The 141,201-nt window shown below is 40.0% G+C and overlaps 1 protein-coding gene across 42 annotated transcripts; it reads right to left on the bottom strand.

The window, feature by feature from the left end:
* Nucleotides 1-39,402: 39,402 nt before the first annotated feature.
* On the bottom strand, nucleotides 39,403-113,046 carry LOC129526398 (histone-lysine N-methyltransferase 2C-like). 42 transcript variants are annotated; one of them, XR_010130453.1, is made up of 10 exons: nucleotides 112,743-113,023; nucleotides 111,022-111,211; nucleotides 96,956-97,030; nucleotides 70,998-71,160; nucleotides 62,313-62,484; nucleotides 60,345-60,459; nucleotides 51,589-52,307; nucleotides 41,683-41,791; nucleotides 40,618-40,936; nucleotides 39,403-40,119 (listed from the first exon to the last, which is right to left on the bottom strand). XR_010130453.1 is itself a non-coding variant. In XM_063697100.1 (9 exons), the coding sequence occupies exons 6-9, from the start codon at nucleotides 60,349-60,351 to the stop codon at nucleotides 40,875-40,877; spliced, it is 897 nt and encodes a 298-aa protein (XP_063553170.1). In that variant the 5' UTR covers nucleotides 60,352-60,459; nucleotides 62,313-62,484; nucleotides 70,998-71,160; nucleotides 74,875-74,971; nucleotides 111,022-111,211; nucleotides 112,743-113,023; the 3' UTR covers nucleotides 39,403-40,874. The 42 variants fall into 42 exon arrangements, 28 of the variants coding, with proteins under 28 accessions (XP_063553170.1, XP_063553165.1, XP_063553172.1 ...); XR_010130452.1 differs by lacking the exon at nucleotides 96,956-97,030 and adding an exon at nucleotides 74,875-74,971 and having other exon boundaries at nucleotides 111,050-111,211; nucleotides 112,743-112,999; XR_010130450.1 differs by lacking the exon at nucleotides 96,956-97,030.
* Between the last annotated feature and the right edge of the window lie 28,155 nt (nucleotides 113,047-141,201).

Raw genomic sequence — 141,201 nt, 5'->3', positions numbered from 1 at the left:
GAAACAAGCAGGAAATACCGTAAAATAGAATGAAGCACCATGTTGAGGGCCGCGGACGTCGTGAGTGCTGTGGGAATGTGGGCTGAGGTGGAGAGTTATGGTGGCGCGTGTTACAGGCTCAGGGGTCAGAAAGAAGGCTAATCGTGGAGGCGGCATCTGTGGAGGGTCTTGAACGCTGGGCAGGCTTTTGCCCGATAGAGATGGAGGAAGCTAGTCCTGTCTGATGGAGGAAACAGGGCGGAGGTGTGGAGGGAGCCGTGCAGCGCTGGTGTGAGGAGCCGTGAGCAGGCCAGGCCTGTAAAGCAGAGTGATGGGAACCAGGATAGAGAAGGCAAGTCGGGGTCCTGTTTTCGCTGGAGAATTTGAATGAAATCAGTAAACAGGTGAGAGGGATCCATCGCAAGAGCATGGGATGAAACGAGGAGTAGTCCACGGTGATTCCTCTGCAGCGGTGGGTATTATTCATCGCGTATGTGACACCAAAACGGTGGGTATTATTGATCGCGTATGTGACACCAACACCACCCCACTCCACTCAAGCTGTGACTCTTTCCCTAAAGTAGAAAACAGAGACCAGTTGAGTTCCAAGCATCCACGAAGATTTTATTAAATTCGTGATCCCTGGTGGTACCATGGAGTCAGGATTGGCTCATCTCAAACCTGACTCAGAAACAAAACCATCTCAATGTGCAGAGATGAGTGGCCTTACCCGCTATCATAACGTATTTTCTGGTGTTTTCACAGTGCTGCACTTCCTAATCCCCATTCCAGGGCAATCCACATGCCATGATGTCCAGAGGCATTAACAAAGGAGACACACAGGGGCTCCTCATGTTTGCTTTCCGCGGTTTTGATGAAAATCTGTTTCCTCATCTCATACAATGTGGTTAGTAATAGTATCATTTAGGGTTGAAGAATTAAATGGTACGAATTATATAGGGTGCTTATGATAACCTACATGGAAAATGCCTAGGATATGTTAGCTATGCTCATCACCAACATCGTTATATGATGGTAATAAGATAGTTAGGAAGGCCGACACCAAGAAAATGGATACATGCTCTGAGGGAATGAATATGGAGAGATCAGAAGGTCAAGAACAAAGCCGTACAACATGTCTGCAGTAAAGGGATAGAGAAAAGAAAGGCTATAAAAGAAGGTGTGAAACAGAGTTAGAGTAAAATTATAAAATCAAAGCTAAGGAGAATTTCTAGAAAGGGTAATATCATTTAATATCATAGAAGTTTAGGAGCACAAGATGGAAAAAAGGCCGGTGGGTAACTGACATTGAGGCAGTCTTTAGGGAAGCTCTATTTCCGATAGAGAAGTAGACAGAAAGTCAGCTTGAAGCAGGGACTAGGTGAAGAAGATGTTGGCTGGTCGCATGGGGAAATAAATAAGGGATGGCATATGCCATATTTCTGGATTTCTTTCTTTCTTGCCCAGCCTCTATATATGCATAGAGTTTGGCAAAAACTTACCAAAAATAAAAATGAAACCAATTTCATTTGTAGACTCAAATACAGTGCTTTGTGTTAGAATCAAGATAAATTCATGTCTCTCCCTTCTATTGTCACAGTCAGTTTTGAAATTAAACATCAGCTCTTCTTCTTCATTAAAATCATTTTCAACTCCTCCCAGGTGTTGATGGTTTGGGGGAGTTACATAAACAGTCAGGTCTTGATGAGTAGAGGAGGAGGGAACAAACACTTTCAGCAAAGGCAGAATTCTGAAATTCTGCTCGTATTTTTCTCCAGTAACTTTCCTATGTTTGTGAGGTTATTCAGTCATAAAGATCCTAGTGAAATTTTTTTCAAGCTTGACTAGTCGTAATCACTGTGGACGTTTGTTTAAAATGTGTATTCCCAGGCCTCTCACCTGCTGATTCTGATTCAGAAGATCACGGATGGGACTCAGAATACATGTGTTTGACAAGTACCACAAGTGGTTCTTATGGTCAGGCAAATTTTGGAATCTAACCAAGAATTTATGTTTTTATGACTGGCAGCTAGAAAAGATTCCTAGAGTCTTTGCTTTTTGAAAATAAAATATTCCTTCTTTAAAAGGAAAATTGTATGACTAGATACAACATTTATACGTGTGGCACGTGTACTATATGGTGTGCTTTTGTCGTATTTACAGTTAAAGATGTGTAAGAACACTCTGCAAAAAATTATATATTAAATGCAAAGAGGGGTAAGTCAGGGTTGGGGAGAAATGGGAAGGGTGTGCTTATTGTTGCTAAAAGGTAGAAAAGCCAGAATGATAGCCATCTAAGGTTGCAAATAGCACATTGTAAGTTGAGGGAGCTTCATAATCATGTCCGAAACCTTCTTTGATATACTGAGTTGTTAACAGTGGCTTTGGACAAGATTTGAGGGAGAAACCAACTATGCTTTAAAGTGTTCATTTAAAAGGCTTTAATTAAAGGAAAGTCTTTGTATTTACTTGAGCTAATTTAACTTCAGGACTTTAACAAATTACTAGCCCTTAACCTCTTAAAAATTGTCTTTCATTTCAAATGAAAGTTTAAGATGGCCTTTATGTTCGATTGGTATACTTGTGTGAAGACTTAACAGCAAGGTACTGTACATTTCTAAATGTTTACTTCTTAATTTTGCTGGAAGAAATATACTACTCAGTTGATTATTTTTAAAGCAAAGTAAAACAATTTATTTTGACAAGCAACACTGTATTTTCCCAGTTTTCTGGTGGCAAAGATTAGGCTTAACATCACTAATCATGAGGGAAATGCAAATCAAAACCAAAACGAGATACTATCCTACACTAGTCAGAATAGCTACTATTAAAAAATCAAAAAACAACAGATCTTGGGACGCTGTGGAGAAAAGGGAACATTAATACATAATTGGTGTGAATGTAAATTAGTTCAGCCACTGTTGAAAGCAGTTTGGAAATTTCTCAAAGAATTTAAAATAGAATTACCTTTCAAGCCAACAATTCCATTACTGGTATATGACCCAAAGAAAGTCAGTTATTCTACCAAAAAGACATATGCACTTGCACGTTCATCGCAGCACTATTCACAATAGCAAAGACATGGAGTCAGCCTAGGTGTCCATCAACAGTGGATTGGATCAATAAAATGTGGTACATCCACGCAATATTATTAGGCCATTCTTGCATTGCTATGAAGAAATACCTGAGACTGGGTAATTTATAAGGAAAAGAGATTTAATTGGCTCACAGCTCTGCAGGCTGTACAGGAAGCATGGTGACGGCATCTGCATGGCGCTTGTGGAGTCTCCAGGGAGCTTTTACTCATGATGGAAGGCAAAGAGGGAGTAGGCACATCACATGGCCAGAGCAGGAGCAAGAGAGAATGAGAGTGGGGTTAAGTACCACACACCCTTACACAACCAGATCTCGAAAGAATTCACTATCACAAGGACGTTATCAGGCCATGAGAGATCCACCCCCATGACGCAAACGCCTCCTACCAGGCCCCACCTCCAACACTGAGGATTACATTTCACCGTGAGATTTATAGGGGCCACCTTCCAAACCCATTTCACACACCATGGAATACTATGCAGCCATAAAAATAACAAAATCATGTCCTTTGAAGCAACATGGATGTAGCTGAAGGCCATTATCCTAAGTAAATTAATGCAGGAATACAAATCGAAATACCACATGATCTCACTTATAAGTGGGAGCTAAACATTCGGCACTTATGGACATAAAAATGGAAAGAATAAACATCGGGACTACTAGAGGGGAGAAGGAGGAAGGCATGGTTTGATGAACTAACTATTGGGTACTATGCTCATGTATTAATCTGTTCTCACACTGTTGTATAGAACTACCCGAGACTGGGTAATTTATAAAGAAAAGAGGTTTAACTGACTCACAGTTCCACACGCTGTACAGGAAGCATGGCTGGGAGGCTTCAGGAAACTTATAATCATGGCAGAAGGTGAAGGGGGAAGCAAGGCACGTTCTACCATGGCGGCAGGAGACCAAGTGAGCCAGGGGGGATGTGCCATATGTTTAAACCATCAGATCTCATGAGAACTCACTTACCATCTAAGAACAGCAAGGGGAAAATCTGCCCTCATGAGCTAATCACCTCCTACCAGGTCATTCCCCCTGCATTGGGAATTACAATTCAACATGAGATTTGGGTGGGGACACAGAGTCAAAACATACCAAATCAGCATCTGGATGATGGAATCATTCATACCCCAACACTCAGCCTTATGAGATATACCCATGTAACAAACTGGCACATGTACCCCTGAATGTAAAATACAAGTTAAAATTATCTTCAAAATAAATTAACTAATGACTAAATAAATATGATTAAATGAAATTAAAATTTTGAATTAAAAAAATTTGAGAGTGATTTCAGCTTGACAGTTATGTAAGTTATGTAAATGGGAACTGAGTTCTGTAGGGTTCAGATCAATTGCACTATCTGTACTAAGTTGATGTCCAGTTGTTTGGATGAAAAGAAAAGAGGAGGAACATATAGATCTAACAGGAAAAAGGTGGACAAGTTTTTATGATAGCAAAAAGAAGAATGGAGGAAATAGGACTGAGGTTATAGTGATTGATAGATATTAATAGACAACTAAGTCAAAAGCCACCGGTTGCAGAAAATATTGATTAATTTTGTTTTATTCCAGTCAGACAACAAAATCCTATAGCCTGCCTCTAGAGAAAACCCTTTTAGCCCTGTAATTATCTTTATTCCAAGCACCATTCCATTCATTAAGTAGTGTATAGGGTGATTAATAAGTGAATTATTCACAGAATTAGGACAGAATTTTTGAGTATTTCAGGATATTAATCTATAGTCAATGAACTAAAATAAAATTTGACTAGAGGTGTGATCACCATGAATGCCATGTTGGTATCTTGTTAGATTTGGCAACCCAAAGTTGCCAAATTTATTAATAAAATAAACGTTCCTTGATGATTAATTTACATTTAGTAAACATACTCTTTCTTCTTCCTTCCCTTTCTTATTCATTCATTCATTCATTCATTCATTCCTACAGAGCAGTGACTTTCATTCTAAGATTCCCAGAATCCTAAGGAATTCCTGAATGTCATCATAGGGTGCCAGGTGTGAGGATTCCCAAAAGTTGTACTTAATACTTGAAAAATCTCAAAAAGTTATATATTTACACCAGAAAAAGCTATACAGATTTTAAGTTATATATATATAGTCGAATACTTCTTATTTCCATCCAGAACTAAGTCATTAGAGTTAATAATGTTGATTATTTCATACTCACCTAGTGGGTATCCTTTATATATCATTGATTACTTATTAGTAAAATAAGAACCCCCCCAAAATTACAAAATACATATATTTTGTGGGTTTTTCTTAAGGCTTTTGAAACATAAAATCAGAGGAGAGGATTAAAAGTAATCCTTGATTGTTAAAAAGGCAGGGAACTACTAACTTAGAAAATTGTATGAAAACAGCAAGACATATACATTGCCCTCAGACCAGCTGCCTGTTTTAATAAAGTTTTGTTGGAGCACATCCATGGATCTATGGTGCTTTCCTGCTACAATGGTAGAGATGAATGGTTGCTATAGAGACTGTATGGTTTGCAAAGCCTAAAATATTTATCATCTGGTCCTTTATAGCAAAAGTGAACCCAGTTTTAGAACATTCACTTCACAAATTAAGATACAGTGGATGCTGCCTTAACTGACTTCCACTTAACTGATTTGCCATCAGCACTTTCTGGTACCCCTGTACAACTTATTGACTGGTGTCCACTGCAAACTGAAAGCCTTTGAGCTACTTTTAATGTCTGTACATTTCTCCTTCCATCACAGAAACTGTATAGTTTCTAAGGGGAAGCTGTGTTCATTCCTAAATATGTTTACACCATTTGTTCTTGTTCTTGTAGTTATGTGATTTAATTAGATATTATGTTGAGACGCAGAGACGGGTGGATCACTAGGTCAGGAGATCGAGACCATCCTGGCTAACTCGGTGAAACCCTGTCTCTACTGAAAATACAAAAAATTAGCTGTGTGTGGTGGCGGGTGCCTGTACTCCCAGCTACTGGGGAGGCTGAAGCGGGAGAATGGCATGAACCCGGGAGGTGGAGCTTGTAGTGAGCAGAGATCGCACCACTGCACTCCAGCCTGGGTGACAGAGCGAGACTCCGTCTCAAAATAAATAAATAAATAAATAAATAAATATTATGTAAACTGAGAAAATGAGTATAACAACAGTAGTATTGTTGTTTCTTTGAGAAATAAACTAAATGTGTTGGAAAAATGAGAAATTCAAACAGCTGCTCTCAGCTTAACTGTTGTTGGCAAGACAACTAGAAACAAATGGGAAAAATTGTGTAATCTAGGATTTCAGATTGCTTTACCCCAGTTGTCTTCACAGAAAGTGAACAAGAAATCAATGACAACGTATCATTGGCGTAGTTTCCACAAGAAACTCCACTCTGAATCCGTGCAAAGCTTTGACCTTGTCATCAAAATTCTGGCAAATTTATTTACACATGTCTTTTAAATTAAAGTTAAGTTTTAAGGACTTACATCTAATACTTCTTATGATTCCTCCATCTAACTTAAATTTGTGATTAATCTGTTTATTACTGTTCCCAGTCTGATTGAATAAGGGGGTTTCTACCCTTTTTGCTAACCAAAAGTTTACTTTGATGAAGATGGAATTATAAATACAATAATTCAAGTTTAAAGAATTAGAATGGTAATGGTTAATACAATTTAGTATGCCTAAAAATCATTTGTAAAGCCTACTAACAATGCAAATTGTTGTGCCTTAGGCCTGAGATTTTGATTCAATAGGTCTAGCATGGGGGATAGGAATCTGTATTTTTAGGAATGATAAAGGAAAATTGCTTAAAATAGGGTAAATTATAACTTACAAATATAAAATGAACACTTGTCTAAGATTTTTGTTTAACTCATTTATTTAATTAGGGAGCCAGTAAGATGTTACACTGAGCTTTATGGAAAATTAAAAGAGCCACACATATCTAGGCACTAAGGAACACTGAAATAAATCTGCTTGATAGGTTCAAAACTGACTTCTTGATGGAAGGTGGAAAAAGGAAAATTAATTATACTTCCACAAAAATCAATCATTTCCCTGTCTATAGTCAAGAATATTTGCATTACTATCAGTAATCTACAACTAACGGAATTGCAAATAGCAAGGAAAACAAAAGACACAGAGACCCTACAGAAACAGATAACCTAGGTTATTCTAGACAAGGCTGAGATTTCCATTAAAGACACTCAGTGGTAATTTCGTTGGTCCATCTTAAAATCTTTCCATTTTCTCCTGAAACAAATTGCTCAAGCAATTCAAATACAATGAATGTGGTCAGTGGGTCGCACCTGGAGAAATCATTTTCTAACCTATAATCAAGACTGTTGAATTACTCCCTTTACTGGAAAGAATAAAATATTACCTCATAGATTTGTATTATGATAATGGTCCACTATGAATGCTTTGGTGTTCTTAATTTTCTTAAGATTTATTAATATTTCTGAAGTAACTACTGAATGCCAAGCAATATATTTTCTAATTTAATCTTTCATTGACTTTTACTTTCACTTCAATTGAGCTACTCACTTTCATGGCTATCAACTTAACTTTTCAATAACTTAAAAATTGATTTCTAATGTTATAAACTTTAATGTTCCACTCTGTGACATGCTCTTTCAGACTCTCTCTTCCTTATTGCCAATTCACCTTCTCTTCTGTCTCTTCCAGTGCCCCAGTATCTTGACTCTTCCATTTTCTTTTTTCTTTTCTTTTATTAAGTGGATACATGATAATTTCACATGTTGATGGGGTACAATGTGCTATTTTGATACATAACACATTGTTAAAACCTCTCCTCCCTATCTTTCCCAGTCTGGTAACCACTCTTCTACTCTCTATTAGATCAGTGTTTTTAGATTTCACATATGAATGAGATCATGTGATATTTGTCTTACCGTGGTTAGCTTATTTCACTTACCACTATGTCCTCTATGATCATTCATGTTGTCACAAGTGACACGATTTTATCCTTTTTTATGGCCAAATGTGCATATGATATAGTTTGGATATTTGTCCTGACCCATATCTCATGTTATATTGTAATCCCGACTGTTAGAGATGGGGCCTGGTAGGGGGTGTTTAGGTCATGGAGGTGGATCCCTCATGACTTGGTGCTATCCTCATGATAGTGAATGAGTTCTCAAGCTTCCTGACTAGTCAAGCAGATGTTGGCACTATGCTCCCTGTACAGCCCATGGAACCAGGAGCCAATTATGTCTCTTTTCTTTTAAATTATCCAGTCTCAGGTATTTCTTTATAGCAATGCAAGAATGGCCAAATACAGCATATATGCCACATTTTCTTTATCCATTCATTCATTGTTGGACACTTAGTTGATTCTTGGCTATTGTGAATAGTGCTGTAATAAACATGAGAGTCCAGAAATCTCTTTGACATACTGATTTAATATTCTTTGAATATATACCCAGTAGTGGGATTGCTGGATTATGTGATAAGCCTATTTTTAATGTTTTTGGAAGTTATATTGTTTTCCATAGAAATTGTTCTAATTTACATTTCCACCAACAGTGTATGAACATTCTTCTTTCTTCACACCCTTGCCAGCATTTGTTATTTTTTGACTTTTTCATAAAAAGCATTCTAAGCAGGGTGAGATGATATCTCACTGTGGATTTGACTTGCGTTTCTCTGATTATTAGTGATGGTGAGTATTTTTTCATATACCTGTTGTTGATTTTTTTGTCTTATTTGGAGAAATGTCTATTCAACTCTCTTGACTATTTTCTAATCCAATTATTTGTGTTTTTGCTATTGAGTTGTTTGAGTTTTCTATAAATTTGGGATATCAACCCCTTATCAAGTGAATAGTTTGCAGATATTTTCTCCCATTTTGTAGGTTGTCTCTTCACTCTTGTGACTGTTTCCTATGCAGTGCAGAAGTTTTTATTTGGAGTAATCCCATTTGTTTATTTTTGCTTTTGTTGTGCATGTCTTTTGATGTGTTTCTAAAAAGTCCTTGCCCAGACCAATGACATATAACATTTCATTTATGTTTTCTTCTACTAGTTTCATAGTTTGGGGTCTTACATTTAAACATTTAATTTATTTTGAGTTGATTTTTGTATATTATGAGAGATAAGGGTCTACTTTCATTCTTTTGTATGTGGATATGAACTTTTCCCAGCATCATTTGTTGAAAAGACTGTCTTTTCCCCATTGAATGTTTGCACCTTTGTCAAAAATAAGTTGCATGTAAATGTGTGGATTTATGCCTGGGCTCTCTATTTTTGTTCCACTGGTCTACATGCCTGTTTTTATGCCAATACCATGCTGTTTTAGTTAGGATAGCTTTGTAATATATTTTGAAATTAGATAGTGTAATACCTCTAGCATTGCTCTTTTTGCTTAAGATTTATTTGGCTATTTGGGGTGTTTTGTAGTTTCACATGGATTTTAAGATTTTTTTTAATATCCGTGAAGAATGAAATTGGAAATTTGATAGAGATTATATTGGATTTATAGATTGATTCGAGTAGTATGGTCATTTCAACAATATTAATTCTTCTAGTCCATGAACATGGGATATCTTTATTTTAATTTTTTAAATTGCTTTTATCAATGTTTAATAATTTTCATCTTTCCATGGCTTAACTTACTTGTAGGTATTTTGTTTCTTTAATAGCTATTTTAAATGGGATTACTTTCTTGATCCCTTTTTCAGATAGTCTGCTATTGGTGTATAGAGATGTTACTGATTTTTTATGTTGCTTTTGTATCCTGAAACCTTATTGTATTCATTTATTATTTCTGATTCTCAGTGGTGTATTTAGGGTTTTTTACATATATGATCATGTCATCTGCAAAGAGGGACAATTTGACTTTTTTTTTCCAATTTGGATGCCTTTTATTTCTTTCTCTTACCTAATTGTTCTGACTAGGACTTCTAGTACTATGTTGAAAAAAGTGATTAAAGTGAACATCCTTGTCTTGTTCCAGATCCTAGAGACAAAACTTTCATGTTTCACCATTCAGTGTAATGTTGCCTGTGGGTTATCACATATGATCTTTATTTTATTATGTTCTTTTATAACTAATTTTTTAAAAGGTTTGATCATAAAATGATGTCTAATTTTGTCAAATGCTTTTTCTGCATCTATTGAAATGATTATATGTTTTTTTATCCTTCATTGTTTAATGTGATGTATCACATTTTATTGATTTACATGTATTAGACTATCCTTACCTCTCCAGGTAAATACCACTTGATTATGGTGAATAATCTTTTAAATGTGCTTTTGAATTATCATTGCTAGAACTGCTGGTTTTGAATGTTTGCATCTATGTTTATCAATGATATTGGCCTGGAGTTTTCTTTTATTTGCTGTTCTTGTCTCATTTTGGAAACAGGAAATGCTGCCTTCATAGAATGAGTTTGGAAGAGTTCCCTCCTTTTCATTTTTTTGAAATAGTTTGTAAAAAATTTGTATAAGTTTTTTAAATGTTTTGTAGAATTTGTCAGCGAAAACCACCAAGTCGTGAACTTTTCTTTCTTCCTCTATTTTTTTAGAGACAGGGTCTCACTCTATCACTGAGGCTGGCATACAGTCGTGCAGTCATAGCTGACTGCAGCCTCAAACTCCTGGTCTTAAGTGATCCTCCTGCCTCAGTCTCCTGAGTACAAGTACACACCACTAATACCTGGGGAATTTTTATTTTTATTTTTAGAGATGGAGTGTCATTGTGTTGCCCAGGCTAATCTTGAACTCCTGGCCTCTAGTGATTTTCCTGCCTTGGGCTCCTAAACTGTGAGATTACAGTTGTGAGCTACTGTGTGAAGTGGATTTTCCTTGACTGAGAGCCTAAATCTCTCCTTCAGTCTCATTATTTGTCATTGGTGTGTTCACATTTTCTATTTCTTCTTTCTTCGATTTTGATAGGTTATATGTGTCCAGAGCATACGTTTTTCTTCTAAGTTTTTCAATTTATTGGCATATAATTGTTTGTAGTACTTACTCATGATTCCTTATATTTCTCTAGAGTCTATCATAGTATATCCTTTTTCATCTCTGATTTTATGTGAATTTTCTCTTTTTTTCTTAGTCTGACAAAACATTTGTCAATTTTACCTTTTCAAAAAAGATTCCTTCATTTAATTAGTCGTTTGTATTTTTTGTCTTCATTTTGTATATTTGTGCTCTGATCTTTATATTCTTTTGCTAATTTGGGTCTTAGTTTGTTCTTGATTTTATAGTTCCTTGAAATACATTGTTAGATGGTTTATTCATTATCTTTCTTCTTTATTGATGTAGAAATGTATTGCTGTAAACTTCCCTCTAAGGACCGTTTTGCTGTATTTCATAAGTTTTCATATGTTCTGATTTCATTTTTATTCATCTTAAGACATTTTTAAAATTAATTTTTTTTCATTGACCCATTGGTTGTTTAAGGATATGTTGTTTTATTTGTATGTATTTGCACAATTTCTGAAGTTCCTCCTGTTGTTTATTTCTAGATTTATTCCATATGGTCAAAAAAACACGTGATATGATTTGATTTTTTGATTAGCTAAGACTTGTTTTGTGGTCTAACATATCTATCATGGACAATATTCCATATGCAGGTGAAAAGATAATGAATTATCCAATTGTTGGATGAAATGTTATGTAAATAACTGTTAAATTCTTTTGATCTAGAGTGCAATTTAAATGTTTCTTTGTTGAGATTCTCTCTCAATGATCTGTTCATTGCTGAAAATGGGATGTTGAGGTTTCATACTATTATTGTACAGTTTTTTGTCTCTCCTTTTAGATCTATTAATGTTTGCTTTACATATTTAGGTTCTCCAATGTTGAGTGCATTATATATTTACAATTATTGTATTCTCTTGTTGTACTGACCCCTTTATTATTATATAATGACCTTGTTTGTCTGTATTTACAGTTTTTCTACTTGAAGTCTATTTTATTTGATATAAATATAACTACTTCTGCATTCTTCTGATTTCCATTGTCATAAAATATATTTTTCCATCTGATCACTTTCGATATATGTGTGTATTTACAGGTGATGGGAGTCTCTTGTAGAAAGAATATAGTTAGGTCGTGTTTTTAATCCATTTACCCATTCTCTGTCTTCTTACTGGATAATTTAATCTATTTACATTCAAGGTAATTATTGATAGATAAGGACTTGTACTGCCATATACTGTTTTCTTGTTGTCTTTTAGAATTTTTGTACCTTTTTGTCCCTTTGTTGTCTTCCTTTGTAGTCAAGTGATTTTCTCTGTGTGTTTTTGTTTCTTGTTCTTTTATTTTTAGTGTATCTAATAAAAATGTTTGCCTTTTGGTTACTATGAAGCATGCAAAGAATATTTTATAGTTTCAATAGGTAATTGTGAATGGATAACAACTTAATTTTGATAATAAGAAATGGAGAAAAGCAATCACTCTGCTCTTTAACTCAATCACTCCCCCACATTTTGCATTTTTGATGTCTTAATTTACATCTTTTATATCACTTATCCCTTAACAAATTATTGTAGTTGTTATTATTTTTGTTTTGTATTTTAACCTTCTTACTAAAAACATGTAAGTAGTTTATATTCAATTATTACTATACTAGAGCATCCTGAATTTGTCTGAATATTTATTTTTACCTGTGGATTTATACCTTCCAATTTTTTGTATTACATATTAGTGCCCTTTTCCTTCAGTTTGAAGATTGTTCTTTAACATTTCTTTTAAGGCAGGTATGGTTACAATGAATTTCTTCATCTTTTGTTTGTCTTAGAATGTTTTAACCTCTCCTTCATTTCTAAATGAGAGCTGTGCTGGATACTGTATTCATTGTTGACAGTTTTTTTCTTCAGCACTTGATTCTATTATCCTACTCTCTCCTGGTCCATATTGTTTCTGCTGAGAAGTCTGCTGCCAGGCACATTGGAATTCTCTTATGTGTTATATGCTTCCTTTTTCTTAGTGCTTTCAGGACCTACTCTTTGTTTTTGACGTTTGAAAGTTTAATTATAATATGTCTTGTGGTTGTCTTATTCAGATTAAATCAAATTAGTGATCTTTGGCCATCCTAAACATCTTAATCCTTCTCCAAGTTTAAAAAGTTGTCTGTTATTTCTCTGAATAAGCTTCTAACTCTTTTTCATTCTTAGGTCCACTTTAACACTGTAGATTTTTTTTCTTGATGGTGTCCCATGGATCTCGTAAGTTCTCTTTGTTTCTTCTCATTTTTTTCTCTTTTCTACTCTGACAGTGTATTTTCAAAGAGCCTGTCTTTGAGCTCACTGCTTTTTTTCTTCTACTTGATCAGTTCTGCCCTTGATGCCCTCTAGTGCATTTTTCAGTTTGTTTACTGAACTTTCCACCTCCAGGATTTCCATTTGATTTTTTCCCATTATTTTAAATTCTTTGTTGAATTTCTCATAAATTTCCATATTGTTTCTCTGTGCTTTGTTGAAGTGCACAGATTTAAAAAAAAAACAGCTATTTGAATTTTTTTGTCTGCCACATCATTCATTTGCATGTCTTCAGGTTCAGTTGCTGACACCTTGTTTTCTCCATTTGATGAGGCAGTATTTCCTAGGCTATTCTTATTTTTTGTAGATGTACATCTCTGTCTACACATTAATGAGTTAAATATTTATTTCAATCTTCTCAGTCTGGGTTTGTTTTTGACTGTTTCTCAGTGGGCTTGTTTAGAAATTCTGTGTGGATTTCCATTATATTCCATTTTAGCATTAGGAGGTGCCCAAAGCAAAGGTTAGACATAAGTCTTGCAATGGGGCTTCACCATTGATGCAATGTAACTGGATGGGCCCATGGGTGATCCACAGAAAGACTGCTGTCTGTAGGGGGAGAACAAGTCAGGCCATCAAATCTGGACAGTCTGTGTATCATGTTTCCCACAGTGTGGTGCCCATAAACAACCTGCCTGGTATAATGTTTCCTCTGGTAGGAATGGCTAGCCACTGCTAAGTTTCATATAGTAAGTATTGCTAACCCAATCTCTTCTTTATGTCCCTAGCATGCTTCTGGTGGTTCAGCTCTGTTGACACTCATGGTGCTGCTTGTGGGCTGATGCAGGAGTGAGTCTACTGTGAAGGCACTCAGTATGGTGGAAAAAATATTCAACTTCTGCTCACTTTATTCAGTGTAAGAACTGTGAGTTCAGGAGGACTTTCTGCATATAATACCATTATGGCCTGGGGGAGGAGTATCACAGTCAAAGAGTACTGTTTCCCTTACTGTCCAAGCATGGTTTTACTCCTCTTTGCAGTCCAAAGGGGCTTCATAGACTCACTCACGTATTCAGGGTTCCTTAGCTCTTGTAAAGGTAATTTCATATGTGGATAGTTGTTCATATAGATGTGTCTGTAGTGGTATGATTACTGAAGAGATCTACTCCACTACCTTGCTCTGCCCAAATCCTTCCCCTTTCCAACAAGAGTTTGCCACCTCCTAGTTTTCTTTTTTCTTAACCAAACTAAGTTTAGCCTTTTAATCCTTCACCCTCTTCCACTTCTAATGCCATTGCTTCTTTGTATGCTTATTGTATTTTCCATGCTATATGACTTTCAGCTGGTTATTTACAGTATGTAAGTTTTAATATCTTGTAAAATGGGGATAATAATAGCATCCATTTGATAGGGATGTTAAAGATATTAAATGACACTGTCCATGTTAAATAACTTCTTGAGATATATTGAGATGTTTCTGTACTTCCTTGTTCTGGCCTTCTTGTTGAACCAGAGGAATCTATTGTCATGAAAAGCAATAAAACTGTGATAGTAGAAATTAAAAGTGAGTAGGAACTTATTTAAAAATCATCATTCTCCTTTTCAATGCAAAAATAAGAACTAGAAACTTTTAATAAGGCAATAGTCTGGAGAAATAATTTATGGAAGATAACATGGATTTTTTAATCTTAAAGGGTTCTTTTACATATTCAAGGGTCGAGATTGGCTGCCTTGAATCCTACTAAAATTTCAATGTAAGTTTTAGAGAGGGAGGAAAGAGTCAAAGAAAAAAATTGCACTGGAAAAAGTTAAATAAGTAAGGAAGATATTATTCAAGCTATTGCAATACGGGAGCGAGGCCAGACCTAGTCTGAACTCAGCTCCTCTGATACAAAGGGCCGTGGAGTTTTGGAAAGTGAGGGTAAGGGGGCGATCATAGGCTACCTGTCTTTGCTAACTGTCTTTTCTCAAAGGAAAATTAAACTTTCTTTTATCTTTATGATATAAGGTAATTTTTACAACTTGGAGCAAGATTAGGCTCTTACTCTCTCATGGAGACTGGGAAATAAGGTATTATCTTTCTGGAGGATTACATTTGAAAGGGATGGCTCCCAGATCCTTGAAAAAGGAAATTTTCTGCTTACAAGTTACACATGCCACTTCTACCTGCATTTCAGTGGCCAAACAGGTCACATATCTAAATCTGACCCTTTCTTCAATAGGACAGAAATGTATAATCTTCTAGGAGATAGGGTCACTGCAGTAGGAAGACCAGATAATGGGAGAATGATAATATAATCTACCACAATGACCACAGTGAAAACATTAGTAATCCTCAGGGTTAAACCAAGTCTTCTTGGACACTTAGGTTGATTCTAGGCTATTGTCAATAGTGGAATAGTAAAAAATAAAGAGAATAGCACATTTATTTTTTGCAGAGAAGCTAGACAATTCACAGTAACTTATGGCCTAGACAATTTTGTTTCTTGATCACCACAACTCTTTATAGATGCCTGTGGTCCAAAAATGCGGATTCCTTATCGTCCCCAAAATGAAGGGATCCTCTGCAAGGCAACCTGGGAGGGAGTTTAGGATTGTTCTGAGGCAGTGAAAGCCATTGAGATTCACATGTAAGAGGCTAGAGAAAGGGAATCCACATGTTTTGATCCCTCCATGTGCTGGATATAACTTGATCTTCATTATATTGCACCACCTTTGGTGTCAGAGAGAACTGGATTTGAATCCCAGTTCCATCACTCATTATGATTTGATGGTGAATGTGTTTTTAACTCGTCTGAGACTCAGTTTGCTCATCTATAAAAGATGGGATTGTTATGAGACTTGCATAAGGTAAGTGTTTAAAAATCTGGGAATAATCCCTGTAATTTAAAAGACGGGGTTGTGATAAGGCTTCAATAAGGTAAGTGTGTAAAATCTGGACACAATGTTACTAATTTTGTAGGTTTTCAATATATAGAGAAGGAGGATTATTTTTCTCTCATTTAATTTTTACAACAAGTTTATAAAATTGGTATTATTCATATTTTTGAGATAATCAAAGGATCAGTAGGTTTAAATAAATCACCATAGTCACAAAGCAGTTCACAATATATTGACTGGATAATTGCTAGTGAAAAGTAGCAATGATGTTCACATTGAAAATCTTTTTTTTTTTTTATTATACTTTAAGTTTTAGGGTACATGTGCACATTGTGCAGGTTAGTTACATATGTATACATGTGCCATTCTGGTGCGCTGCACCCACTAACTCGTCATCTAGCATTAGATATATCTCCCAATGCTATCCCTAGGTGGTGGTTTTCTCTTGCATAAGCCTCTTCGTTTGTTGAAACCATAGATTCTAAGTTTGCTCTATCAAAGTGATCATTAGAAAAATATAATGTACTTAGTGTATAAATTTTAGAAAATTTCCTTTTTAGTCCTGTTAATTTGATTGAATATGTGCATTTTGAATTATGAATATAAATATGAATATGTATGGCATATGAAATATGACTTGACATCACAGAGTAACCTTAGATCGTGGCAATGTTTTTTTCTGAAAGCACCTGCAGAAATGTATCTTCTTTCTAGTTTCCAAAAAACTCAGAGGCCATGGGGGAAGAGGGGACTTTGGCTGTCAGATAGTGCATGAGGTACATTAGGATATAGTAATTGCATCATAATTCATATTCATAATTCACAGTTAGGAAACCTGAAATTTGCTTCCAGCTACCAATAAATGAAAGGTGGGGCGGGGTCGCTGGGGGGCGCCGCTTTGTGAGCCAGTGCCTGGACTCACACGTCACAAATGGAAGGGCAGCGCGTGGAGGGAACTCAAGGCCTGATTGGTTCTTCCTAAACAGGACACGATCAGGTTGGCTGGGCAACCGGCCTTCAGTTGGTGGCCTTCAGTGGGTGCCTTAAGTTGGTGGCATTTGGTTGCCTTTCCTGGGGAGAGGCAGCAGGTGCTCAGCTCTGCAGACGTAGGGGCAAGCGAAGGCCCAAGCTGCCTCGAGAAGAGCAGAGGTGCCCCATGGGGACCACGATGACCGGTCGCATGTGCACCAAAGCCAGCCCCCGGCAGGGCCAGCGCAGTGATTCTGCGGGGCCGTCCTGTGGCTCTGATATCTATGAGTCGCTGGCCAGCAAAGGCACAGGCACCAGCAGAAAGGAGCAGAGACGCCCAGAACATCCTGTCCCCCAATGCCAGCCCCAAGCAGGGCCAGCTTAGGGTGCGGTGGGCAGAGCCATCCTGCAGCTCTGAGATCCATGAGGAGGAGGTGGGAGTAGCGCCAGGCTCCACTGCGTTGGATCTCGCACAATTTGAGCCCAATTTGATTCCAGAGCCATGACTTGCAGCACATTGGCGACCAGAAGACCCCCAAAGGTAGGGAGGCGACAGATACCGCTTGGCCTCAGGAGCTCCTCTGGCCGTTGCTGAACCAAGGTTCCCCCAGAGACATCCACAGCCTGGGGCTCCTCCCTTCTTCACCTAGTTCCTTTCCTAGGCTCAGGCCCCAAGCATGAGGACTGGCTCTGCCTGGCGTCTCCATCCCTTGGTCTTTCTCTGTTGCATCCAGGTGGTTTCTTTTCTCCTCCCTACCCATATGCCCAGTTATGGGCCCTCTTCTTCTTCCTAGAGGCTGGCCAAAAACTAAGTTTTCAAAGTACAAAATGGATGCTACAGATTTCGTTGCTTTAGAGGAAATGTCTGACAGCTCTTGTATTTAAACTTAAGTAGCTACACTGGGACTCAGTTTCATATCTTGAGTTCTAGACCAGAGCTATCTACCCTAAAGCAACGGCAAGGGGTTAGAGGTACTCTTCTTGATTCGAATAATAAAAAATGATTTTTTTTTTTAGGGACAAGGCTCACTGTGTTGCCCAAGCTGGTCTCAAACCCCGGGCCTCAAGTGATTCACCCACCTTAGCCTCCCACACTGCTGGGATGACAGGCAAGAGCCACCACACCTGGTCATTGGAGGTGCTCCTGCTTTGTGTGTTTCGGCTGGTCTTCAGGCGCAGCTGTCAGTAAGATGCTCCTGCAGTATAGTTCTAAGTCTTTCTGCACAGATTCAGTGGGTCCTGTGTTTTTTTACATGGAATAGCCCCTTTATTTTTTGCAGAGAAGCTAGATAATTCACAGTAACCTATGGCCTAGAAAATTTTATTTCTTGATCAACACAACTCTTTATAGATGCTTGTGGTCCAAAAATGCAGATTTCTAATCATCTCCACGAATAAGGGGGCCATTGCAAGGTAACCTGGGAGGGAGTTTAGGATTGCTCTGAGGCAGTGAAAGCTATTGAAATTCCCACATGAGGGGGCAGAAAAGGGAATCCACATATTTTAATCCCTCCATGTTCTGGGTGTAACTTGGTCCTCATTAAATTGCACCATTTTTGGCATCAGAGAGAACCGGATTTGAATCCCAGTTCCATCCCTCATTATGATTTGATGGTGAATGTGTTTTTAACTCGTCTGAGCCTCAGTTTGCTGATCTATAAAAGATGTGATTGTTACGAGGCTTCCATAACATACATGTGTAAAAACCATTGCAAAATGCTTGTAATTTAAAAGAGAGGGTTGTTAGGAGACTTCTATCAGGTAAGTATATAAAAATCTGGACACAATGCCTATAATTTTGTAAGTGTTCAATATATGGAGTAGGAGGATTATTTTTCTTTCATTTAATTTTTAGAGCAACTTTATAAAATTGGTGATACTCATATATTTGAGATAATCAAACCAAGGATCAGAAAGACTAAACAAATCACCATAGTCACAAAGCAGTTCACAATACATTTACTGGATAATTTCTAGTTAAAAGTAGCAATGATGATCACATTGAAAATTTTGTATTATCTGGTGGTTTTCTCTTACATAAGCTTCTTGGAATTTAGTAAGATAAGTTGCAGCTCAAAAAGCAGATCCATAGAATATTTTATTCCAGAGATTGTAGTGGGGGCCAAAGTATTGCATGAGTTTTGTTGGGAACAAGGTGTAGGCTGAGAATCTAACCAAACTTCAGTTGGTGGTTTTCAGTTGGTGGGCAGTGGCAGAAGGAGGAGGAGCTCCGTCTGTGATCTCTCTTCCCCCAGTCACAGCCCTCAGGCTTGTTGCATCCAGGCCCTTCTAAGTTAAACCAGACAGGTTGACAGGTTTATTTATCATTTAGTAGACAAGTCAGCTCAGGGTAGGCGGGTGAGGTGGGGTGTGGGCTGCTAGTACAGTGCTGCCCTTTGACCCAGGGCTGCCCGTGCCCATAGGGCTATTCCATATATTATATATATATATTATATAATATTTTATATATATGTATATAAGCCTGTTGGTTTGTTAAAACCATGGATTCTAAGTTGCTCTATCAACATGATCATTAGAAAAATGTGATGTACTTAGTGTGTAAATTTTAGAACATTTCTTCTGTTAGTCTTGTTAATACTCAATTCTTTTCTAAAACACCTAGCCCAAATCTCCATAGGTTTTAATCGAATTATATTATAATTTGGATTTCTGGTATACCTATCTTCCAAATAATAAAGTTCTTAATATTAATTTTGTATTGCTGCCATAACAAATTACCACAACTTTGTGGCTTAAATCAAAGACTTACGACCCTATAGTTCCGTAGGGCAAACCTCTGACTGTGGTCTTACTGGGCTTAAGTCAAGGTGTTGTCAGGGCTGTATTGCTTTCTGGAGGCTCTGGAGAGAATCCATTTCCTTTTCCAACTTTTAGATGCTGTCCCTATTCCTTGGATCATGGGACCATCCCTCCATCTTCAAAGCCAGTAATGTGGGATGTCTGTGGCCATTGTTCTGTAGCCATATCACCTTCTGACTGTAGCTAGGAAAGATTCTCTGATTTTATAGACACATGCAATTAGATTGGCCCCCAAGATAATCAAGGATAATCCCCTTAACTCAAGAGTTAATCACATCTCCAAAGTCCCTTTAGCCCCATGTAAAGTAATATGGTCACAGATTCCAGGGACTAGAACATCTTTATGGGGTCATTATTTTGACTGTCACAAAGGCAAAGTCTTGGACTTATGCATAGCTAGATTTTCTTTGCTTAATTTCTGAGCCTAGAACACATTAGACTCTAAATAAATGTGAATGAGTGATAAATATTATATTTACAGATTGCTGCCACATTGCAATTTTGTCCTCCCACTGGTGGTGGAATCCTATGTACTTTTTACCATCTCCATTTTGCATTCAGACTGAACATGGCTGTGTTACTCCTTTCACCTGGGTGATTTCAAACCATCTCTCTATTTCTATTTGTAGAGATCTTATCTATCAAGCCCTTCTCAAATGCCACTTCAAAAAACTTTTTCTAATCCCCAATTGTCTTAGTCAATTTATGCTGCTTTTACAACAAAATAACACAGACTAGGCAATTTATGAAAACCAGACGTTTATCTGTCACAGTTCTGGAGACTAGGAAGTCAAAGATCAAGGCATTGGCAGGTCTGATGTCTGGTAAGGGCTGTTCTCTCCGTTCAAGATGGTGTTTTGATGCTGCATCTTCCAGAGACAGGGAACACTGTGTCCTCACATGGTGGAAGGCGGGAGGGCAAGAGGGATGAACTCCCTCCATGGAGCCCTTTCAGGAGGGCTCCTAAACCCATTCCTGAGGTAGGAGTCCTGATGGCCTAATCACTTCCTGTAGGCTCCACCTCAACACTATCACATTGTCAACGCTGAATCTCGGAGGAGGCACAGTGAAACCACAGCACCAATCAAGTATGATCTTTCTCTCCTCAGAAACCCCCTCATATGTTTAGACCTCCCATGCACTTTTATACATTTTGTCTCATGGTTTCTTCCTGTACAAATAAGGTGCTATAAATGGATAGCTATAGTTTTGGGTTTCATTTCAACAAAACACCCTTCCTAGTTTTTTGAACCCCAAGCGAAATATGAGGACAGGCTCCACCTTCCATTACAAAAGCTGAAAGGAGTGCATGATCCTTTTTCCAGTTTCTTGGCCACTCACATGTGGGCACATATCTAGGCCCAGCCAACTGATGTCTCTTTATTAGAACTTGGAACCCAATGAAATGATGCAAAAGACCTGAAATAATCAGAGATGATTCTGAGAAACTGAGCAGAGATGAGATGCAGGTCCAGGAATGTGGTAGCAAGTGCCTAGGTTCAGCAGAGCCCAGCTACATGGTGACAAGTGTCAAATGGCAACATCCTAGTGGTGGCATCCCAAGATCTGCTTCCGTCGAATGAACTTGGCTGTGCTGAGTTTCCCTCAGTTCTTACCTTGCTTCTCCAGCATCTTCAATGATTTTGTGAACTATTCAATATCCTTTCATCGAATTCCTATTTTGCTTAAGTTGTCTAGAATTTGTTATTTTCAGTGAAAAATATAAACCAATTATCCCCTCACATTAAAACACACTCCACTTAGGCATCCCCTGTGATCTCACTGGAGAAAAGTGTGGACGTTATTTGTAATTTGACTCAGAATGATAGGATTAGTTTGGTACTGGTAACAATGGAGATAAGTAACTAACTTTTTGTGAAACTTCTTCCTGGGGTGAAACAAAATCTATTGTGGAAACTCTTTCCAATCATCTCTGGAAATTTATTAAGTGACCTAGTATGTAATGATAATTTACCATGATACTTGATAAAATAGTTTTGTGTGTTCAGAATAATTTCTTTTTTCTTTACCTTTGAAAATAATGCATTGATAGTTAATTTTCTCCTAAATTGTCTGTTTTTATTTCCATAAAAGGTATTTATTGAATGTCTCCTTACTTTTAATATAACTAGGCATTGTGTGATCAAAGCAAAATAAATATGTTCTTGTTTCTGGAATTACTAAAGCTTTGAAAATGGACTTAACGACCTCAAACCAATGGGACATATTCCCATGTGGCCTGCTCCCCTGTTAGGTTTCCCAGGGTAAGTGGTGATTCCTTTTCTGTCTTTTTAAAGATTTTAGAAAGGCAGCTTCTGCTGTGGGCCACTAGGTGGAGTACTTCAGAGCAGGGTTTGTGGGAGTACAAAGCTAACTTCTGCTGCTTTTGCTTGATGCTTCTGCAGCTTCCTTGACTACTGTGGATGATAAGTAACTATTTTCTTCCTCTTCTTTCTTTTTTCCCCACACTCTTTGGAGTGAACTTCAAACATTTAGGAAGTTTGTTGATCAACATATACCGTGTTTATGAAAATCCGGCTAAGATAATATGGTAGGACTCCTTTGGTTATAAATAATAGAATTCAAACTCAAACTGGTCTAAGCCAAAAAATATATATTAATTTGTGGACTCGTAAAATGGAAAAATCCAGGGTGTAGCTTCAGAATGTCTGAACGTAGGGACTCAGGACTTGGCTCCTCTCAGCTTCCTTGCTTTTTCTTCCCCATTGATTTTATTCTCAGACAAGTTTTCCCTTTGTGCTGCAATGTGGCCATCATCACTCCTCCAGTTTACATTTCCTTAGTTCCACAGCCCCAGAATAAAGCAAAAACAGAAACACTTCTAATAGTTTCAATAAGAGACTAGAGATTGACTTTGGGTGTGAGGCTTGGATTTCATGTCCATTTCTAGTTTCATCTGTGCCAGGATTAGAAGTATATTCATTGGCCAGGCCTGTGTCACGAGCACATACAGGGTTTCCACTGTCCACACAGTGCCTTTGCAAGTATTAGAAAATGGCTCCCCTGTCTCCAGTTAGATGCAGCCCTGTATCAGGGCATGTGGCTTGGAGAAGAGCATACAGGCTGGATTTCAACCCCCCTTTCTCCCTTAGCTGGGTTTCTTCCTTGAGAGAACAACATACTTGTTAGTAGCTGTCCTGTGCTTATTCCTGAAACTGGGGGTGAAATCAGCCACCACGCCAAAACTGAAGGATAGAAGGTGGCTTCATCTAGGGTATCAGATAATGGCTAATAACAAAGGGAGGGGACAGTGGGTGCTGTGTGGGCAAAAGGAGCAAAAAATAATCCTAACCTGTCTAGACTTCAACTCAGAAGCCATATACAACCTTCTTCAATGGAAATATTTAACACTTCAGGAGTGCCAAGAAGGCTATAAGGAGCATATCTCTTAAGGACTTAAGTTAGGGCATTCTAGAATGTATGCTTTACGGATTTACCTTATAAATATATAACTGACTAATACACACAGAAAATATATTGCAGAGTAACATAGATGACAGAACTTGAAATACATGACATTCTACCGCAGTCTATCATTATTTTCTAACTTATCAAAAGACTCAGAGGATCTTTTTTTCGTATTGATAAATTTCTAACCAGAGCCCTATTTACTTGTGTCTTGAAAAACAGAGTATTTGCAAATATGTCTGAAGAGGGAAGAGAAAGAAAATGATTCCAAAAAAGCTGATAACATTAAGACATCTGTTTATAGAAGATGTAACTTTGCAACCACAAATTAATAGCTTATAGGAGCTACACAGAATGTGAAGAAAAATAAATGAAACCAAACCACTACAAGAAATAACCAAACTAAGAAGACAGCAAGAGAGGAAAAAAAAAAGAACTGCAAAACATATGAAAAACAATTAACCAAACGCAAGTTACTCCTTACCCATCAACAATGACTTTAAATGTGAAAGGATTAAGCTATCTAATTAAAAGACATAGAGTGGCACAATGCATAAAAGATACTCATCAGTACCTATTTGTAAGGGAGTCACTTTAGATATAAAGATACATAGAGGCTCAAAGTGAAGGGATGGGAAAAGATACTCTACACAAATGGTAAACTAAAAAGAGCAAGGGTATCTATATTTAGATCAGAAAAAATAGACTTGAAATCAAAAACTGTCACTAGAGACTAGGAAGGTCATTATATAATGATAAAAGTTCACTTCAATGGGAAGATTGAAAATATATATCCACCCAACATTAGAACACCTATATATATAAAGTTAATATCAACAAAGCTAAGGGGAGAAATCAGTAACACTAAAACAATAGTAGCCAACTTCAGTACCCCAAATTCAATAATGGATAGAACATCTAGGCAGGAATAAAAAAAGAGGAAACAGCTGACTTGAACAACACAGTAGATTAAACACTGACAGATACACAACTTTCCATCCAACAGCAGCAGAATATACATTCTTCTCAAGTGCACACAGAATCTTCTCTGAGATAGATCAAATCTTAGGTCACAAGGCATACTACAAATTTAAGAAGTTTGATATAACACCAAGTATCTTCTCATTCCACAATGGAATAAAATTAGAAGTCAATAACAAAGAAAACAGAAACATTTACAAAAATGCAGAAACTAAACAACACATGCTTGAACAACCATTGGGTAAAAGAAGAAATCAAAAGGGAATTTTAAAAATATCTTGAGACAAATAAAAATGAACATACAACTCAACAAAACTTACAGGATGCAGCAAAAGAAGTGCTAAGAGGGAAATGTTACAGTGATAAATACCTACATTAAAAAATAAGAAAGATCTAACTCGAACAACTTAACTTTAAAAATAAACAATTAGAAAAAGAAAAACTAACTAAACCCAAAGTTAGCATAATGAAGTAAATAATAAAGATTGGAATATAAATAAAATAACTATAAAATAGAAAACAATAGAAAAATCAACAAAGCTAGAGTTGAATTTTTGGAAATAAAAACAAAAATAACAAACCCTTAGCTACACTAAGAAAAAAAGAGAAATTCAAGTAAATATAATCAGAAATGAAAATGGAGACATTATAGGAAATGTACAGGAATACAAATGATTATAAAGGACAATTAAGTGATTAGATGCCAATAAATTGGATAACCTAGAAGAAATGGATAAATTCTTAGAAAGATACAATCTACCAAAATGGAACAAAAAAGAAATAGAACAGACCAAAAGCAAGCAAAGAGATCTAATCAGTAATCAAAAATTTCCCAACAAAGAAAAGCCCAGGTGCAGATGTTTTCATGGGCAACTTCTACCAAACATTCAAAGAAGAACTAACACCAAAACTTCTTAAACTCTTCAGAAAAAATAGAAGAGAGAATACTCTCAAACTCATTTCATGAGGCCGATGTTACCATGACTTAAAAGCTAGACGAAGACAACACAAGAAAAAATAATTACAGACCAGTATCCTTAACGAATATAGATGCAAAAATTCTCAATAAAATACTAACTAGCAATCTGAATTCAAAAGCACATTGAAAAGGTCATACACCATGACCAATTGTAATTTATCTATGTGATGCAAGGATGTTTCAATGTGTAAAAATTAATAATGTGATATACCACATTAACAGAATGAAAGATAAAAATAACATTCCAATGGATGCAGAAAACACATTTGACAAAATTCAATATACTTTCATGATAAAACTCTCAACAAAATAAGTATACAAGAAACTTACCTCAACACTGTAAAGGCTGTATATGAAAAACCTATATCTAATATTATAATCACTGGGGAAAAACTGAAAGCTTTTTCTTAATATCTGGAACAAGACAAGGATGTCTACTCTCATCACTCCTATTCAACATAGTACTGGAAATCCTAGCCAGAGCAATCAGGCAAGAGAAATAAAAGGCATCAAAATTGAAAGGAAGTATATAGTTACCTCTGTTAACAGAAAACATGATTATTATACATTGAAAACTCTAAAGACTCCACAGAAAATGGTTACGAATAATACAGTCAGTCTTTCATATCTGCTGGGGATTTGTTTCAGGACCCCCTCAGATAACAAAATCTGTGATGATCAAGTCCCTCACATAAAATCGCGTACAGTTGGCCCTATGTATCCATGGGTTCACATCTGTGGATTCAAACCACCACAGACGGAAAATGTGTACAAGTTATGTTCATAGTTGATTGAGTTCATGGTTGCAGAACCCATGGATATGAAGGACTGACTATATAATAAATTTACTAAAGTTGTAGGATACACAATCGACATACAAAAATTATTGCTACTTCTAAACACTAACAATGAATTGTCTGAAAGGGAAATTAAAAAACAGTATCAAATAAACTGCTTAGGAACTAACTAACCAAAGAAGTGAAAGACTTAAACACTACAAATTATAAAAGATTGATGACAGAAATTTAAACCAAAGTAAATTGAAAGACAACCCATGGATTGAAAGAGTTAGTATTGTATTATTAAAGTGTCCATATTACTCAAAGCAGTCTACACATTTAATGTAATCCATATCAAAATTCCAATGGTATCTCTCACAGAGATAGAAAAAAAAATCCTAAAATTCATATAGAATCACAAAAATCCCTGGGTGGCAGAAGCAATTTTGAGCAAGAACAAAGCTACAGGTATCACACTTCCTGACTTCAAATTAAATTACAAAGCTGTAGAAAGAAAAAACACTGTGGTACTGGCATAAAAACAGACACATAAACCAGTGAAACAAAATAGAGAACCTAGGCATAACCCACACATTTGCAGTAATTGATCACCCTGGAAGGTGACAGAGAGACACTATAGGGAGAGGAAATGTTGTTGACCAAATGGTGTTAGGAAAGCTGGATGTCTACATGTAAAAGAATGAAATCGGATCCCTGGCTCACGCCTTATGTAAAAATTAACTCAAAATGGATTAAACGTTTAAATGTAATCACCGAAACCATAAAACTCCTAGAAGAAGACAAGAGAAAACATTCTTGACATTGGTCTTGGCAATAATTTGTTTAGATATGATGCCAAAGGCACAGGCAACAAAGGCAAAATAGATAAATGAATTACATCGAACTAAAAAGCTTCTGCACAGTAAAGAAAACAACTAATGAAATGATAACGCAACCTATGAAATGGGGAAAATGTTTTAAACCATATCTCTTATAAGGAGTTCAAAAAATAAGAAGGACACATACACATCAATTCCAAACTTACGAATAACCTAATTTTATTTTAAGACAAAGAACCTAAATAAATACATCTCAAAAGAAGAAACTCAAATGGCTAACAGGTATATGAAAATGTGCTCAACATCTCTAAACTTCAGAGTAATGCAAATCAAAACCACAATGAGATATCATGTCACACCTGTTAAAATGGCTATTATCAAAAGAGAAAAGATAAGTGTTGGTAAGAATGTGGAGAAAAGAAAACCATTATACAGTATTGACGGGAATGCAAATTAGTAAAACACAGAAAACAGTATTGAGGTTCCTCCAAAGAAAATTGAAAATAGCACTGGCCTGGTGTGGTGTCTCACACCTGCAATCCCAGGATTTGGGGAAGTCAAGGCAGGAGGCCAGGAGCTCCAGACCAGCCTGGGTAACATAGCAAGACCCCATCTCTGAAAAAAATTTAAAATTAACCAGACATGGTGTTGTACACCTGTAGTCCCAGCTACTCAGGAGGCTGAGGTAGGAGGATCGCTTGATCCCAGGAGTTCAAGGCTGCAGTGAGCTATGATCTTGCCACTGGACTTTACCTTGGATGACAGAGTGAGACCCGGTTTCAAAAATAAAAAAAAAGAACTACCACATAATCCAACAATTTCACTTCTGGATATATGTCCAGTGAAATTGATATAAGAGTCTTAGAGAGGTGTCTGTCATCCCTTGTCATTGCAGCATGACACACAATGACCAAAATACGAAAATAACCTAAGTGTCCTTTGGCAGAGGAACAGATGAATGGGTAAAGAAAATGTGACGGGTATACATAAAATGAAATATTATACAACCTTGAAAAAGAAGGAAATCCTTCTATTTGTGAAAACATGGATGGAGCTGGAAGATATTGCGCCAAGCAAAAATGCAAGACAGAGACAAATACTTCATGATCTCACTTACTTGAGGAATCTACAACAGTCAAATTCATAAAAACAGAGAATAGGACAGTGGTTGCCAGGGGCTCAGGGAGGGGAAATGGGGTGATGTTAATTAAACTGTGCAATGTTCAAGTTATAATAATTTCTGGAGATATAATGTACAACATGGAAGAACACTGTATCATATTCTTGTGTTCTGCTAAAGGACTATATCATAAATTAATTACTGTCAACACACACACAATGGTAAATATGTAGAGATAATATGCTAATTTGCTTGATTGTGGTGATCATTTCGAAAAGTATAGAAATATCAAAACATTAAGTTACCTTAAATTTATACAATTTGTATATGTCATGTTATCATCATAAAGCTGTTAAGAAAGATTTAGTGAATCATGTCAACCACCTGGGAACTTTCTCATGACAGGGAGGGCTGGAGTAGGAAAATGGAATTTTGCAACAAGGATAGGGTGAGGGACATGGGAAATGATTGATCAAGTATTTAAGAAATGACCTGGGTGGAAGCTACATCAAAGGGTATGAGATTTACCTCATCAGTCCTCAAACTTTTTGGTTTCAGGAACACTTTACATTTTTAAAAGTTATTGAGGACCCCAAAGAGCTTTTATTTATTTGGATTATATCTATCTATATTTATCATATTAAACATTAAAACTGAGAAATTAAAACAAAATAATATATGTTTACATAAATCACATTTTTATTTAAAATTATCATTTTTAAGCAGTAAAGTTGGTGAGAACAGTGACATTGTTGTATATTTTTAGGTATGTCTTTAAAGTCTGGTTTAATAGAAGAAAACTTGGTTCTCCTTTCTGCTTCTATGTTTAATTTCTTGTGACATCCCATGTCAGGTAGCCTCTGGGAAGGCAATCAAGTAACTTGTCCGAGGTCATGCATGCAAGGAACACGGAAGCCCCACTCTAATGGAGATTTAAATTCAGGTCTAATATGAGAGTCCAAGTGGCAATGTGTGATGTGTCTGGACCACGTGGTGTGAAATGGAGTTGGCCTCTCCTGGGAAGGTTACTCAGACAGAAGCTTTCTTCACAAGCATGCTCCCCACGGCCTCCTCCCTTTCACCTGCACCATGTCTGTCTCCCATTCAAGACTGGCAACCCCAGCCAGGCACAGTGTCTCATGCCTGTGATCCCATCATTTTGGGAGGCCAAGGCAGGAGGATCACTTGAGGCCAGGAGTTTGAGAACAGGAGACAACACAACGAGGCTCTATCTGTACAAAATATAACAAAACTTAGCCGGGCAAGGCCATGTGTACCTATAGTTCCAGCTATTCAGGAGGCTGAAGTGGGAGGATTGCTTGAGCCCAGGAGGAAGAGGCTGTAGTGAGCTGTGACTGTGCCACTGCACTCCAGCCTGGGAGATAGAGCAACATTTTCTCAAAAAAAAAAAAAAAAAAAAAAAAAAGATGTGGCAGCCCCTTGAGAAAGGAAGAGCTCCTATCTTGACAATTTCAGCCAATGCCCGTGAGTACCAGCAGGAACCTCTATCCCTCTCTGCCCCACCCTGCATCCACGCATTCATTACATCATTCATCCCCCCTCATTTTCTCAACACCCACTTCGTGCCAGGCCCTGAGGTGGCTCTAGGACCGAGAGACAGGGATCACAGAGCTCCCCAGTGGAGTGGAGGGTACAGACATGTCGACAAGAACACTGGAACCCAGTGCGGGCTGGGAGCGTGCGGTCAGACCTGCAAAGCAGGGAGGAGAAGGGGGTCGGAGAAGCTTTGCGGGGAGAATGGGGTGAGGCCTGAGGCCTGTCTCGGAAAGCAGAGGGGCAGGTGGGGGAGTGGAAAAGACATTCCTGGAGGAGGGAACCAAAGGTGCTGAATGTGCAGAGGCAGAGATCCTGCGACGGGAGAGAAAGTCCTCGAGAATGACCCCAGCACAGGATGAGAACAAAGGAGGGGATCAAACGAAACGGGCCCTCGGGGGCCGGGTGCTAGAAGGCTCTGAGTGTCAGGAGAGGGAGCGTGACCTCCATCATGGGGTCAGTAGGGCCACTGTATGGCTTTAAGCCAGGGAAGGACAGGAGAGGTTTCTGTAACTGTGGCTGTAATGATGGAAGCGTCTGGAGGCGGAGAGGAGGCTCCTGCGGCGACCGAGGCTTCAGAGAGAGAGAGGAAAGAAGGAAGGGCAGATAGGAAAGCTAGGAAAGATGCACAGAGAGACCAAGGCAGAAAAGGCTGAAGGGAAGACGGCAGCCGTAGGAAGGCGGCAGAGCCGTCTCAGGATGCAGCCAGCGGGCGAGGAGGCAGAGACCCGCTCGCCCGGTGCCTGGACTCACCAGCCGGTGCAGCCAGCGGGCGCCGGCGTGCGTGTCCTTGAGGCGGAAGAGGCGGCGGTGCGCGGAGCTGCGGCCCACGTACCACAGCATCCACAGCAGCTGCAGCAGCATGAGCGCCGTCAGGAAGCACAGCAGGTCGCTCTTGCTCACGCCCGCGGCGTGCACGGCCCAGGCCAGCAGCAGCAGCCCCGCCACGAACACGATCAGCCCATACTGGCTGCTCAGCATCTCGGCCAGCTTCTGTGGGACGCTGGCGCGCACACCGCCCCTCCGGGGGGCCGGGGACTCCGGAGACCTCGGGGCCGACGGCGAGGGAGGCGGGCAGGCCGCGGGCCCCGATGACCCCGCGACTGAGGCGCTCGCAGCCGCCCGGGGCGAGGCGGGCGACCCCAGGCCCTCGAGCATCTTCAAGACACCCGCGCCAAGTCTGGCCCCGGGGGTGGCTGCCGTCGGGCCCCGCCTGCGCTCCTGGCTCCTGTCCTTGCCCCGACGCCTCTGCCAACCAGCACCCCCCTTTTCAACTCCCCTCCGATGATTCCTACCCCACGCCCCTGACAACCTGCCCCCTCTCCTGTCACTTCCTGACGCCCGCCCTCCCCTCTTCTGCCCCTTAGTCCTCAGTCAAGGTACCACCCTGTCCACTTACCCAGCGCTCCACCCCGCTGACCCGGGATTCTACGAGCTCCCTTGTCCACTGCGCCTTACTGGGCAACGCCCGGGGCAGCCATCTGTCCCCTCCGGGACCCACGCGGACCGCTCCCCGCTCCTGATCCCTGGGACACTGGCCAGCCCTGCCGCGACACTAGCGCGTCCTCCCGCACCTCCGCCCGCGCGCCCGGCCCCCGCCCCCCCTCTGCAGCCCTCACCCCTGCGCCGACGCCCGCCCACCCAGCCCCTGTCCCGGCGCCCCAGAAACGCTGGGTGACGAGAGATGCCTCCCAGGGTCCCGGGGTTGCGGGGCTGGGGAGAGGGAGTCTCCCGGAGCCAGCCAGAGGTGGGGTGTGCGCGGGGGGGCGTGGCTGCTGCCAAGTGGGGCGCACGGGGCTCCACAGGGGCGTGCGATGCTCCGGGCCTTCCCCGAGGGTCTCCGTTGGGGAACCCAGAGGTCCAGGTGATCCTGCCTGGGTCCGCGTCCGAGCGTCCGACGGTCTGTCCTTGTCCCTGCGTATTTCTGTATTGTCTTCTCTGTGCCGGTCACTCTGTGTCTGGCCGTCTGTTTTCGGGTGTGTCTGGTTAGGGGTAGAGGAGCGCCCGTCACTGGCTCTCTGAATTGGGGGAGGGGCCGCCTTCTGTGGGTTTTTCTGTTTGTCAGTCTCGTGTGCCTGTGTGTCGGCTGCGAGATGCCCAGGCGCAGAATAAGACCTGGGCCACTTTCTAAGAAAAGAGATCATCCCGCACCCTCCCCCAAAGGAGCGGCAGCCGTTCTGGACGCAGAGGAGCTGGAATGAGGGAGACCCCAGGGTCTGCCCTGGGGCTACCGGCGCCCAAGCATCTCCACCAGCCACTTCCAAAGCCCCGGTGCCTGCCTTGCACCTGCCTGCTCCCGGAAGGAGACTGCATCTGCCAGGGCGCCCTGCTCGGGTGCCATTAAGTGGAGGTCTGGGAAGTTTCTGCAGAAGAGCGTTCTACCAGTCGGGCGTGGCTGACAGGAGGCGGTGGACCCCAGCCCCCCAGCCGCAGGTTGGAGAGGGGAGTTGGGAGCGAGCCTGGGGCGAGCCCCCATCCCACCATGCAGCAGCCCAGGGCTGGGCCCCGGAAGACACCCTCTCCCTCTTGGTTTAAGGCTCTTGCAGTCTTGAAATTCTTAATTTTTGAACAAGAGGGCCCAGGTTTTTGTTTTGCACTAAGCGCAGCAAATTGCAATAGCAGGTCCTGACTAGTAAAGGAGGGGTGGGGAGTCCTGGGCCGGCAAGAAGTCAACCTGGGGGACCTTGCTTTGCCGCCGTCATTCTTCCAATTCATGCATTCATTCATTTGATCAACACATATGTATGTGTTGACCTATGAATCATTTGCTGGTCTCTGTTGTAGGCGCTGGGGTTTCAGCTATGAAAGGCTCTGTTCAGGTGGAGCTGATGTTCAGGTAGAGAAACAGCAATAAACAAAAACAGCTAATGAACCTTGACTGGGAAGCTGGGGAGCGTGACCTGTGAGACTTAGCCCTCAACTTCTAAGAGCTTGGGGGTGGGGACAGAGTAAGCAGCACAGCACCCTTGAGCAGGGCTACCACCAGGGGCCTGGGAGGAGCCCAGGTCTGCAGGAAGGCTGCGAGGTTCAGGGAGGAAGCAAAACCTGCACAGTCTTCTTTCTTTCTTTATTTTATTTTTATCTTTTAATAAGGACAGGACCTCCCTATGTCTCCCAGGCTGGAATGAAGTGGTGTGATTATAGCTCACTACAGCCTCAAACTCTGGGGCTCAAGTGCTCCTCCCACCTCAGCCTCCCAAATAGCTGGGACTACAGGTGTGTGCTACCACGCTTGGCACATTTTTTTAAAATTGTTTTTTGTAGAGACAGGGGTCTCGCTGTGTTGCTCAGGTTGATCTCAAACTCCTGGGCTCAAGCCATCCTCCTACCTCAGCCTCCCAAAGCACTGGGATTACAGGCTCCAGCTACCACGTCCAGCCTCCTGCACATCCTTTAGGCTTAGGAGTGGCCAGGCGGAAGGGAGCAGGGGTCTGGAAAGGCAGTCCAGAGAGAGGATCCAGCAAACCTACTAGGAATCCTCCACCTTCTCCCCTCCTCTTCCTACCAACAGCCAGAGCAACCTGGGAGGCTGAGCTGAAGATGGAAGAGCCTGTCTGCATGTCTCCCCAGTGACTAGTGAGGCAGCTTTTCCTCCCGAAGCTGGACCTTACATCAGTGAGAAATAAACTTCCATTGTGCTAAGCCACCAAAGTCTGAAATGTTACAGCAGCTAGCAGTACCTTAACCAGTTGAGTACAAAGATAAATAACACTCAGTCACTATCTGAAATTCAAGTGGAATGCCTGTCTCTGGGCTACCTGCACTTTTTTGTTTGTTTGTTTGTTTGTTTTTGAGATGGAGTCTCACTCTGTTACCCAGGCTGGAGTGCAGTGGCACAATCATCTCAGCTCACTGTAACCTCTGCCTCCTGAGTTCAAGCGATTCTCCTGCCTCAGCCTCCCGAGTAGCTGGGATTACAGGCGCCTGCCACCATGCCCGGCTAATTTCTGTATTTTTAGTAGAGATGCAGTTTCACCATGCTGGTTAGGCTGCTCTCAACTCCTGACCTCGTGATCCACCCCTTGGCCTCCCAAAGTGCTGGGATTACAGGCACATCTGGCCTGCATTTTTTTTAAGAAGCAATGAAATGAAAGTTTCTGGAGGCTAAAGTCAGCCCCCTTTATTGTAATCTCAAGACAATGTTAAAACTCACTAAAAGCCTGTAATCCCAGCACTTTGGGAGGTCGAGGCAGATCACTTGAGGTCAGGAGTTCGAGACTAGCCTGGCCAACATGGTGAAACCCTGTCACTACTAAAAATACAAAAATTAGCTGGTGTGGTGGTGCACACCTGTAATCCCAGCTACTTGGGAGGCTGAGGCAGGAGAATCTCTTGAACCCAGGAGGCAGAGGTTGCAGTGAGCCAAGATTGTACCACCGGACTCCAACCTGGATGACAGAGTGAGACTCCATCTCAATAAATACATAAATAAAACAGAGATTTACCCACACTGTGTTCTGCCTTCCACCAGTGAGATTTTTTTCTAAAGTCTGAGCCACACGGGGCCCCCAATTTCTTACGACTGACCCCTGCTCCATGATGGGCAGATACAAGGGGTCAGAAATGATGCTCTGGTGGTGCCCGGGCCTGCTGTTTTCACCACATTTGGCGCATGTTACCTCTGCCCACACTGTGTCCTGAGAACTGTGTGGCATGGCTCAATCAGTGTAAAAGCTGGAAACGTCCTGACCAGGCAGCTGCTTCCCAGTGATGATTCAGTACCACACAGATGGACAGGGAGGCATGGTGCCCTCGGGCATGGGCTCCCTTCCTTTCTTCTTTTTTTGAATACTTTAAGTTCTAGGGTACATGTGCACAACATGTAGGTTTGTTACATATGTATATATGTGCCATGGTGGTGTGCTGCACCCATTAATTCATCATCTACATTAGGTATTTCTTTTAATGCTATCCCTCTCCCTTCCCCCCACCCCATGACAGGCCCCAGTGTGTGATGTTCCCCATCCTGTGTCCAAGTGTTCTCATTGTTCAATTCCCACCTATGAGTGAGAACATGCGGTGTTTGGTTTTCTGTCCTTGCGATAGTGTGCTCAGAATGATGGTTTCTAGTTTCATCCATGTCCCTACAAACGACATGAACTCATCCTTTTTATGGCTGCATAGTATTCCATGGTGTATATGTGCCATATTTTCTTAATCCAGTCTATCACTGATGGACATTTGGGTTGGTTCCAAGTCTTTGCTATTGTGAATAGTGCTGCCATAATCATACATGTGTATGTGTCTTTATAGTAGAATGATTTATAGTCCTTTGGGCATATACCCAGTAATGGGATCGCTGGGTCAAATGGTATTTCTAGTTCTAGATCCTTGAGGAATCACCACATGGTTTTCCACAATGGTTGAACTAGTTTACACTCCCACCAACAGTGTAAAAGCGTTCCTATTTCTGCACATCCTCTCCAGCACCTGTTGTTTCCTTTTTAATGATCACATGAGCTCTCTTCTTCCAGTGAAGTTGACAGGATTTCACAAGGCCAGAGGCCCACTGGCACTCTCAACTACCAGAGATAATAGAAGGTCCCAAGGAGCAATGATCACATTTTGCCCCCAGTCACCTTTGGTGGTAGCTATGTAATCCTAGTATTTTTAAGAACAAAAGAGTTAGACAGTGTATTCACTTATTTTCTTTTCTTTTTTTTTTTTTTTTGAGACAGAATCTTACTCTATCGCCCAGGCTGGAGTGCAGTGGTGTGATCTTGGCTTACTGCAACCTCTGCCTCCTGGGTTCCAGTGATTCTCCTGATTCAGTCTCCCGAGTAGCTGGGATTACAGGCACACACCACCATGCCTGGATAATTTTTTGTATTGTTAGTAGAGATGGGATTTCACCATGTTGGCCAGGTTGGTCTTGAACTCCTGACCTCATGATCCACCCACCTCGGCCTCCCAAAGTGCTGGAATTACAGACATGAGTCACTGTGCACAGCCAAGTGGGTGGGTCTAACAAAGTGCCACTCACTGGATGGCTTCAAAACAATGACAATTTATTCTCTCACAGTTTGGGAGGCCAGACGTCCAAAATCTAGATGTCAGAAGAGCCAAGTTCCCTCTGAAGGCTCCAACAGGGGGTCATCGCCAGCCTCTTCCAGTTTCTGCTGGTTGCTGGCAACCCCTAGCATTCCTTGGCTTGTGGCTGTATCACTCCAATCTTTGCCTCTGTTGTCACTTGACCATCTTTCCTTTGTATCTGTGTCTCTTTTCCTCTTCTTATAAAGACACCAGTCATAATGGGTTAAGGGCCCAACCTACTCCAGTATGACTTCATTGTAATTTACATCTTAATTAAATCTACAAAGACTCCATTTCCAAATAGGGCCACAATCAGAGGTACCAGGGGTTAAGATTTCAATAGATCTTCTGGTGAGCAATAATTAAATCTATAACACACAAATGATAGTCAAGATATGGAATTAACCTGTGCATCCATCAATGGATGAATGGACAAAGAAAATGTGTGTATGTATACACATTGTATACATACACAACAGAATATTATTCAACCTTAAAAAGAAGGAAATGGCCGGGCACAATGGCTCACGCTTGTAAACCCAACACTTTGGGAGGCCATGGTGGGTGGACTGCTTGTGCCCAGGAGTTCAAGACCAACTGGGCAACATGGCAAAACCTCAACTCTACAAAAAAAAAAAAAAAAAGGCTGAGTGTGGTGGCTTACGCCTGTAATCCCAGCACTTTGGGAGACTGAGGCAGGTGGATCACCTGAGGTCGGGAATTTGAGACCAGCCTGACCAACATGGAGAAACCCCATCTCTACTAAAAATGCCTGTAATCCCAACTACTCAGGAGGCTGAGGCAGGATAATCACTTGAACCCAGGAGGAAGAGGTTGTGGGTGAGACAAGATCACAAGATCACACCATTGCACTCCAGCCTGGGCAACAAGAGTGAAACTCTCTCTCAAAAAAAAAAAAAATTAGCCACACCCAGTGGTGTGCACCTGTAGTCCCAGCTACTTGAGAGGCTGAAGTAGGAGGATCATTTGAGCCTGGGAGGTCCAGGTTTCAGTGAGCTGAGATTGTGCCACTGCACTCCAGCCTTGGTGACAGAGCCAGACCCTGTCTCAAAAAAGAAAAAAGAAAGGAAATCCTGACATTTGTAACAGTATGGATATGAACCTGGAAGATACTATGTTAAGTGACATAAGCCAAGCACAGAAAGACAAATGTCACATGATCTCATTTATATGTAGATCTAAAAAAGCTGAGGTTATATAAGTAGAGAGTAGAATAGTGGCTACCAGGGGCTGGGCAGCAGGTGGAATTTGGGGGTTGGGAGATGTTGGTCAAAGGGTACAAAATTTCAATTAAGAAGAGTAAGTTCAAGAGATCTATTGTACAGCTTAGTAATTATAGTTAATAACAATTTATAGCATTTTAGAAATTGTGAAGAGTAGATTTTAAGAAATCTCACCACAAAAAATAAGTATGCCAAGTAATGCATATATTAATGAACTCCATCTAGCCATTCCACATGTACCCTTGGACTTCAAAACTTGGAAAAAATGAATTGAAAATATAAACTTTATGTGTCAACATAAGCTCCATCAAGTTCAAGACACTTCTATAAGTCATGCTACAGCCATTTAGCCCATCCCTAAGGAACTGAAGGTCCTGAGAATTTAACCATATCAATGCTGTCTTTTACACATTAACTGAAGAGAAAAGGGTACCCTTTACAGATTAAGATTACGAAACAAAAAGAAGTTAGGAGGAGCCAAATCAGGACTGTAATGATTTCCCATCAAAATTATCCCAAAATTGCCCTTGATGACAGGAATAACCAGAAGCATTGTCATGGTGGAGGAGGACTCTGCTGAAGTTTTCCCAAGAATTTTCTGCTAAAGCTTTGGCTAACTTTCTCAAAACCCTCTCATAATAAGCAGATGTTACCATTCTTTGGTCCTCCTGAAAGTCAACAAGGAAAGTGCCTTGAGCCCCAAAATACTGTTGCTGAGTTGTGCTCTTGACTGGTCTGCTTTTGCTTTGACTGACCCACTTTCACCTCTTGGTAACCATTGCTTTGATTGTGCTTTGTCTTCAGGATAGTACTACGAAATCCATGTTTCATAACTTGTTGCAACTTTTCGAACAAATGCTTCAGGATCTTGATCCCACTGTTTAAATTTCCATTGAAAGCTCTGCTGTTGTTTGCAACTGATCTGGGCACAACAGTTTTGGCACCCATCAAGTGCAAAGTTGGCTTTCAGTCAGAATTGTGTAACCTGAACCAATTTCATGTCTATGACACTGTCTATTGTTTCTGCTATTGTTAACTGCCATTAATCATCAGTCCTCTGATTAGGGCATAAACAAGATGAATTTTTCCCTCAAAGATTCGTGTGTAGGGTCTCTCACTGAGGGCTTCCTCTTCAACATCATCTCATACCTTCTTAAAACAAGTTATTCATTTGTAAGCTGTTGATTTCTTTGGGGCATTGTTCCCATAAACTTTTCATGAAGCATTAGTGATTTTACCATTTTTCACCCAAGCTTCATAATAAATTGATGTTTGTTCTTGCTTCGATTTTAGCAGAATTAATGTTGCACTGATGTGGTCTCTTTTCAAACTGATGTCTCATCCTTCTTAGTGTCTCAAACTAGATCCTGTTCAAACATGCTATGACAAGTTAAAGACTCTGTCTCAAAAAGTCTTTTTTTTAAGTAATAGGACAATCTTCATACCATCCTAATTGGCCAGTTATTAGCTCTTGGGAAACTGGGTTTTAACTAATTGTTTTAAACACATGCCAGCCTTAGACTTCTATCCATGTTGTAAACATACTCTTCAAGAAAAAAAAAAGATATAAAATGTGTGAAGGCTGACACTGGGGCACTCTCCGCCCAAGCTCCCTCCAGGGAGTGTGATCCAAATGCCCTCCCTTCCTGGGCTGCAGCCTCAGTTGTGCCGGACCCTCACATCACTGCCTAATTCATCACTGCCTGATTCGACTGCCTGATTGTGGCCTTTGCCTGGCCTTGCTCCCTATTTTAAATGACACTCTCGCCACACCTTCACATATCCATGACCACAAACTGGGTTTACTTCTGTCTACTCATCATGCCTGACTTTCCCCTTTGCAAACATCATGACGGGATGTGATATTCCTGATCCTAGATTCTGCTTTCCCTTTCTTTCCCTCTCCATTACCATTTATTGAGTCGACACCTACTGTGTCAGGCACTGTAATTGATGTTTTACAAACATTATTACTATTACCCACAACCCTACAAGACAGATATTGTTCCCACTTCACAGCTGAAAAAAGATTACAGGCTGACTACCCCTTCTCTGAAATGCTTGGGACCAGAAGTGTTTTGGATTTTGGAATATTTGCATTGTATTCCAAAACCCGAAATGCTCCAATGAGCATTTCCTTTGAGTGCCATATCAGCAATCAAAAAGTTTCAGATTTTGAAATTAGGGATACTAAACCTGTACTACTGAAGGACTTGCAGCTAGTAAATGGCAGGGTATGATCTGAACCAGACACAAGTGGTGATTAAGTCAAATCATTATTAGAAGTCACCTTACAGAGAAAACAATCAACATGAGGTACATTCTGTCACAATGCTTATGCTGTTTAGATTTAATGTAGACATATTTGCATTTAAAGTCTTTGAAGAACAGAGTTAGCCCTTGTTATTTCTATGGTTAATTCAAAGTGCTAATAGCTAAAAACCAGAAGTCATTCCAAAGTTTGCATGAACAAAACTCACAAGAAAGTTATAAAAATATTTTATTTAAATGGTACAGAAAAAAATATGTATACTTAAAAATGATTAAAACTTCACATTAGGAAATGCTAAAAACCCAGTAATTTACACAATGATAAAATCTAAAGTGATGGGAAAACATAAAATATTTTCATTTGGTCCTGTCACCTAACAAAACTATCATAAATATGAGATTATAGTAATTACTAAAGCTGGTTAAAGACACATGACAACATAATTCCTTTATACACATCCAGTCATTTTATACAAGGAACTGCTATCCCTTAAATGGAAGAGTGAACTATTTGTTTAAAATATTAAGAGTGCATCATGTACCTATAATGAAACCACTTTCTCCAAAGACTCAAACAGATTAACATTGCAAAATAGTATTTCTGTATCACTGACTTCTGAAAATTTTAATAATTTAAGAATATGCAAGTGAAATATAATTTATTCTGGTTTCAACAATAGTTATACAAAGTCACAATTTTCCCCAGGAAACCATTCACTTCATAGTTGCAAAAACACACTGTAGCTTTTCTGTTAGGGTCTGCCATGCTTTCAGCTAGCTGGATGTTTAACCATTCACTTGAAATTTACGTGTCCAGCCATGCACGGTGGCGTGGGCCTGTAGTCCCAACTACTTCGAAGGCTGAGGCAGGAGGATCACTTGATCCCAGGAGTTCAAAGCCAGCCTGGGCAACATAGAAGACCCTATCTCTTAAAAAAGAAAAAAAAGTATATGTCCTTAAATCTGAAGGAAAACCAGCATTTACGTAACAAGTAAAACATTCTATCTTAAGCTATTGCATTTAACACTAAAAAGCATAGTTCACTCTGTGATCTACAACGTTGTCTGAGCCTCCATTACAATTATAAATTCATGTCAGAGTAAGAGTTCCCAAACACCTGTAAAAACTCAAAATTCAAGAGTCAAAGAAGGGGCTGAGCACACGAGAAGGGGAGAGATGGGTGACAGGGTCAGGTGAGGAAGTGTTCTGAGATGTGTAGGATTCCTCCAGGCCCAAAGCAGCTTGTGGCACCACATGTGTACAGGAATGAAGGGCCTCCTGTGAGGGCTCCCAGTGGTTCCAAGACACAGCAAGGTGCCTGAAGGAGGCTGGAGACATTGGCATGGGCATGGAGGTGCTAGCAACTATTTTCAGACTGCTAACAATGAGACTATGTCCATTTCTTCTTTGTACAGTTACCACTGACCTTCCTTTAAAATCCCACAGGGAGAACGTGCTGTTTTTAGCAGAAATGTCAGTTTTCATTAACTCCTTGAAAATTTAGTGTATTAACTTTCATTTCCATGAGCTTCAATTTCCACACCTCTCAACTGCTGTATAAAGCAGGTTTCCTGCAAGTTCTGATGTAAGTGACCTGACAGGAGGCACTATCTTTGTCCTTCTCAACATGCCTCTAAGCATCTGGAGTGAGTATTCTCAATATGCACTTATTTAATAACAGAGTCATCCGACACTCAGAAAACAGCCTCCACTGTGTAAGGCAGCAGATCTCAGGATGGGGTGATCTGTAGGGAGGCAGAAATTCTATAAATAACACCAAACAAAAGCTGATTGTGTCATCCAACACATTTTTATGAGGAAGTCAGAATAATTAGAAGATGGTAGAATTTTTTTTCCCAGTTGGGTAAAATTGTCCATTCTTCCTGTATTCCCATTTCTTAAGAATGATCTAGCCAACAGTCATTGAATATAAGCTGACACAAATTAATATAATTTCAACATAAAATGGTCTAATGTGTGAATTTAACTATATTGGAAGGTACAAATCCTGTCTTTATGAGGTCTTTGAAAGGCAGGGTACCTTCTCTACAAAGTAGTCACTTATAACCAACTTTTACAAAAGAAAGAGTCTCAGCCCCCAACCCCTGCCAGCCTGGGCAACATAAGGAGACTCTGTTTCTACAAAAAAAAATTTAAAAATTAGCCAGCGTGGTAGCACATGTTTGTAATACCAGCTCCTTGGGAAGCTAAGGTGGGAGGATCACTTGAGCCCCCAGCTGGTCAAGGCTGCAGTGAGCTGTGATCATGCCACTGTACTCCAGCCTGGACAACAGAGTGAGACACTGTCTCAAAAAAAAGGAGCCTATCTCAGAGTTCAACGAATGGATAATTCTAGTGTGGGCAACTCTGGTGTAAACATGACTGAAAATAATTCACAAATAGTCTGTTACAGCTCCATCCACTGAAAATTGTCATAAAAGACATTTTTCAAATGAGTTCATTTTTAGAAAAACCATTCCAGATATCTTACCTTCGGAAATTATCCAAGGAGTGTGATAAACATTACAACCCCCATAAACTGGGTAAACAACAACAATGGAGTGAAAAACGACCACACATGCCACAAAGCAATGTTGAAGCTGAAAAGAACAAGACATAAACAGTTGACAACTCAAATATGCATCAATATATTTTATTCTAGGATCCAGATTTAAAGTATTCAATGTAGAAAAGTTCATCCAGTCAGCAACCTTCTCCATGTATCATATTTCTCAGCTATGTGACTTAGCCAATGCTGGAAAGAAAACTCTAGATATACTTACACAAGTATCACAATTTCTTCAAGAAGGCCCTGGAACTGGAACCACTAAAGGTCTCCTAATAGGAGTTGACAGGGCTTAATAGAAACTGAAGTCTCTTAGTTTCTGCACTTGAACAAGAATTTAAATGGCTACAGCCCATTTTTATGACATCACACACTAAACTATCATGGTAAAAAAGACCAAAATATTTTCTCTTAAAAACAGAATGAAAACAGTTATCACTTATAAGCTGCTATTATATAGTTCATTGAGAAAAACACTATTCCTGTCATCAAAGTAAAATTAAAACACTTTCTAAGTATAAAGATTGTTAATGACTGAAATTTCTAAGAACAGAATAGGAAAAACTATATTCAAATAAGTTCAGATGGTTATTGGTTTTAATATATAATATTTTGATAAGTATGAGTATTAAATAACTGTAATCACACTGTCTAAAAAATTAATACTTCTGGAGATGATCTTAGCCTTATGGGAAAAAGTAAAACAACATATCTGCATGCCCCCACATACAGGTTAACAATAACCACATCACACTGTCAAACACCCTTGAACTTCAACTACAGAAAATAAGTCATAGAAAGAATATGTATAAAGGTATACGGTTCTTCCAAAATAAAAATTCAATTAGGCCGGGGGTGGTGGTGCACGCCTGTAATACAGCACTTTGGGAGGCCAACACAAGCAGATGGCTTGAGGCCAGGAGTTTGAGACCTGCCTGAGCAGCATGGCGAAACCCCATCTCTACAAAAAATACTAAAAATAGCCAGATGCGGTGGCACATGCCTGTGGTCCCAACTACTCGGGAGGCTGAGTGAAGTAGGAGGATCACTTAAGCCTGGGAAGTCGAGGCTGCAGTGAGCTGTGATCATGCCACTGCACTCCGGCCTGGGTGACACAGTGAGACCCTGTCTCCAAAAAAAAAAAAAAAAAACAATTGATATAAAGAAAGAAAAAACTAGAGAGCTACGCACAACATAGGAAAAGTAGTTTTCTTTCTGGTTGGATCATAGGATATATTTCCTTTGTGTTTTTCTGTAATTTACAGATTTTTTTTCCTCAGTGAGCAAGTATTACTTTTATAAACCCAAAAAAACCCTGTATTTTTCATTGAATATTTAATTAACTTATGAAGAAGGTTATTCATTGTGGCACTGTTTGAGTATAAATATAACGAAGTCCAACAACAGAAGACAGGTTAAATAAATCATGTTATGTCCAGGCTGTGAAAACTATGCAATTGTTTAAAAAAATGAGACACATCTATATGTACCATTATGGAAGAATCCCAAACTATAAGGATCCACTGAAAAACAAAAGGAAAAAAAGATTAACAACCACTTTGGAAAGCAGTTTGGCATGATTTACTGAAGTCAAAGGTATGTACATCCAACAATTTTACCCCTTGGGGTTTTTATATATATATATATACACACACACACACATATATACATACATCTCTACACCCAACAGAAATGTGTTCACTGTGCTACAAGAGCCATGTACAAGAATGCTCTTTATAGCATCCTTCATAGTAACCCCAAAGTGAAAAAAATCTAAACACAATCAACAGTGGAAAAGAAAAATGGGATTCAATTAAACAATGGAATGCTAAAGAGCAATGAAGATGAGTCACTGTTCCCGGCTACAATATGAAAGAACTGCACACAATGCTGCACACAGCCAGCTCAATGTGAAGGAATACACCCTGTATGAATCCATTTCTATAAAGTTCAAAAGCACAGCTGAAACAAAAATAGAATATCTAATGGAAGCAAAGCAAGTAGTTACCATGAAGGTCAGGGCAGTATTTACCTGTGGCAGGAGGGATGGTGCAGTAACTGGGAGGGAGAATGAAGGGGGTTCCCAATGTACTGTATATAATGGATTATATATTATATAATGTATTATATGTTAGATGTTATGTATCATATAATGTATTAGATTTTAGAGATTATACATTATATAACATGTTATATATTTTATATTATACGTTATATATATTATATAATATATACTATGCATAATTATATAATTATGTAATTATATAAGTAATTATATATTACATAGTATATAATTGTATATTATTATGTGTATTATGGTATAGAGAATCATTATGTAATAATTATATATTATATTATTCATAATATATTATATGTAATATAAGTTTGCAGGATGTAAAGGGAAGTTATATATATTATACATATTATATATGTTATATATATTACGTGATATATAATTATATATATTTACACATACACACATATATATATTTATATATGTATATTTGGGGTTGCCCTATTTCCCATCTCATAACTTATTTCAAGAAGCACAGCATAGTAATATGTGGGCTTGGGATTCAGTTTTTGAAACAAAACACTGAGCCTTCCATGACCTTCCTGTACATGTAAAAGCCCTGCTGTCTGCCTGGCAGCAGTTGGACCTCACAATGTGGATTGTACCTTCACCCTGGAATGTTTATGCCCTATCGCCATGGTGATGGGGTTAGGGATCTCCTGCCCTTGGTCCTAAGTGCCACTGTCTGAGCTGAGTTTTTGGAAGGTCAGAGCAGATTGAACCTTTGTGGTTTCATTTTCCCTGATTTTGATTTTTCTGATGGGAAACCTGTGTTGCTGCATTCAAGGTATGTTCATACTGGCCTCTCAAATACAAACTCTTCAAATTACTAGTTAGTGCTTTCCAAATATGTTATTTAAAAATTATCCTCTGTATTTTCCATATGCAGTTATCAATATGTTTCATGGTTATGTTTTATTCCTCAATTTGTATATTTGATTATTGTACCCAGCAGAGTACCGTTGAAATTTTTCTTCATTTAAAAAATATGTATCTTGACTCAGGCCTCTAATCCCACCACTTTGGGAGGCCAAGGCAAGAGGATCACAAGGTGAGGAGATAAAGACTATACTGGCCAATACAATGAAACTCTGTCTCTAAGAAAAATAAAAAAAATTAGCCAGGAATGGCGGCAGCTGGTGTAGTCCCAGTGTGGTTTAGTCTCAGCTATCTGGGAGGCTGTGGCAGGAAAATCGCTTGAATCCGTCAGGCAGAGTTTGCAGTGAGCCAAGATGGCACCATTGCACCCCAGCCTGTGCAACAGAACAAGACTCTTTCTAAAAACAATTTTATATATATAATATATATTATATATGGATTATATATTATATGTGGATTATATATTATATATTATATATGTAATATATATGATATATAATGTCATAATATACAAAATATATATAATATACATTGCCATATATATTATATATTATATTATATATATTACATATGTAATATATAATATGACACGATGTATTTCATATATATTATTTATATATTATATATAATACATGTATTATATATAATATAATATATAATATGTATATTATATAATGAACTATAATACTTATATTTTATGACGTCTATATAATATGTATTATTATATATTATATATTATATATTAAATACATAATATATAAAACATATAATATTTAAATTATATATATGTTAAATAAAATATATATTATATAATATATAAATTATATATATGTAAATAACATGTTGTAGATAATATATATCATAAATATAATATATGACATATATAATATATGATATATATAATGTATGATGTATGTTATATGATATACGGTATGTAATGATATATGATATATATTATATAATATATGCTATATATTATATATGATATGTATTATATAATTTATGCTATTATATAATGTATATTATATATTACATATGCTATATATTGTTGATAATAGATGACACAGCAAATAATGTATGATACATAAAATATATGATATATATTATATATAATGTATGATATACATAATAAATGATGGATTATATATAATATATAATATATGATATATATTGTATATGATATGATATATATTATATACGTTATATATTATATAAAATTAAATAATCTATTATATATGATTATATTATATATTATAAATATCTTAATATATTATATATATTATGTCATATATTATATACAATATATCAGTATATTATTATATTACTATACGTAATGTGATATATTATATAATATTTAATGTAATATGACACATATATTTTAATATATATTATGATATAGTATATGTTATATAATATATAATATCTAAGATATAATATGTAATTTATAATATCCAATATATATTATGTATATTACATATTATGTTATATATAATACATTATATATTATATATTAAATATTTTATATTATATATGATATACATATATTTTATATTATATAGTATCTTAAATATTCGATATTATATATTATATATTGTTTTATATATATTATATATTCTTATAGTATATATAATTATATATATAATTACATATTGTTATATATAATTACATATTATATGTATATTTTATATAATAATATATCATGATATTTTATATTATACATATATATAAAATAAGGATGCAGGATGTAAAAGGAAATTATATATATTTTATACATATTATGTTATATATATTACATTATATATAATTATGTATATATATACAAACATATATATATATGTATATATTTCGGGTGACCTGTTTCCATCTCATAACTTATTTTAAGAAGTGCAGCATAGTAATGTGTGGGCTTGGGATTCAGTTTTTGAAACAAAACAGTGAGCCTTCAATGACCTTCCTGTACATGTAAAAGCACTCCTTTCTGCCTGGCAGTAGTTGGACCTCACAATGTGGATTGTGCCTTCACCCTGGAATGTTTATGCCCTCTCGCCATGATGATGGTATTAGGGATCTCCTGCCCTTTGTCCTAAGTGCCACTGTCTGTGCTGAGTTTTTCGAAGGTCAGAGCAGATTGAACCTTTGTGGTTTCATTTTCCCTGATTTTGATTTTTCTTCTGGGGAAACTGTGTTGCTGCATTCAAGGTATGTTCATACTGGCCTGTCAAATGCAAACTCTTCAAATTACTAGTTAGTGCTTTCCAAATATGTTATTTAAAACATTATCCTCTGTATTTTCCATATGCAGTTATCAATATGTTTCATGGTTATGTTTTATTCCTCAATTTATATATTTGATTACTGTACCAAGGTGAGTCCCTTTGAAATTTTTCATTTAAAAAATATGCATCTTGGCTCAGGCCTCTAATCCCAACACTTCGGAAGGCCAAGGCAAGAGGATCACAAGGTGAGGAGATCAAGACCATCTTGGCCAATACAGTGATATCCCGTCTCTACTAAAACTGAAAAAATTAGCCAGGCATGGTGGCAGCTGGTGTAGTCCCAGTTTGGTGTAGTCCCAGCTACCTGGGACGCTGAGGCAGGACAATCGCTTGAACCCGTGAAGCAGAGGGTGCAGTGAGCCTAGATGGAGCCATTGCACCCCAGCCTGTGCAACAGAACAAGACTCTGTCTAAAAACAATTATATATATATAATATATAATATATATGTGTAATATATAATGTATAATATATATTATATAATGTCATAATATATGTAATATATATTATATATTATGTTATATTATATATAATATATATTATATTTATTATTTATATTATGTTATATATAATATATATTATATTTATTATATATATTGTTATATTATATATAATATATATTTATTATATATATTACTCATAATATATAATATATATTATATTTATCATATATATTACATATAATATATAATATAAATATATGACATAATCTATATTACATATAATATATATTATTTATATTATATAATGAACTATAGTATATATTATATTTTATGGCATGTATATAATATATATATTATATATTATATATTAAATATATAATATATAATATATATAATATATATAATATATGTTAAATAAAATATATAATACATTATATAATATATAAATTATATATTATGATATGTAAATAATATATTACAGGTAATATATGCCATATATAATAAATATATGAAATATATTATATAATGTATATGTAATATAATGTATGATGTATATTATATGATATATGGTATATAATATGTCATGATATATATTATATAATATTCGCTATATATTATATAATATATGCTATATATTATACAATATATGATATATATTATATATAACATATGATATATATATTTTTAATATATGATATATCTCAGCACTCTGGGAGACCCGAGATGGGAGGATCGCTTGAGGCCAGGACTTTGTAACCAGCCTGGTCTACACAGCAAGACCCCCATCCCTATAAAAAAATAAAAAATATTTTTAAATGCTGAAAAATGAAATACTAAATTATTTATGAATATATAACTTCAATAAAATATGAGAAAATGGAACTAGGTCATTAGGACAATTTGTATGAAACAATATCCAATTTGCTGTCTGTTACTTCTCCTACCTTATCATGTCTAATTTTTTCTCATCTTTGTGAATTCCTGCATCTACAGTAGGCAAAAAAACAAAAATCAAAAGGAATCTTATTCTATTCACAGCCATCAGAAAAATGTGTTACTATTCCTGTAGTCAGTTAGGTTCTAAATCATACATTTGAGATATATTTGAAACACGTCATAAAGAAAATAAGCATCATTTTTCTCACTAAATAGCACCTGAAATATTCCATATGAAAGGAAAAATACAGAAAACTAAACTTTTAATTACTAACCTCCTTAAAGAAAAATAATTCTATGCGATTAGATATTTGATAATGGATGTCCAATACCTGAGATATAAATTCCATTTTCTGTGTCCTAACATCTCACCTTCAGAAAATCTCCAATATTGGGTTATTTGGATTATATATTTAAAACTGAATATACTTGAAGACGTGAATGATTTGTTGCTGCAACAAATGGTTTAGCAATTATCTGCATTAAAATGTGTTCCATGAACAACAGAAAAAGAATATTTCTACTTCAGTCCTTAAAAATTGTGAAAGCACAGCCACAGTCTTAGTTTGTCAATCTTGAATTCTTTTGGTATTTTAATTTCACCAATAATTCTGGAACTGCTCTTTTTGTATTTCTCAAAATGTTTTGTCTTGCATCGTGCAATAAGGCAGCCACCATCATATGTGACCACTGAGCACTTCTAATGCAGCTAGCCAGAACTGATGTTTTAAGTATAAAGCATCTTGTTCATTTTTATACTAAATCCTGAAATATTGTTTTGAATATACCAGGTTAAATAAAATAGATTAAAATTTATTTCACCTGTTTTTTTTTAAGTGTAACCACTGGAAAATTTAAAATTACACATATGGTCTTCATCACATTTCCATTAGACAGCACTGGCTCACCGTTCTACTGGTTGGCTAGCTTGTACCTCCAGATAACATCTGATAATCCAATCACTAACTATCACAAACTAGATCTTTCAGATGTTTCCTATTAAAATGTTCGTTTAATTTTGAAATGAATTCCTACAAAAGCTCATATAATACTATTATAGAAAATCATTAAAATCAACTTAATAATTTGCCCAAGATGAAACAGAACTTAAGGTAAATCTACATTTCTTTGGTTAGTATTTATTGTACTGGTAAAGACCAAAGAATTGGTAATGTTCAACAAAATATGAAAATGCCAGTGACGTTAACAAAAAATAGCTGGAAACCAAAGAATCTTGCTTACATCACAATCACAGCCAGGAAAATGCAGCTTATTTTACAGCCAGTCCCCAATGTGAAGAATATGTAGAAGCAACAGTAAATAAAAAAAGAAGTATAATACAGAAATGCCTAATATCAAAGAAATTCATGTAACAGAATACTGAACTTCAGTATTTCTAATACATGTATGTACACATTCCTGCTAACTGTAGAATATTTCCTGCAAGTTATGGTCCCAGTGCCTCACCAATGGAAGATCTATCTTGTACTATTCAATTCATACTCTCCCTAATAACAGCACTATACTAGCAGGTTCATCATCAAGTGAAGGCTGTTTGCTAGATAACCAAAACCAAGATTGGAAAACTAAAAAGCTGGAGGGAGGGAAAACACAGCCTACAAAATGCTTACAAGATTAGCAGCAAATGATGAAGTAGTAACAAGAGGGGAAGAAAAATAGAAAGATTATCATCGGATTTGGGAATTCAAAGACAGCTCAGCAAAATACTAGGACATGGCTCATATAAGATGGAATAAGCCTGGAAATACACCCCGCTCCCCAATATTTCAGAATATAAAATCTACAGAAACAGAGTCCTAATGTAATGAACCTGGTTTCTCAATTGAAACAAAAGTCTTCAAGGAAGGAGAGATACATAAAATTTAACAGGAATACATATGAAGCAGTATCTTTAAAGAATGTAAATATATCAACCAAAAGTAAATTTGAGATTCAAATTTCCATTGCTAAAGTCTTTTCAGAGTCAGAACGACATAATTATTATATAACTGTTCAAAACAAAACAAAAACTTACTGGAAAGGAGAACAACTGGTTTGAGAAGAAAAACTTTTCATGGTAGAGCAGAAATAACTGTCAAGGAAAATACTTAGAAAAAGGCATATATAAAGAGTGGCCTAGTTTTACTGCACACGTCTTTGCCATGCAGAAACAGCTAAATCCCATCTGACAACTACTTTCCCTTTCGTGTACCTTGTCTTTAGAGAATAAAATATATCTGGGTTTGATATAGAGGAGACTAATTTTCACATTAAAAAATGATTTTCTTAAAAGCCTGGCCTTACAGTTTAAAAATTATACGATTAAAATCAAGATATTATTCCTATAAAAAGCCAAACTTTAATCCATTTAAATCATGAAACTTAAAACTTAACTTGAAGCAATTTCAATCATGAAACTTAAAACTCCAAATTACTATTGTGAATTAACACTTCTCCACTATTTATCTTGCAATTTTAAAAAACACTTCAGAAAGTAGCAAATTTGTAAAACAATAAATAATTCATACCTATAGTATCCTCATTTTGCCATGCAGTTTTATTTAAATCTCACTTAAAAAGAAATGGAACTCATTCTTAAAGGGTAGAATGTACATGATGTAAAGCACACACAGGAAGATTTATCTTTACTTACTGAAAATCAATAGTACAATTCTAAGATTTTTTCCATGAAACTATTGAAATAAGTCCTACTTGAAAAAAGAAATCCCACAAGAGTTAGCAATTAATAAAAACACCAAAATGAGAAATTCCCCAGCATGGAAAATTCCTGTCATAAATGTTGATGTTTATCCAGTTAAAAATATATACAATGAATAATATCAATAAATAAATGTATTAGAAGGAAATAATAGATGTTAGTTATGTATACCCAAAACTATATGTATTTTAGGCTCTATATTTACTGCGGCACAGAACTAAAAGAATTTTTAAAGTTCCTTCTATTAGAAACTATTATCAATAGGTTGAATCTTTATGGCCCAACTGAGTTGAAATTCCAAATAAGATCCCTTCAAATTTAATAAATGGCATTCTTCATTAACAGCTTTTAAAAAATAATGGCTGAAACACATAATCAACATTACACTGAAGTTCTATCTGAAGACAGAAAAAGTTGCCATCCACACCAAAACTACACATATACCTTCTGATTTTATAGAATTGTTCCAATGTCTTTTCTGTCAACATCATTAAAATCACCCTACCTGTTTGGACCGAGGTCTACCAGGAGAAAATTTTCTCTTAGTAATAGCTGGTTTACCCATGCCAATTTTTGGAGTGACTGAGATGTAAGTTGTTGGCATGATGTTTCCAGCAGAGGAACTAAGAGCTGAAGTGTAATTATGCAGCATGTCATGTGAAGGCAAGTCTGAAGAAGGTGTTGGGGAGGAAGACACATCTGCCTTGCTTATGTCTGCTGATGATGAAAATGATGACTCTGTCTCAGATGATAACTTTATAGATTTGCCTCCTTGGTATGAAACATCTTTCAAACAACCCTCAATTTTAGGAGTCATTTCAGAGTCCATCAATCCAGTAGAAAGTTCAGAATTTTCTTTCTGTTCCTTTTCTCCTTGTAGCCTTTCTATAACCAACTGTTCCTCAGGACATAATGAAGTGCTTTCCTCATGTGGGGACACTAAGGTTTCTAGTGGAAGAGTGACAGATTCAATGACTAATTTTGGAGGCCTTGATTCTTCTTTGGATACCACTGTTTTAGGTTCCTCTAACAACTGCAGTTGCTCTTGCTTCACAGTGATCTGGTGTGTAACGACTTCAATGTTTTCTGTCACTTCCATTTTATCTTCAATTTGATCTTCACCACAAATATGCTTCACTTCAGAAGACATTTTCATTTCTTCACTATCAACCTCATTAGAAATCTGTTTTTCCAATTCGGTATTCACTGTATGTTGGGATGATACTACAAAATTCAGAACATTTGTTATGGTAATGTACAAACAAATTTTAAATTTTCTAACTATAGATATATAAACCATTTGGCTACACTAGAACTTAAATCAGAAGGTATTCATCAAAGCAGACAATTATTAAGTGAACGAAAGCCAAAGTATACAAGGATTTATGGATTAGAATTAGCCACACACCAGAAAACCTAATGAAAACATGTTTTACAACTTAAGTACTTCCAAATGGATTGAAAATTACACAGGAAAAGTTCTCATACTCATTTTTTAGTTAAGAAAATGAGGATCAATCATGTTATGTGAGGTACCTAAGTTAAAAAGTAAAGACTGATCTAGAATGTGTAGGCATTTTCTAATAGTAGATACCCAGATGTAACAAAGTTACTATAGACTCAAAAGCACAGACAGAAAAGATTTGCTAACCACCAATATTTATTTTGCTTAACCATACCTGCCAACCTAGCCAAAATATTCTTTGGATATAATCCTTGCTCCTCATCATTGTCTATAAATTAAAAGACTAATCTCAGGAAATCTATAAACTTAGATATCAGAAACATAGTCACTGGTAAATTTTAAATCAGGATACCAGTATGTTAAACCTTTAACTCAATCTCATCAAGGTAATTTTTAAGTTATAGTAAAAAGACACTGCTAGCCTCATTTACCAATCAGTGACTAAAATTTATCTATTTATCTATGTTCTTTTTTTTTTTGAAACAGGATCTCAATCTCACTCTGTGACCCAAGCTGGAGTGCAGTAGCACAAACATGGCTCACTGCAGCCTCAACCTCCTGGGCTCAAGTGGTCCTCCCACCTCAGCCTCCCAAACTGCTGGGACTGCAGGCATGTGTCACCATGCCCAGATTTTTTTTTATTTTTGTAGAGACAGGGTCTCACTATATTGCCCAGGCCTATACATGTTCTGATACCAAACTGAAATCTCATCTTCTTTCCCACTTTATTGAAAGACTACAGGTAAGGATAAAAGAAAACTACCAAATAACAGATCTGATGGTACAAAATATTTTTAATCATGACCTCCCCCTTCCAAAAAAAAAAAAAACTTTCAAGAGAAACTAACCTACTTTAGATCCATTGTCAATTCTTTTCCAGAATCTCTTAACTAAAAGATTTAGTTACTGTAATGTATATACATACAGCAATTGCAAAAATGTCTTTGGGATAAAGACATTATCTTATAACTCAAACAAATCAGACAATATGAACATACTGCTTACCAGCAATGAGAAGACTATCTGTGTCCTCTATACCCTCAGTGTAGGGAAAGGCTTTCTGAATATGACTCAAAAATCCAGAAGCAAAAGAAGATTAATAAATCTAACTCCATAAAAAAGAAACTTTTTCATGGCAAAAAAAATAATAAAAACAAAGTCAAAAGACACATAATACAGCCTGGATAACATGGTGAGACCCTGTCTCTACAAAAGTAAAAAATTAGCTGGGCTTCATGGTACACATAACTCCTAGCTAACTCAGGAGGCTGAGGCAGGAAGATTGCTTGAGCCCAGGTCAAGGCTACAGTGAACTATGACCATACCACTGTACTATGGCCGGGGTGACAGGGTGAGACACTGTCTCACACAAATAAGCAAAAAAAAAAAAAAAAAAAAAAACAAGAACAAATAAGCTAGCAGAAAGTATCTGCATCATGTAACACATATAAAGGCTTACATCCCTCACTTATAAAGAACTCTTAAATTTAGGGAAAAATGCCAAAATCTTCAATAACAGGCAAAACACATGAATAGACAATTCATGAGAAGAAATAAAAACTGACCCTTAAACACATGAAAAAACGATCAACTTCACTCTTAGGATAAACAAAAATTAGAACTACATTGATACACTACTTTTCATCCAGAAGACAGACAAACATTCAAAAGCTGAACAAGTCATCCTGTTAGCAAAGACGTAGGAAAAGTTCTCTCACACATCTCTGGTGGCAATGCAAAGTACCATAAGCCCCAAAAAAGGGAATTTGACAGTATCTCACAAACCTACATATGTGTACACTCCTGAGGCAATAATCCTAGGAATTTACCCTACAGATTTGTCCCTGAGAATTCAAAAACACACATGCACAAAGCCAGGGAGTGTAAAATCATTTATAATGCAAAATATCATAAACTACTGAAATACCAAAGCACAGGCCACTGGTTGAGTAACCCATAGCACAGATACACAATGGAGTGCTATGCAGCTGTTTAAAAGGAGAATGAGATCTCTTGAACTTGCCTAACTTGCCTGGAAGTGATTTCCAGATTTTATTACACGAAAAAAGCAACATGCAAAAGAACATATACAACATGCTACCTTCACTGAAAGAGCAATATATCCTCTTATTCTTAGATGAAAAATAACAGGAGGTTTAAAACAGAAAACAATGAAGTTAGTTACTTCCAAGAGGCTGGGGAAAATGCGGTATAAGTAATAAACAAGAGACTGTGACAATTCTGAGTAAAACTTCATATAGTTTTGAGTTTTGAAAGTATACTCATACCTTCTATATTTAAAAAATTAAATCACTAAGAAAAGAAAGGGGAACAAAATCTATTACTGAGAGCAAACTGAAGCAGACTTGCTTTTTAGATTGAGCAACAGAATAAATGTGCTGTTCTACAACCTAGAATTTTTATTGTAGAAGAACAGACATGCAAGAATGAAAAGGCAAAGAACTCAATGGAGAAGGATAAGAACTGGAGGTGCTGGTATAAATTCATTATTTCTAAGTTATGTATATGTATATGAATATTTATGTGTATATACATAACATGTAGGGGTGTTCAATCTTTTGGCTTTCCTGGACCACATTGAAAGAAGAATCGTCTTGGGCCACACACAAGATACACTAATACTAATGATAGCTGATGAGCTACACACACACACACACCCACACCCACACCCACACCCCCCCAAAAAAGAAACACCTCATAATGTTTTAAGAAATGTTATGAATTTCTGTTGGGCCACATTCAAAGCCATCCTGGACCACATGTAGCCTGCCGGCCATGGGTTGGACAAACTTCTGTAAGTGTATACACATGCATGTATTTCCTGACACCACCTGCTGAAAGGGTGAAGAAGCAAACACCCTCCAGTAGCAATGAGCACACCCAGCACCCATTCCCCACTAAAGGAATCTGGGTTACTTATTTAACAATGGACTTATTCCAGGACTGGGGCACGGGAGGTATAAGATGAGCTTGTAACATCTTGTTACACCAAAAAGTATGAAGTGTTCAAATAAGCAGTCAGGGCAGAACACCAGTGCCAGCTTAAAGGAGCAACTGACAGCAAGTATGGGACTATTTGAGCCAAAAAATAATTAGGTAATGAGTTGTAAATGATTGAAGATAATAGGAGTTCATAAGCCAATATTAATAGTAAGCAAGTTTAACATGTGAAAGAAGTGTTCTTGCTTACAAAAGAAAGCAGAGGGCTAACTGGTAAATGTGGTGGGAGTGCTAGAGCTGGAAATGCATCATTTGCAACCAAAAGAAAGCATGTTAAAATGGCATCATCAGGCAGTAAGTTTGTTGTTGTTGTTGCTGTTGTTGTTGTTGCTGTTTTGTGAGACAGAGTCTATCTCTGTCACCCAGGCTGGAGTGTAGTAGCATGAGTTCGACTCACTGCAACCTCTGCCTCCCTGGTTCAAGCGATTCTCCTGTCTCAGCATCCTGAGTAGCTGGGATTACATGGCACCCACTACCATGCCTGGCTAATTTTTGTATTTTTAGTACAGACAGGGTTTCACCATGTTGGCCAAGCTGATCTTGAACTCCTGACCTCAACTGATCCACCAACTTCAGCCTCCCAAAGTGCTGGGATTACAGGTGTGAGCCACCACACCCGGGCTAGGGAGTAAGTTTTTCAAATCTAGAAGGAAATTCTGAGGAAAAGCAAGATATTTGCATGGTCTTAAAATATCCTCACATACTGCTTTATTAGATACAAAGGAGTGGGGAATAGAAATTGGGCAACAGCCTGACCACATGATTCTCATGAGGGAAAGTGGAATAATGTGTGCTTCCAGCTGTGATACCCTGAGGATGGATCAGCACTTTGCAGTATTCTGGCCAATAATGCATGCCTCTCATCTAATTATAAGGGGTTATCGAAAACAACATGGGGAAATTTCTGTTTGAAAAAAGAAAAAAAGAAGTATATCGAGAAGAACTCTATTCTTCAAAAATACCAATGACAAAAACTAAATCCTAGAATCTACTTGGAGGAAGGGGTAGGCTATGAAGGACATAAGATCAAATGACATAACTGGAATATGGCTAGTACATTAGATAAACATACGACATTGATGTAAGTTTAGGAAGTTGATAGGATTGTGATTTTTTTAAGAATATTCCTACTATTAAGAAATACATACTGAAATGGTGGTAAAAAGGCACAACGTATGTAATTAACCCTCAAATAGTAGGGGGTTGGGGGAATAAAGACACACACACAGACACACACAGATACACACACACACACACACACACACACAGAGAAAGCGAGAGAGGGCATGCCCAATGATAATGAAATGCTAACAACTGATAAATCTAAGTAAATGGGATATGCGTATTATTTTCATTTTTTCCAACTTTTAGAGTTTTAACTTATTTTCAAGTAAAAACTTTCTAAAAATGCATAACATACCAACGAACAGACATTCTTGAGATAAAAATAGGAAAAAGAAACCCATCTGACAATGACTGTTTTACAATAAAGATCCTGAAAAGGTCACCCCCACTCCAGCTCACCAGGGAGCAGCCCCAAACTAGACTGACAGCCCTGTGGGGGCACACTGATTTGCCCCAACATCTCCAGCCTTCACTACAGTGATGTTCGCACACAGTAAACACTCAAATGTTAAATGCAAACAAATGAGCAAATTATGACTCAAGACTACAGAGAGAACTACAGAAGAATTCAACAGCAGAGGAAGATGATCATTCTTCAAATGGTTCAAAGGACAAACCTTTCAATCCATGAAAAACTCTATGGTAACTGTTTCTGTACTTACTTTGTGTTAGGCATTGTGCTGTGCACTTTATAGATACCACTTCATTAAATCCAACATCCCTGTGAGGTAAGTACCGTTAACCTTCTATACACTGACTTAGGGAAGTTCAACAGGTAGCCAAAGATCATCAATTTAGTAACTGAAAAAACTGCAGTTTGACTCCACAGCATAAGCTTTGAACCACCACACTATAGTGCCTTCAAAGAGCAGAATAAAAAGATTAAGTATCCAATAGTATTCCCAGAAATTATGTAATTCTGTCACTCTCAAAAGAGAATAGCAGATTACAAAGAGCAAATCGAAAAGAAGCACACCAAAGGGGAGACAGAACAAGCTGAGAAAGACCCCCAGAATTCTCTACCAGTTCTCAAGACAATGAAAACTATAATAAAGAAGATTAAGAGCAAGAGACAAAAATTATCCAGTAGTTACTAGATATTATTAGAGAGTGTAAAGAAGGTAATTTTTAAGTAAACATATATTTTTAAAAAGGTGCTTGGGTGGGGGGTGGGGGCGGGGATGGGGATTCACACATCTCCCAAAGCTTTCAGGAAGAAAAAAAGGATTATGATTAAATTTTTTCAAGTTAAGATTTTTCTCGTGACAGCATAAACTGAAAAAACTGAAGAAAATGTTTTCAGAGTATAAAAAAGAAAAATTTGTAATATGAAACATTATACTGTGCCAAGTTCTTATAGCCTAAAAGGAACAGTCTCTTTCCGACATGTAGGGTTTCAAAAAATTTATAATTATTTTTAAAGGATCACAACCAAGACTCCGAAAGATTGAGGGTAAAGTTGGAATTAACAGAGGCAATATATTTTTGCAAGAAAATTGTGACAAGGTTTACAATCTAGGTTAATCGAATCAGAGAAAAGGGGAATAAAAACTTCATTTTCAGTGGGGAATGGGAGAAAATTTATATCTTTAATATTTATAATCATTTACATTCACAAAATGAGATTCTGAATTATAAATCATTGCAGGAAGTAAAAGAAGAGAAAAATAGAAAGAAATTATAAGAAAAATTTTGCCTCAAAACAGCCAAGCATTTCAATTGCAACCATCAATCCAAACAGTTACCTCTATTAAGCTTTCAAAAGATACATTTTTATAACACAAAAGAATCCAAAATAAGATGGGAAAAGATAACCATTCAACTGTTAAACTAACACCCTACGTGGCCATAGTGTCAGGCAATGCAAAATACCTGCCCTTCCTGATCCCTCAACAAAAAACACATTACATAGAATAAAGAACAATTTTATACTGGTAAAAAGCACAATATATTAACACTGTTGCTAAATAACAGCCACAAGTTATATGTTTAAAAATATGATAAATTGATAGGAACAATTAATAGTGGTCAGTTGTAACTTGTTGAATCAACAAGTCAAAAAATAAGGTAAAAGGACTTCATCTAACTAAATGAAATTAATAAACACAAATGCTACACCTTTAAAAAGTCAATACTTCAAGTATCAAAACATTTATTTTAAAAAACCTACCTTAATTAAATTCTCTGATTAAATGAAATGAAAGCATAAATTAACATACTTCAGCACAACTTAAAAAAACATAAAGTTATTAGCTAAGGTATATACATACATAAAGTTACAAATACAATAAACTTGGCTTCAGCCAAAGCTATAGCCTAAGGTAAACTTATAGTCTTAAATGTCCTTTTTCCTTAGGAAAGAAAATGAATTACAGATTCAAATTCATATTAAAAGTAAAAAGACAAGTAGAGGAACTGAGTGAAGATAAGAGTGTAAATATACAAATCAGTCAAACAGCAGAGTTTTTTCTTTCCAATGATAAGTCATTCAGCAAGAGAAGGAACCTGAACTACCTGAGGAAGCAGGCCAGAGTTCATCACAATCCTTCAGCCCTCAGGCCCCACTTCCCAGGTAGCCACAGCTGAGCACAGTTACCCAGCAGCTCTTTTTCCCCCCAGGAGAGAAAGCCCCTCCCCTCAACCCCCACCACTCAGGCAGATGCCTAGTAGAACTTGCTGAAGACCACAGCAGAACCTGGTAATACTGCTTGCAGTTCTAGGTGCCAAACCTCACTGGCGAGGACAGGGTGCAGGTACAGAATCTCTCTGCGTCTGCTCCCACCTCCTCCCCACGCCAGGGACCTGGGGTTCTGGCCACATCACCCTCCTTTCCCAGGCCCTCCACCTCCTCCCTAGAAAAAGCAGTTCCGAGAAGGGCAATGACAATGCTGTGCCTTCCACTCCCGCACACGGGCCATCACGCCCTCTCCAGCTCCAGGGAAAACCCGCTCCAGGCCCATGCAGCACCTGAGGGTCATCTCCATCCCTCAACCTCGTGACACCAGCAGCCCAGGAAGACTAAGCTTAAAAGCTAAACCGCACCTTGGATTCCAAGGGCTATCTCCACTACCCCACTGCCCCCAACCCGGCTCTGAACACCTCACCCTGAAGGGGCAGAAGCCAAGTGAGGTAGGAAGTTAGTTAATGAGTTCATCGGCATTTTTTATAATAGCTCAAAATTTTAAAGGAACCAAATGTTCACCAACAGGTGATTCAATACACAAATTGTGGTATCTCCAGCACTCAGTAATACAAAAGAATCACTACTGATCTGTGCAGCAATAGGGATGAATTTCAAAATCATTACACCGAGTTAAAGAAGCCAGACCAAAAACGAGTATATACTATATGAAGCTTTTATTAAAAATTCTAGGAAGTGAATACTAATCTATAGTGAAAAAGCAGACTAGGAAGACAGAGGGTTTGGGTTTGAACAGCCACAAAGCAAGCCAAGAGGCACCAGGAAACTTTGACGGTGATGACTATGTTCATTATCTTGAAGAGTGTACAGTTTACTGTATGTCAGTTATATGTCAATAAAGCTGCTTTCAAAAAGGTGATGGTAATGTATAGATTTGAATAGATATCCGATTTTTCTGTTCTCCATATAAAACATACAGAGGATTTAAAAAAGTAAATAAACAACTTACTTTGCATTTCCAGCCATTGGTTGGTACAGATTTCATAATTCGTTGAAGACAAAAAGTATGATACCCTTTGTCACACGTGTCACACACTAGCATCTTGCTATCTTCTCCCGATTGTCTAAAAAGTAAGATAGCATTAATGATGGCTTATCTTTAAACTTATGTTTTGCAACATAAGTAATCATGAAAATCATCAGTCCTGGGAACTGCACAGTTCATAAATACCTCAGTATCTGTTTTGTCTCTGCAGATAGTAACAGAGGTAACCCTGCTATAAGGACTGTCTCCTAAATGGTGATCTTTACTCAATGCTCACCTGTGGTTAACTTACTCTAGCCATTTTAGGATTCCTGCAAAGGAGGAAGGGTTGAGGCAAGATGAATAGCCTCTGATCTTTACTTTTAAAATATAATTTTTGAGAGGAAGGCGGTATAACTGCTAGGTGCTACTGTGTGGAAAGAACAAATCTTGGCACAGCAAATTGAAAAGACTGTCATATAACGTAAAGAGGATCAAATTTGGCATCAGATCTCTATTTGTATTCAGGCTGCTGTTTTCTAGCTGTGTCACTAAACAACTTAGACTAAAGCTCTCTGAGTTTCAGGTATAAAACGGGAATAATAAACTTTACTGTGATAATTAAATGTAATGCAGTTTCAAGTGCTTAGAATGTCTATTAAGCAATTAAACGCTGAATAATTATTTCAAAAGATGAACCTTGTCATAATTATTAAGAATTATAATTGAAAACCTAGAACCTTTCTTTAAACACTCTTCTGCCCCCAAAGATTGGGCCCCTGTCCTACAGCGTTATCTCTGTTGAGACTTTTGACTATAATCACTTTCAGATACTATGATTTTAAATTCAAGAGGAGGGGAAGAGAAAAAACGGGGAAAGCAAGAAGACCTGAGAGACGAATCTCTGAATGAAATCTGGGGGATAAACAGAAGTCAACAGGAAGATGGGTCAGTTGGCCTCCAATTATTATTCAGTTCAACCTCTCCATAAACAGTCACATGTTTTATCTCTTCAGCTACATGGAAAGATCTTGGAGGACAAGTACTCTTCCTTCAAGTTCTTTTAATCCTTCCCAAGAAACTGAGTGCAGATACAAGGTATCGAATAAATGTTTACTGAATATTTTATCTAATTTTTACCAAAATACGAAGGTACATATTCCTATTTATGTCACGTAACTCTAAGATATTGACGCTTATTTCTTATAAAACTAAATAATAAAAACAGACTGATCATGGCAGTTGGGCATAATTCTTGCTGGTTACAACAAAAATTCTCAGCCTGTAAATGAAGATGCTGGTAACATCCCCAAATTATCATGCTCATTAGAATCATGGGGGTGCAAGCGGAAATCACAGAAAAGACTGGAGAAATGACCAAGAGATGAAATACAATAGGAAAAGATAACCCCCTTACAAATTTTTAAATGCCACATATTTCATTTTCGAATTATGCTGACCAGGATCTACTCAAGGTGGCTTTTAGAGAGATGCAGATGTACATTAAAATAATAGTAGAAATTGTCCTTCCTGGAATGGAAATTCAAACACATGACTGACGTTTTGGCTCAACTCTAATTCTTCTACGTCTGTAGTAACAGGTTTAAATCCTATCACATCCCCTCCCCGGTGCCCCTGAAGACAAGCTACTTTATTCTTCTCATGCTTGTTTTAAATTGTTAATATCGCTTATTTTTTAAACTGTTAGTAAATTTAAATTAGCTCTTTAGACGACCAGAGCAATTTAAATGATTAAAATCAGTTTTGTTTAGACTTCTTTCAAAATAATATAAACGTTAATATCCAGTAATTTTTTTAAGTATGATGAAGTCACTCTGAATGAATACAGCCAAAATATGAACAACCTCTATTATATTACACAAACCTTTAGCGCCTAGTAATAGGGTCCCTCTTAAACCCAATACACAGCTTTGAATTGAAATGAAAACTTACTTGCAGTTATGGCACACTTTGCACTCAGGACATTGCCAACCTGCACGTTTTAATGGAGTAACCACTATATCCAGGCACATTCCATGATAGTGCTGACCACAAGTAATACAAAAGAACTGATCTGAGAGGTCTCCCGGGCTGTCGCACACTGCACAGTTTGCATCTTCCTTCGCTATAATTAACAGTAAAACAATGAAATTGTTGTATAAGAATTTAAATTTTTTCTGACTATACGGTAAAATCATTTGAAAGGATTTGCATCATGAACCTTTCAGACATTTGAAGTTATTCACCTTGAATTGTCATCTAATCAGAAAGAGGTATCAATAAAAACACTGTAGAGTATTTAATCTAAATGTAACCACATTAAATTTAATCGTATAGTTTTGCAATTATTTGTGGCTATATCTACTTGAGACCATAAGCAGGTCTTCTTTAATTTTCTATTCCTAATGCCAATGATAATGCTGGACACCTAATTAATGCTCAATATATGCTCACTGGAAAGAACCAAACAAGGAAAATACCAACTAAGAAATGCTTTGCAGTGTAACATAAACATTTTCTTTGAATGTTAAATATATTTTGAAATTACAAAATCAGACAAGAGACAAAATTAAGAAACGTTAATATCAATTAGACTAAGATGCTTCTTAAGCATAAACAGACTATTCAAATCACATAAGGGCTTTTTTTTAATTACTGGAAAATGTCTTATGTGGAAGAACATTAAAGACAGAAGCTACATATTCATACACAAACACATTACTTAATATACTAATTATATATTCTTCTATATTAATTTCTAGTTATAAAAGCATTAAAATCCACATAATTATGGGCATCATCCATCCCTAAATGTGGATTAAAAGAAAATGTACTAACAGTTCTTTTACCATATAAAACAGAAAATATAAGGATAAACTGACCTACCAAATATACAGTTAAACTTATGCATATTGCAAAATAAGAAGGAATATAATGTATTCTAAAATCATACCAATCTTAGATAATGTATAAAAAATATGCCTGTATATAACAAGTATCACAAAGTATATGAATCTTTTCATTTTTTGAAGGTTTGATCATTCCTATCTACTATTCTGACTCATATGTTCTTTCTTTTCCAGTCAAGCTTATCATACCAACCTTTGATAATATATATAAATATGCCTGTATTTAACAAGTATCACAAAGTATATGAACCATTTTTTTTCCTTTTTTTTTGAGACAGTTTCACTCTGTCACCAAGGCTAGAGAGCAATGGCGCGATCTAGGCTTACTGTAACCTCCGCCTCCCGGGTTCAAGGGATTCTCACGCCTCAGCCTCCCCAGTAGCTGGGATTACAGGCGTGTGCCACCATGCCCACCTAATTTTTATATTTTTAGTAGAGACGGTGTTTTGCCTCATAGCCCAGGCTGGTCTCAAACTCCCGAGCTCAAGCAATCCTCCTGCCTCACCCTCCCAAAGTGCTGGGATTACAGGTGTGAGCTACCGCACTCAGACTTTTTTCCATTTTTTGAAAGTTTGGTCAATCCTATCAATTTCTCTCTGACTCATACATTCTTTCTTTTCCAGTCAAGCATCTTGAAACAGAGTAAAAATATATTTCTTTTATTTGTACTGGAGTCTGCAAACTTTTCCTGAAAAGGGCCAGGTAGTAAATATTTTAGGCTTTGTGAGCCATAGCAGTCTCTGACAAAAAGACCTTTTGTTTTTATTTACACTCTTTTAAAAATGTAAAAATAATTCCTCGCTTGAGGGCAGTACAAAAACAGGCTTCAAAATGTGGACGCTGGCTGGACCTCTGACATACTTCACGAAGGCTGGCTTAGCACCTAATACTCATCTGAAGCTACATTAGTGAGGCTGCCAATGCCCATAGGAAACCCGATTTAGTCTTTGGCTTTTTTGCACTTTGCAGCATTTGCATTGCTAGCCACTCCCACATTAAAACGCCCCTTTCCTTAGTTTCTATCATGGCAACTCTCTCCTAATTTCTCCTTAGTTTTCCCCCACTTTCATTTCATCCTCCTTTGTTGGCTTTTGTACCTATACAATCTTTCTAAATGCTGGAGTTTCTTAGGATTTCATCCTTTTCCTTCTTTCCTAATCCCCCGTAGTTTCCCTTTGTGATCACATCAACTCTCATGCCATAAAATGCCACCATGATTCCTAAATCTGTATTATTGGCCCTAGAATTCTTTCATAAACCCCAAACCTTTATTCTTCAAGTCTTACTGGATCTCAATAGCCAGGTGTTCTAAACACTCAATCTCAACTGCTCTAAAGTGAAACTTTTTTAAAAACCTGAAACATCATCCATTTTTCTCAAGAATAGATAAAGGCAGAAACCTTAGTATCACTGTTGACTCTGAACTCAGCCCTGACCCAACACATCCAGCCAGATCCCAATTCTTATGTATTAAACTTCCTACACATCATTCTTCCTTATATGTTTATAGTTTAGTCTATCATATTAGGTTGGTGAAAAAGTAACTGCAGTTTTTGACATTACTTTTAATGGCAAAGACTGCAATTACCTTTGCACCAACCTAATACTCTGTCTCGCTAACTGCAGTATCTTCTGCATCAAATCATCTCTACTTATGGTTCTGACATCCTCTCTAAATCATTTTCTACACATCCAGAACAATCTTTCAAAAATGTAAATCTAATTGTTAACCTCTGTATAAATTAAAACTCCACCAATACCTCATTTTTCACCTAAAACAAAATCAGAATTTTCAAGTATGAGGCAAAAAGGTCCTTATCTCCCTTTCCAACTGAATCTCAGAACCACTCACTATTTCGTGGTCATGGTGGGTTGTCTGCCATGCACCTCACATAACATGCTATTCATGTCTGTGTGCTTTTACACATTCTGTTCCCTCTGCTTGAAATTTTTTCTGCTGTGCTCCCAGCCTTCAAAACTCTGCTCATGGCTGGGCACAGAGGCTCACGCCTGTAATCCCAGCACTCTGGGAGGCCAAAGCAGATGGATAACTTGAGGTCAGGAGTTCGAGACCAGCCGGGCCAACATGGTGAAACCCCATCTCTACTAAAAATACAAAATTAGCAGGGTGTGGTGGCACATGCCTGTCCCAGCTACTCAGGAGGCTGAGGCAGGAGAACCACTTGAACCCAGGAGATGGAGGCTGCAGTGACTAGAGTTTGTGCCATGGCACTACAGCCTGGGGGACAGAGTGAGACCCTGTCTCAAAAAAAATCTCTGCACATTATTTCCTGAATACCTATTACCACACCCAAATACCCATTTAGTTGTTGAATATTACTTTTACCCATATGCTTACAAGAAACTTCTGTTAAATAATCATTTATTTACAGCACAACTCTGTGAATCCTTGAAAGACAGGGGCCTTAAGTTTTTTAAATTTTTATCCCCAACTGCCTAACATGAATCAAGTCTTATTGAACATATTTTAAGTGAAGGACTTACTGCTAAAATAACTTTTAAATGGCTCTTTAAGTGATAGGGATTTAAAATAAATCATTAATCTAACAATGGAAGCATCATAAATTGGTTCATTTTTGATAGAAAAGACATAACTGGGATGTTATGTTTCTTAATATTAAGAGATTACTAGTATTTATCTTTCAAAATATGTACATTGAAAAATTGATCTCTTTTTGCTCACCGTAAAACTTTTAAAAATTGGGGGAATACTCAACTAATTATCAGAAACTAATTATCAGATAATCAATTCATTTTTCTATTATACTCTCCTAGGAACACTAAAATGCTTCTGTGAAACTTTCTAGAGTTTGCTCCCCTGACACTTCAAGTTGCCATGGTAGCTACTAGCGACATGTGGTTTCTGAACAAGTGAAATGTAATTAGTTCAAATCGAGGTATGCAGTAAGCATAAAATGCACACTAGATTCCAAAATCTTAATGGGGAAAAAGTATCTCAAAATTTGAAATATTACTATTTTGGATTACTGAATTAAATAAAATTTACTACAATTGTTCCCAAATGTTTCCTTTTCCTCAAATTTTTAACATACCCACTAGAAAAATTACTTATGTTGCTCACATTATATTTATACTGCACAGCACTGTTATATACAACAAAGTTCACTCTGCAACAAGACAACTGTCATTGTCACAAAAATCACTTTTTAGACTATGATGATCTCCACCAATTCCTTACTGACAACCTTGCTGTCTTATCTGATTACTATGGATCATTGGTAATAAATTAGTCAAAGAAAAACATCCATGTAATACATCTGGTGCAAAAGCACTTAATATGCCTTATGTGGAAAACAATATTATTTTTAAAAGCACTACACAAAGAAATGAGGTTGGTTCCAACCCTCCCAGTCAGGGAGAAGATGTGTGGGAATACTGAAACAACCTTATGGAGGTCATGTATAAGAAGATTATCGATACTACTGGATAGGTTTGGTGTCATCACAGAAATTAAATATGAATATTTAGACACACATGTCTGTAAGCCAGAGACATTAAGTTTAAAGCAATAATCAACTAAGAAATTTTTCTTTAAACAGTTGAAAAAGCAAAAAGACAGGCTATAACTAAAGATAATTTAAGAGGGGAGAGGAGTAAAATCCAGGTCTATTTGGCTTCTAAGATCAGGCTCTTGACTACTAATCAAATTGACTCCTCAGTAAACTTTACTAGTGATCAATGAAAGTGATGAGTATTTGAGTATACACAAAAGTAGACATGAAATGCCAACAGTGGCATACAATGAAGCTAAATGGAGTAAAGGGAGCAAGGTTCTTATGGCAGGAGAAAAGTGAGAGGAAACAAAATGATCATCTTTAGAGAAGGTCATTTCCTAAGAGACAGCTGTAAAAAGAGAAGAGATAAATAAAGAAGACAAAAACATTGAGCTTAAATTAGAACAGAGCTTATCACAGATCCTTAAACTTGATGAAACTATTGCTTAAGAAAGCCCAGACAACACATAAGAATAAAAGCATTGGTGAACAGCAAGAAAAGTCAAAATAGCTGTCATATAGTGTAAATTGAAGAAGGACCAAATCAGCATTGCTTTCTAATTTCCATCACACCACCCTACCATCTGCCAATTTTCATTACTGGCAGGACACTGGGCTGAGTGATTTGTCTATAAAAGAGAATCTCTGGAAAGAAAAAATAAATCATGGATGTCATCCAAAGAGGCTAGACCATATCATTGGCAGGTAGATAAGAAAGGTCAGAAGACTGACAGAATTTAGGGTAAAAGAAAAGCAGCAGGACTTAATGCCAAGAAATACAAAGATAACCAAAGAAAAGAGGCTGGAGTTAAAGCTTAAGTGAAGTAAAAGGAATTAAAGCTAAATGATGAGTAAATACATTGAGGAACAGGGGGTGAATTAAGATATGTAGCATTTCCATGTTTAAACCTTGCAAAAACTTCTCATTGCAGACTGAACAGAACCCAAACTCCTTCCCTTGCTTACAAGCCTACATGATCTAGCCTTTGTTCACCTTGATGATGTCTCTACTACCCCCACCTAGTAGGCTACTATGCTCCAAGTAAAATGACATGCTGTCTGTTCATGAATCATGCCAAGTCCACTCCTCAAGGTCTGTGTAGTGGTCTGTTCCCTCTCCCTGGAATGTTCTTTCCTCTTATCTTGCATGATTGGCTTCTTACCATTCACTTTTCCTATTCAGGAAGTATATCTGGTTGTATCTCCTAGATGGATTTTTAGTGTAAAATTTCCAGACAAGGTTAATGTATCCTTGTATCATCATGAAAATAATGTTGCAACAATGACCAGCCATTTACCTATGACAGAGCACCCTAAAAGTGTTTCCTGATGAAAATCTTGGCCTTCTTCACAGATGCTCTCTTTAGTGGATTTCTTTATAATGAGATGCATGATTTTGTTAAATTTCTCAACTTTTATAAAAAGATGTCAACCTTACTCCTAACTCAGTCAACTATCACAGCTACTGCTCTGCCCTTTAGGAAGCAAGAGAAAATACATATACTCAATATGTATTATCATTCTCATAACTTAAGCCTTAGATAGGAGGTAAAATAACTACCCTTTTTAAAGCAATTAATATATACAAGGCACAATGTTATGTGAATTCCATTCATTGTTTTCATTTAACCCTCATAATAACACTATGATTTCAGACAGTATCATTTTAAAAGCATAAAAAGTAACTTCTGCCATGACACACAATTAGGATAGGAAGAAATATTTATAAAAGATGTTAAAAAGGTGACAAAACATCCTATCTGCAATATTCTTTAAATTATATCCTTGGAACTTAATCCAAGATTATGATCATCTTAACAGATGGGTCAGAACGCTGTGTAGTTAGAATGCACTGTTTAAGATCCCCAAGGAGGCCAGGCACGATGGCTCACACCTCTGTATCCCAGCAGTTTGGGAGGCTGAGACGGGCAGATCATGAGGTCAGGAGTCCGAGACAAATCTAGCCAACATAGCGAAACCCCGTCTCTACTAAAAATACAAAAAATTAGCCGGGTGTTATGGTGTGCGCCTGTAATCCCACCTACTTGGGAGGCTGAGGCAGGAGAAATTGCCTGAACCCGGAAAATGGAGTTTGCAGTGAGCCAAGGCCATGCCACTGCATTCCAGCCAGGGTGACAGAGCGAGACTCCATCTCAAAAAAAAAAAAAAAATAGAAATCTAATTTAGTCATTTAGGCCTTGATTTTATACCACTGACTTAGTTTGAAGGCTGCTATAAGAAACAGCCCTATGAAACTGGTATTTTTCTACTGCAAGTTGGCTACTTTAAGACAATTTTTCATTGCATTCTATCAAGGGATGTCTTATTATTATACCATTATATCAAGTGATGTTATAAATACTAAGAATCAGATTAAGGGCTCATATGTCCTTCTTTGTATTGACTGTTGAAAAGGTATGGGGCCAAATTTGTGGTTTGTCTGGAATTACATATTTTTGGGGGGTCTCTCTATTGTCTTCATATTTATCCTATCTAAATTTTCCATTGCCAAATTTCCTTACTTATTTTTAGTTTTATCCTATTGCTCATGTATTTTTATGAGTCTCCATAAGTCTATTTTGGAAAAAGGCAGAGTACTCATAATTTTAGTATATCTTTTAGCTTTATGTTGCCATAAACCTTTCATTATATACATGATCAACAACAGCAAATTATCTCACCTCAGTATTTAGTTTATTATTTTACAAACTGATTTATGATTGCTAACATGTAACTGAAGGTATACACTATTAGAACACAGTTTTCAGTAGAAAGTAGCACTGCCATTGAGTAAAAAAATGTTCTAACATTAGAGCAACATTCTTATACAAGTTTGCATGTTGTTTACTGAGGTCTAAAGCATGACTACACAAAAGGCTGAATAAAATTCAGATTCTTACATACACATAAAATTGTTTTATTGAGATGACAAAGTATATTTATTATGCCACCCAGAATATAATCCACTCTGATAACTGCCAGTTTATGCACTTGATGAAGTAACTCAGTACATAAATAGTAGCCACAACAGTTGCTGTGCATGAAAGTTCTTCTCTTCCAGATTGAAGAGTGTACAATCTAAAGCATTTTAAAACTTTAAATCCCTTATTAGCTTAAATATAATTTAAAATTTTAGTTTGCCTTACCTATAATTTGTCTGTACACTAGGTTACTAAGGGTGATATGATTACATATGTGGACACAAAATAATTTTAATGGAAAATGAAATTAGGGTACTCAACAAAGATAAAGGGTAATGATCATGTACACTAACCGTATTTGAGATTAGTTTAAGCCTGGGGTAGCTATACTTATGTTTCACAGACCTGGAGAAGATAGTAAAAAAAGCTTTTATCAACATTGCTAAGGAACAGGTAAAAGCTAACATTAGGTAACTAAGAGGTGACATAAAAAAGACTGAATAAAATATCATGGAGGTTTCATAATAAGATTGGAAATTCAATAGACTAGGAGAAAAAAGATCCCAAAATATACATGCTCATTGGGAAAACGCATAGTAAGAAAAAGGAGAGATCTCTATTTAATGATACAATAGTAGAGTTATAATTTCCTGTATAATGTAAATTTCAAGCATTTAAACATTTTCATTGAATTATAAAATACTATTTGGAAAAGAAAGAAAAACAGCACAACTGCAGATTACAGATGACTAAGATAGATGAATCATGAAAATGTGCCAGCAGAGATTTCTATCACACCTATCAGGGATACACAATTTCCAAGAATTTCAGAAGTATTTGGTGTTCCTATTAATGTAAATCCTGAAATAACACCTGAGTGAACTGTCTTCTAATTCTTCAACTGGATGGCTTTTTAGTGTAAAAGATGTTGAATACTGATTGGCTTTTTAATAATTTTATAGTATATGTCACAAATACTGCACAGTCCCTATTTACATCTTTCTACAGTGGTTTTTAAAATGTTTTAAGAATAAAAAACTTGCAAACTTTATTTGATTTTTCTGAGGAAATAACTTTTTGGATTTAATTTCAATGAAACCGTTGATAACATTTCCCTCCCCAGCAATCTCTGGCAACGATCCCTCAGATTCTAAAGATTATGTATTATTACCTTTTAATACAAGTAGAATAACACTCAGGGAATTTACAACATTTGTTATTTTCAGTAAATACATTGGTTGAAGTTTGAAAGTCTATCCGTAGTAAACTTACATCTTTCAGGAGCTTGGTCAATGTGTTCTGGACAAAGCAGGAAGATGTGACTGAAATCCTGAAAGGAGCCGGCTCCTGCAGCACAAGAATAATGATACATCTGGGTACATTTCTCTTCACAGCATTTGATAGTGGCCCCAAAGTGCTTACAAAATGCACATCGCTGAAAGGGGTAAAGGAGAGAAATCTCTTTATAAAACCTTGAAAAGGAATATTCAAATATAAGCTGGGAAGGTATAAAAAACTCTCTGTACATCACAAGTAAACAAATTGAACCTGCAAAATATTAAACAAAAGATTCGTTAAAAATAATAAAATCTACATTACTCAATTTAGTGCCTCGTGTGCTACGAACTCATCCTTCCATTCAAATTAGAAAGTTAGAATTTCGTTCCTTATATTTTCAAAAATAAATTGTGAAGCATTTTTGAAACAAAACCTAAAGATTTTTTTTTTAAAGCAAATAGTAATATGGTTAAAGGGGCAGGTTTCTATATTGAGGATTATTATAAAGTTTTTAAATCCCACCAAAACTAGTAATAGGAACATATATTATTTATGAGACATATTACTATTTTTTACCCTGCCTAAAAATAAATACAAAATAAACTCATCAATTATAAGTTAACAGGGACACAAATGGTTAAAGACTCACAAAAAAAAAACAAAAAAAAAACTACATACTTCAGTGTAGCAATCAACTTCAAATTTCTTAACAAAAGATGGAAATGTGGGGGAAAAAAATTAGTCATCTGGTATCTTTCCCATTTCAACCTGCCTCCATTATCTTGCAAGTGGTAAAACGCACAGAAATAAGCCCCAAAGAAGAGGGGCAGTCTAGGGCAAGTGAACACATAAGAAGTCAGAAGAAATTATGTAAAATGTTGCATTTACTTATTCAGTTTTCCCTTAGAATGATTCACAAACTCTTCCTCATTCTCCCAAGCCCATTTTGAGCAGCATTTTCTTTGAAGAGAGTCGGATGGGCCCTGTACTATACAGTATTAAATCTCTGTGGGAAATGACTATCTAACATAAATTTTTGTTTACACCGTTACATGGTACCTACTTGCTTATGCCATCACATGATCAGTTTACCTTTTTCTCATCCTAATCCAAGATCCTTCAATTGAGGCACCATACTATCTTTGTATCCAAAGCACCAAAAATGCTGCTTCAAACAGGCCCTAATAGATAGGTGTTCCTATACATATACCAAAAAGACTTAACTTTTGGTGATCTTGTTTGTGAGTGTGGCTCATAAACAGCTTAGCTGAGATAACTGGAGCCTCACGTAGCAGAGACAGTTGGACCCTGCTAACATTACTGTGGATATCTTCACATGTTACTACACTGACTTTATATTCTGCTAATTAACCAGGGACTACAGTAGTTAAAATTATAATTGTTTTCAATGTTTTATGTGTAAATCTGTATCTCACATACTATCAAACTCTTCATCACTGTCATCAGTCTACTGCATTGAATCAACATAACAAAGCTAAATGACTCCTGAGGGCTGAATCAGAAAGAAGAAAAGAAAGAGATACAAAACTTTGGCCGGCCTGGTGGCTCACACCTGTAATCCCGGCACTTTGGAAGGCCAAGGCGGGCGGATCACGAGGTCAGAAGATCGAGACCATCCTGGCTGACACAGTGAAACTCCATCTCTACTGAAAATACAAAAAATTAGCCGGACGTGGTGGCGGACACCTGTAGTCCCAGCTACTCAGGAGGCTGAAGCAGGAGAAGCTTCTAAATAACTCATAAACACTAATTACTGTTGTGACACTTTAATTTTATATAATATTTATAAGTATACAGAATAACATTTCAGTGCTATTTTGGCACTCAAGGGTATTAATGCATTAGAAACACAGAAAAAAATAAATATTTGTCTTCATTGATAAAGTGTAATAACCAGCTTTTACAAAACAGGTAATTTTTTATATTGTAACTCCCAAGGTATCTAAATATGTTTAGTGCATTAACAGAACCCAGAATTAACTGCAAATACAACACCTTGGTAGTCTAAATGTCCAAACAGAAAGGTCACATAAATGTCGAAAGAAAAAGTACAATCTGTTGAAAAATGTTTATAACAACTCATTAACATAACTAATTTCTGCTAAATTGTTAAAATCTAAAATCGCTTATTTTGATACCATATGGCAAGTTTTGCAGAAGCCTTTTTCACTAAAAATAATCTTGGCAGATAAAATATAATGAGAGGTAAGTATATAATAACAGAAAATAATTTAAATTGACCAGCTTCTCAATGTCTTTCTCATTTTAGAAACACCAATATGTTCTCTTAATCATATCTGCAATGAAAAATATTATATTAGCTAAACTATTATGAAAAGTACTGGAATATATCTAACATACTAATTTACAATATCATATAAAGATATCAGTGAATAAAAGAAGGAAAATAAAACACTACATTTAGGGGAACGCCTCAAACCCATATGTTACAATTAAATAGCTAATGAAGAGCACTCGGCATTAAAAGAAAATGTTTACTATATATACACAGTCTGGAATGTATCTACCTACACCAAATAAAAAGTACTTGTAAAATCATAGACAATATCAAAGAATAGATTTCTACAGGGAACTTCTCAAATGTCAACACTCTTATACACTACACATAAAAGAAATCAAGCAAGTTAAAATATTAATAATATAATAAGTAATATATAATACGTAAGTAACAATTACAAAGCAAATTAACATTTGGGGAGGAGGGATAAAGTAAACAGCTCTTGTCCGGGCATGGTGGCTCACACTTTTAACACCAGCACTTTCGGAGGCTGAGGCAGGTGGATCATTTGAGCTCAGGAGTTCGAAACCAGCTTGGGCAACATGGTGAAACTCCATCTCTACAAAAAATACAATAATTAGGTAGGCATGGTGGCATGCACCTATAGTCCCAGCTACTCATGAGCCTGGGGTGGGAAAATTGCTTGAGCCCAGGAGGTTGAGGCTGCAGTGAGCTGTGATCATGCTACTGCACTCTAGCCTGGGCAATAAAAGTGAGAACCTGTCTATAAAAATTTTAAAAAAAAGCCCTTAAATTGTTTATCAACTAAATGGTTTATTTGAATCAATAATGAAAATTCCTAGACAGCATTTTTTCTTTTTACTTCTATTCATCATTAAAAAGACAGGGGGTAAGAAAAGGAAAAAAAGTTAACATGTTATAATAATATTTTCCCATAGTAATCCAAGAACACAATAACAACAACAAAAATTCAGTGAGAACTCATATTACCAATTTTAAGAATGAGTCTGAGGAATTTTGAAAACTTTTATTTAATAGATTGAAATAATCTGTCAAAATGTATCTATAAAACACAACAGAATGAACAAAATTTCTGAGATTAAAGTTGTATCATAAAAAAATACCAAGAAGTTAAATATTCCACAGTTCATTTAATTAATTATCCAGTATTTATTCTGTACCAACTATAGCAATGGTTTTAAGCTACGTGCTCTAATAAATAAGTATTGTAAGGCTCCCCATGCTCCAAATTTGTTTTTAATCTTCACCAATCTGTTTCCAGTGTTAGGCAACTAGGATTCTCCCAGGATGCAGTAATAAAGAACAAAGATGGAAAGCAAGAGAAAGAGGTAGAATGACATGAAAATCTGATCCAGAAGGTGCAACGTCTGTTTTACATGAGTACCAGAAAGGGAGAAAATAGGAGGGATTATAATCACCAAAATTCTAAAGGAAAAGTTATGTATATATCTAATAATAAAAGCTAACATTTAATTAAGCATAATCCTCATTCAACAGATGAGGGACCTAAAACCCAAAGAGTCATTATCACTGTTCCACTTATCTCTATATCCCTACAAAAATACTCACTCTTGATCTGTAACAATGCCTCCTTAAACTCCCTGAATGGCAGCTTCAGGTAAAAACTTCCCAGAAAGTTTGAAATAACAAGGATAAAAGGAAAATTCTTGGAGCCACATAAAAAAGAAAACAGATCATTACAAAAAAAGAAGAATCGGGCATCAGTTCTCATTACCAATACTGAATTAAAAAGAAACCCCCAAAAAATCATTATTTTCCTAGGTCTATAAAAAATTATTTAAAACCAAAATTTTAATGTCTGTTAAACTAACATTCAAGTCCATGGATAACAAATGTAAATAGGTTAAATTCTCTAGTAAAAGGCAGCAATTTTAAAAATATGCAAAATATACTACTTAACACATACACATATTTTACATGTAACTATACTACAGACTTCATTTATGTATGTGTGTGTGTGTACACATATATAATATAAAATGAATGAAATACTTTGGATATTTGTCCCCACCAAAATTTCATGTTGAAATGTAATCCCCGATGTTGGAGGTGGGGCCTTATGGGAGGTGTTTGGGTCATGGGGGCAAATCCCTCATGGCTTGGTGCTGTCCTTGCGATAACGAGTGAGTTCTCACAAGATCTGGTTGTTCAAAAGTGTATGGCATCTCCACCCGTCTCCTTTGCTCCTGTTCTTGCTATGTGAGATGCCTGCTCCCCCTTCTCCTTCCACCATTATTTCAAACTTTTTTTAAAATTTATTATTTATTATTATTTTTTTTTTTGAGACAGAGTTTGACTCTGTTGCCCAGGCTGGAGTGCAATGGCCCGATCCCGGCTCACTGCAACCTCCGCCCCCCAGGTTCAAGCGATTCTCCTGCCTCAGTCTCCTGAGTAGCTGGGATTACAGGCACCTGCTACCGCACCTGGCTAAATGATTTCAAACTTCTTAAAGCCCTCACCAGAAGCAGATGCCAGCACCACACTTCCTGTACTGTCTGCAGAATCATGAGCCAATTAAACCTCTTTTTGTTATCAATTACCCAGCGACAGGTATTTCTTTACAGCAACACAGGAGCGGCTATATATATATATATACTCATACATATGCACAATGCACAGTGGCATACACAATTCAAAAACAGACTTGAGGGGAAAAAACACAAACGCTATCCAAAAAATGCAGGTACAGCAATAATTTCAAAGAAACAGAATTTAAACTAAAAAGCAGTGAACAAGTCAAAGATAATAATTCATAATAACATAAGTTTTATGTTACAGTGTAAATTCCAAAAGAAGCCATAGTCATTAAAGTTTATACACCTAATAAATATATGTCACATGTAGAAAGTAAAGCTGAGTAGAAATAACATGCACAGATTAGACTTTAACATAGCTCTCAAATCAGGATATTAAGTAGATATGAAATAAATAATAACAATGATCGGGTTTGATTCAAACAGACACATAAAATACACACAGATCTCTGAATTCCAAAAATAGAGAAAGCATTCTATTCAAATATACATAGAATTTTCAAAAAAAAATTCACATGTATGGTCATAAAGAAATGTCCACATATTTTAAAAAGCAGGTATTTCCTAGGTTATATCCAGTAAAAGCAGATGCGTCCCTAGACCTAATACAATAAAAATTAGAAATTCACAATATAAGGAAAAACTTCCAAATCTATCCACTGGCAAAATTTAAAAGTCCTTTCTATATAACGGCAGAGTTTCAATCAAGAAGAAAAATCATGTATTATTTTTAAATGATTAAGAAACATCAAAAAAATCTCTGAGACGTGGCAAATGTGGTATTCAGAGGAAAAAAATATAGCTTCAAACATGCAAAACTGTAAGACTAAAGAATTACAATAAATAATGCCCGATTCAAAAATTAAGCCAATAAGAATCAACATATAATCCATGAGATTCGCAATCTAGGGAAGTAAACCCACCCTAATACTGTGTTTATTAAAATGCTGTTAATGAGATCCGAGGTTTAAACAACTGCTCACTTTAGAAAGTGAAATAAAGCTGACTGAAATAAAACCTAATCTGTGAAATTATTCTGTATATGAATTGACCTGAAGTAATGAACAGTTCAATGACTGACTCATGACTCTTGTTCTGGTCCAGGCTAATCATTCTAGTTGGCATACTATTAAACACACATTTCTGATTGAAACATCTGCTAAAAAAATAACATCAAACGACATTACAAAATCAAAATGGAGACTGCTAAGAGTAGGATTTTTCTCCTGCCAGTATCCTTCCTTTCTGCCACATCCTCCTCCCTGCTGCCACAGCAATCTTTCTAAAGGAATACAAATATATTCTGAATCACACGCAAACCCCTCAATACAGAATGTGTGGTAGGCAGTATTCTAAAATGCCCGCATACCACCAACCCCACCAAATTTCCTACCCTAATACAGAGGCTGTAAATATGGTGAAATATCATGGCAAGGATAATGCCATTAATATATTATATGGCAAAGGAATTCTGCAGATGTGATTAAAGCCACCAATCAACTGCCCTTCAATTAATCAAAAGGGAGATTTGCCTAATCTAATCAAATAACCTCTTTGAAAGCGGAGTTTTCTCCAGCTAGTAGCAAAAGGGAAATTCATAGCAAGGGAACATTTCAATACACTGTTGCTATCTTTGAAGATAAAAAAGAGCCAGGAGCAAAAACCAAAGAGTGGCCTCTAGGAACTGAGAGTGACCCAAGCCAATAGGCAGTAAGAAAATGGTGAGCTCAGCAGGGTGCGGTGGCTCATGCCTGTAATCCCAGCACTTTGGGAGGCCAAGGCAGGCGGATCACAAGGTCATGAGATCGAGACCATCCTGGCTAACACGGTAAAACCCCGTTTCTACTAAAAATACAAAAAAAAAAGAAAAAAGTTAGCCGGCGTGGTGGTGCACGCCTGTAATCCCGGCCACTTAGGCAGCTGAGGCACGAGAATCACTTGAACCCAGGAGGCAGAGGTTGCAGTGAGCCGAGACTGCACCACTGCACTCCAGCCTGTGCGACAGAGCAAGACTCTGTCTCAAAAAAAATAAAAGAAAAAGAAAATGGCGAGCTCAGCCCTACTACTGCATAGAACTGAATTCCTCCCACACCTGAATGCACCAGAAGAGGATTCACCCCTGGAGCCTCCACCCAGGTAACACCTTGATTTGAATCTTGTGAGACCTTAAACAGAGAGCACAGTTGAGCCTGCCCTGAGTTCTGACCTAAGTAAATTGGTGCTGTTTTAAGATATTAAGTTTATGTTAATTGCTTTATAATAATAGATAACAAATAGAGCAGCATTTCAAGGCCCTCCATGCTTTGGTCTCTGCCAAATCACTATTAGATTTTTAAGATTTTTTTTACACATTATACTTACATTACACAATGTCTTAACACTATGAAGTAAAAATGTAAATATTTTAAACTCTGGCTTGGAAATGAGGAGGCAGAATCTCAGAAATTTTCCTAAAATAAAATAGGAGAGGCAAGCTTTCTGAGTCCACAAAAGTGCCCTCTACCTATTGGGTCAAAGAAAAGTAATTTCTCTATTTGTAACAACATACATAAATTATAAACCCTGAAGAAATAGGTCCCTAATAGCTATAATCTTTAACATAACCATAAATAAAAACATGAATAAATCTGACTACATAAAAATGTAAAAACTTCTATGTGGTGAGAACACACATTACAGAAAAAAAAATCAAATGACAAAAAATAACCTCCAATTTGAATTACAAATATCTGGTATCCTGGATATATACAAATAAAGCATGTAAGTTATAAAAATGAGTATAATTTTAAAATAGACAAGGATACTTTATAGAATTTCATAATTTAAAGAAGACATAAAGTTAGCCAATAAACTATGGGTAATATGCAAGAATCAGTAAGCATTATTATTTGCCAGCAGCTAAGCCAAGTACTTTATAAGAATTACTTTATTCCCATCTATGTCAGGCACAGTGGCTCACGCATGTAATCCCAACACTTTGGAAGGCAGAGGTGGGTGGATCACCTGAGGTCAGGAGTTTTAGACCACCCTGGCCAACATGGTGAGACCCCGTTTCTATTAAAAATAGAAAAATTAGCTGGGCCTGGTGGCAGGCGCCTGTAATCCCAGCTACTTGGAAGGCTGAGGCAGGAGAATCAGTTGAACCCAGGAGGTAGAGGTTGCAGTGAGCTGAGATCATGCCACTGCACTCCAGCCTGGGCAACAGAGTGAGACTCCATCTCAAAAACAAAAACAAAAACAAAAAAAAGAAATTACTTTATTCCCGTCTAACCACCACCACTTTAGGTAGATATCACTATTTTTCATTTTACAAACGAAGCAGAGAGGTTAAATTTCCTTGTTCAAGTCCATAGAGTCAGGAAATGAAAAAGGAACTGAACTCAAGCAGTTCATAATTATTTATATACAAGTAATAAAGACAAATTCATCGACTATGGAAATGTACTGAGTATTTTGTCTTGTTTACATAATGGTTTTTATTTAGGTTGTAAGAAAATAACATATAACCAGGCACGGTGGCTCGTGCATGTAATCCCAGCACTTTGGGAGGCCAAGGCAGGCGGATCACTTGAGACCAGGAGTTCAAGACCAACCTGGCCAACATGGCGAAACCCCATTTCTACCAAAAAAAAAAATACAAAAATTAGCCAGGCGTGGTGGTGCACACCTGTAATCCTAGCTACTCGAGAGGCTGAGGCAGGAGAATCGCTTGAACCCGGGAGGTGGAGGTTGCAGTGAGCCAAGATTGCGCCACTGCACTCCAGCCTGGGTGACAGAGCTGGGCTTTGTCTCAAAAAAATAAAAAATAAAAAAGAAAGTAAGAAAAGAAAGTAACCACTTTGGGGTTAGAATCCATAAAATACTCTCAGTGTCAACCAAAAGAAATGTACTGCAATGTTCACAGAACACAATTCATAATGACCTCAAATTGAAAGTCCTCAAAATGCCCAACGGTAAAATAAATAAATTATAGTACTCTTAACAGCAGAATACTATATATCAAGGAGAAAAATAAACGACTGGAAGGAACAATTGGGATTTATCTCACAAATATATACGTGAAAGATGACAGAAAACAGTACTTAGTAGCTCAATTATACGAAGTACAAAGCCAATTACGCAAAGTACAAACATAGGCAAGACTCACCTATGTTGTTACTAGATGATAGTGCATGTCTCTGGGGAGTTAGGACTAGTAACCAACAGGAGGCTTGAATGGAATGTCTGGGGCGCTATTATTTGTTTCCTGATGTGATTTTGGTATATAGGTTCTAATATTTTGTGTATTCCTAGAAATGTGTACCTATTATTCACTTGCTCTATATATAGCAAAGTGAATTTTATATATAATTCTTCAACATATTTTTAGAAAAATTAAGATTTTTTAGAAAATTAAGAGAATTTTAGATAAAAACTCACCTTTAATGGAAAATATTTTCCTTTATCTTTCTCACATGAAATCCTATATCAAGGTTAGTATCCTACCTGGCATCTCTCCAATACTGGGTTAAGAGTTTTTCTTCTCAAGTAACCTGTATTATATTAAGATGATATTAACTGAAATAATCAGATAGATGAATGCACCATAAAGCTAATTCTAAGATATCTGTCCTTAGCCAAAAGCAGAAAAGGGATACACATAACTTCCACATAAAACATCCACCCCCATTTTTTTGGTTATTCTTAAAAGCTCATAATGTATACAATGATAAAATTTATTGTTTCAAATTAGGGTTTTTGAAATTGAAATATTAATTTAAACATGTTTGCTTAACACAACTTTAAAGTTAATAAGAAAACACTGCATATTACAAAAGAGTTAAATACTTCAAAAAGTGGGAAAAAATTTAAAAGCTTTCATTTGAGTAGGAGTAAACACAGACACACTAAGAATCTAGTTGGATACACTTAAATCGTGTCTTTTAAGAACATAAGAACAGATTATTTGCTTCCTCTTTAGTCCAAAACCTTGGTGTAATTTTAGTCCAAATTTGAAACTAACAAGAATACTCAGCTTCTTAAAAGTTTTATTTCAAGAACAGTAAAAGAACTTCTGGTCTTACAAACATTACACAGATAAAACGAGTTTCTCCAAACAGATGTATGTAAAAATCTAGTACATATACCCCCAAGTTGAGTCAATAAGGTGAACCAGATTCTGGTTGAATGGAATCCTTGAAATATAACTTTGGTGAACAAACTGTTTGTGTTTTCCACTTTTCTTAAAAAAGAAGTGATAAAGCAGATTTCCAGTACCTACCAGCTGACAAAATGTTACTTACCAGGTAAAAACCACTACCAAAAATCAGAATCACGGAAGGGCTATCAGTAAAATTATTAATGCCACAAATTAACATGATGTTAACAGCTGAATTATGCATCAAAAGAGTATTTATATAATCACAGCAAATAACTCAAATCTTTTACATCACTAGTAAACTCAAAAAAGATAGCAAAAAGCAACAACATTAAATTTCATTATTGATCTATCTTTAACTATTTAATACTAGTACACTTAGTTTTGATTACTTTGAAATTGAAACAAAAACAATAATCTTTTCTTCTTTTAATGACTTTTTCAGTTATAGGAAAGATGATATTAAAAGAAAATATACAACTATAGCTTAGCTACAGGTATAAAATTGTTTTAAAGATATGTAATTGTGCTATTGAATTAAACTGAAAACATAAATATCAACTCATGATTTTGAAAAAAAAATCTTTTTTATGCTTGGTTTTGGTAAAAGGAGAGACAAGTCAGAAGAACAGAAAATAGAGAAATAGGCAAACTTTCCCATATTCAATTAGTTTTTGACCAACGGGCCAAGATAATTCAAGAGAGCAATAAATAATCTTTTAGAATGATGTTGGAACTGCCAAATAATTCATATGGAAAACAAAGAAACATGAATCTTATCTCGTATTCTCTTATCATGTGTAATTTAACCACAAATGGATTTTTTTTTCTGAGTTATCTTTTCATCTTTTTTTTTATTATACTTTAAGTTTTAGGGTACATGTGCACATTGTGCAGGTTAGTTACATATGTATACATGTGCCACAAATGGATTTTTTAAACCTATAAGTAACACTGCGGCAAGCAAAGATTTTTTAATAAAGCATAAAGAGCATAATTTTTTCAACTTCCAAAAAATTAACAAATAACAAATGTCATCAAAATGAAACCCTCTGCTGTTCAATAAACATTGTTAAATAAATGAAAACAAGTCACACATTAGGCAAAAATATTTATAAAATGCATCTCCAATAACTGACTTGTGTGAATAATATATAAAAAAAAATCTTACAACTCAAGAAGATGACAAGCAAATCAACTGGAAAAAAATGGTGGTAGAGACAAAATACTTTAACAGACATGTCACCAAAGATACACAAATGGCAAAAAAAACACATAAAAAGAGCCTCAATCTAATTAATCATCAGAGAATGCAAAATCAAACCCACAATAAATTGTCACTAAATGCCAACCAGATGGCTAAAATTTAGAAACAGTGGCAATATCCAGTGCTGGCAGCAATGTACATCAAATGGAACTCTCAGATCTCTAGAAATGGAAAAGTATACAGACGCTAGGACGGGAGCAGCAACTTTTCAACAGCAATCACTTTTTTAGATGGCCTCTTTTCTAGCCTTGCAAGTTGCCCAAATTCTGAAAAAAACAAGAACTAAGACTCTAGAAGGAGATCCGAGAGGCAGACGTGTGTCTCTGTGTGTGTTTGTGTGTGTGTGTAGGTGCGTGTGCATGTAGACGAAGGAGGAATCAGGAGTAATGCCAAGAATGAGAATCAAATCTGTATAAGCAGTTCAGAAAAGGGGCATCATGAGTCGCTCTTCTCAGTGCTGCCCCAAGGGTTCCACAGTTTGTTCCTTCCATCATTCACTTGGATAAAACCTTTCAATGTCTCTCCATGGCCTTCAGAGTTAAATCAAAACTATTCCTTCAATGACTTAAAACCCATACTACCTCTAAAGCCTCATTTCTTGACTCTCTCGCACCAAGCTCACTGAGCTTCCAGCCCTACCAAATTTCTTCAGTAACAAACTCTCACATCTCAGAGCCTTCGCACATGCTGCTCCCTCTGCCTGAAAAGTAACCTCTACCTCCTCCAATAGCAAACTGCTACTCAACCTCCTTCAAAACACAGCTCAAGGATAACTCCAGAGCTCTTTCCTGATTTCAAGCTAAATGCCTCTGCTATATTATCCCCCATGTGCATAACACCACCACCACCACCACCACCACCATTACCACTAAAACCACGACCACCACCACCACTACCACCACCACCACCACCATCACCACTACCACCACCACCACCACTACCACCAGCACCACCAGCACCACCACCATCACCACCACTACCACCACCACCACCACCACCACTACCACCAGCACCACCAGCACCACCACCATCACCACCACCACCACCACCACCATCACCACCACCACTAAAACCACGACCACCACCACCACTACCACCACCACCACCACCATCACCACTACCACCACCACCACCACCACCATCACCACTACCACCACCATCACCACTACCACCATCACCACCACCATCACCACCACCACTACCACCACCACCATCACCATCACCACCACCACCATCACCACTACCACCACCATCACCACCACCACCACCACCACTACCACCACCACCACTACCACTACCACCATCACCATCACCACTACCACCACCATCACCACCACCACCATCACCACTACCACCATCACCACCACCATCACCACCACCACTACCACCACCACCACTACCACCACCACCACTACCACCACCACCACTACCACTACCACCACCACCATCACCATCACCACCACCATCACTACTAAAACCACGACCACCACCATCACCACCACCACCACCACCATCACCACCACCACCACCACCACCATCACCACCACCATCACCACCACCACCACCACCACCATCACCACTACCACCATCACCACTACCACTACCACCACCATCACCACCATCACCACCACCATCACCACTACCACCACCATCACCACCACTACCACCACCACCACCACCACCACCACTACCACCACCACGACTACCACCACCACCATCACCACTACCACCATCACCACCACCACCACCACCACTACCACCACTACCACCACCACTACCACCACCACCACCACCACACTGCAATGATCCACCACTAGCCAATGACTTCTTTAGAGATCTTGTCTTTGGGTATTTCCAGATACTGTCCTATACAGTAACAGATACATTAAAAATAATAATTTAAAAAATTTATTAATCACAGCTGGAAAATACAGTGAACCTACTGACTACACTGGAAACTGGTAAAGAAAGGTAAACAAGCAAACATTTATTCTGCCTTTACCATATGAACGGTTACACTGGGCAACCAAGTAAGAGGCGATGGAAACTTTTCTTTTTATAAAACACTATTCCAGATAATAAAATGAAGGAGTAACACAACTAGAACATTATCATTTTACAACCCTTAATGAATCAACGGATCTAGGCATTAGTCACCAACAGTTGCTAGTGTCACAAAAAGAGAAAATCACATTTTGTGCCTCCTGATAAAAGAATGCACCACAACTACGAAGCAGTCTTGTAAAATAAGACTGAACCTGACTCTGACCAAGCCTCTGGTTCCAACTACTCATTTGGAAATGCAGAAAATAGAGAAACATCAGTGATAAACCTGGTATTGAATCTCAGGAATCAGCAAAATCCTGACTACGGGAACTCTACAGGGCAAATAACCCATTTCTTTAACAAATAAATTGCAAGAATAAAAAGGAAGGCGGTAACCTACAGATTAAGAGACTTAATCGCAATATGTAAGGCTTATTCAAATACTTTTAAAAACTGAGACATGTTTACCTGAACATAGAATATTTGATGATATTATGGATTTAACTGTCAATTTTTTTTTAAGTATGATGGTGGTATTAGGTTTTTCTTAAGCCTTCACTTTTTAGAACTACATTCTCTAATATTTATAAATGATATCACATTATGCCTGAGGCCAGGTGCAGCGGCTCATGCCTGTAATCCCAGCACTTTGGGAGGCTAAAGCAGGTGAACCACCTGAGGTCAGGAGTTCAAGACCAGCCTGGCCAACACAGTGAAACCCCGACTCTACTAAAAATACAAAAATTAGCCTGGCATGGTAGCACTCACCTATAATCCCAGCTACTTGGGAGGCTGAGAGAGGAGAAGTGCTTGAACCTGAGAGGTGAGGTTGCAGTGAGCTGAGATCACACCACTGCACTCCAGCCTGGGCGACAGAATGAGACTCCATCTCAAAAAACAATTAATAAAAATAAAAATAAATAAAAGCACAGACCCTACAGAAAAGACTGCCTGGGTTCAAATCCTGTGTCCATGACTCACTCTGAGCCTTAGCTTCCTCAGCTGTTAAAAAAGAAAAAAACAAAAAAAGGACAATAATAGTCTTTACTTCAGAGGACTTTTGTAAGAATTAAGTGAGTTAAGATGGTTATAACATATAGTTCTCCCAAAACAGTGCTTCATACAAGTTTTCATTATCATCCCCCTTCCCACTTTACAGAAAGAAACACGGACCTGGAGAGGTGAAAAGTGACCTGCTTAATGACTTGAAAACCATCTTCCAGGAACTGTGCTTAGCACTGGTGGCAAAAACTGGCTATTTACCAAAGCGTTCCCTTTTCCTCCTGGCATATGGCTAAACTACATTTCCCAGCTTCCCTTTCACATGACTGGTCTGGACAACGAAATGTTGGCAAAAGTGAAAGATGCCTCTTTACTACTCCCAGGCCTTGTCCCCAAACCTCCCACGCAGTCCCTCACCACTTCTCACCCTCATTTGCCAGGTGGACATCAATGCCTAGGGCAACGGAGAAAAGATTAGCCTGAGTCCCAGTATGACTTAACTGTTACTGTGTTACTCTTGAAATTTCGGCCACCATAAAGTCAGTAAGACTGTATTTTTTATGGACTCATCACAACAATCATTATTCCTATTCAACAGTTGGGGAAACTGAAGTATAAAGAAGTCATGGTCAATTATTCAATGGTAGATCCAGAACTTGAACCAGCACTGGCTTAATACAGAGCTCAGGATCTTAAGTGACTTCCAAGATCATAAGACCAGTAAGGGCACCAAGATTTCTAACTTAGAGTAGATACATTTTATATAGAATTTGGTTAAGTATTCCTTAAAATATCACTTTAATATGCCACAAGAATAACCACAGAATAGTGTTACTTTAAAATAAAAAGATATAAATAGAAGCCCAAAATGTTAAGTGGGGTTTTACAATCAAGAAGACACACAAGAATAAGATATTTTTAAAATACCATGTACGTTAAAGAGATCATACTTCCTTACCCTAATAGCCATGTAGTACCAGTTTTAACTTTTTAATTAAAAAATTATTAAAAATATTAAATATACAACTTCTATTTGGTTTTACCTGAGCCATTCCTTTATACTGACAGTTACATAATGTGATTTCAGTTATATATGTAGTTATTGGTAATTTTTCAAAAATAGAATATAATGAAAACTTCATTTCAATCATTACTGAACTGCACCTACGTTAATCATGATATACCTATGAAAAGATGTATAACATATACTAGTATGCCAAAAAAAATGTAAGTTACAAAACAGTATTTATAGTATAATTCCATTTGTGGTTCCTTTTTTTTTTTTTTTTTTTTGAGACGGAGTCTCGCTCTGTGGCCCAGGCTGGAGTGCAGTGGTGCCATCTCGGCTCGCTGCAAGCTCTGCCTCCCGGGTTCACACCATTCTCCTGCCTCAGCCTCCCAAGTAGCTGGGACTACAGGCGCCCACCACCATGCCCGGCTAATTTTTTGTATTTTTTAGTAGAGACGGGGTTTCACCGTGTTAGCCAGGATGGTCTCGATCTCCTGACCTCATGATCCGCCCACCTCGGCCTCCCAAAGCACTGGGATTACAGGTGTGAGCCACCGTGCCTGGACTAATTCCATTTGTTTTCAAAGAACATATATGCCTATGTCTGTACTTTTTTTCTAAATACATACATGTCTTATCTACAAACCAAAAACATCTGGAAAAATATACAAAAAAAGTTTCCAGTGATAACCTCTGGGGAGTAAAACTGAACTTGTGATGTATACCTTTTGTTAGAATTTGAATTTATGAAAAGCACATATACCTTTAGAATAAAAAGTACTTTAAAATAAAGCTCTATCATTTACAGTAATGCAAAGCGATCCAATTCTCAAATTCCCACATAATCATGTTATGTAGTGAAGCTTTCTAGGCTGGGGGAAAAAATGTAACCCCTTATAATGAATATATAAATATATATAATTTCATCAATTTCATTCATTATGGGTATACATTTATACATCTATTTACAAGTAAGTCTGTTTAAATACACATATCCACACCTGCTAAATAAGTATGGTCTGGCCAGGCACGGTGGATCACGCCTGTAATCCCAACACTTTGGAAGGCCAAGGTGGGTGGATCACCTGAGGTCAGGAGCTCAAGACCAGCCTGGTCGACATGGTGAAACCCTGTCTCTACTAAAAATACAAAAATTAGCCGGGCATGGTGGTGTGTGCCAGTAGTCCCAGCTACTCGGGAGGCTGAGGCAGGAGAATCGCTTGAACCCAGGAGGCCGAGGTTGCAGTAAGCCGAGATTGTGCCACCGCACTCCAGCCTGGGTGACAGAGCGAGACTCTGTCTCAAAAAAACAGAAACAAACGAAAAAAGTATCTAATCAGGAGATTTTGGTAAGTTTTTCAAGCACACCCTTTTTTATGAAACTGAGTTCTAACCTGAAGAATACCTGGGATTATATGGCGAAAAACCACAATATATTAAAATTTTAAAACAGTTCTTATTTGAGGCTCAAATTTTATGTTTTGGGGACTACTTAGACTTTTTTTTTTTCCTGGGATGGAGTTTTGCTCCTGTTGCTCAGGCTGGAGTGCAATGGCGTGATCTGGGTTAGTGCAATCTCTGCCTCCCGGGTTCAAGCGATTCTCCTGCCTCAGCCTCCCAAGTAGCTGGGATTGCAGGCATGCACCACCATGCACAGCTAATTTTGTATTTTTAGTAGAGACGGGGTTTCTCCGTGTTGGTCATACTGGTCTCAAACTCCCAACCTCAGGTGATCCGCCCACCTCGGACTCCCAAAGTGCTGGGATTACAGGCATGAGCCACCACGCCTGACCAACTTTTTGTATTTTTAGTAGAGACGGGGTTTCACCGTGTTAGCCAGGATAGTCTCGATCTCCTGGTCTCGTGATCTGCCCGCCTCAGCCTCCCAAAGTGCTGGGATTATAGGCATGAGCCACTGCACCCGGCCGAGTGTCACTCTTAATTTTTTAAAATTAAAAGAAATTAAATTTCTCAATTCTGGAGGCTGGAAGTCCCAGCTACTCGGGAGGCCGAGGTAGGAGAATCACTTGAACCTGGGAGGCCGAGGCTGCAGTGAGCCGAGATCGTGCAGCCTGGCGACAGAGTGAGACTGCGTCTCAAAAAAAAAAAAATAGTGTCACATATGTCACTCAGTTTGTGGTATTTTGTTATGGTAGCTCTAGCAAACTAATAGGAGAGGCCTCTAGTTTACACTATTTAAATTTTCTAATTATTTACTTTTTTTTTTTAAATGCCTGGTGGAGTGCAGTGGCACAATCACAGCTTACTGCAGCCTCAAACTCTTGGCCTCAAGCAATCCTCCCAAGTAGCTGGGACTACAGGCATGCACCACCATACCTGGCTAAGTTTTATTTTTTGTAGACGTGAGGTTTCACTATGTTACTCAGGCTGGTCTTAAACTCTTAAGCTCAAGTGATCCTCCAGCCTTGGACTCCCAAAGTGCTGGGATTACAGGTGTGAGCCACCATGCTCAGCCTACATGAACTTTTTTTAAACTAGCAGGGGTTATGTGAATAGTAGGATTACAGATATTTTCTTCATTATGCTGGTCCATATTTAAATCCTCTCCCCCTCGCAAAAAAGGTAAAAATATACAGCCATAAAAAAGAATGGAATCATGTCCTTCACAGCAACATGGATGGAGCTGGAGGCTACATTCTTTTTCATCCTTTATCCTAAAAGAAGTAACTCAGAACCAGAAAATCAAATACCACATGGTCTCATTTCTAAGTGGGAGCTAAACAATGAGTACATGTGAACATAAAGATGGAAGTAATAGACCAGAGATTCCAAAAGAGAAGGTAGAAGAGGAGGTACACAGGTTGAAAACTACCTATTGGGTACTAGGGTCACTTTGGATGATGGCTGCGCTAGCAGGCCAAACCTCGGCATTACATAATCTAGCCATGTAACGAACCTGCATGTGTACCCCCGAACCTAAAATAAAATATTTTTTTTAAAAACTGGTAAAGAAAAAAAGTATTAAATGACATAACTAAATATTCTAGACATCATTCTACCATATGTTGTCCAAGAAAAACCACATTTTACCTTACTGTTTATCATTTGAAATAAAATATTATGTTAAGATATTTTAAATTTTTACCAGTTCCACAAGGGAACTGGGAAGTAGAAACTGAAGAACACTTTTTTAAACAAGTCCTTGGGGATTAAAGAAGTAATAGCTACGAAGTATACAACAGTGTGATGAGTGAATCCTTCTCATATTGGGGTTAAAATGGTCATTATAGCTACTGCGTACCACAAATCCAATCAAGTTAGGTATTTTGTACACATTATCATTTAATTCTCATTACAACCCATCACAATAGATGTTAATTAGTATGTCCCCTATTTTTCGGATAAGGAAATTCAAGATCAAAGAGATTAAATGGCCAAGGTCATACAACTAAGAAGTGAAAGTGCTGAGACTCAAACCCAAGTTCATGTCTTAAATCCCATGCTGTTTGATATTAAGGACCACGTGTGTTTAACAAATATTAAACACCTGCTACACACACACACTGTGCCAGATGTATAAGATAGAGCCAAGACCCAAGAAACACAGTCACTATTCTCAAAAAACTTAGAATCTCTGCTAGGAGCAGTGGCTCATGCCTGTAATCCCAGCACTTTGGGAGGCCAAGGCAGATGGATCACGAGGTCAGGAGTTCAAGACCAGCCTGGCTAAGATGGTGAAACCCCATCTCTACTAAAACTACAAAAATTAGCCGGGCGTGGTGGCAGGCGCCTGTAATCCCAGCTACTTGGGAGGCTGAGGCAGAGAATTGCTTTAACCAGGGAGGCGGAGGCTGCAGTGAGCCAAGATTGCACCACTGCACTCCAGCCCGGGCGACAGAGTGAGATTGTCTCCAAAAAAAAAAAAAAAAAAAGCCTTAGAATCTCGTCTTTAACATTCTGTTGCATGTATGTTTTTCCTAGGTTTTTTGTTGTTGTTTGTTTTTTGTGTTTGAGACAGAGTCTTGCTCTGTCACCCAGGCTGAAGTGCGCTGACAGGTGCCATCTCAGCTCACTGCAACCTCCGCCTCCCGGGTGCTAGCCATTCTCCCTCCTCAGCCTCCCAAGTAGCTGAGATTATGGTGCCTGCCACCACGCCTAGCTAATTTTTGTATTTTCAGTAGAGACAGGGTTTTGCCATGTTGAACAGGCTGGTCTCGAACTCCTGACCTTAGGTAGTCTGCCTGCCTTGGCCTCCCAAAGCAATGAGATTACAGACATGAGCCGCCACGTGCCTGGCCTTTTTTTTTTTTGACACAGAGTCTCTGGCACACAGGCTGGAGTGCAGTGGCACAGCTCACTGTAACCTCTGCCTCCCAGGTTCAAGCAATTCTCCTACCTCAGCCTCCTGAGTAGCTGGGATTACAGGCACACACCACCACACTGGGCTAATTTTTGTATTTTTAGTAGATAACGGGGTTTCACTATATTCACCAGGCTGGTCTAGGCCTCAGCCTACCAAAGTGCTGGAATTACAGGCGTGAGCCACTATGTCCATTCTTGTTTTTCCTGTCTTTGTCAATAGACTTTAAAGCTCCTCAAAAGAGCTGGAGCATAAACGAAAATACAAAGAGCTTTGAGTCTCAGATATGGAAAAATTCTAGCTTTATCATATACATACATAAATTTAAATGCTGGATTCCTCACCAGTAAGAGGGTCTTGGATTAAGTGATATAAAGTAGTCCTGTGCTTATCCATAGGAAATACATTTCAACCCCATACCCCACCCCTGCCTGGCTCCCATAAATGCCTGAAACCACGGATGCTACAAAGCCCTATATACACTATGTTTTATATTTTTCTTTGCCTCCAATGAATTCCCTCTCTTGGCAATGCCTTATAAGTTACCATGCAAAAAAAATATAAATATATCTCATTTATCTGTTCTCCCCTACCCCCCACAACCCTATCTACCTCTCACAGGACTAAGAATTGGAAAGGCCTTAGTGCAGCCACCACCTAACCATAGAAATGATCCAAACTCACATACTACTACTTCTTTATTCTTCAGTAAAGTTCTCCAAACTAAAATGAAATATGTAGTTTGAAAATATGTAGTAAAAATACACCTTTTTAAATATATCCTCTATGCTATTTCATAGCCACTTCACAATGACCCTACTTCCCCATTTATAACTCACCCAGTTAGTTATTAGTAAACAACTCTTAATCAAAAGTAAAAATGAAGGGCTATGGAACTGTTCTCATATCCCGTTAAGTGTCTTAAAGGCACTGTGCTCAGCATCCCGCATGCATTATCTTATTGAAAGCGCAGTGTTAAATGAACTTGCCTTAAGCCACATCAGAACCACCAGGAAGCACAATTTCATTGTATTTTGTGTGAATGCCCTCCCCAGCACAAGAACGGAGCTGTACAATGAAGTGGTATGGGTCACACAGCTAATTAAGCAATGGAGTTAAGGCTCAAAAACTCTTCAGTGTCTGATGAGAAAGCTCACACCCAAAACCTCCAAAAAACACTGCTTTGCATCACTGAAATTAAAAATAATAATACAATATAAATAGAATAAAATGAGAATTCCTTGTTATATAATAAGCCAGTTTATCAGCTTTTTTTGGTGAAGGAAGAAAGGGCAACATAGTGATATCTTGTCTCTACTAAAAATTTAAACATTAGCCGGGTGTGGTGGTATGCACTTATAGTCCCAGCTACTGTGGAGGCTGAGTAGAGGGAGGATCACTTGAGCCAGGGAGGTTGAGGCTGCAAGGAGCCATGATTGCATCACTGCACTCCAGCCTGGGTGACAGAGTGAGATCCTACCTCAAAAAATAAATAAATAAATAAATAAATACATAAATATAAATAAAAATAAAAATTGCCTCTGGCAAAACTGCACATATAGAGGCACAGGGTGTTTTTTTTCCACCACCCCAATGCTACCTCTATAACTCACACATGATAGTTTTATAAAGATGACTACCTGGCATTCAGGTTAAAATCACAACAGCACTCAGAATAGGAAAAACTATAAATTATGCATTGGACTCTGCAATCACCAGCCCCTACTTGTAAATTTCAATGGAGATTCACTTTATTTCAAAATTAGAAAACTGATCTCAAAGTTTAAAACCTCATTTACAGCTTCAAAATATTTAGTATCTAGAATTATATAACAAATACTTATTTTCTTAGCATGCAAAAATTATTTACAAATCATTTAAAAAGGATGATCAACTTAACAGAAAAATGGGCAATGACAAATAGACTATTAGTTAACTAACCAGTAGCCACTCCCCACTCACAACCTGTTCCTTACAGAGTTCACCTCCCATTATCATGGCTGAAAGGAACATCCTTGCTCTCTCACCCTCACTTGTACCTAGGACATGGATGGATACCAGTCACGGTTGATGGGATTTAAGAAAAAAATCTGTTGGCCGAGCACAGTGGCTCATGCCTGTAATCCCAACACTTTGGGAGGCTGAAGCAGGCAGATCACCTGCCTGTTCCAATACGGAGAAACCCTGTCTCTACTAAAAACACAAAATTAGCCGGGCATGGTGGTGCACGCCTATAATCCCAGCTACTCGGGAGGTTGAGGCAGGAGAATCACTTGAACCCAGGAGGCAGAGGATGCGGTGCAGTGAGCCGAGATCGTGCCATTGCACTCCAGCCTGGGCAACAAGAAGCAAAACTCCGTCTCAAAAAAAGAAAAAAATAATCTGCTAAGGGCTTCCAGTAAAGGTTTTTAATTCCAAATAAAAAAGATGTGCATGAACAAATATACTTCATCTTTACTGGTCATTGAACCTGGTGTGAACTACGAATCCTCTTTTTCTCACATGCCACATCCCTCAACAAATCTTTTCGGCTCTGCCTCAACATATGCAGAATTACTTCAACATTTCTCTGATGCCTATCATGCTTCAAATCATCTGTCACCCTGCTAATATTATCTTAACTAACATGCCTGCTTCTTCCTTGATCTCCTTCATTCTAGTCTCAACACAGCAGCCAGCATGAGAGTTTGAGAGTCTTGGTCAGATAAAGCCAGTCCTCCAATCAAAAGCCCCCAAAGGACTCTCATCTAATCCAGAGTAAAAGTCAAAAGATCTCACAATGGTCTACAAGGCCCTGCACAATCTGACTCCCCACGCTACTTCTCTTATGATGTTTTCTCCATAACTCAGCTCCTGCCACACTGGCCCTTTCAGTTCTTTGAACATGCTAAGCACATTCCTGCCTCGGGGCTTTTGCACTCACTGTTCCCTGCATCAGCAGTACTCTTTCCCCAAACGTCTGCCTTTGCATTCTTATTTCCTTTAAGATTCTATTCAAACATCAGCTCACTGAGGCCTTCTCTGATGGCCCCACTTAAAATAATCCAACCCAGCCCTTCCCGTCCCTTCCATGGCTTTATTTTTTTCCATAAAACTTAACGTCTTCTGACAATCTATAAATTCTACCTATTTGTTTGACTGTCTTCTCCCTTATCCCCACTAAAATATAAGCTCCGTGAAGGAAGACAATGAACTTTGTTTTGCTCACTGCTGTATTTCCTGTGCTTATAGAATATTGCCTAATACATTTTAGGTGCTAAATGATTATTTAAGTGAATTAATTTAGCAACTATCAACAACAAGCTGAGTATAAAACAGCAGGAAAATGAAAACCATCTAGGTCTGTGACAATTTAATTGAGCCACTGAATTACACCTGGACTTCTAGTCATGTGAAGTAAATTTTATTTATAGTTTAAGCCATTTTTAATTAAAATTTTTGTTATTTGAAGCTGCAAAGTACCCAAAATAGGGTACTGGTAGGCAGTTTGCAAAAAAAATGTGACAAATATAATCAATTTAACTCAATCATAAGGCATGCAAATTAAAATAACCATGAAATAATGTCACTCAAGAAAAAATAAGTTTGGTACATGTATAATCCCACTTAATATGACTCACTACATTAGTAGCATTAAAAAAATTTTAAGGGTTTTTGTTTGTTGAGACAGGGTCTTGCTCTGTTGCACTGGCTGGAGTGCAGTGGCGCAACCACGGCTCACTGCAATCTCGACCTTTTGGGCTCGAGTAATCCTCCCATCTTGCCTCCCGAGTATCTGGGACTATAGGCACATGGCCGCACACCTGGCTTTTTTTTTCTCCCCCCAGTTAGAGACAGTGTCTCACTATGTTGCCCAGCAGACTGGTCTCGAACTCCTGTGCTCAAGTGATCCTCCTGTCTTGGCCTCCCAAAGTACTGGAATCATAGGCATGAGCCACAGTGCCTAACCATTTTTAAGTTTTGTTTTGTTTTGTTTTTGAGAGAGAGTCTGCCTCTGTCACCCAGGCTGGAGGGCAATGGCACCATCTCGGCTCACTGCAACCTCCACCTCCTGGGTTCAAGCAATTCTCCCTGCCTCAGCCTCCCAAGTAACTGGGATAACAGGCATACGCCACCACGAATTTTTGTATTTTTAGTACAGAAGGGGTTTCACCGTGTTGGCCAGACTGGTCTCGGCCTCCCGACCTCAGGTGATCAGCCCGCTTCAGCCTCCCAAAGTGCCGGGATTACAGGTGTGAGCCACCACGTCCAGCCCATTAACTTTCCAGTATTAAAATAAAGTCATACAGGCCAGGTGCAGTGGCTCATACCTGTAATCCCAGCACTTTGAGAGGCCAAGGCAAGTGGATCAGTTGAGGTCAGGAGTTAAAGACCAGCCTGGCCAACATGGAGAAGCCCCATCTCTACTAAAAATACAAAAATTTGCCAAGCATGGTGGTACGCACGTGTAGTCCCAGCTACTTGGAAGGCTGAGGTAGGAGAATAGCTTGAACCTAGGAAGCGGAGGTTGCAGTGAACCAAGATCGCACCACTGCACTCAAGCCTGGGCAACAGAGCAAGACTGTCTCAAAAAAATAAATAAATAAACAAACAAAGCAGTAAGGAGTACAATACAGTGCATAACTGTTCTCAACCTTGACAATGTCAATGTTAGAAATGACAGATGTAAGCACATAAAGGGAAAAGGAAAGGTAAAAAGAAGAGTTGCAGCCGGGCGTGGTGACTCACACCTATAATCCCAGCACTCCGGGAGGCTGAGGCAGGTGGATCGCCTGAGGTTGGGAGTTCAAGACCAGCCTGACCAACACGGTAAAACCTCATCTCTACTAAAAATACAAAATTAGCCGGGCATGGTGGCACCTGCCTGTAATCCTAGCTACTCGGGAGGCTGAGACAGAAGAATCACTTGAACCCAGGAGGCAGAGGTTGCAGAAAGCCGAGATCACGCCATTGCACTCCAGCCTGGGCAACAAAAGCGAAACTCCGTCTCAAAAAAAAAAAAAAGTTACTGATTGGTAAATCAAGATCGACAGTCTACATAACATGAAGGAAAGTTCTGATATAAACTGCAAAGATAACTAGCAAAGAAATTCAAAGTGATTTTTAAAAAATCTATTGGAGAAGTAGATGTAAAGAAGCCAAATCCTCCTTTATCAGAGCAGAAATCAATCATAAATCATAAATCATAACATACGTATACTATATAGTCACAACAATACCACAGGAAGAAATAATTGGAAGTTTCCTTTGGAAATTGGACCCCTATCTTTCACCATATACAAAAATCAACTCAAGAAGGATTAAAGACTTAATCCAAAGACCTGAAACTACAAAAACCATTAGAAGAAAACCTAGGAAAAATTCTTCTGGACACTGATCTATACAATTCATGACTAAGAATTCATGAATTGAAAGAATTCATGACTAAGACCTCAAAAGCACAAGCAAAAAAACAAAAACAAAAACAGACAAATGAGACTTAATTAAGCTAAAAAGCTTCTACGTAGCAAAAGAAAGAATCAGCAGACTGAACAAATGGCCTACAGAATAGGAGAAAATAGTTTCAAACTATGTATCTGACAGGGTACTAACATCCAGAATTTACAAGGAACTCAAATAATCCCAACAAAAAGCAAGCAAAGGGCTGTTCTGAATACCTCACTACTGATAACTGGTAGTGAGTTATCCCAATTGATGGTTCACAGTCAGTTACCAATCAAACTCCTTGTTCTATACTCTTTACTCCCCTTTCACTACTGCACTTAACTGGTCTTAAGAAAAAATTTAAATAAAAAAATTTTAAGAATTTTAAAGTTAGCAAAGGACATTAATAGACATTTCTCAAAAGAAGACATACAAACAGTCAACAGGTATGTGAAAAAATTGCTCATCACTAATCGTCGAGGAAATGCAAATAAAAACCACAATGACATATCATCTTACACCAATCAGAATGGCCACTATTAAAGAAACAATAATAATAACAGACGTTGGGGAAGATGCAGACAATAGGGAACACTTACACACTGTGGGCGGGAATGTAAATTAGTACCACCTGTATGGAAAACCATATAAAGAGTTCTCAAATGACTAAAAAATAAAACTACTGGCCGGGCACGGTGACTCACGCCTGTAAGCCCAGCACTTTGGGAGGCCAAGGCAGGTGGATCACCTGAGGTCAGGAGTTCAAGACCAGCCTGGCCAACATGGTAAAACCTTGTCTCTACTAAAAATACAAAAATTTGCTGGGCGTGGTGCCATGTGCCTGTAATCCCAGCTACTTGGGAGGCTGAGGTAGGAGAATCACTTGAACCTGGTGGGCAGAGGTTGCACTGAGCCGACATCATGTCATTGCACTCCAACCTGGGCAACAAGAGCGAAACTCCATCTGAAAAAAGTAAAAATGATAAAAAATAAAACTGCTATTCAATCCAGCAATCCCACTATTGGGTATCCACCCAAAGGAAAATAAATCATTATATCAAAAAGATAACTGCACTCGTACCTTTATCACAGCAACACTCACAATAGCAAAGATAGGGAGTCAATCTCCATACCCATCAACAGATGACTGGATAAAGAAAAATTGGGACACATACACACACACACACACACACACACACACACACACACACATGAATACTATTCAGCCATAAAGGAAGAATGAAATCATGTCTTTTGTAGCAACATGGACCTGGAGGCCATGTTCTCACTTATAAGTTGAAGCAAAATAATGTGTACATGTGGGCACAGTGTGGAATAACGACACTGGAGACTCAGAAGGTTGGGAGGCTGGGAGGAGGGTAACAAGAAATTACTGAATGGGTACACGTACATTATTTGGATGATGGATGCACTAAAAGCCCAAACTGCAGCTCTATGCAATGTATTCATGTAACAAAACTGCACCTGTAGCCCTTAAATTGATACAGAAAAGTTGTTTGGAGAGTGGCACTAAGGAGTGAAACAGAATTCTTGATCCTTATTATAAGCATTCTGGGCTATTAGACTTTTTTCAACCACGTACATATATTACTATTTGAAGTTTTTAAATGGACTTAAAATCTGAAAGAATACTGATCTTCTAATGAAAAACAAAACCGTAAGATACTCTGCCTAAACTTTCCCCCATAATGCAATGAATAAAACTTTAGTTTAACCTTCCTCTTCAGGATAAATAATTTCTGAGGCTTTAGAACCACCTTAAAAGGTATCTGTAGGCCAGGCGCGGTGGCTCACACCTGTAATCACAACACTTTGGGAGGCCGAGGTGGGCAGATCTTCTGAGGTCAGGAGTTCCAGACCAGCCTGGTCAACATGCTGAAACCCTGTCTCTACTAAAAATACAAAAATTAGCCAGGCGTGGTGGTGCACATCTCTAATCCAGCTACTCAGAAGGTGCAGGCAGGAAAATCTCCTGAACCCGGGAGGCAGAGGTTGCAGTGAGCCAGGATCGCAGCACTGTACTCCAGCCTGGGCAACAGAGCAAGACTCAGGTCTCAAAAAAAAAAAAAAAGATATTTGTAGACAACTAAATAAGTCAAGTTACATGATATATAGACTATCATCAAAATTACTGGACCGTCACTGCTTATCAAAGTAAAGTGTAACCAAAAATTTAATGCACAGTACTTCGACCAGACCAAAACATCCAATTCATCCGTAGTTTCCTAATTTTAATACTTACTTTACCAGAGTATGAAAATCTTTTTTGTTTTTTTTTTGTTTTGTTTTGTTTTGTTTTTTGAGATAGGGTCTCCCTCTGTTGCCCAGTTTGGAGTACAGTGGCACGATCTCAGCTCACTGCAACCTCTGCCTCCCGGGCTCAAGCAATCCTCCCACCTCAGCCTTCTGAGGAGTTGGGACCACAAGCATGTTGCACCGTGCCTGGCTAATTTTTGTATTTTCTGTAGAAACGGGGTTTCTTCATGTTGCCCAGCTGGTCTCAAACTCCTGAGCTCAAGCAAGCCACCCGCCTCGGCCTTCCAAAGTGCAGGGATTACAGGCATGAGGCACCATGACCCACCAAAAATGTATCTTTAACACCTGTTCTCTAGATTGATTTAGGTTTTGCTGATCTTAGAGGTATGTACAACCATCATTTCAAACTCACCAGACCTAATTTAGTTCAACTTCACTTTTTTTTTTTTAATTTCTGCCCAGGCTGGAGTAGTGGCTCAATCTCTGCTCACTGCAACCTCCACCTTCTAGGGTCAAGTGATTCTCATGCCTCAGCCTCCCAGGTAGCTGGGATTATAGACATGCACCACCACACCTGGCTAATTTTTGTACTGTTAGTAGAGATGGGGTTTCACCATGTTAGCCGGACTGGTCTCAAACTCCTGGTCCCATGTGATCTGCCCACCTTGGCCTCCCAAAGTGCTGGGATTACAGGCAGGAGCCATTACACTCTGCCTAGTTCACTTTTCATTCCATTTTTTCCTTTGTACCTTTTAGAAGAAGCTTTTAAGTAATATAAAGATTATTATTGTTTAATCTGTCAGAAATTGACAGGGAAAAGAACTTAAAAGTTTAAATACACGATACAAAAAGATTAAAAGGTTATCACAAATTGGCGGGGCGTGGTGGCTCATGCCTGTAATCCCAGCACTTTGGGAGGCCGAGGTGGGCAGATCACCCAAGGTTGGGAGTTTGAGACCAGCCTGAGCAACTTGGAGAAACCTTGTCTCTACTAAAAATAAAAAATTAGCTAGGCATGGTGGCACATGGCTGTAATTCTAGCTACTCAGGAGGCTGAAGGAGGAGAATCGCTTGAACCTGGGAGGCGGAAGTTGCAGTGAGCCAAGATCACATGCGCCATTGCACTCCAACCTGGGCAACAAAAGCAAAACTCTGTCTCAAAAAAAAAAAAAGTTATCACAAATTATTGCTCATAACAGTTTAGTTAAAATAAAGAATGTATGTAAAACTACAGAGTAATAGCTTGATAGCAAGACAAAATAGTTTTAAAAAAAAGTCTAGGAAAAATATGGCTGACTAAACTATGATGAAAGATTTGAGATATCAAAAATGGGCTGGGTGCAGCTGGCATATGCCTATAATCCCAGCACTCTGACAGGCCAAGGTGGGTGGATCACTTGAGCCCAGGAGTTCAAGACCATTCTGGGCAACATGGCAAAACCCAGTCTCTACAAAAAATACAAAAATTAGCTGGACATGGTGGTGTGTGCCTGCAGTCCCAGCTACTTGGGAGGCTGAGGCAGGAGAATCATCTGATTCTGGGAAGTCCAGGGTGCAATGAGCCATGATCACACCATTGCACTCCCGCCTGGGAGACAGAGTGAGAATCTGTCTCAAAAAAAAGGCATCAAAAATGGCCAAAAGAAAATCTTAAACAAACCGTGAGTTAACAGATTAAAAAGGTGTTCTTGTTTGTTTTTTGAGACAGAGTCTTCCTCTGCCGCCCAGGCTGGAGTGCAGTAGTACAATCATGGCTCACTGCAGCCTTGAACTCCTAGGCTCAAGTGATCCTTCTGCCTCAGCCTCCCAAATAACTGGGACTATAGGTGTATCACAACACACAGCCATTTTTTTCTTAGTAGAGATGAGGTCTCCTGATGTTGCCCAGGCTGGGCTCGAACTCCTGGTCTCAAGAGGATCCTGCCTTGGCCTTCCAAAGTGCTGGGATTACAGGTGTGAGCCACAGTGTGGGGTCAAAAAAGGTTTTTTTTATTTTTTGGCATTTTTTTTTTTCTGTTGTTAGAGGTGGAGGTGGTAATGGTTTCTGTTTTGGAGGGAGAAGAGGTAGTGGTGGTAATGGTTTCTTCTTGGGAAGGAGAAGACAGCTGAAGGGGACTGCTGTAGTATTATGGTTTACAGTGTTTACCATTTTGTTTAACAATATTCTACTCTAGAAACTGAAACATTTTAGATGTTAATAAAACATCTAAAATCATACTATGATTTACTTCTCCAAAATACAAATTACATCACAAGTAAGCCTCCATGCAATGACATTTTTATCTTTATGGAGCGTCATCAATATCAGTTAAATAAATCAGTGCAATTGTTTCTAAGGAGAAGTTTAGCTTCCACTTCACCATTAAAAGCCAAGTGCCTATGATGCAGATGAATGCATTGTACAATATATTTCAATCAAGTCACAGACTCACTTCCCCACTATCCATGAAATATAACAAAGGGCTAAGAAACATTAAAAAATGATGTATCAAACTTCCCACAAACCAAAAGACAGGAAGCTATTGAATAATCTGACACTTGGATTACATTTTCATTATCATTAAAATGTAGCAAAGGGGCCGGGTGTGGTGGCTCATGCCTGTAATCCTATCACTTTGGGAGGCCAAGACAGGCAGATCACTTGAGGTCAGGAGTTCGAAACCAGCCTGGCCAACATGATAAAACCCGTCTCTACTAAAAATACAAAAACTTAACCAGGCATGGTGACACATGCCTGTAATCCCAGCTACTTGGGAGGCTGAGGCCAGAGACTCACTTGAACCCGAGAGGCGAAGGCTGCAGTGAGCCAACATCGCACCACTGCACTCTAGCCTGGGCAACAGAGCGAGACTCTGTCTCAAAAAAGAAAGGTAGCAAAGGAAAAAAAAATAGGTCAGTGTTTAGAAAGGATACAACTATATCACGTCTTTTACTTATTTTACATTTTGTATTGGTCTAGAAGTTGAAAATATGTGCCCAAAACAACTATACAACTTGAGCAATGATTTTAAAACAAATATGACACTTTATATTAGAAGTAGCACCTATTTATTCAGAAACATATACTATTAGTTACATTTAAAATTTATCGTTAGAATACACTGTTTCCAAATCAACAGTCCTTACAAAACATGGAACATATACTTCACTATTATTTAGCTTTACTTTTGTAATAGTGGCCAAGGTGGCCGGGTGGGGTGGCTCACGCCTGTAATCCCAACACTCTGGGAGGCCGAGGCCGGCGGATCACAAGGTCAGGAGTTCGAGACCAGCCTGGCCAATATGGTGAAACCCCATTTCTACTAAAAATACAAAAATTAACTGGGTTTGGTGACATGTGCCTGTAATCCCAGCCACTTGGGAGGCTGAGGCATGAAAATCACTGAATCCAGGGAGGCAGAGGTTGCAGTGAGCCAAAATCGTGCCACTGCACTCCAGCCTGGGTGACAGAGTGAGACTCCATCTCAAAAAAAGAAAAAAAAAAATAGTGGCCATGGTGGATTTTGTACTCTGAATATAAACTATATAGTTTATACTATACATATGTCTACTTATAAACTAGGCACTATTGCTTCAATATATTTAAAAAAATTATTCTAGAAGATAGTTTACCATACTCAGGGTTCCCCCCACCTCTAGCTGCAGACCAATACCAGTTGGTAGCCTGTTGGGAACCAGGCCTCACAGCAGGTGAGCGGCAGGCAAGCCAGCATTAACCTGAGCTCGGCCTCCTCTAGATCAACAGCGGCATTAGATTCTCATAGAAGCACAAACCCTATTGCGAACTGCACAAGCAAGGGACCTAGGCTGCGTGCTTCTTATGAGAATCTAACTAGTCTAACTAATGCCTGATGATCTAAGGTAGAAGAGTTTCACCCCAAAACCATCCCCTCCCTGCTCCCCCTGGTGTCTGTGGAAAAAAACTGTCTTCCACAAAACTAGTCTCTGGTGCCAAAAAGTTTGGAGACCACTGACATAAACTACAAGGTTTTGTTAAAAAAAAAAAAAAATGTAGCCAGTGTCCCTTGAGGGTTAATATCAAATATCTTAGAATAGGTAACAGTCTAATATGAATTTAATTGTGAACATAATGAAGTTAATTCTACACTATCTGAAAAATAGTTTCACTTAATATGTATCTAATTCATCAAACTGGGTGGGTTTCTTTTTTTTTTTTGAGACAGAGTCTCTCTCTGTTACCCAGGCTTAAGTGCAGCGGCACCATCTCAACTCACTGCAGTCTTGACCTCCAGAGCTCAACCTGATCCTTCCACCTCAGCCTCCCAATTAGCTGGGATCACACAAGAATGTGCCATCACACCTGGCTAATTTTTGTATTTTTTGTAGGGACAGGGTCTATGTTGTCCAGGCTGGTCTTGAATTCCTTACCTTGAGTGATCCACCTGCCTCAGCCTCCCAAAGTGCTGGGATTAGAGGTGTGAGCCACCAAGACCCACCTTAAAACAAGTTCTTTGAAAACATACTTGCTACGTAATAGTTATGAGCTTTTTAAAAAATTTCTTCTAATGTCATTAAATTCTGGCAATCAGATTTTCAGAATATGTTAAAATGCTGGTTAAGTGGGCCAGGCGCAGTGGCTCACGCCTGTAATCCCAGCATTTTGGGAGGCCAAAGCAGGCGGATCAGGAGGTCATGAGATCGAGACCATCCTGGCTACCACACAGTGAAACGCCATCTCTACTAAAAATACAAAAAAAAAAAAAAATTAGCCAGGTGCGGTGGCAGGCACCTGTAGTCCCAGCTTCTTGGGAGGCTGAGGCAGGAGAATTGCTTGAACCCAGGAGGCAGAGCTTGCAATGAGCTGAAATCCCGCCACTGCACTCCAGCCTGGGTGACAGAGCAAGACTCCGTCTCAAAAAATAAAATAAAATAAAATAAAAATAAATAAAATAAAATGCTGGTTAAGTGACCAGAGGTTTTATTTCTTGGGGTTTTTTTTTAAGCCATCATGGAATTAAACACACATGAAGAAATCTGTTGAAACCCCTCAAACTTGCAATGCTATACCTGAATCAGTGTTCTTTCAGAGACTTTTCAAATTATACAAATATTTCAAAATGCTGAGTTACTCTATTATAGCTAATAAAACTACTTAAACTAAGTGGAAAACCTTGAGAACTAAAGGGGGAGGGGATATTATTTATTCTCATTACTCTTAAATCAACCAACTTCCAAATCCAGAACATAAAACTTTTATGATTATTTGTTCTTTCCCTGTTTACAAACCTAGTTCTGATTTCATTATTAAAAATATAGGCTGGGCACGGTGGCTCATGCCTGTAATCCTAGCACTTTGGGAGGTCAAGGCAGACAGATCATGAGATCAGCAATTCAAGACCAGCCTGACCAACATGGTGAAACCCCGTCTCTACTAAAAACACAAAAAATTTAGCCTGGCATAGTGGCTGGCACCTGTAATCCCAGCTACTCGGGAGGCTGAGGCAGAAGAATGGCGTGAACCCAGGAGGCGGAGCTTGCACTGAGTCGAGATTGCGCCCTGACACTCCAGCTTGGGCGACAGAGGAAGACTCCGTCTCAAAAAAAAAAAAAAAAATTAGCCAGGCGTGGAGGTACACCTCTGTAATCCCAGCTACTTGGGAGGCTGAGGCAGGAGAATCACTTGAACCTGAGAGGTGGAGGCTGCAATGAGCCGAGACAGCGCCACTGCACTCCAGCCTGGGCGACAGAACAAGACTCCATCTCAAATAAAATAAAAATTTTTTAAATTTTTTAATTTATATATATTACATATATTATATTATAAATATTATATATATTATGTATAATTTTTATGTATGAGATTATGTATATATGTATATGTATATGAGATGTATATATAATATATACATCTCAGCCGGGCCCAGTGACTCACGCCTATAATCCCAGCATTTTGGGAGGTTGAGGTGGGTTGATCACTTGAACCCAGGAGCTCGAGATCCGCCTGGGCAACATCGAGAGATGCCGTCTCTACAAAAAATAAAATATAAAAATTTAGCTGGTGGTGATGGCACATCCCCACCGCCCCAGCTACTTGGGAGAATGAGGTGGAAGGATCACTGGGGTCGGAAGGTCGAAGCTGCAGTGAGCCAAGATCTCACTCCTGCACTTCAGCCTGGATGACAGAGTGAGACAAGTCTCAAAAAATATATACGTATATGGTGTGTGTATATATGTATATGTGTGTATATGTATATATATGTGTATGTGTGTGCATACACACACAATTCTCTATAACTAGTGCTATCATACTTAATGCTTTAATAAGGTTAAATACATAATAAATACAATCGTTCATTTTGTCTTTAACGGTACAATCCAACTCAAGTCATCCTTCCAAACCAGATACAAAAATATCCTATGAAAAGAAACAAAAACTTTTTATCCTTAGGGTATTTTGGGGTTCTGGCCATTTGTTGTGCCAGATATAATACCACTTGATAAGACTTCCAGCTTCATCCCATCCCATCCTGCAACAATGTTTTCAGTAGGGTGGGATCCGTGGCTCCCAATCAAGTCCTGACAACCTGATCTCATGGCAGGGCCCACACAAGAAAAAAAAAAGAGCATTTTATTTCGTGCAACTTTTATGGCCCTGAGAATCTCCGACCCCCCATCCCCTCAACACACAATCAGTCAATTGATCTCCCTCTCCCTCCCTCTCTCCCACCTCCACACCATCTATGAGAAAGAGGAGGGGGAAGAAGGTGGAAGAAAAGGCACGAGTAGAGAAAGTAGATCCGACGTAAAGCAGGCACCTAAAAAAGGTGGGATGGATTTCTCCAAAGCCCAGATCAGGGACGCTGCTACAGACAGCCAGTGGAGAACGCCTCTAAGATTAACGCTTTAGTAACCACTTACAAGAACTTCCCCTGTCTACTGCTTAATTTCAAGTAACCCAACAGGTCCATTTAATTACTTTGTATTATTTAAAGAAATCTAGGATTTCTTTAAATAATAAAAGGGAAACAAACGCGCTTTAACACCATTTTGCATCACAATGTTAAAATCTTGGGTTAACTCCCTCAGTAAATCTCTAAGTCCTTTCCAATCTACTATCTCTGGCCAGGAAGTCAAAACTTAAATATTAACCAACTAAAATGATCTTCATACTCTGGTCAATTTTGCAGAGCAAAAAATTTAAATAAATAAACAGATCTTCAATGTGTATCAAGGATGTCCTACTTGGGCCTCACTCTCCCAAACAGAGCTTATTTTCTTCCATTTAACAAAGGAAAATTTTCATTTAAACAAGTCTAATGAAGATGTTGCAACCTGGCCAAGAGCGGTGGCTCATGCCTGTAATCCCAGCAGTTTGGGAGGCCAAGGCAGGCTGATCACTTGAGGCAAGAGTTTGAGACCAGTCTGGCCAACACGGTGAAACCCGATCTCTACTAAAAATCCAAAAATTAGCCGGGCATCGTGGCGGGAACCTGTAATCCCAGCTACTCAGGAGGCTAAGGCAAGAGAATGGCTTGAACCCAGGAGGCGGAGGTTGCAGTGAGCTGAGATCCTGCCACTGCACTCCAGCCTGGGTGACAGAGCAAGACTCCCTCTCAAAAAAAATTGTTTTAAATGTTGCAACCAATTTTTCTTCGTCATATTTATAGATGTTTATCATGGTTTTTCCTAAAAGATTTTTAAACCACCTTTTCCAAACCTCAAAACAAGCATCTATAATTACAGACAATTATTCTCCTGGCTCCATAAACAATTCTATTTTTCCTTCTCCAACCTTCCAATCCTCTCATGAAGCTGGCCAAATGTATTCTACTCCTGACACCAAACAACAAAAAAAGAAACACGTAACTGCAGCCTACTTCTTTTGTTTTAATAAACAAACTAGCTTAAGTGAACAGTGGTCTTGGATCACATAAGAATTTCAAAATAAGTGATTTAAACACTTTAAATATTGTGGGGGGAGGGGGATGCTGCTGGTAAATAAGGGTCAAGTTCTGACTTTCTTATTGAGGCCAAGGTCAAGAAATTACTTTTTTCAGATCTATAAAATCTTACCAACTCAGAATCCTGATTATAGATTATCATCTCCTACTCAATACTTTCCAAATCTACAATGATACAGGAATCCCACTAAAATTCAGAATAATTAAAAGGAGTTAAGATTTAAGACATAACCAAAAACCAGCCCCTCTCTACAAGGCAGTTGACTGTACAGTTCATGCTTGTATACAGATGGACAGACTAAGAACAAACTCTACGCTTCTGAGAAAAAAACAAAACAAAACTAACAATGTAAATCTATTCTTTCATTATAACAATTTCTTTTTTCGGAGACAGGGTCCCACTTTGTCTAGGCTGGAGTGCAGTGGTGCAAACTTACCTCACTACAGCCTCGACCTCCTGGGTTCATGTCATCTTCCCACGTCAGCCTCCTGAGTAGCTGGGACTACTAATGCAGGCCACCATAGCTGGATAATTTACATATTTTTTGTAGAGACAGGGTTTTGTCATGCTGCACAGACTAGTTGAGCTCCTGAGCTCAAGCAATCCACCCGCCTCAGCCTCCTAAAGTGCTAAGATTACAGGTGTAAGCCACTGCGCCCAGCCACAAAATTTTTAAATGTCATTCCAAAGAACCATCTATAATGAAATGTGAAGTTATGTTAAATACATATGTTTAGAAGATACAATGTAACTTTCTAGTTTTTATTTCCACTGTAATGTAACTAACTTCAACTGTGAATAAAATTCTACATAAGTTTCCATCTCAGGATTTTTGTTCTCTTTAAAGTTACAAAAATTGGCCGGACATGGTGGCTCACACCTGTAATCCCAGCACTTTGGGAGGCCGAGGCAGGTGGATCACCTGAGGTCAGGAGTTCGAGACCAGCCTAGCCAACATAGCAAAACCCCGTCTATACTAAAAATACAAAAATTAGCCAGGTGTGGTGGCGGGCACCTGTAATCCCAGCTACTTGAGAGGCTGAGGCAGGAAAATAGCTTGAATCCGGGAGGTGGAGGTTGCAGTGAGCCGAGATCGTGCCACTGCACTCCAGTCTAGGTGATAAGAGCAAAACACCGTCTCAAAAAAAAAAAAAAATTTTACAAAACTCATTTAGAAAATGTATGAGGCCAGACGCGATGGCTCATGCCTGTAATCCCAGCACTCTGGGAGGCCAAGGAGGGCAGACCACTAGGTCAGGAGTTCGAGACCAGCCTGACAAACATGGTGAAACCCTGTCTCTACTAAAAATACAAAACTTAGCTGGGCGTGGTGTTGCACGCCTGTGATCCCAGCTACTCAGGAGCCTGAGGCAGGAGAATCGCTTGAACCCAGGAGGCAGAGGTTGCAGTGAGCTAATACGGTGCCACTGCACTCCAGCCTGGGTGACATAGTGAGACTCTGTTTCAAAAAAAAAAATGCATATGAAACACAAAAAGCTGGGTGTGGTGGCTCACACCTGTAATCCCAGCACTTTGGGAGGCCAAGGGTGGGGGGGGGGCAGATCACCTCAGGTCAGGAGTTCGAGACCAGCCTGACCAATATGTAGAAACCCCATCTCTACTAAAAATACAAAATTAGCCGGGCATGGTGGCGCATGCAAGTAATCCCAGCTACTCGGGAGGCTGAGGCAGGAGTATCGTTTGAACCTGGGAGGCGAAGGGTGCCATGAGCCGAGATTGTGCCATCACACTCCAGCCTGTGCAACAAGCATGAAACTTCATCTCAAAAAAAGAAAGAAACACAAAGAGTTGCCAATGTGAAAACTACTCAATAAGATTTAATAAAAATACCGTATTTGGAAAAATTTTTTGTCTTTTTTTAGCTGGGAGTACAGGCGCCCAGCATCATGCCTGGCTCATTTTTGTATTTTTAGTAGAGAAGAGGTTTCGCCATGTTGGTCAGGCTGATCTCAAACTCTAGACCTCAGGTGATCCACCCACCTCAGCATCCCAAAGTGCTGGGATTGCAGGCGTGAGCCACTGCACCCGGCCTTAACTATTTTTCATTAAAATAATGAAATAAGTTAACTTCTCAATACTTTCTTTCTTTTTTTTTTTCTTTTTGAGACAGGGTCTTGCTCTGCCACCAGGCTAGAGTGCAGTGGCATGATCACAGCTCACTACAGCCTCAATCTCCTAGGCTCAAGTGATCCTCCCTCCTCAGTCTCCCGAGCAGCTAGGGCAACAGGTGCATACCACATGCAGCTAATTTTTTATTTTTTATTTTTTTGTAGAGACGGGATCTCACGATTTTGCACAGACTGATTTTGAAATCCTGAGCTCAAGCTATCAGCCTGCCTCAGCCTCCTGAAGTGCTGGGATTACAGGTGATGGCATCCAGCCTTCGATATTTTCTTGATGAAAGAGAGGACTAATTACTAGTCCTAGATTATTATGAAAAACAGCAATATCATGATTAAGTTTTTGTTCCTCCTCCCAGTACTGTGTTCTATTAATTAGATAAGAAATGGGAATGAACAAAAATAGACATTAAATCAAATGTTTTTTACTTTCTAAAAGACAAAAATTCTAATGCTTTGTTTACCTAATCTACAAATATTTATCTTACTACTTCTATAAATAATTGAATAAAATCTTAAAGGAACTAAAAGAAATAATGGGACTTTTCACTACACAAAAGATAATTACCTATACAATGAAATGAGGTGAAATTCTTAGAGCAAATGTCTTAAAGTATGTCATACAACAAGCTTAAATTAATAATACGAAACAGTTAGAATGCCCCCACCCCAATAAACTATGGACAAAACACGACTGGACAAGTCACAACAAACACAAATAATAAAATTCAAAAAAAGGCTGACGTGGTGGCTCATGCCTGTAATTCCAACACTTTGGGAGGCCGAGGCGGGTGGATCATGAGATCAGGTGCTCGAGACTAGCCTGGCCAACATAGTGAAACCCCATTTCTACTAAAAATACAAAAAATTAACTGGGTGTGGTGGTGGGTGCCTGTAATCCCAGCTACTTGGGAGGCTGAGGCAGGAGAATTGCTTGAACCTGGGACACGAAGGTTGCAGTAAGCCAAGATCGTGCCACGGCACTCCAGCCTGGGCAACAGTGTGAGACTCAGGTCTCAAAGAAAAAAGAAAAAGAAATTCAAAATATTCGTTAGTCCTACTAATCAAGTAAGCAAAAACTTAGAACTAAAGTACTTTTTTTCAGTTGTTAAGATAAAGATTTTAGTATATTATACATGACAAAGGTTTGATAAAACTAGACCTATCACACATTGCTAATGACATTACAAATTGATGCAGCCTTTTTAGGGAGTGGCATTTCAAAACTTTAATAAAAATAAGAGATCAGAGCTGGGCATGGTGGCTCATGCCTGTAATCCAAGCATTCTGGGAGGCCAAGGCAGAGGAGATCACTTGAGGTCAGGAATTCAAGACCAGCCTGGCCAACATGGTGAAACCGTGCATTTTTAGTATTGTACTAAAAATACAAAAATTAGTCAGGCATAGGCCAGGCACGGTGGCTCACACCTGTAATCCCAGCACTTTGGGAAGCCGAGGTGGGCAGATCATGAGGTCAGGAGATCAAGACCAGCTTAGCTAACACGGTGAAACCCCATCTCTATTAAAAATACAAAAAATTAGCCGGGCACGGTGGCAGGCGCCTGTAGTCCCAGCTACTCGGGAGGGAGGCTGAGGCAGGAGAATGGCATGAACCCAGGAGGCGGAGTTTTAGTGAGCCGAGATCACGCCACTGCACTCCAGCCTGGGCAACAGAGCGAGACTCATCTCAAGCGAGACTCATCTCAAAAAAAGACAAACAACAACAAAAAATAATTAGCCGGGCATGGTAGCGCACCTGTAATCCCAGCTACTTGGGAGGCTAAGACAGGAGAACCGCTTGATCTCAGGAGGCGGAGGTTGCAGTGATCGGTGGCCATAGAAGCCCTCCTGAGCAGCAGACAGAACAGAATCCGCTATAGCAATCAGCCTGCCGGAGAAGCCTCTGCCCCTGTGGCCTGAGGTTCCACTTTCCCCAGGTGACACCATGGGCAGGTGGGCTGAAGAAGTGGGAAGGTCAAATCAACTGGCCCAGCCAGGATTCCTCTTTGATGATACAAGTGATACCGGTCTAAGCCTCCCCTCTTCCGCAGGGGAAACTAGGTGGCCCAAAGGGTGCCAAGAGGCAGGGGACCTGCCACAGCAGCCACCTTCCTGAGAGGTTCCCTTTCTTCCCCTTGGTGAACTCCCTCCAACACACAGCTTGCCAGGAAAGCACCCTGTGTCTTACATGGGGGGATCCCACGACACCAAAACCCAGCCAAAGAAGCCTTTTGTCCCTTAAGGGTTATCACAACCAAAAACAAAAAGATACACAAATAGTAAGCCCCTAAATTCTGTTAAGAATGAAACAATGCTGCCACTCACACCTGGCTCAGATGCCAGCAGAAGGAGGGCACCGTCCAGAGACCAGAGACCACAGGAGAAGGGGGAGGACTCCTCCTTACCCTGGCTGCACCTCCACCACTGTCACTGAAGCCTGCAGTACAGAACCAGCAGCTTCTAACCCACCCCAGGCCGGGCCGGGCCCCAAAGCTCTCCTACTTCCCCTTCCTGGCCCCTAGACTTGCTGCTGCTGCCACCATTAGCACCGACGCCAAAGGAATCAGCGCTGCTGTCACCCTCCATGCACCTGCACACCCTCCAAGGCTCCTACCACTTGGCCTCCACGGGTTCCCTCCTACCGCTCCTGTTGAGCTGCCGTCTCCATCACCATGGCCGCCACAACCGCAGGAGATGAATCACAGAGCTGTACCATCTTCAGGCTCCAACCTCCAGCTCACCACAGGGGACTCCTGCTTCATCAGCCTGGCTTGGAGCAGCTGGGCAGACAATGCCAGAGAAACCTACAATAGGATGCAGAAAGTGGCAGTGTTAGAGCCTCACCCTGTCATGCTGCCCACTGGGTGGCTGGGGCCAGTTTCAGTGAAGGCACTCACACCCATCCTCCAAAGTCCAGCCTCTCCTCCTAGACCAAGCTGGCCTCCTGACCTGGGGTGGGGACTGGAGACACCACAGTGTCCGCAGCTCCTTGGGGAGCAAGAACAGCAGAAACTCAGACCCAGGCAGTCCTCCCCACCCAAGTACCAGTTCCCATTCCTGACTCCTCCACCCACAGGACCCTGAGCCCCCGTGGTGCCCACTACTCCATGCCTGGGGCTCCCAGATGGTCCCCACAACACAGAGCAAGAGGGCAAGGGCCGGGTAACCATGGTGGGTGTGAGGGCCCTGCGGTGGTCAGAGGATTGCCGCAAAAACTCTGTGCAGCCTCCGCGCTCCAAAACGAGCAGAAGTTGTTCACCCTCTAGAGCCTTGAGTCCGGGAAGAGGAGAAGGGCCCCTTCCTCAGAGGCCACCACTGTCGTGGCCACCTCCACAACCTGCCACTGGAAGCAGCAGTGCAGCTTCCCCCCATAGCGCCCCTAACCTGCCCCCTCCACCACAAGCTTAGCTCCCGGATTGTGCCCACAATGCACCCAGAGACTGCTGCAGGCAGTGTAACCCTGATAGCGCCCCCAAACCACCCGTGGTGGACACTCGATAGTGTCCACAACCCATCCCCGCCACGGGTGTTGCAGCACCAAACAGCACCCCATCAAACCCGCCCCCCACCCGGACCACAAGCAGTATAGCCCCAGATAGCGCCCCCAGTCTGCGGGGCACTGCGGTTCACTGTCGCGGGCAGTGAACGCCCGGGGTAGTGCACCCAACAAACCCCCTGACCCCACCTTCTCCTTTCCCCCACAGACAATGCAACATTTCACAGCTCCCCTAAAGCACCCCCGACTGCCTGCCAGTTGGCATTGTTGCTGACATTGCAGCTCACGATAGCTCACCCAACCCGCCCCCTGCATTGGCCAGTGTAGCAGCTAATAATGCCCCTAACACCCCACCACCCACCGCTGGCAGTGCACGACGGCACACACAACCTGCCTCCAACCCCCCGCCACCTTAGGCAGTGTAGACTCTGATAGCGCAGCAAACCTGCCCCACTGCCAGCAATTCAACACCTGATAGTGCCACCCACCAGCCCCCCGTGGCAGGCAGTGCAGCTCCAAAAGCACACCAAACCCGCTCCCCCACCACCCTGCAAGCGGGCAGTGCGGCCGCAGAGAGCGCACCTACCCTGCCACCTTTCTACTACTCTAACAGAGATGCAGCCTCCGTCGCCACCACCAACCGCAGCCAGGCGAGCCGCGGTGGCCAAGGCTCCAGCCGCCAGCGTTGGGCACAGTCCCCACCTTCTCCTAGACCTCTAGCCAGTCAAGAGCAGCTCCAGCTGCCAGCCACCCTCCTACCGCTCAGGCTGCACTCCTACCGCTCCGGCTGCCATCTTACTGCTCCAGCCTCCCCGCTACCGCTCCGGCCGCCATCTTACCACTCCGGCCGCCATCTTACTGCTCCAGCCCCACTCCTACTGCTCAGGCCGCCCTCCTAACACTCCAGCCGAGCTGCCATCTCTGTTGCCACCACCATCCAGAGCAAGATGAGCCACGGTGTTACAGGCTTCAGCCTCCAGCTCCCCCTTCTCCTGGTCCTCTAAGCCGGGAACAGAGCAGCTCAGCGGGAGATACCGGAGACCCTAAACAGGCGTGAGGCCTCCTCAGCATGTACATGGAGTTACACGCATGGTTTCTGGACTACATGTTCTGATTGGGTGAGAGAAAATCTCTAGGCCTTCTCTGATTGGACTTTATTTTCATACTCTGATTGGTTGTCCTAAGACTTTCTTTCATCCAATCAGAACATGATAACAAAGTCCAATCAGAGTAGGCCTCCAGGCTTTCTCTTATCCAATGCTGGAACTTGTAGTCCACGAACCGCATATGCATAACTTCAGTACATAAATGGTGCTGAAGAAGAGTCAGGCTATTCCAGGTCTTTCTGTGTCTGCTCACCGAGCTGCTCCCAGCCCAGCTTAGAGGACCAGGACAGACTGGAGGCTGTAACCTGCTGCACCATGGCTGGCCTCCCTGCAGTTGGTGGCGACAGACACTGTAGCGTGGCTGGAAAGGTAGGAAGGGGAAAATAGTTTTGGGATAGATGGAAGGGTAAAGAGGGTGGTTAGTGTCAAAAGGAAAAAAGGATTGTGAGCCAGAGAAGGCATTGCATAAAGACGGTGAGGAAAAGATGTTGGGGAAAAAAATTGGGGGGTAGATGGAGGGGGAAAAACAGGGTGGTGAACAGGAGGGACAGAAGGTTTCACAGAAAGATGGTGGGGAAAAAGTTTTTGGGTAGATGGAAGGGGGTAAGAGAGGGTTGTGAGGGGGGAACGGGGATGAGCAGGAAGGAGAGAAGGTTTGCAAAAATATGGTGGGGAGAGAAGAAAGGGAAAGAAGACTGCGGGTAAAAAGATTTTGAGTAGATGGAGGGGGGAAAAGGGTGACAAGTGGGAGGAGAAAAGGGTGCAGAGAGGGAGGGGGAAGAGAGAGTGGCAAGCAGGAGGGAGAGAAGGTTTTGCGAAAAGACAGTGAGGAGAGAAGCTTTTGGGTAGATGGAGGGGGGAAAGAGGGTGGCCAGTGGGAGAAGGGTAAAGAGGGTGGCAAGCGGGAAAGAGAAAAGGTTTTGTGAAAAGACGATAGGCAGAAAAGAAAGTGTAGAAAGAAAAGACAGTGGGTAAAATGTGTTTGGGTAGATGGAGGGGGAAAAGAGGGTGGCAAGCGGGAGGAGAATAGAAAGCCTGGCCAGAGGAAGTGGGGAAAGAGGACTGGGAAAAAGGCGATGGGGAAAATAGTTTGGGGTAGATGGAGGGCAAAAAGAGGGTGGCAAGCAGGATAGAGGAAAGAAGAGGGCGAGCGGGAAGAGGGGAAGGCTTTGTGAAAAGATGGCAGGGAAAAATTGGGGAGGTAGATGGGTTAAAAGAGCGTGGTGAGCAGGAGTAGAGAAGAGGCTTTGCAAAAAGACGGCGGGAAAATGTTTTTGGGTAGATGGAGAAGGGAAAGGGTGGCAAGGAGGAAGGGAAAAAAGACGAGAGGGAAACAGTTTTTGGGTAGACGGAAGGGGAAAGAGAGGGTGGCGAGCAGCAGGAGTGGGGAGAAGGCTTTGGGAAAAGATGAGGGAAATGTTTTTGGGGAGATGAAGGAGCCAAAGAGCATGATGAGAGCGGGAGGCGGAAAAAGGCTGGCCAGGGAGAGGGAGAAAAGACGGTGGGGAAAAGTTTTGGGGTAGATGGGTGGGGAAAACGGAAGTGAGCGGTAAAGTATAGAAGGCTTTGCAAAAAGGCAGTGGGGAAAAAATGGTGGGGAAAATGTTTTGGGGTAGATGGAGGAAGAAAAAGGGTGGCGAGAGAGGGAGCCGAAGACGGTCGGGAAAAAAATTCCTCCTGTTACTGATTTTTTAATACTCTTCCACTCCGGTCAGAAAAAATAATTGATATGATTTCAGGGTTTTTTTGTTTTGGTTTGGTTTGGTTTGGTTTTTTGAGATGGATTCTCGCTCTGTTGCCCAGGCTAGAGTGCAGTGGTGTGATCTTGGCTCACTGCCACCTCCACCTCCCGGGTTCAAGCCATTCTTTTGCCTCAGCCTCCTGAGTAGTTGGGATTACAGGCATGCGCCACGACGCCCAGCTAATTTTGCATTTTTAGTTCTAAATGGGGTTTCTCCATGTTGGTCAGGCTGGTCCCGACCTCTGTTGATTGCCCCATCTCTGCCTTCCAAAGTGCTGGGATTACAGGTGTGAGCCACTGCACCTGGCAAGGATGTTGAATTTTATTGAATGTTTTTATCTGCATCTATTGAGATAATCATATGATTTTTGTTTTAAATTCTGTTTATGTGGTAAATCACATTTATTGATTTGCATATGTTAAATAGTCCTTGCATCTCAGGAATAAAACCTATGTAATCACGATGAATTACATTTTTGATACGCTGATGGATTTGGTTTGCTAGCATTTTTTTGAGGATATTTGCATCTATGTTCATCAGATATTGGCCTGTAGTTTGTTGTTGTTGTTTCCTTGCTAGATTTTAGTGTCAGCATGATACTGGTTTTGTAGAATGAGTTAGAGAGGAATTCCTTCTCCTCAATGTTTTAGAATGGTTGCAGTAAGATTGATACCATCTATTTTTTTGTATGTTTGGTAGAATTCAGCCGTGAATTCATCTAGTCCTGGGCTTCTCCTGCTTGATAAATATTTTTATTACAAATTCAGTTTCATAATTAACTACTGGTCTGTTCAGATTTTTTTAAATTTATAGATAAAAAATATTTATTTGGTTTATAGTTGTGCAGGCAGTAGAAGCATGGGACCAGCACCTGCTCAGGTTTGGGTGAGACCTCAGAAAGCATCCAATCACAGAGGAAGGCAAAGGGAGGGCCAGTGTATCACGTGTCAAGAGAGAAATCAAGAGCAAGAAGGGGAACATGGCAGGGTGTTTTAAACAACCAGCTCTCGTGTGACACAACAGAGCAAGGACTCGCTGATCGCCAAGGGGATGGAGCTAAGCAATTTATGAAGGGTCCACTCCCATGATTCAACACCTTCCACTAGGCCCACCACCAACATTTAAGATCACATTCAACAAGAGATTTGGAGGGTAAACACATCCAAACAATGTCATTTCACCCCTATGGCCCCCAAATCTCATGTCCTTCTCATATTGCACAATACAATGTCATTTCATCCCTATGGCTCCCAAATCTCTGTCCTTCTCATATTGCACAATACAATTATCCTCTCCCAGTAGTCCCCAAAAATCTCAAGCTGTTTCAGCATCAACTCAAAAGTCCGAAATCTCATCTGAGCTTCAAGGTACATTCCTCCATCTATGAGCCTATGAGATCAAAACCAACTTATTTGCTTCCAATATTCAATGCAGTACAGGTGTTTGGTAAATATTCCCATTCCCAGATGGAGAAGTTGGGCAAAAGAAAGGGGCAACAGGCCTCAGGCAAATCTGAAACCCAGTAGGGCAGACATTAAACCTTCAAGCTCCAAAATAATTCTTGATTTCATGTCCCGCATCCAGGGCACACTTGTGCAAGGGGTGGGTTCCCAAGACCTTATGCAGCTCTGCCTCTGTGGCTTTGCAGTGTACAGTCACCATGGCTGCTGTCTTGGATCAGAGTTGCGTGCCTGTAGTATTTCTAGGCTCAGGATGAAAGTTTCCCATGACTCTACCATTCAGGGATCTCGAGGTGGTGGCCCCATTCCCACAGCTCCAGTATGTAGTGCCCCAGTGGGGACTCTGTGTGGAGGCTTCAATCCCACATTTCCTGTTGGCACTGCCCTAGTGGACTTTTGGTTTCTTTCTGATTCAGTCTTGGAAGGTGGTGTGTTTGCAGGAATGTATCCATTTTCTCTAGGTTTTCTAGTTTCTGCACACAAAGATATTCTGAGGATCTTTTTTTATGTCGGTGGTATCCTTTGCAATGTCCCATTTGTCATTTTTGATTGTGCTTATTTGAATCTTCTTTTTTCTTGCATAATCTAACTAGCAATCTATCATTTGTATGTGTCCTTGCAAAGAACCAACTTTTTAATTTTGCTGATTCCTTGTATGGTTTTTTTGGTCCTGATTTCATTACCTTATTTTCTAACCTTTGTTATTTCCTTCTACTAGCTTTGGGTTTGGTTTGTTCTTTTCTAGTGTGTTTGGCTATTTTAGCTTGTTAATTTGAGGTCTTTCTCTCTTTTTATACAGGCATTTAGTGTTATAAACTCTCCTCTTAACATTGTTTTTTCTGTATCACAGACGTTTTGGTATGTTATGTTTCTATTTTCATTTGTTTCAGGAATTTCTTTAAATTTCTGCCTTAATTCTGTTATTTACACAAAAGTCATTCACGAGCAGATTGTTTAGTTTCCGTGTACCTCTGTGGTTCTGAGAGTTCTCGATATTGACTTCTAATTTTATTCCACAGTGGTCTGAGAAGATACTTAATATAGTTGTGATTTTTAAAAATGTATTAAGGCTTATTTTATGACTGAGCATGTGGTCAATTTTAGAGAATGTTCCATGTGCAAATGAGAAAAATGTACATTCTGTGGTTTCTGGGTGGAGTATTCTGTAGATATCTATTAGGTCTGTTTGGTCAAGAGCCCAATTTGAGTCCACAGTTTCATTGTTAGTTTTCTGCTTAATAATCTGCCTAACTAATCTGCTTACTGCTGTCGGTGGGGTGTTGAAGTCCTCCACGATTATTGTACAGCTGTGTGTCTCTTTTCTTAGGTCTAGTAATATTTATTCTAAAAATCTGGGTGCTCCAATGTTGGCTGCATATATATTTAAGACAGTTAAGTCTTCTTGTTGCATTGAACACTTCATCATTACATAATGTCATTCTTTGTATTTTTTTTTTACTGTTGTTAGTTTAATGTCTGTTTTATCTGATACAAGAATAGCAATACCTCTCCGTTTTAGTTTTTCATTTATGTGATGAATCTTTTTCCATCCATTTACTTTGAGCCTGTTTGTATCATTACACATGAGATGGGTCTCTCAAAGGCAGCAGAAGTGTCTTGTTTTTTTTAATCCAGTTTGCCACTCTGTGTCTTTTAAGTGGAGCATTTCAGCCATTTACATCCAAGCTTAATATTGATGTGTTAGGTTTTCTTCCTTTTATAGCATTAGCTAGTTACCTTGTAGTCTCAATTGTTTAATTGCTTTATAGGTTCTGTAAATTTTGTATTCACATATGCTTTTATGGTAGAAAGTATCATTCTTTTATTTTCACGAGTCAAACTCCTTTAAACATTTCTTTTAGAGTCAGTCTGGAGGTAATGACTTCCCTTAGCATTTTCTTGTCTGGAAATATCTTATTTTCCTTTCTTTATGAAGCTCAATCTGGCAGGTTATGAAGTTCTTGCATGGCTGGGTGCAGTGGCTCATGCCTGTAATCTTAGCACTTTGGGAGGCTGAGGCAGGCAGATCACCTGAGGTCAGGAGTTCAAGACCAGCCTGGCCAACATGAAGAAACTCCATCTCTATTAAAAATACCAAAATTTGCCAAGTGTGGTGGTGGGCACCTGTAATCCCAGCTACTGGGGAGGCTGAGGCAGGAGAATTGCTTGAACCCAGGAAGCAGAGGTTGCAGTGAGCTGAGATCACACCACTGCACTCCAGCCTGGGTGGCAAAGTGAGCCTCTGTCTCCAAAAAAAAGAAATTATTGGATGGCATTTTTTTTTCTTTAAGAAGGCTAACGCTAGGCCCCAATCTTTTCTAGGTTGCAGGGTTTCTGCTGATAAGTCTGTTGTTAATCTAATTTAATTTATAGGTAATTTGGCCCTTTGTTTGGGCTGCCTTTAATATATTTTCTTGTGCATTGACCACGGCTATTCTAATGACTGTGGATGCCTTAGGAATGGGCATCTTATTTACTATCCCACAGGTGTTCTTTGAATTTCTTATATCTGAATGTCAACCTTTCTAGCAAGACTAGAAAACTTTTCCTAAATTATTCCCTTAAATATACTTTCCTAGTTGGTTACTTTTTATTCTTCTGTTGTAGGAATGCCAATAAGTTATAAGTTTGGTCACTTTACATAATCCCATATTTCTTAAGGGCTTTGTTTTTCAGTTCTTTTTTCTTTTATTTTTGTCTGGGTTACTTTGCAAGACCAGTTTTCAAAGTCTAAAATTATTTCTTCTGCTTAGTCTAGTTTATTGTTAAAGATTCCAACTGTGTTTTGAAATTCCATTAGTGAATGTTTTAACTCCAGAAGCCCTATTTGTTTTTTTCTTAATCCAGCTATTTATTTTTCCATATTTCAAATTGTACTTAAAGATTGTTTTGCACATAAAATTAATGTATACATGATTAATGCTTTAAAGGAACTAAGCACCCACCAGACTCAAGAAAAAATGATGCCCTATGATACATCTGAAAAAAATTTAATCTTTCTATTAAATACAGTTATGCAAATTAACATGATATGTATTTTTGTCCAGCAAAATAAAATATAGGTATCAGTTTTGGTGAAGCAAAAGCATAATGGACATTAATTTGCCGATTGGTGCTGAAAGTATAAATTGATTCAACATTTTGCAAGGATGTTAGTCAATATGTGTGAAAATTATACACTAATATCTCTTTACACAGTAATTAAAATGCTAGGACTTTTTGAAAAGAAAACATGTCTCAATGTGCCCAAATTTGTTTCTGTGAAAATGTTTATAAAAAATGTTGTTCACTGAAAGCAATACAGTATTTAACAATAGAGAGAGTAGGCCTGTAAATCATGGAACTTATTCAACAGGGGATGTCTGAAGAGGACCTAAAAATAATCTATATGTTTAAATAAATAAATTAAAAGAAATTTATTTTAAAATCCTACATTTAATTATATTAAAAATTATCAATTTAGGTGATAGGATTATTGGTAAATTTTAATTTTTTAGCATTTTTGTTTCTTTATGTGCCAATTTTTCTATTACTGTCTTTTACCCCTTTTGTAGATAAAATATACTGTTTTAACATAAAATAAATGTCATTCATAATTTCTTATGCAGTAAGAACATTTTTTTGAGACAGATTCTTGCTCTGTCACCCAGGCTGGAGAGCAATCGTAGCTCACTGCAGCCTCAACCTTCCAGGATCAAGCTATCCTCCCACCTCAACCTCCCAAGTGTCTGGGACCATGGCTGTGCACCACCATACCTGGCTAACTTTTAAAGAAAGATTACTGTAGAGCCAGTGTCTCACTGTGTTGCCCAGGCCGGTCTCAAACTCCTGGGTTCAAACAGTCCTCCTCCCTCAGCCTCCACAAAGTGTTGGGATTACAGGCGTAAGCCAATGCACACAGGCAGAGCTTTTTTTAAAAAAACTATGCAATATATTTGGTCTTCAAAAAATGTTTTTGTTTGAAGAGCAAGGTACTCATGCAGGGAAATAATCCAATTTATGGTGCAGTTTAATTTAAAATGAAATCACTTGGCATTATTAAAAAATAAAATTTTGCCCAGGCGCAGTGGCTTACTCCTGTAATCCCAGCCTTTTGGGAGGCCAAGGCAGGTGGATCACCTGAGGTCAGGAGTTTGCGACCAGCCTAACATGATGAAACCCTGTCTCTACCAAATACACACACACACACAAACACACACACACACACACACACACAAAATAGCCGGGTGTGGTGGCACATGCCTGTAATCCGAGCTACTTAGGAGGCTGAGACAGGAGAATCACTTGTACCCGGCAGATGGAGGTTGCAGTGAGCCGAGATCGCGCCATTGCACTCCAGCCTGGGCAACAAGAGTGAAACTCTGTTTAAAAAAATAATAAAAGTAAAATAAATAAAATTTCGAGTGTCCATTTTTTACTGAGAAAACAATTTTAAAAAACATTATTCTAATGCAGTCTACAATTGTGTAGAATCATTGTAGAATATACCACAGCATACTGTTGAGTTTTATTTGCTATTAAGATTAAGTGGGGCTGCACGGCCAGACAGGCCCTGCTCCTGAGGCCGGGCGGGCTGCGCGCCTGCGATCCTGCGCCTGTGGTCCTGGGGCAGCCCGGACCAGCTCAGGAGAACCCGCTAGCCCAGCGGCGACTGCTACGGGCTGGAGCCCCACCTGCCGGCGCACCGCCTGGGAGCGGCTTCTGGGAGCCGGGCGGCCCCCGCCGTGCAAGGGCGCTGCTAATGCCCTTGCGAGGCTCACTGAGTCTAAGAGGTCGGAGGCCGGGAGTGTCGCTGCTGAAGGTTGTGGTGGACCCGGCTGGATCGCGGATTCTGGGCTAGAGCGCAGATTTGGGATCGCGGATGGGGGATTGGATCGCGGATTGGGGGTTGGAGCGGGGATTTGGAGCTGGATCGGGGATTTGGGGCTGGATTGGGGATTTGGGGCTAGGTGGGGGGCGGTGAAAAGGTGACACGGAGTTGCCGCGGCTCAGGAGCCGGTGGTTGGGTGTCTGAGAAGATTACAGGCGCCCGCCACCACGCCCAGCTAATTTTTGTATTTTTAGTAGACATGCGGTTTCACTGTGTTGGCCAGGCTGGTCTCAAACTCCTGACCTCGTGATCTTCCCGCCTCGGCCCCCCAAAGTGCTGGGATTACAGGCGTGAGCCACCGCACCCGGCCTTATCACTATTATTATGGGTTTTTTTCGTTTTTTGTTGTTGTTGTTGTTTGTTTTCTTTGTTTTTTTTTTGTTGTTGTTGTTGTTTGTTTTTTGTTTTTTTTTTTGTTTTTTGAGATGGAGTCTCGCTCTGTCCCCAGGCTGGAGTACAGTGGCGCGATCTCGGCTCACTGCAAGCTCTGCCTCCCGGGTTCACGCCATTCTCCTGCCTCAGCCTCCTGAGTAGCTGGGACTACAGGCGCCCACCACCACGCCCGGCTAATTTTTTGTATTTTTAGTAGAAACGGGGTTTCACCGTAGCCAGGATGGTCTGGATCTTGTGATCCATCCGCCTCGGCCTCCCAAAGTGCTGGGATTACAGGCATGTGCCACCACACCCGGCCGAGCCCAGGAGTTTGAAACCAGCCTGGGCAACATGGCAAAACCCCATCTCTACAAAAAATACAAAAAAATTGGCCGGGCATGGTGGCACATGCCTGTAGTTCTAGCTACTTGGGAGGCTGAAGTGGTTCTGCCTGGGAGGATCACCTGAGCCTGGGAGGTTGAGGCTGCAGTGAGCTGTGATTGTGCCACCGTGCTCCAGCCTAGGTGATGGAGTAAGACCCTGTCTCAAGAAAAAAAAAAAATCAGAACAGTTTCTCCCAGGAAGGTATACAAATGGCCAATAAGCACATGAAAAGATACTCAACCTCATCAGCTGTCAGAAAAAATGCAAATCAAAACCAAAATAAGATACCACTTCAGGGGAGCAGTGGTTCACACTTGTAATCCCAGCACTTTGGGAGGCCGAGGCAGGCCAATTGCCTGAGGCCAGGAGTTCAAGACCAGCCTGGGCAACATGGTGAGACTCTGTCGCTGCAAAAAAATAAAAAATTAGCAGCTGGGCACGGTGGCTCAGGCCTGTAATCCCAGCACTTTGGGAGGCCGAGGCAGGTGGAGCACGAGGTCAGGAGTTCAAGACCAGCCTGGCCAACATAGTGAAACCCTGTCTCTACTAAAAATACAAAAGTTAGCCGCATGTGGTAGCACATGCCTGTAATCCCAACTACTCAGGAGGCTGAGGTGGGAGAATCACTTGAACCCAGAAGGCAGAAGTTGCAGTGAGCTGAGACCACACCATTGCCCTCCAGCCTGGGTGACAGAGTGAGACTCTGTTTGAAAAAATAAAATAAAATAAAATAAAGTAAAATAAAATAAATAAAAATTAGTAGGGTGTGGTGGCATGCACCTGTAATCCCAGCTACTTGGGAGGCTGAGGTGTGAGGATCACCCCAGGAGGTCAAGGCTGCAGTGAGCTGTGATCATACCACTGCACTACAGCCTGGACGACAGAGCGAGACCCTGTCTCAAAAAAAAAGAGCTATCAGGCTGGGCGTGGTGGCTGGTGCCTGTATTCCCAGCACTTTGGGAATACAGTGCTGGGAGGTGGGTGGATCACCAGGTCAGGAGTTCAAGACCAGCCTGGCCAAGATGGTGAAACCCCGTCTCTACTAAAAATACAAAAATTAGCCGGGCATGGTGGCAGGTGCCTGTAATCCCGGCTGAGCCAGGAGAATCACTGGAACCCAGGAGGTGGAGGTTGCAGTGAATCGAGATTACGCCATTGCACTCCAGCCTGGGCAACAGAGAAAGATTCTGTCTCAAAAAAACAAAAAGTTCTGATTGGGAAGCTTCCCAGTGACATTCTTGCTATTCAGCCATGGCCTCAAGGCAGCATTATTCATAACCATGAGTAGCATGGCCTTTCTGAACAGCTTCTGAAAAGCACGTTTGTTACTGCAGCTTTGCAGTTTACCTCCTTCTACGTTCAGGGCTCAAACCCCGTTTAACAAACGTCCCCTACTGGGCCATTGAGAACTGCTAGTCTCTTCAGGTCCCCTTCCAGGCAGTGTGCAGGCTCCCTGTGCGCAACTCCCCTCCTCCTGTCCCTAGGGCTCCACCTGAGTTCACATTCTGGCCTGCACTGCCAGATCTCCCTCCAGCCTCTCACCAGCTCCGTCATCCTCTGATCTGCCCCAGAGGCACATCTCTAAGAACACTAACGCCATCACTCAAAAACATTTGGCTGGAAGCCAGGCACGGTGGCTCGGGCATGGTGGCTCATGCCTGTAATCCCAGCACTTTGGGAGGTGGAGGCTGGTGGATCACTTGAGGTCTGGAGTTCAAGACCAGCCTGGCCAACATGGTGAAACCCCATCTCTACTAAAAATAAAAAACTAGGCCGGGCACCGTGGCTCATGCCTGTAATCCTAGCACTTTGGGAGGCCGACATGGGTGGATCATGAGGTCAGGAGATGGAGACCATCCTGGCTAACACAGTGAAACCCTGTCTCTACTAAAAATACAAAAAATTAGCTGGGCATGGTGGCAGACGCCGGTAGTCCCATATACTCGGGAGGCTGAGGCACGAGAATGGCATGAACCTGGGGAGGGGAGGGGAGATCAGGTGAGTTAAACTGGAGTTGGGGGGGAGTGTTCGCCAAGTGGCAGGCAGGGTGGGCCTGGGCCTGAGGGAAGCCATGGGCCCCTAGACTTGTTCCTGCTGACAGAGTGCCAGCGGCTGGGCAGGAGCATAAGCAAGGTGGGTTTGCATCTGTCACTGGAGGAGCGCTCCAAATGCTTCTCAGGACAAAAGCAGGAGGCTGCCATTGTTCACAGGATGTGAGATCTAATGTGGTTCAGGCTGGGGCAAATCAGTGAAGATCAAAATCCCTCATCTTCCACAATGAGGGACTAGAATCAAAGGTGGATGTGCTCCCGCCTGCTCACAAAGGGTCCTCACATGCTCCAGGGCCCTCCGCTGGGGCACAGTCCACCTTAGGCGACACACAAACAGCCTGAGGGTGCCCAGTCGCTGAGCAGCCCCAGACGCTGTGCCGTTACCGGCAGGCAGGGCCCTGCAGGAGACCTTCGCCTGCCCAGACCAGAGAGGCTACAGGGGTGCTGTGGGGAGAGGGCCAGACGGCTGCAACACAGCTGGGAATGGCTCCAGAGGGGAGGGTGGAGAGTGCGCTGGCCCCTGGGAGGACTCAGAGAGGAGTTGCATGTGTTTGGCGCTTGTGGACATGGTGTGTGGCAGTGTGAGCCAACAGGCCAATGGGCGGCAAGCATAGGAGGCTTTATGGATCCCCCTGAAGAACCACTGTGTGGAGGGGAAATGGCCCCCTGTGAGGAAAGTCCTAGCAGCCGGTGGAGCGCAACCAGAAGCGGGCCCAGACTGATGGGGTCTCCATGGGAGCCCAGGTGGGAGGTGGAGGAGAAGGGAGACAGTGAGAAGGTTGTCACCAGGCCCTCACTAATACCCATGGAGAAGCCCGTGTGCAAAGGAGGTGAATGATAGTCGCTTTGTTTGGTTTGGCTTGGTTTGGTTTGGTTTGGGATGGAGTCTTGCTCCATTGTCCAGGCTGGAGTGCAGTGGTGCGATCTCGGCTCACTGCAACCTCCACCTCCTGGGTTCAAGTGATTCTTCTGCCTCAGCCTCCCAAGTAGGTGGGATTACAGGCATGAACCACCACACCCAGCTAATTTTTGTATTTTTAGTAGAGATGGGGTTTCACCATATTGACCATGCTGGTCTCAAACTCCTGACCTCAGGTGATCCACCCACCTCAGCTTCCCAATGTGCTGGGACTACAGACGTGAGCTACTGCGCCTAGTGGAGGATGGGTTTATATTGGGAAAAACCAATCTTATCAAACTTGGTGAAAACGACCACAGGATGCAACCCTCTGGCCTGGAACCCACCCCATCAAGTGGGTGGGGGCTGACAAGAAAACAACAGCGGCTTCTGGACACCTCCCAGCAGGGCTCACTGCTCGGGCCTGGCCTAGCACTGAGTGGGGCTGTTCCTGGCCCGACAGCCTCCCGAGGCTGGCTGCCAACACCACACCCTTCCCACCTGTGTCCTGGAAGTGCTCAGAGGAAACATCTGCCCAGAACATGACATCAGTAAATCATTAATGAGACAGTCACTATATGACATAAATCCACATAGCAGAGCCTCACCCTCACCTAGCAACTGGGTCACCAGCAAACTAACCACTTGGTGTGACTCTTCCATTAGGACTACATGGCCCCAGAGCCTCAGAGGCCAACGTTCCCAACCGGGGACTCCACCCTTCTCCCAGAGAGAGGCAAAAACAAAACAATGTAACTGAAAACCGGGTTGTAAAAACCGGTGGAAGAGCTGGGAACAGTTAACAGTGTGTCTTTCACCTCTGTGTGTAGGAGCCGAGGTGGAGCCGCCAGCTGTTCAAAGGACGCCCCCTCCTGGGGGGTAACAGGGCTCATCAGAGCCAGTGAGGTGGGTGGGCAGGGTCCCTGTGCAGTGACACTGGTTGTTTCTGAGGCAAGCAGAACTCCTCCCCACCCTTTTTTTTTTTGAGACGGAGTTTCGCTCTTATTGCCCAGGCTTGAGTGTAATGGCGCGATCTCGGCTCACCACAACCTCCTCCTCCTGGGTTCAAGCGATTCTCCTGCCTCAACCTCCAGGCTAATTTTTGTATTTTTAGTAGAGATGAGGTTTCACCATGTTGGCCAGGCTGGTCTCGAACTCCTGACCTCAGGTGATCCACCCTCCTTGGCCTCCCAAAGTGCTGGGATTACAGGCATGAGCCACTGCGCCTGGCCACTGAACTCCCCTTTTATACAGTGGGAAACAAAGGTGCAACGACCCCAGGGACAGGCTTGGGAAACAGCTAATAAACAGCAGAGTCAGGCCACAAGGCCAAGTCTGACTCGGGGATCTCCATCCCACACCCGCCATCAACAGCAAACACATTAAAACTAAATGCCACGGCTGGGTGCAGTGGCTCACACCTGTATTCCCAGCACTCTGGGAGGCTGAGGCAGTCGGATCACCTAAGGTTGGGAGTTTGAGACCAGCCTGGCCAACATAGTGAAGCCCCATCTCTACTAAAAATACAAAAATTAGCCAGGCATAGTGGTGCACATCTGTAATCCCTGCTTCTTGGGAGGCTGAGGCATGAGAATCTCTTGAACCCAGGAGGCAGAGGTTGCAGTGAGCTGAGGTCGCACCACTGCACTCCAGCCTGCTGGACGACAGAGCAAGACTCTGTCTCAAGAAACAAAACAAAACAAAAACAAAAACTTAAACACCGGGGAACACACACAACACACATACCAATAAGATCATGAAGAAGGAATAGCTGAAAAGTCCACCAATTGCAGTTTATTTGGAGTCTAGCCAAGTACCATTTGTATGTATGTTTCTCTCACTTTCTATTCTACCATATGTGTTGAAAAGACCTATTTTTCCCTAACTGGCAGTGAAACATCATTAAATATACGTACACATATATACACACACACAATATAGCATGTACACTTAACACACGTCCATGCATGGGTACTGAGAGAGCTTGGGCAAGTCAGGGAAGACCCTTATCTGAAGGACATACGCTTGGTGCCATTTGGGAGAACACACCCCTGTTACTAGCATCATAACAAAAACAGGTGGCAAGCTTTAAAGATAAACTCAAGACAGCAAGTGAAACTTCAGCAAATACGTGTTAATATGACCATGAGTAAAAGGCCCTTCCTGGCCAGGCGCAGTGGCTCACGCATGTAATATCAGCACTTTCGGAGGTCGGGGCAGGAGGATCACCTGAGATCAGGAGTTCGAGACCAGCCTGGCCAACATGGTGAAACCCTGTCTCCACTAAAAATACAAAAATTAGTTGGGCGTGGTGGCGGGCGCCTGTAATCCCACCTACTTGGGAGGCTGAAGCAGGAGAATCGCCTGAACCCAGGAGGTGGAGGTTGCAGTGAGCCTAGATTGTGCCATTGCACTCCAGCCAGGATGTTAAGAGTGAAACTCCACCTCAAAAAAAAAAAAAAAAGACCCTTCCTAAGAACAGCACTGTAACTCATAAGTTATTACTCAGATGCATCTGTCCATCTACCCGCCAACTCATATCCTCTCCATACACGCCTGTAAGTCACTGGGCTACTGGGAAACTGCATGGGAACACCATGTTCGTGCAGCCTGTCCCCACAGCCATCACTCCTCCCACAACTCCTGGCTGCCCATGGCGCTTCCCTGCAGCAAACTCAGCTGCTGACTTCATAAAAGGCACACAGCTGGACCTGTCTGCACTCATCTGCTTCAATTTACAACAGACTTATCCACAAAACTGAAGTGGTAGAAACAGGTCTTTTTGAATCCAGGCATGGTGGCTCATGCCTGTAATCCCAACACTTTGGAAGGCTTAGGCAGGAGGATCACTTAAGCCCAGGAGTTTGAGACCAGCTTGGCCAACATGGTGAAACTCTGTCTCTACCAAAAGACTTTAAAAATTAGGTGAGGGTGGTGTTGTGTGCCTGTGTTGTCCCAGCTACTCTGGAGGCTGAGGCGGGTGGATCACTTGAGCCCAGGAAGTTGAGGCTGCAGTGAGCCATGATCGCAACACGGCACTCCAGCCTGGGTGACAGGGAGAGATCCTGTCTGAAAAGAAAAAAGAAAAAGAAAAGAAAAGAAAACAGGTCTTCCTGGGAGCACCTAGACAAAGGCCTTTGTAAAGATATATTACAAAGGAATATTTCTAGTGGCCTCTTTTCTTCAAAATCACAGTCAAGTAAGCTGGGCATGGTGGCTCACATCTGTAATCCCAGCAGTTTGGGAGGCCAAGGTGGGCAGATCACCTGAGGTTAGGAGTTTGAGACCAGCCTGCCCAACATGGTGAAACCCCGTCTCTACTAAAAATACAAAAATTAGCCGGGTGTGGTGGTGCATGCCTGTAATCCCAGCTACTTGGGAGCCTACCCAGGAGGCAAAGGTTGCAGTGAGCCGAGATTGTGCCAGTGCACGCCAGCCTGGGTGACAGAGCAAAACTCTGTCTCAGGGGAAAAAAAAAAAAATCACAGTCAAGTAAAAAGAAACGCAACTAAAAGAGCTGTCAGTTAAATACATTCCTCTCTAATGGCATGACTAGTCTATAAGATTTGTTTTGTTTTTAATTTAGAGTATTTTTTAATGTTTAAACCTTGTGAAACATCAAATTATATGCTGAAGCTGTTGCTTTCTGTCAAAAAAAGTGAGCTTTAATATGAAAATTGTGCTTAGGTTAAATTTTTTTTTTTTAAAAAGCAAGTTTTATTCATCTGCGTGAATTGTTTCCTTTAGCACTAGTCAAACAGACTCCATAACCTTCCAAAGAAGTGCCTTCATTTATTTATGGGGCTTAGGACAGGAAAAAAGCTCTGGAAAAGGGAAATTTCAAAATAGGGCTTCAGCAGGGGCCCAGGTGGAGTGAGTAGTTTTGATAAGATCTGGGTGGGACTCACTTCCAGGTGGTGAGGACAGCTCTCCCCGATCTCTCTATCGGCCTGCTCTGGGCCACAGAGACTGGCCCTGATGACTTCTCAGCTCCCAGTCAGCCCTGTCACCCTGGGCCAGTTCTTCATCATACCTGGAGACAGAAACAGCCAGGATCATGGCAGGCTCTCTTTCGAAGGCAACAGGCAGGGCCACCAGGCTGCTGTGTGGCAAATATGACATTACCCAGAGAAGCAGCCTGAGGGGGCCCCCCAGCTCCTGCTGGCTCCCACCCACCTCCCACCTGGCTCCAGCCTACCTACCTGCCAGGTGGCTTTTGCAGCCTGGCAAACGCTCCCCAAGGCCACCATGCCTATGTGTACAACCTTGTTGTTATTGTGGACAGTGTTCTCCCCTCAGAAGCTGACATTTTATACAAGTCACCAGATCAAATTTGGCAATGACTCGTTTTATAATGTCAATATGTATTTACAATTACTCACATTATCTTGAGTTCTCACCGCTGTTGTGTCCTTCCTGAATTTTCATGTGGCATTGGGTCAGCTTCTCTTCTGCCTTTGGAGTCCCTGTTTAATATTACCTTTAGGGGCAGTCTGTCGGTAGCATATTTTTCCAATTTTTGCTTTTGGAAGAAGGCTTTGCTTCAACCCAGTGGTGAGCACATGTGAGGCTGTTGTTTATTAATCGAATATTTCCCCCTTTTTTTTTTTTGAGACAGAGTTTCGCTCTGTCACCCAGGCTAAATTGCAGTGGCGTGATCTTGGCTCACTGCAACCTCTGCCGCCTGGTTTCAAGTGATTCTCCTGCCTCAGCCTCCCAAGTAGCTGGGATCACAGGCGTCTGCCACCATGGCCAGCTAATTTTTTGGGTTTTTAGTAGAGACGGAATTTCACCCTGCTGGCCAGGCTGGTCTCGATCTCCTGACCTTGTGATCCACCCGCCTCGGCCTCCCAAAGTCCTGCGATGACAGGTGTGAGCAACTGTGCCCAGCCTTCCTCTCCTTTTTTTTTTCCCCAAAAGAAATGCAGAGTTGGAGACAGACTTATTAGCATTGAAGGGAGAGATCTGATGAAGAGAAATGGGGCCATATTGAGGCAGTGTCCTGGGAGGAGCTGTGATTTTTACGTCTGTCAGTGTTAGGGGGAAAGACTTGGACCAGGGTGGTAGCCAGTGGGCTAAGGGTGAGGCTCCCACCTCACAGGGAGGTGGAGAGAAAGACATGGAGACAGAGAGACAGAGACAGAGAAGCAGAAACAGACAGACACACAGAGAGAGAGGGAAACAGAGATGAAGAGACAGAAACAGACAGACAGTGATAGAAAAAGGGAGACACAGAAACAGAGGGACAGATACAGAGACGGAGAGAAAGACAGAGACAGACAGAGAGACACTAAGAGAGACACAGAAAGAGATGGAGACAGACAGAGACAGGCAGAAACAGAGACAGACACACAGAGAGAGGGAGACAGAGATGAAGAGACAGAAACACACAGAGAGACAGTGATAGAAAGAGGGAGACACAGAAACAGAGGGACAGATACAGAGATGGAGAGAAAGACAGAGACAGACAGAGAGACACTAAGAGAGACACAGAGAGAGAAAGAGATGGAGACAGAGAAGCAGAAACAGAGACAGACACAGAGACAGAGAGGGAGACAGAGATGAAGAGACAGAAACACACAGAGAGACAGTGATAGAAAGAGGGAGACACAGAAACAGAGGGACAGATACAAAGAAAGAGAGACACTAAGAGAGACACAGAGAGAGAAAGACTGATATATACATAGAAAGAGGGAGAGAGGCCGGGCACGGTGGCTCATACCTGTAATCCCAGCACTTTGGGAGGCTGAGGCAGGCAGATCACGAGGTCAGGAGATCGAGGTCATCCTGGCTAACACGGTGAAACCCCGTCTCTACTAAAAATACAAAAAAGTTAGCCAGGCGTGGTGGTGGGCACCTGTAGTCCCAGCTACTCGGGAGGCTGAGGCAGGAGAATGGCGTGAACCCGGGAGGCGGAGCTTGCAGTGAGCGGAGATCGAGCCACTGCACTCCAGCCTGGGTGACAGAGCGAGACTCTGTTTCAAAAAAGTAAGTAAATAAATAAATAATGGGGGGACTTCCTCCATCTTTATTTTAGAGACATGGGGGATTTTCAGGTAAGGTGTTAGGATATGAAAGCAATGTCCTCTTCCCCTGGGGAGAGGCTAAAATAGGGAGAGATGGGGAAGGAAATCCTTGGGGGAGCCCCAGGCATTAGTCCAACCAGGAGCACTAAGGGCCAGAACCAGAACATGTTACTTGGCCTGAGTGTGACTTCTGGTGTAAGAAAAACAGACCCTGAAGGTCTTTGTGAAACTTTAGTTTCTCCTTCTAAAGAAATGCCTGTTTATTTTACAGATGCAAAGAGTAACCACATTAATTCCAAGGCAGTTTTCCAAAGTATTATAATGATCCCAACAAGAAAATGGCATTTCAGTTCAAATGTTACTGAGTTCCAGGGAAACGGTTAGATACCCAGGCTGTGGAACTGGGTTGGATGCAGGACTCAGGATCCAGAGACAAGGAAGGAAGCATCATAAGTCAGCCACCCATAAATGCAATATTATAACAGTCCCAATTTCTTTTTGAGGTTTGTTCCAATCAACAGCAACTGAAACACAACTGAGACTAAGTTAGGCAGAGAAAGAAAATTGTTGACCTAATATAACTGTGAGATCCTATGATGGAGCTGACCTCAGGATTCCCAAGGACTTAAGAAATCTCTAGATAGATAGATAGATAGAGACATAGATAGAGAAAAAAATAGATATAGATAGAATAAATAGATGATAGATAAATACATAGGATAGATAGATAAATAGCTAGATGATAGGTAATATCTATAGATATGTAGATGTTTAATAGATACATAAAAAAGGTAGATAAATAGGATGGATAGATACATAATTGATAGATAACTAGGACAGATAGATACATGATAGATACATTGATACACAGGATAGATAAATGATAGGTAGATAAGATGGATAGATACATAGATAAATAGATTAGATAGGAGAGATAGATAGATAGATAGATAAATAGATAGAATAAGATGGATGATAGATAGATAGTCACATAGAATAAGATGGATGATAGATAGATAGATGATAGAGAGAGGGATAGAAAGATAGGATAGATGATGGGTAGATGGTTAGTTAGATAGGATAGATGATAGATGATAGATAGATGGAATAAATATCGTATAACTGCATAAACAAATGTATGGAAATAAGCAAATAATCATGACTTAAATAAGATGGAAGTTTGTTTCTCTCTGATATGATAGGAGGCCAGAACAAGGGGTCCAGGTGATTGTACAGATTCAAGATGTCAGGCATTTTGAATGTTGTTGCCCCACTATTTTAGTATGTGACTTTCTACTCATGGTTCAATATGGTGGCATGGTCTCCAGCCCTCACATCTCCATTGCAGCTAGCAGCAAAAGGAGAGGGAAGAGTTCACATTCACATTTTTATGAAATTAAAGAGATTTTTATGGTCTTAATACTTTCCTACTTACTTCTCATGAGCTCAAAGTTCATCATACAGTCACACAGAGCTGCAAGGGAGTCTAGGAAAAACAGTCTCAAAAAGTAGAGGTGGACAGCTTCTCAGGGATCTCCCAAGTTCTGATGACTCTCTCAACTCTCTGCTTCTCTCTGGGTTCCAGATTAGATTCTCTCAGAAAAAGTCTTGGAATATAGGATGGAAAAAAAAAATACAGCTGCTGCAGCTATAGATTCACAGTCTGAGCTTCTCCCACCACCCTCTCAGTCTTTGCTGATCAAATTCAGGGGAAGGTTAACTAGCCTGTCTTGAACCATATGTCTATCTCTGGGATAATCTCTGCACCTGAGAAAGGCTGGCTTCTCAGAGCAGATGATTTTGTTGTTGTTGTTGTTAAACTTTAAAAGATGAATCAGATGTTACAATGACTCTGGGCTGGGCAGGCAAAGTCAGGGAACTAGGAAATTGATGATGGAGTCAGAGATTGAGGTGCTGGGTGTGATGTGATGAAGTACAGACAGAGAGGCCACATCTTTCTATGTGTGAACTTATGAAAGATCTCAGACACTTAGGTAAGGATCCTGAACTATTCTCTGCAGTTGATGAGAAACCACCAACATTTTGTGACCAGTCATGTCAACATTTATGCTTATACCTATTAAATAGGTCTAAATGTGTTTAGACCTATTACCTTGGAACCCATGCATAGGATGGATGAGAAGGGATGGCACTGAAGATGGAAGCCTGGAGACTCTGGCATGGGATGGATGGTGGTAATGGAGTCTTTGAACCTGGAGCATGGAGTGGGAAGGAAGAAGTGAGAAGGCATTCAAAGTCACCAGTGAGGCTGGGCACCATGGCTCACACCTGTAATCCCAGCACTTTGAGAGGTCAAGTCAGGCAGATCACTTGAGCTCCAGAGTTCAAGACCAGCCTGGGCAACATGATGAGACTCCCATCTCTATTAAAAATAGAAAAAATAGCCAGGAGTGGTGGTGTGTGCCTGTAGTCCTAGCTACTAGGGGAGCTGAGGTGGGAGGATCACTTAAGCCCAGGAGGTGGAGGTTGTAGTGATCTGAGATTGTGCCACTGCACTCCAGCCCAGGTGACAGAGTGAGACATTGTCTCAAACAAACAAATTAAAATAACACAAACACACACACAAAAACAAAAATACAAAAACAAACAAAAAAACAGTCACCACAGAAGCAAACTGTTGTGTCTCTTTGATGTTGAGGGAAAAATCAAACGTGACTTCAGAGCTCTAACCTGAAAGGTTGAGTGGGAAAAAAACTCCCAATAAAAGAACATAAATTATGTCTGGGGGAGAAAAGAAGACAAAGTTGAGTTCAGCCTTTGCTTTATTGATTCTTCTTCTGAAGGAGGTTCTTCTAAAACAGGGAGTCACATTTAGCCTTTGCTCGTTCTTCTCCTCTTCCCAAAGGGGTTCTTCTAAATGTTGGGCTGAACTAGGGCTCAAACATAAGCTTCCTTCTCTCTCCAGGGGATCTCACTCAGCCCCAGGACTTGACACATCCACTCAAAATCCTAAATTCCCATCTCTGGCTTTGACATCTTTTCTCTACTTCAGATTCATGCATGTAACTGTATCCTCAACTTCTCAGCTCAGATAAATGATTAGGGCTTCCAAGTTAACCCATCCCAAACCATCTGGAAAGCCTTCACTGGATTCACCACCACCCCTGAGAAGTGTTTTGGCAGAAGACTTTGGAAACTTTGAACTCTCCTTTCTCTCATCTCCCCCTTATACAATTCATTGGCAAGTCTCTTGAATGACCTCAAACATTTGTCAAATTGGATCAGATTTTCCTGCCTTTGCTTTCTTCACCCTCATGCATGACATATGTCATCTGGATCATAGCCACATCCTCTTGATTGATCTCTTGGCTTCTGTCCTGGTTTCTGCTTTGATCTTGGAATTATTCTTAAGCAGAGAAATCTTTTAAAAATAGAGATGATTTTTAGCTTGTGGCCCTCATCCCTTGCTAATGACTAAATAGCAAAGTTTCCCAAAATTTGTATGTTGAAGGCCTAACCCCTACTAGTCATGTCCCTCCAAAATGCACCATATTGAAACCCTAAACCCCAATGGGATGATATTAGGAGGTGAAGTCTCTGGAGGTGATGAGGTTTAGATGAGGTTATGAGGATGGGTCCTTCATGACGGGATTAGTATCCTTATAAGAAGAGCAAGAGACACAAAAGTGCTCTGTCTCTCTCTCTCTCTCTTTCTCTCTCTGAAGGCACCATCTGTGAACCAGCAAGAGGACCCACTCCAGACAATAAATCTGCCATACCTTGATCTCGGACTTCCCCATCTCCAGAACTGTGAGAAATCAATGGCTGTTACTTAAGCCACCCAGTCTATAATTTTTGTTATGGCAACCTGAGCTGACTAAGACATGCCTCATGCCACTCAAAACCCTCCAATTATTTCACATCAAAGTCAGAATACAATCTGACTACTTCCCTATGGCTTCTTTGTAACTCTGTCCCTGGTCACTTGCTCCAACTGGGACTCTGTGGTCCCAATAAAATAACGTAAATTATGTCTGGGGAAGAAAAGAAGACAAAGTTGAGTTCAGCCTTTGCTTTACTGATTCTTCTTCTGAAGGGAGTTCTTCTAAAACAAGGAGTTGTCACGTTTAGCCTTTGCTTGTTCTTCTTTGCTTCCCCCTTGGGCATCCCCCAAGTCATGCCAAATTCATTCCTGCTGCAGACCTCTAGTACATTACTCCTTCTGTGAGTGTCCTCTGGCCGCCATCACCAATGATCACATTCGTATTGGCTTAAAGCAACACAAATGTATTGTCTTACAGTGTTGTAGTTTTGAAGCCCACCCTGGGTCTCACTGGCCTAAAACCAAGGTGTCAGCAAAACTTCCCTCTTGATGCAAGTTCTGGGGGAGAATCAGTTTCCTTGCCATTTCCTGCTTCTAGGGGAATGTTTCTAGAGTATTCCTTGGCTCCTGGACCCTTCCTTGACCTTCAAAGCCAGTAGTGCGGCATCTTCTAATTTCTCTGTGACTCTGACCTTTGCTTTTGTCCTAACATCACCTCCTCTGGATCTGGCACTCCTGCCTCCCTCTTACAAAGATCCTGTGATGATCTTAGACCCAACTGGATAATCCAGGGTCATTTCATCTCATGATTCTTAAACTAATCACATCTGCAAAATCTTTTTAGCCATGACAGGTTTTTACAGATTTCTGGAATTTGGATGTGGATTTTTTTTTTGAGTGGGGGAAGGGGGTGCTTACTCTGTCAACCACATGGGGATTAGGATGTAGACATCCTTGGGGCCATTATTCTGTCTGCTACCTAGTATTAGGACATGGACATCTTTGGGACCATTATTCTCTGTATCACATGAGGATTAGGACATGGGTATCTTTGGGACCATTATTCTGTCTCCCACATGGGGATTAGGATGTGGACATCTTTGGGGCCATTATTCTGTCTGCCACGTGGGGATAAGGATGTGTACATCTTTGGGGCCATTATTCTGTCTACCACATGGGGATTAGTATGTGGACATCTTTGGGGTCATTATTCTGTCTACCACATGGGGATTAGGACATGGACATCTTTGGGGCCATTATTCTGTCTGCCACGTGGGGATTAGGATGTGTACATCTTTGGGGCCATTATTCTGTCTATCACATAGGGATTAGGACGTGGACATCTTTGGGGCCATTATTCCGTCTGCCACGTGGGGATTAGGATGTGTACATCTTTGGGGCCATTATTCTGTCTATCACATGGGGATTAGGACGTGGACATCCTTGAGGCCATTATTCTGTCTGCCACTTGGGATTAGGACATGGACATATTTGAGGCCATTATTCTGTCTACCAAATGGAGATTAGGATGTGGACATCTTTGGGGCCATTATTCTGTCTCCCACATGAGGATTAGGATGTGGACATCTTTGAGGCCATTATTCTGTCTCCCACATGGGATTAGGATGTGAAGATCTTTGGGAACATTATTGTTTTCACCACATGGGATTAGGACATGGACATCTTTGAGGCCATTATTCTGTCTACCACACGGTTTTAGGATGTGGACATCTTTGGGACCACTATTCTCTCTACCACATGGGGATTAGGATATGGACATCTCTGGGACCATTATTCTGTCTACCACATGGGAAATAGGATGTTGGTCACATCTTTAGGATCATTATTTTGTCTCCCACATGGGGATTAGGATGTGGACATCTTTGGGGCCATTATTCTGTCTACCACATGGGGATTAGGACATGGACATCTCTGGGGCCATTATTCTGTCTACCACATGGGGAATAGGATATTGGTAACATCTTTAGGGCCATTATTCTGTCTACCACATGGGGATTAGGACATGGATACCTTTGGGGCCATTATTCTGTCTACCACATGGGGATTAGGACATGGACATCTCTGGGGGCATTATTCTGTCTACCACATGGGAAATAGGATATTGGTAACATCTTTAGGGCCATTATTCTGTCTACCACATGGGGATTAGGACATGGATATCTTTGGGGCCATTATTCTGTCTACCACGAGATAATTAGAACTTGGACATCTTTGGTGAAATCACTTTGTCTTCATCCTTTCTTATTCTTAGAATTCTCCTAGTGACAAGCGTCTTCTTCTTCCTCAACTTCTTCTTCCTCAGCGTTCCTATGGGGCCTCCAACACTCACCAGACAGCTCCCTGACTGCATTACCCTAGATTGTATTTGGCCAAGATTTTCGGGTTTTTCTTGGTTTCTCTAAGCAGAATGGAAGCTTTAGAGGGCAGAGTGTTTGCTACTCTTTCTTATTCTAATTGTGTATTCTTATTTATTGACGTGTCTCCAGCTTTCAAGGCAGATTCTCACCCATTAGGTCTTCTATATACAATTAAATTTACCTAGAAAGTATTTCCTTCTTATTTAAAACTTTTTAAAAGTAAATTCATGTATACATATGTAACCAACCTGCATGTCGTGCACATGTACCCTAAAACTTAAAGTATAATAATAATAAAATTTTAAAAAAGGAAAGATAACAACCAAAAAACAACAAAAAAGTAAATTCCAAAATTTCTATATCACATTACAAATTCACATGCCACCCATGAAGAATACATTTGCAAAATAAATGATGTCTTGAGACGAAATGAGTTTTCAATGAAGATTTTAGAGACTCTTTATTTTTATTTTTATTTTTTAGACAGAGTCTCACTCTGTCACCCTGGCTGTAGTGCAGTGGGGCAATCTCGGCTCACCACAACCTCCGCCTCCCGGGTTCAAGCAATTCTCTGCCTCAGCCTCCCGAGCAGATGAGATTACAGGAACCCTCCACCTTGTCCGGCTAATTTTGTATTTTTAGTACACACAGGTTTCACCTTCTTGGCCAGGCTGGTCTTGACCTCCTGACCTCAGGTAATCCACCCACCTCGGCCTCCCACAGTGCTAGGATTACAGATGTGAGCCACCGTGCCTGGCCGAGACTTTTTAATACATGCTTTGGTTCTAATAAAGTTCCCCCTTGAGCTGTTTGGACAGATGACAGGGAAGAAATCATTTACAATTCTCTTAACAAAACCCCCGTAAATAATAACCCATTTCCCCCCAAATAGAAAAGGGAACTATTTCACCCTGCTCTTTGAGGAAATTGAATAAATAGTAAATGAAGTTCTGTCTGTACAGGAAGTGTGGGTACTTGGCATTACATCTAGACAAGTAAAGACACAAGTGTTTTCTTCCAAATGAATGACATGTTTAAAAACCACCATCACCACCCTCTTTGATTACAGGTTTTGCGTGCCTTTTAACCACTGGGTGCTAGAAGCAAATTTCCATGTGAACACACCCTCCTTCTTCTTCTCCTGCTCCTCCCACTCCTCCTCCTCCTTCTTTTCTCCTTCTCCTTCTCCTTCTTCTTCTTCTTCCTCTTCCTCCTCTTCCTCCTCTCCTTCTGCTTCTTCTCCTTCTTCTCCCTCTTCTCCCTCTTCCTCTTCTTCCTCCTCTCCTTCTCCTTCTTCTTTTTCCCCTTCCCCTTCCCCTTCCTCCTCCTTCTCCTCCTCCTCCTCCTCCTTCTCTTCTTCTTCTTCTTCTTCTTCTTCTTCTTCTTCTTCTTCTTCTTCTTCTCCTTCTCCTTCTCCTTCTCCTTCTCCTCCTTCTCCTTCTTCACTTCAAATTATGGTATACATTTGCAGAACGTGCAGGTTTGTTACATAGGTATACATGTGCCATGTTGGTTTGCTACACCTATCAACCCATCATCTAGGTTTTAAGCCCTGCCTGCATTATGTATTTGTCCTAATGCTGCCCCTCCCTTTTCCCCCAACCCCCAGACAGGCCCCAGTGTGTTATGTTCCGCTCTCTGTGTCCATGTGTTCTCATTGTTCAACTCCCTCTTATGACTGAGAACATCTGGTGTTTGGTTTTCTGTTCCTGTGTTAGTTTGCTGAGAAAGTTGGCTTCCAGCTTCATCCATGTCCCTGCAAAGGACATGAATGCATCCCTTTTTATGGCTGCATAGTATTCCATGGTGTCTATGTGCCACATTTTCTTTATCCAGTTTATCACTGATGGGCATTTGGGTCGGTTCCAAGTCTTTGCTGTTGTGAATAGGAGCACATCCTCCTGATTCAACAATGAGATCATCATCCACTGTTCTGTTCAGGACTACGGAAAGGTCCCAGGCTGCTAAGACAATCTCGAATTCTCTCAACACCCCACAGCTTGTCAATACTGGAGGTATTCTGGTGATTTTTTTTTTTTTTTTTGGAAAGTGGCTATTTATATATCACAAGGTTTCTTGATTACAAAAGCAGTCAACTGGCCAGGCGCAGTGGCTCATGCCTGTAATCCCAGCACTTTGGGAGGCCAAGGCTGGTGGATCACGAGGTCAGGAGATCGAGACCAGCCTGGCCAACATGGTGAAACCCTGTCTCTACTAAAAATACAAAAATTAGCCAGGCATGGTGGTCATCCTTTTTTATGGCTGCATAGTATTCCATGCATATGTGGCACATTTTCTTTAAGGGTGCAGGTTGGGAGGAGGGAAAGGATCAGAAAAAAATAACTTATTGTGTACAAAGCTTTGTACCTGGGTGACAAAATAATCTGTACAACAAACCCCTATGGCATGAGTTTATCTATATAACAAACCCACACATGTACCCCTGGACCTAAATAAAAGTGTTTTTGTTTGTTTGTTTTTTTGTTTTTGTTGTGTTTGTATGTTTGTAATCCCAACTACTTGGGAGGCTGAGGCAGGAGAATTGCTTGAACCCTGGAGGTGTAGGTTGCAGTGATCAGAGATCGCTCCAGCCTGGGTGACAGAGTGAGACTCCATCTCCAAAAAAAAAAAAAAAAAACTCGTCTCTCTACCTACCTGCTCTCTTTCCCCATTCCTGTTACATAGATTACTTCTTACCTCCCCAGGTACCCTGGAAGGTCAGGGTCTTCTCTTCTTCCTTCTATTTAAATAAAACAATATGAGAAAACTGCTTGACAGGTGGTTCCAAGCATCAGTGGGGTGAAAAAACAATATTCTTTGTGATGTGAGTAACACCAGGAAAAAAAAATCAGTATCTCTTGTCCATAGGTTCTCATCATTTAGCTCTCGCTTTTATTTTTAATTAATTAATTTTTTTTTTGAGACAGAGTCTCACTCTGTCACCCAGGCTGGACTGCAGTGGCAAGATCTCGGCTCACTGTATACTCCACCTCCCGAGTTCAAGTGATTCTCCTGCCTCAACCTCCCGGGTAACTGGGATTACAGGTGTCTGCCAGCACTCCTGGCTAACTTTTGTATTTTCAGTAGAGACGGGACTTCACCATATTGGTCAAGCTGGCCTAGAACTCCTGTCCTCAAATGATCTGCCCTCCTCGGCCTCCCAGAGTGCTGGGATTACAGGCATGAGCCACTGTGCCCGGCTGGTAACGCTCTTTCATGATAGAATCTTTATTTTTAAATTTATTTATTTATTTTGAGACTGAGTCCCACTCTGCCGCCCAGGCTGGAGTACAGTGGCGTGATCTCGGCTCACTACAACCTTCACCACCCGGGTTCAAGTGAGTCTTCTGTCTCAGTGCCCCCCGAGTGTCTAGGATTACAGGCACGTGCCACCATGCCCAGCTAATTTTTCTATTTTTAGGAGAAATGAGGTTTCATCATGTTGGCCAGGCTGGTCTCAAACTCCTGACCTTAAGTGATCCACCCACCTTGGCCTCCCAATGTGATGGAATTACAAGTGTGAGCCACCACAACCGGCTGGCTCCCACTTTTAAATGAAAACGTGTGGTATTTAGTTTTCTGTTCCTGCATTGGTTTGCTAAGCATACCATAGCTCCAGCTGTGTTCCTGCAAAGGATATGAGCTCATCCTTTTTTATGGCTGCATAGTATTCCATGCATATGTGGCACATTTTCTTTAAGGGTGCAGGTTGGGAGGAGGGAATGGATCAGAAAAAAATAACTTATTGTGTACAAAGTTTGTACCTGGGTGACAAAATAGTCTGTACAACAAACCCCTGTGACATGAGTTTACCTATATAACAAACCCACACAGGTACCCCTGGACCTAAAATAAAAGTGTTTTTGTTTGTTTGTTTGTTTGTTTTTGTTGTGTTTGTATGTTCGTTTGAGATGGAGTCTCTGCCTTTGTTGCTAAGGCCAGAGTACAGTGGTGCAATCTTGGCTCACTGCAACCTCCACCTCCCAGAAAAAGAAAGCAAATATGACAAACAGCATCAGCTTTTTAGAAGAAGCTGGAGCTTCTGGTGGGTGGACCATGCTGGAGCTTCTGGTGGGTGGGCGATGCTGGAGCTTCTGGTGGGTGAAGCATGCTGGAGTTTCTGGTAGGTGGACCATAGTGGAGTTTCTGGTGGATAGACCATGGTGGAGCTTCTGGTGGGTGGAGCATGCTGGAGCTTCTGGTGGGGTAAATCATGCTGGAGCTTCT

Source organism: Gorilla gorilla, chromosome 14 (assembly GCF_029281585.2).
Source record: "Gorilla gorilla gorilla isolate KB3781 chromosome 14, NHGRI_mGorGor1-v2.1_pri, whole genome shotgun sequence".
Lineage (NCBI taxonomy): Eukaryota > Metazoa > Chordata > Mammalia > Primates > Hominidae > Gorilla > Gorilla gorilla.
This window is presented reverse-complemented; position numbering and strand designations above follow the sequence as displayed.

Coding starts and splice junctions, on each gene's coding strand:
- LOC129526398 (XM_063697097.1), bottom strand. Junction 41,792..51,588: donor GTAGACCTCGGTCCAAACAG/GTAGGGTGATTT, acceptor TGTTCTTTTCAG/CTTCAACATTGCTTTGTGGC. Junction 40,120..41,682: donor TCCTTGGATAATTTCCGAAG/GTAAGATATCTG, acceptor TTCTTTTTTAAG/AGATAGGGTCTTCTATGTTG.